The sequence below is a fragment of the Ipomoea nil genome, unplaced genomic scaffold, assembly GCF_001879475.1.
Source record: "Ipomoea nil cultivar Tokyo-kokei standard unplaced genomic scaffold, Asagao_1.1 scaffold2805, whole genome shotgun sequence".
In the NCBI taxonomy this organism is placed as follows: domain Eukaryota; kingdom Viridiplantae; phylum Streptophyta; class Magnoliopsida; order Solanales; family Convolvulaceae; genus Ipomoea; species Ipomoea nil.
The window spans coordinates 3365090-3489342 of NW_017619233.1; the positions used below are offsets into that span (position 1 = coordinate 3365090).

The following is a 124253-nucleotide window of genomic DNA, read 5'->3' on the forward strand; positions in this document are numbered from 1 at the left end:
TCACACTTTATGCTGCAAAGGCAGCTCAACTGAGGTCTAAGAATCCCCAATTCATCCCACAGCAGCTTCTGCCTAGTAAAGTACTCATTTAAGGAGTCATCATTCTGTTTGGTTTGATAGATTTCACATTTTATTTCAGCAATCTGAAATAAATCTTGCTGACTACATAGTTATCACGGCGCCCTGTTAAGTCGTGCCCACTTGGTCATCAAGAAGTCATCAATATTTGTTTCTCCCTCATTGCCATCATTATTATCTTCATTTCCCACTTGGTCATCATCATCTTGAACATCATCATCATCATCTTCAATGTCTTCATCATCATTAAGAAAATGTTCTTCTTCATTTTGTTCTTCCTCATCTATCCTAGAACTAGAAGGAGTACTAGTAGAAGCATTGCAGCGTCGTGAATAGCTCAACACTTGTGCACGTGAACCTTCCCCCGTGTGAGCTCTTGTAGAAAGATGAGAACCCTCAAGGTTGTTTGATGCACCAATTGCTTCATCAACATGCCTCTATGAAAGATCACCCCCGAGATGAACATCATCACTCGATTCACCACCATTAATCCATTCATTGTCCCATTGGAACTCTTCTAAGACCAATGGATTAAAGTTGGACCCTTCTTCACGCATCTTTTGAAACCTACTTGCAATTTTTCGATTGTATTGAACATAGACCAAGTCGTTCAATCTCTTATGCTCTAAGCGGTTTCTTTTCTTTGTATGGATCTAAAAAAGTAAAAGTAGAAACATAAACAAGTTTAAAATTCAGGTATTAAAATTTTAGATAAATTATAATTTCTATAATACTATTTACTATTTACTAATTAGGAAAACTATACTTACAAACTCAAATGTGCTCCAATTGCGCTCACAGCCGGAAGATGAACAACAAAGGCTTGTGATGCGCATTGCTAGTGTTTGAAGCTCAATGCTAAGTCCACCAAAAGCATTCCACCAATCAACTACAAAATAAGTTTAAGATTTATCATATTTAATATACTTTGTACTTAGTACTTATTTACTTAGTATAATAGTATTACTTACGAGGAGTCTTTGTTTTTTGTTGCTTGACTGCTAATGGCATTCAAAAGTCTTTTCTCATGTTATCATAGTTATCTGCTTGATTGCTGATCTTCACTTGCAAGTCATCATCGTTAATCATCTTATGAAGTATTGTATTGAACATGGCTCGTTGCTTACGAGCACATGTACTATCCATCGCCTTAAGTTCAAAGTATTTAGAAGGGTTCAAAAACAAGGCGGCTCCATATAAATCCACTCCCATCTGATCATCCCATCTCCGTTCAACAATAGCCATCAACTTTCCCAACAACCTTGGCTTGCTTGCAAATGATTCATTGAGCTTTTTCTTAGCAGCCAACATAGCCATCGTAAGCTCGGGCATAGCTGGAGTACTATCAACATCAACGATCCTCAGCACAATCAAAATGGGATGTGATGCCCCCAAGCAGTCCTCAACCGCAGTCCAAAATCTATACGACAACACGATCTCACACACCTTTTTACCCGCTTCGGTGTTGGATAATTTTAAGCGAACCCAATCATCACTAACAAATAGAGTTCTCAAAGCATTTCTGTGCTTGTACAAACTTTGTAAAGTGAGGAATGCTGTGGCGAATCGGGTAGCTCCAGCTCTCACAAGATCTTGCCCACCCGTATGCTCTCTCATGGCACTAAGGATTCGCCCATGTCTATAAATAAAAGTGGTAATATTTCTACCACTTGCAATCTTAGACTTGAACTCCGTCATCTTCCCAATGTCCTCTAGCATGAGGTCAAGACTGTGTGCTGCACAAGGAGTCCAAAATAATGTCCGAATCCTCTCCTCCAAAAGTTTACCCGCGGCTTTATAGTTTGCTCCATTGTCGGTCACTATTTGAACAATATTTTCTTTTCCAACTTCTTCAACTTTTTGCTCCAACAATCCAGCTAACATTCTTGCATCGTGTGACTCACTCGATGCATCAACCGACTCCAAGAAAAAAGTCCCCTCGGGACTACTGACAAGAAAGTTAATCAAATGTCTACCTCTCTTATCGGTCCACCCATCAGACATGAGTGTGCACCCGTATTGCTTCCAAGCAAGTTTATGTCTTTCTTTCAACTTATCAGTCGCTTGCTTTGAGTCCACAAAGAGGGGTACTCGTAACTCATGAAAGCTAGGAGGCTTCAATCCCGGTCCCCATTGTCCAATCGATTCAACCATTACTTCAAAACTTCTTGAATTAGTCGCATTAAATGGTATGTCATTCTCATAGAAAAAATCTGCTATTTGTAGCATTGTCCTCTTTGTTTCTTCCTTACTCTTCGTACAAGCCTCAATTGTTCTTTGAGTACGACCCTTGGAATGCCTCTCATCAACTACTTCTTCAGGAGACTTTCTAAGTAGTGATGCAACTGATTGAGTTTGTTTTCCTACTCTCGGTTGCGGTTCTGCAAATCTCAAAATGGATTGTTTTCTCTTACTAGCCGTCCCGAAACTTGGATAAGTAACGAAATCGTGAGATGATGGTTGTGTTTCTTCCCTTGCCAATTCTTGCACATCATCATCCACATTATCATCCAAGACCACCCTTGCTCTCTTCATTCTAGATGTGCCTTGAATATATTGTTGCATTTCCCTCATAATCTCCGTAGTTGTTTTGGGGCATTTAGCAACATCTCCATAACCGGCCGCCAAGTGTTGTTTTAGTCTTTTGATTCCCGAATGCATTTGTTTGTGGCAAACTGAGCATTCAACTAAATCTTTGTTTTCCAAGTCCGGCCAAAAACCATACTTCCATCCCGGATCATTTGACTTAGCTTTCCGGTAGATGGATCATAGCTCTCATTTTCTGAATTTGCAGCCATGATTCAGTGTAATCCTACTGTCCAACCATGAAACAATGTACGATTTTAAAAAAAAAAAAATTTAAAGAATAAAGAAATAACCAAGTGGCACTGTGGCAGGCAGTGAGCACTGCCTCTGCTCACTGCCCCCACGTGGCCAAAAGGCCATTAATGGCTTAAATACCAAACAAAGTCATTTGACTCATTTCTTTGGTATATAAAGGAGCCACTACAAATCAAAACAAAGAGAAAACAAACAAACAAAGAAAAAAAAAAAAAAGAAGTCGACGAACAAGTGAACAACGAAGAAGAAGGAAGAAATGAAGAAACAACTCACAGCTCGCGGTGGTCCGGCGGCGGCGGTGGTCCGTGGGCGACGGCAATAGAGGGAGGGAGGGTCGGCGTCTCGGAGTCGCAGAGTCGTAGCTTCTCCCGTTTCTGGTCGCAGCAGCTTCTTGCGTTTTTTACTAAGTCTCGCACTTTCTATTTCTTATCTTAGGGTTTTATCTTGTTAGTTGTTACTTTACTTACTTAACTTAAAAATTAAAAAAAAAAATAAAAAAATAAAAAATAAAAAACCCAAAAATGGGCCGGGTTTGCGGGTTGGACGACGAATTGGCGTCCATGTCTTCGCCTGGGACGCCATGGCGACGCCTTGTCGACGCCGGAGCTCGACTCGCTCATATCAGGCGAGTCGAGCCCTCTAGGCGTCCTGTCTCCACCGACAGGACGCCAAGGCGTCGCCTAGGCGACACCATGATAACTATGGCTGACTAAATCTTCTTTTCAAGTCATTCCAGATACCATATGCAATATCAATCAAAAGCACACTGCGTGCTATTGTTGGTGAAAGAGTGCGCACAATCCAAGTGGACACTATATTGTTGCATCTCTCCCAGGTGAGATATCTGTCCAGATTCTCTGTGGATGGTTTCAGAATGCTTCCATTGATGAATGGAACCTTGTTTTTGCATGACAAGGCCATGGTCATTGCCCTAGCCCAGGAATGGTAATTCAGACCATCAAGGGGAGTGGAGACCAATTCTAGGGCTGGATTCTCACTAATATGGAGAAAGTAAGGGTTGGCTTGCGATTGTGGATCGAATGTTACCTCATTGTTGTTCGATCCGGTAACAAGGGTGGAGGGAAGATGACTCGTGTTTGCTGCGTTTGTGTTGCCGATCACCGGAGCAGATGGTCCTGTCGTCGCATTATCAGCAGGAACCGAGCGATTGCCAAGAGCAGGCCAAGACGTCATTGTTCTACTGATTGAAGCTCCTAATTTCTTAGCTCTGATACCATTTCATGGACCTCAAAAGAGAGTTAACAGATGATAAAGAAGAAGAAAAGAGAATTGTTTTATTCATTGATCTCTGGGAGTTTAACACAAGCTTTATACATCAAGGCAAAAAGGGAGGGAAAGGTGGTTGACAACTAAACAGAAAGAAACTAACTTCTAACTGCTATGTATGCTAAGATGGTGACAAGTGTCACTGATCTATTCATTTTGCTTCTTCTCCTGAAAACCAATCCCCACGGTGGTTTCTAACCAGTCTCCCTACGCTAGCTAGACCCGTGGTCTTTTTACAAGCTCTGCCCGTGTTAAGCTTAATCCACCCCTCCCTATGAGTCCAATAGACCCAACGCATTCTACCATCATTACCATGTTTATGTTGGAAAAAACCCGCCACAGTGTCATAAGCGAGGGCAATCGAACGTCGAATGATGTCCTCTGAATTGCACTGTTTATGCTGAAAGATCCTTTTTTTTTTGTTTCCTTTTTTTAAGGAAACTTAACATTTTTATTAACACCAATCAAAACAAGTACAATCAAAGGAGACTGGACCACTCTTGACCCAAAAACTACCATCATACTTAGCAAACTCATACCACACCTCACTAAGCTTATAATCTGAGTCAGAACCCGCACCAAGAAGCTGTGAGGAAATCCTCAGACTCAATAATCCCTCCAAATCCCTCGATCCCAAAAGACTGGACGAGGTAGACTTCAACAATTGGATTTAACCCAGTGCCCTATCCTCCTTAGTGAAACAAAACTCCAACTTCTTGTTGGATGGAATAGAATCTGCCTCACCATTATGGCTACAAAAGTGAAAGGCCTTTGCATTTGGATTTATCCTCCTTAGAATTATTCCCCTTTTCTTGCCCCAATTCCTTCAAGCCCAAGTTCGAGCCTTCAGGAATTTCGGCCCTAAAATCCCTTAGATTCCCATAGGCTGAACCACCCATGAACTTCATCAGCTATTCTATTTAAATGGTCATCAACCGCCACAGAGATGTGTCATTTTCGTTTATAGTAAAGAGGCGTATGGCATAGATGAGAAAATATACCAAGTCTACCTATAGTCTGTTTCTGTTTTTAAAATAAAAATATGCACTATAGGCGTCTTTACCTATAAGTAAGAGGTAGCAGGTAAAGCAAGAGGTAGCAGCTGGGCATACATATTCTGCAATTATGAGGGTTTGCATCTAAGCTAAAAAGAATAGTGGTGAACAAAATAAATGTCTGCTGCTTAAGAACATCCTTTTCTTCATTCTCTTTAGTTTGCCTCATTTTAAACATCAATTTTATCTTTGATTAGTTCGTGAACTTTGCCAGTATACTCTCGTATGAACTCCAAGCAATAGAACCATGACAAAAGACTATACATATATAGCAGTGGAGTGTACCACAAGCCATAAATAAAATACAAGTCTAAAGGTTCACTTTTATTCTTCTGCCAAACATTTATTTACACTCTTTTGGCTAGAAGGTATCTACAAACTATGGATGTTAAAAATATATAGCAACTTAGGATTAATTAAATCCTAACATTTGATTAATGCCCTCATAAGCTAAGTTGGTCAGACTCGAACAATAAGCAAGGGTAGGTGAGAGCAAGAGAATGAGAGTCACCTGCAATAGATAAGGGAAGGCAAAGTCTATCATATTGTTGATCCAGGCCAACTTGAGAGCAACATCTGGGCGAATCAAGTCGTAACAAACAAAGAGGCATGAGGCAAAGCATTCCTTCTTTCCCTGCAAAAGCATAGCATACATATTACTTACATCCACCAACAATTCAAATTCTAGAGCCCTTTTCTCGAGAAAGTAAATTTTATTCACATGTTAAATGAAGAGAGAAAAAAAAAAACCATATTTTTACCTGTTCAATGAAATAAACCAGCAACTCCTCAGCAAGTTCACGGTCACCAGATCGCGAGGCAGGGAATATAGAACTCTGCATAAGAAATTCATAAATCTGTTCTTTTAAGTCTGAAGCATCAAAATATTTGCTCCAACCTATTAAAGGCTAAGACTATTTATTAGTTTTACTAAGAATAAACAACTTTGAGCTATAAGCTACTAAACCTCTCGCCAACTTTGAGGATACAGCTGCCTAAATGCCTACTATAGCATCATTACCTGCTACAATTGAGCTGTGAAAATCATGAAACAAAGCATCCAGACTGCTAAATGAATGATATATTTCTGGAGAAAAATATTACTTCAATTCTATATTACTATTATTATATTATAATAGAATATATCTAATCTCACTTCATGCAGCATATTTAAGTATTTCCATCATATAAAGTAACAATCAAAAGGACACAATAAATTCACAAACACACTTAACTATGCATATAAACAAGCTTATACTGACTTCCACCAAAAAACTTAAATGTTCTGAGAATGAAGTTAAAATAAATGTGTGTGCTAATTCCATTTTACGTGATCGGGTGCGATTCCAGATCTTCTCATTTTACTGAACAAGTTGATGGCTTTGAAGCACTTCCATGGGATCCATAACCTGCAATCATAAAATTCCACGTGATCAAGCTTCTACCAGACATGTTAGTGAAACTACATTCTGCATATTTCAAGCATCCAGTTTTGACGTACATATCAGTGAGGGCATTTTCCACTTGATTATCTTCTTGAATCTGATATCTTATAAGGTAAACCATGAATAGCCTTTCCTTTAAGTAGCGCTGCTACTGATGAAACTGCAGTAAGTGCAGTAGTGACTGAAACAGCATCCGGGATTAAGCCGTGCTGTACAAAATAATTGTTGAATGAGTAAAAGCTAACAAGGAAGGTGAACAAATGGGGAAGCCTTTTACCTCTCAGGATGTCCACCACCCATGGTGTGGTCCACTTTAGTGCAAGGACATTAAGAAGATCATTAATCAGATTAGGATATTCTTGCAAATAGAAGTGGGCAGCCATGTAATACAGCTCCACATTGGCAACTTCGACAACTTCAACTGCATGTGATCCCAAGCATCTGGGGAATGGTTCATGACAGTAGTTGCAGCATTATCAAATTCATCATATTGGATGTACAGATACGTAAGCTCCTTCCAGTGCTGCTGCTCATCACATGCTGGAATAAGCTTAGGAATGTTAAGACAGATGGAGGAGAATTTAATATGTTCCAAGAACTTCTCATGACGGTATCTGGCATACAATACCCAAGCTCTATAAAGATACCCATATGTGCACGCTCCAATCTTGACCCACATTCCATAAGAGAGATTAATTCATTGAAACAACCCCTGTTTTGATAGAATTCACTCACTTCTTCAAAATCATCCGCCTATTAAATCTGTTTCACAAGTGTGCTTGCCAATTTTCCCCAGTTAGAAATAAATGCAAATATTATCTTTGTGGCTTCATTAATTTCAAGTTATCCTCAAGTATGAGTCCTAGCAACGAAATAGAGAGGCTATGTTAAGAGGATTCTTAGATATATCATGGGTACCTCAGATATTGCATTGTGTTATGGAGGATCAGACTTCATTAAAGGCTATGTTGATTCAGATTATGTAGGTAATCTTGATTGTAGTAAATCCACCACGGGTTATGTGTTTACTCTTGCTGGCGGAACAGTAAGATGGGTCTCGAAGTTGCAATCTGTTGTGGCAACGTCAACGACAGAAGCAGAATATATAACTACTACTCAAGCTAGTAAACAGGCTATATGATTGCGGATGCTATTGGAGGAGCTCGGGCACAAAGTATATAAAATGACTCTATTTTGTGACAGTCAGAGCGCTTTGTACTTGACAAAGTATCAAGCATTTCACACCAAGACGAAACACATACGAGTTCAATATCACTTTGTTCGTAAAAAGGTGGAAGAAGGAAGTGTGGATATACAAAAAACCCATACGATAACATGACAGATATGTTGACAAAACCAATTACCAACAATAAGTGTGTATGATGTAGATCTTCAATTGGCCTAACAATTATGCAAGCAACAGGGAATTGGCAAAAAGGGAATGGTGTGAAGATATGATTGTTACAATCTAAGCTCCAAGTGAGAGATTATCGGCAATGTACATCCCCAAAGGCAACAATTGTGTGTGTGTCAGCAAAGCAGCAACATCAAGATTTGACAAATTAACCACAATTGTTGACAAAGATATTTGCAATTCAGCCCCTAGATTTTAGGCTATCTACAAAACATTCCCTAATCTTCTACTATAAATAGGGAGATGATTTGACATTTTGTTCATCCCATTCCAATCTCATCTTGTATCTCATCTTGATTTGCATAGGAAATTTCTTTTACAGAGAAAAAGAAAGTTATATTGTAACTCCTATTGTAATATTATTTTGTCAATAGAAAAAATCCTTCTTCAAAATTGCCTTATTGTGTGTATGATTTATTTAAATCTTACACTAGAAATATTCTCAATATTTCCCACCCAAGTTGTCATTGAGAATATTTTTAGTGTAACATTTAGAATAAATCATACACGCAATAAGGCAATTTTGGAGAATGATTTTTGTATTGGCAAAATCATATTACAATAGGAGTTACAATATAACTCTCTATCTCTTTTTAAAAGAACTTTGCTATGCTAAGCTATTCTATCAAAAGAAATACAATTCTATCAAAAGAGATACAAGATGAGATTGGGATGAGATGATACGAATGGCAAATGAACATCCTATTTATAGTTGAAGGGAGGGGTATAAATAAATCAAATAAAAAAATTCGATTCATGATTCGAATTTGAATATGTCGATTCGAATCCGAATTCGAATACTTTTTATTATTCAAATTTATTTTGAATACGAATACAAATTAGAGTGTATTCGATTCGAATAGTACTTAAATATATTCGAATATTTTATGCTATTTAAATATAAATTTTTATAACATTTTATCTTAATTTATTGGAGAATTTTGTAAAAAAATTAAGTTTGGCATTTCGAATTCGAATATTCAAGTCGAATCGAATATATTCGAATAAACTGGTCGAATACGAATACGAATCAAATTTGAGATTCGAATATTAAACGAATATGAATACGAATATTCGAATATATAGTCAAATTTGAATCAAATAGTGAGATATTTGACCCGATTCGATTCGTTTACACCTCTAGTTGAAGGTTAGGGGTATTTTGTAGATAGCCAAAAGTCTATGGACTAAACTATAAATTTCTTTGTCAACAATTGTGGCTAATTTTGTCAAACTTGCTGCTGCTGCTTGACACACATAATTGTTGACCTTGGGGATGCTAACTACATTGCCGACAATCTCCACATTGGCAACTTCGACAACAATATCTTTGAACTACATGTGATCCCAAGCAGCTTATAACAAGTGTGCTTGCAAATTTTCCCCAATTAGAAATAAATGCAAATATTATCTTTGCGGCTTCATAGAAGGCCAATAAGGACAGCACGAGGATCTTAGAAATAGGAATAATAATAATAATAATAATAATAATAATAATAATAATAATAATAATAATAATAATAATAATAATAATAATAAAAAAAGGAAAATTTGTTTTGTAGGAAACTGAGATTAAAATTTGAAAGCTAACAACCACAGAGGAGGTCAGGAAGAAGGCACTCACAGTTTTGTGACCATAATAAGCACGGTAGTATTGTGCTGTATTGTAGAATACCTGACATCACTTCAGTGTCCCACATCACTTAATTGTGAATTTTTGATATCCCCCACATTGCAGAAGTGAAAATGTCAAAAAGATTGCATGCTTATCACTGAATTTCAATATTGCAAAAACAAATTCATAAGTGATATAAAAGCAGAACAACAAACATCAGCATTACTTCATACAAAATTATCACAAGGAGTTGCAACTAACTTCCTCTGGGTGGGCAATTGCATAATCATACTGTTCTCTTGTGGCTTCATCTTTCAGTATCTGCAAGTAAAGAATCAACCTGTTTAATACCACCCACAATTCCCACAAAGGCAAAGTTTCTCACCCCTATCTTACCAGTCAAATATGGTGACACTTGCTTAATCAATAAACAATATATGCTAACAAAAATACAAGTGAATTGAGAATAATGTATCGCTCTATATGCTTATAAATGATCAGATTCATTTTCATCTTAGACAAGATAGTAGAAACTACAGATTTTAACATCCATACTCTTCCTTATAGAGGGAGATCCTTCAAGAAATTACAACATTTTTCCACCACAATGTATGTTAAGCGGCAAAGATAGCAATATAGCATCTATTACTTACTGGTAACTTCGTTGACGATTGTGACAGATTACTTTTAACTCTGCAATTTTTTTCTGACGGATTATTTTCAGTTTTATACTGGTAATTTCGTTGACGATTGTGCATTTGTGGTGGAAGTATAGGCATTCGCAATTTTGACAAAGCGCTTCCTTGATTCTAGATCAGGATTTTTATCTGGATGACTAAACAAAGAAATTGAAAAAGGAAGGCAAGAACTTTGAAACTACACATACCTAAAAGTCTAAAAGATTACGGAGTAATAGAGAAAGAAGAACTTACTATTTTTAATTTCGGAGGCATTAGCATTTTGAGAGACTCTGAAAACACCCAAAAAAAAAAAAAAAAAATTATAAGTTAATCAAATAAAATTGATTCACTGCAATGCAAAGTAGAAGAAAGGATCGTAATAGAAAATCACCCAAGGAGATCGTAACAGTCGTCTTCGTCGCAGTAAATGGAGATCGAAGGCTGGATCAGAAGGGAGAGATGCCGATTTGAAGTCTTCAATGCCGCCACCTCCGCCACTGGATGTAGAACACGCGATGTGTTGGTCGAATCTGAAGCCGCCATCGCCTCTCACGATAGATCTGAATCATAAGATGCCGTCGAATGATGTCGCCGCGGAGTACGGCCACCGCCGGCTCTTTGACGCACTCCGTCTTGGGGACGACTTATGCGCGGCGGCCCGGAAGGGAGCCGCCGAGGACGAGCGAGACGAAGACATAGAGAAGTTTAGTGTACTGCGCGGTGGAGGCGGGGAAGGTGGAAGAGACGGAGGTGCGGAAGGGAGAAGTGTAGTGCGGCAAAAGAGAGAAAGAAAGAGGAACCTTAGGGTTTGGTAAAGACACGTATTGTCTCTATACAAAATAAAAATACAAAAAGGCGTCTTTATTCTTAGTAAAGATGCGTAAAGTCTTTTGAACTGATGTTGTTGCGTGTTTTGATTCAAAATTTTGACCTTAACGGTCATTTTTGCATTTTGCCGTTGAGGTTACAATATTTTTTTTTATTTTTTTTTGAGAATAAAAGCTTTATGAATTTATATTTTGATTTTTTAATGAAATTATATTTTATAAGTTAAGAATTATTTATTTTTTATTTAAATTTATTTTATTAAAATTAAAATTTGAAATTAAAATTATAAATTTGAAATTTTTACTGGTAAAAAAGTGAATAAAAAATAATGATGTGTAGGAATATAGAGGAGTAGAGCCCACAAAAAGGGAGAGAAAAATAGAGAATAATTTGAGAGAAAAATAAGAGATGAGATTATATAGTGATGTGGAGGACATGAACTCACAAAATGAGGAGATAAGGGGAGAAGGGTTGAAAATGTCCCAAAAATCGCGCCTAGGCGCTCTAGGCACCCTAGGCGGTCTCCAGGCGCCTAGCGATTTTTTCAATATATATATATCAGAGTTTAGGTGCTATTGCACCAATAGTTATGTAAATATGCACCAACAATGTTAAGAAATGCACCATAAATTGACATAAATTGAATTGAATTATGTAGTAATGTTAGACTGTTGACTTTATTGCGTACATAAGCACACATAGAAATGATCCAGTAATTAATTAAATATCACCGTCATGATAAACATATATTGATTTGACTTTACAACTTTTATACATATTTGTTACTAGTAAACTGGTTAAACGTAATACAAATTATATATATAAAGTTATGTCAACTAGGTAATGCAGCAAATTTGTATATAAGCAGCACCGGCCATTATCCATCAGACTATTATCTTTTCGTCATCTCATATCTATTGTATGATTTCTTCCCCTACTAATTTAGCCACGATGGTAACCTTTGACCTCTTTGATAACATAGTTAGTTATCAACCAATTTTAATTTATTTGATGACTATTAACTATTTAATTTGGTTTAATATAAGTGTTTGATTAATTAGCTTTTTGTAACAATTTATTGCTCCAAAATGTTAAAATTCAAAATGCTGCTCAAAGTAGTTTTTTAAATAAGCTTTTTGAAAAAGTCATTTTGCATGTAACATCTATCAGCTAACAACTAATTTACCAAACATAGTTCTACAATCAGCTAATATTATCAACTAATCAAACTCACTAACTCAATTAGCTAACAACTAACGGTTATACCAAACACCCCCTATATATATAGAGCTAATGGCTATTTCTGGGTGGACATAGAAACAATAAGCTTCCACTCTGATCTATGGCTCATTGTCATACCCATGGTCAGCCGCTCCTTTATTATTGTGTGTGCATTATTATCTTTCTGATTTGCATCAGCGCAACTGCCAAACCAGAAGTAAGCATGTCTTTCCGTGTTTAGTTTTCTCTTTAAGGTTGTCTCTGATCTCTGTACTTGAGGTACGTAGTTTAATTTAACATGTATGTTCTTGTTTGTTTATGGTGGTCGGTTTGGATCAGTGGCATATAACAAGATTCAGCTGCCCAGCTTCAGGAAACTGGCTAAATCATGGCGGTGATATATACAACCGCAGATATGCCTGCGGCGAGAACAAGATTAGCCCTTCAACTGTGTCTAAGCTAAAGTTGAAATGGGAATTTTATGCAGGCAAAGACATATCAGCGACGCCTGCAATATTGAAAGGGGTGGTGTATTTCCCAAGCTGGAATGGGTATCTCTATGCAGTGAATGCAAGTGATGGGTCTCTGTTGTGGGAGAGGAACCTTCAAAAGCTAACTGGCCTTAATGCAACTGTACGTACTGGTAATGTGACTGCAATTGTTTCCAGATCAACCCCTTCCATTGTTGGTGAGACACTAATCATAGGGATTTATGGTCCGGCTGTTGTGATTGGTGTCAAACGAGCAACTGGAGATCTCTTATGGATGACCCTCCTTGACAGGCATCCTGCAGGTCTCATTACAATGTCTGGAACATATTACAATGGGTAAGTTTATGCTCTGATCCTCAGCTCTATATTATTCTTTGTTAGTTAGTTGTAAGGATTGGACTTTTACATGGATATCCTGTAGGAGTAGGATCAAGCACTTACTACTGCGTCAAAAGTTATAACTCGTAGTGAAACACAATTTTATTTTCTTATACCAATCACATTTTTGAGACCTCCATCCAACAATTCCTTTAGTCATTTGGTGTTAGACTTAGCCCTTCATCAACCTCTGCTCCGCCCAAAAATCCCTCTACCCACCTGCTGGTGGACTACTTGGCCCTTCATCGGCCTCCACCCAACAATTCCTCCTACACTTGTCAGCCTTAACTGCACAATTTGGTACTAGAATTGGCCCTTCACCGACCTCTATCTCAAGTTCTAGCTCATAGCAAAGACACAACTTTATTTTCTTATATATATCATCACATTTTTAGAGGTATGGTGCTGGACTTGACCCTTCGGGTTTTGCCCAACAATCTCCCTAGTCACTTGATACTAGACTTGGCCCTTCATGCCCAACAATCTCCCCCGCACGGTCAGATCAGCCTTAACTACACAGTTTGGTGCTGGACTTGACCCTTCATGGACCTCTGCCCAACAATTCCCCCAAGTTATAACTCGTAGCAAATGCTCAACTTTATTTCCTTTTATCCTCACATTTTCGAGAGATAGAGTGCTGGAGGCATTTTAAGCTTTCACCCTAGAGTCCCCGAGTCACCTAGTGCTGGACTTGGTCCTTCACCGATGCCACCAATAGTAACTAAGAAGGTTCAATTCTAATGATTATGTACAAGCATGTAAATCCAGGATTGAGATCGAGAGAATACACATGGGTTGTGTCACATGTATTTGTGTGCTATAGTTTGTAAATGAAATGAATTCTTGTTTGTGTTCCTCAACAGGGCTTTCTATGTTGGAACATCTTCACTGGAAGAAGGTTCAAGTAAAGCACATTGTTGCACCTTCCGTGGCAGGTTTGCCAAGTTAGATGTGTGGACAGGCAAAGTTTTGTGGCAAACCTTTATGCTGCCAGACAACAAAGGCAAAAGAGGAGAATATGCTGGAGCAGCTATATGGGGAAGTAGCCCTTCTATAGATGCTCATAGAGGCCACGTTTATATTGCCACTGGAAACCTATACTCAGCACCAAAACACGTCCTCAAATGTCAGGAAAAACAGAACAATAAAACTACTACTCCTACTACTTCAGACAAGTGTGTTGAGCCTGAAAACCATTCAGACTCAATACTGGCATTGGATTTGGATACTGGTAAAATCAAGTGGTTTAGACAACTTGGGGGCTATGATGTGTTCTTCATTGCGTGCATTAATTCATCTTCTACTCCAAATTGCCCTCCTGGGCCAAACCCAGATGCAGATTTTGGAGAAGCACCAATGATGCTAAGTGTAGTGGTGAATGGAAGTACACGCGACATTGTTGTGGCTGTCCAAAAAAGTGGATTTGCTTGGGCCTTGGATCGTGATAATGGAGAAATGGTGTGGTATACTGTAAGTTGCATTCTTTTATATTTCTTGCCACCTCTGATCCGTGTATATATATATATATATATATATATATATGCATGATTGCATGGTAGTAGAATTTGGAATTGAAAAATTACACTTTTTGTCCCTATTATATGGTAATTGTAGGGTTCGTCCTTATTTGTTTGCAATGTTAGAGAAGGCACTAGGCCCTAGTCGCTAGTAGGACGCCTGAGGAGCGCCTAGAGCACCTAGGCTGCCTAGTAATCCGAGTATATCGTCTTCACTTTTTCCACTTAGGGTTGGGAATTGTTAGATTGTTATAATCATCCAAACTAGTCAACTGCATATATTAGATGGTTAGTTGAGTATATGACTGGAGAAATATAGAAGAGTAGTAGTCGAGTAGGCAAAAAAACAAATAGCTCGGCCGAGTTAGGCATCGACTCAGTTGAGTTAGGCACTCAACTCGGCTGAGTTGGCGCCTAGGGTACTAGTCGGTTGGTTAGTCAGTCAGCTGACTAAAAGCCGCCTAGTGCTGAAATCGCCTCGGCCTAGGGGCGTCTAGTGCCTAGTTGGTGCCTAATTAAGTCGATTATTACAACACTGCTTGTTGGTCGTCGTGTTTACTTCTCGACGTTAAGCTATTCATTTTTCAAACAAAACATTAGGGAAAATGAAATTTTCAACGTGATGAATTATAGCTTAGGGACAAGAAGTGACCATGACCTATTAGAAAAATGACAAAATTTGCAACCTCAGTTATAACTTAGGGACGAGAACTAAGCACGACCTATTAGAAAAATAATGAAATTTGCAACGTCAGTTATAACTTAAGGGATGAGAAGTGAGTACAACCAACAAGTAAAGACGAATCCTACCATTACCCTATAACTTAAAAAAACGAAAAACTGGCCCAATTTTCCCATGCCAATTCTTTAGTGAGTGGTTGATTTAATTTGCATGACAGTTAAAATATATGTGATGTTAGGAAGCTGGTCCTGGAGGTTTTGTTGGTGGTGGAACTTGGGGAGCAGCCACAGACAATGAAAGGGTGTATACAAGCATTGCAAATAGCAACAGGTTAAACTTCACACTTTTACCCTCCAAGAACGTGACCATTGGTGGTGGGTGGGTGGCCATGGATGCACAAACAGGGAAAATACTGTGGTCAACAGCAGTTCCAGATACTGGCTTGTCAAACCCTGTGACTGTTGCCAATGGAGTCCTGTTTGCTGGCTCAGTACATCCAAGAGGGCCGGTTTTCGCCATTAATGCGAAGACGGGAGAAATACTATGGTCATATTACACTGGGGCGACTGTGTATGGAGGCATGTCAGTGAGCAATGGATGTGTGTATGTTGGTAATGGATATCGGGTTTCTATCGGAGCAGGAATTCCAATCTTCACAGGAGGAACCTCCCTCTTTGCATTCTGTCTGGAATAATAATAAGCTCTTTTGTTGTTCTGTGCTTGAATTGATACTTTATGGATGTAATAATTAATGTATGTAAAAGCTTACACAGTTTGGTTTGAAACTATCAGAGTCAACTGGTGACGTGTGTCAAGAATTGATGAATATCATATCAAACTCTAACTTATCAAGAAATTAGAATCCCTAAATAATATGTAATTTTTCTTTTAAGAAAATTGTCAAGGAAAAATTTTAAATCCAAAACCATTGATTTTCATTAAGGATAAAGTCTAACAAAAGAGTTGGCTTAATAGAAGAGTAGGCTATACAGATCAGAAGAGTTAAAACATCATAAGAAGAAAATGTTAGAATTAAAAGAGAAGGTTTGATAAACAATACATAAAACATTATTAGATCATAAAAGACAAATTAGAGCTGAGGTATCAACTATACTAAAACTCAAAAGACTTCAACCATATAATACAAGAAAGAAGTACAAGGAAGAAGAGAATATCTGATCTACAAATTTTTTTTTTTTTAAAATAAACCAAAATATTATCTCTTATCTTCTTGAATAGATTTGTTGGTTATAACAATCATAAAAGATAAAATATTAAAAAAAAAATTGATCAAATAAGCACCCTAACTGTCCCTAAGTGAAGAGTATTTATGGAAACTTTTTGCATTTTTCTTGAAAAATGAAAAAAAAAATCAGATAATAGAAAATGTGTTTTTAGTACTATTTCCCATTTTTTTTCATCTAGAAAATTGTTTCCTTTTTCTATTTTTTTCAATTTAACAAATGATTTGGAAAACAAATTTTTCTTGTTTTCCATATTTTTACAAATACAAAAGCAAATATTAACTTTATTTATAATCGTTGTTATTATTACCTACAAACTTTCACTTCAATTATCTATCTACTCATGACATCTACTCAACTATCTATTTATATACATTGTCTATTACTTACCTACCCTATCACCACTCATATATATCTACTTATTATCTCATCACCACCATTATTCATATTATCTACATAACCTTTTTTTTGGTTTTGTTTTTTTAGTTTTATTTTATTTAAAATTATAAAAATAATTTTAAAACATATTTTAATAAAATGACTGTCACGTTATGGATAACGGGAGGAATTGATCAATTTTTGTTGAATTGCATAATTTTGGGCAATTAAAAAACACTAATTGTACTCTGTATTTTTTTTAATTGAATGACCCATTTGTATTTTTTTTTATGTAGTTTGGTGGCTAATTTAAACTTTTTCTTATAATTAAAATTTGAGAAGAATATTCATTGAGAAGAGTATATATATATATATATATATCGACTATCATTGTGGGATAACTAATGTAGGGCAGGCCTCCACGTCTAGGTTGATAGCTGATGTTTCACCTTTAGATTTGAAGAATTGAAGGATGGAAAATATCAAAAGGGGTGTGCTATAATTAAGCATGTTTGCCAACTAGTCAAAAAAAAAAGTAAATAAAAAAAAAAATTCATACTGATCTCTAGTGGCGGATCCAGAATTTGTTGTGAGTGGGGGCAAAATTCTACTTGACTAATGAATCCTAGAAAGTAAAATTTCTTTTAAAGAAATTTTTCATAACCGAAAAAAAAAAAAAAAAAAAAAAAAACTCGTAACTTATAAGCAATGGACTATGCACAAAACATGTATATACAGACAATATAAAAATAACTTAAGACATATAACTCACATATAAACATACTGGATAGCAGTGGAGCAAAAGTTCACAAATAACTGCTTTAGGATTCGAACTGGTGACCATTCCATACAAAAACAAAGGGCTTGCCATCTAAACTAAGTAAACCTTTGCATACAACTTGGTATATGTTATATATATACAATATCTAAGGGATGGGGGAGTGGGGGCAGCTGCCCCCACTGCCCCCATTGTGGCTCCGTCTGATCTCGAAAATGTATTTGCCTTCAGGGATATACTCTTCATTTTTTTTTTTTGTCAGACCACGAAATATTCTAAGCAGACTCTAATTGTAAATATACAATTAAGTCCGTTTTATATTTAAACTAATCCCCGTTTGCAGGATATACTTATTTAAAATGTAATGGAATTATATTAATGTTATGGTGTGTTACTGGCCAGTGACGCCAGCTGTTATTATTGGCAAAAGAAACCTTGTATCTTCCTCGTCCTAATTAATTTGAATTCCCATGCATGTGTATCCCAGCAGATATACCCAGCACATGCAAGCAGATCTATCATATCGGTTTAGTTTAGATAAACTATATTCAATTTCTTTTGGTATGCACTTGCCACGTTCATGCCATTCTCCTACATACTCTACATCTCCAAAACTCAGATTTTCTTTTAAGTTGTCCGCATCTGTTTAGCTCAATGGTTCAATAAACAGTATTTGAGAGAAGAGCCCAAGGCTCGAACCTTAGCGGCGGCAATACAGTGTAGGGATTATATACGTCTAAAGTTGGTAGATCTCTTATGCGTACCAGCACTTGACCGAGTATTTACATCCTCTCAAATACTTTGTCGGACAGAGGTATAGAGACCCTTGGGTTTGAGAATTTAACCTTTTGGGAGAAGATTTTCTTTTAAGTTTAATTTGCTAACTTGTTTCAACACAAATAAATAAAGAAAAGGTGTGAAATAGGTCATTGAACTTTTTTTTTTTTTTTTTTTTGTAATTAGGTCATTAGAATACAAAATATATATAAGTAAACCATTAAACAAGTAAAATATGTGTAATTGAGATTTTTTTTTTCTGATTTCTCCTAGTAGAATGACTAGAATCCAACCACTAAACTTCCTCTACCATGCTAACCGAAACAAAAAAAAAAAAAAAAAAAAAAAAAAATATTTGCAACACAAATTACGCTAGAAGAAATTGAAAAAATGTATCAATTGCTTGTCTAATGGTTGATTGACACTTTTTTTTTTTTTTTGAAAATGGTTGATTGACACAATTGTATAAAAATGATATATTTGATACTTTTTTCAATAAATAACATTTAATTTCATTGTCGCTATTTTAATTAACTATTTCAATTTCACCAATCTCCAAAAGAAATTGTTAAGATCCCACGCTTACCACTACGCCAAAAGCTATAGCTAGCTGTGAAGGCCACCTCACATTTTCGAGAGCCTGGCAGGATGTTGGACTTAGGCCTCCGCCCAACAATTCCTGTTCTGATATCACTTGTTAGGATTATAAGCGCTTACCACTACGCCAAAAGCTTTATTTCCTTATAAACTTCTATCACATTTTCGAAGGATAGGATGCTGGACTTGGCCCTTCATCCACCCTGCCCAAAAGAAATATTAAATTAATTACTAACTTCACCTAATAGATAAATTATAATTAATCTAATTATCACTATTCCATCCATCTCAATATCACCCACATTCACATACCTCCCTAAAAAAAAAAGCCTAAGTTTACTAACATAGCCAATTTTAAGCTAAGCTAGGAAAATGAGAGGTCGAGGCATCGTCTTCTCCGGCCTACTTCTATAGGTTCTCTTGTAAGTGCCCCATCTTTAGCAGGCAATGAGGTCTATTCAATGCATGTAGATATTGCTTATCCTCTCCCCTGTCCATTTCATGTCTATTTTCTGCCACCCACAATCAAAGCACACTAACGTATAGTCTCCTATTAAATGTAGCGATGAATAATGAAAAGATGTGATTTTAATTTGTGTACGTGACTGAGCTATCTTACGTTTGTACATAACTTTTTTGCACTGTCCTTTAAGTTAGTGTTGCAGTACTGCATGGGGTGGATGGGTTCCTATCCTATACTTTTCAAGCCTAGTTCGCAGATGTTCTCCCTAATCATGAGTCTTGGTTTGAAATCTAAAATTTCTGGTGAAGTGAATTATATTACTCCCTAGCTGGTAGCTTTTTCATGGACAAGAATAATTCTTAAATTACTACTTGTTAGTAGAGCCAGAGCCACCTTTTTCAAGTGCATGAATGAATGTAGTGTTGTGAGGACTAAGTGGTTCTTTAAAGTAGAATTAGTTGATGGGGGATGAAAACATGGCTCTTTATTACAATCAAGTGCGGCGTAACTTTATTTCATTATACCGTTACATTTTCGAGAGGTAGGGTGGCTCTTCACCAGCCTCCGCTCAACAATTTCCCTAGTTATTAGGTGTTGGACTTGATCATTCACTAGTCTCATCCCAATTCGCGGCACCTGCTAGCCTTACTTGCGACTTGGCTTTGATAGCACTTGTTAGGATCAAACGCTTACTACCATTATGCCAACAGTTATAACTCGCAGCAAAGATGTAACTTTATTTCTTTATACAACCACATTTTCAAGAGGCATGGTGTTATACTTGACCTTTCATCAGCTTACGCCCAACAATCCCTCAGCCATTGAGTGCTGGACTTAACCCTTCACCAGCCTCCGCCCAACAATTCCTCTAATAACCACCGGGTGTTGGACTTGGCCCTTCACCGACCTCCGCCCAATTCCCCCTTTCAACGCTTTACAGTCTTACTCGTGATCTGACTTTGATACTACTTGTTAGGATCAATCACTTAATACCATTACGTTAAAAATTATATCTCGCATCAAAGGCACAACTTTATTCCTTATACTGTCACATTTTCAAAAGGCATGATGCTGGACTTGACTCTTCACATGTCTCCACCCAACAATCTCCCCTGCCCAACAGTCTTGGGATGGATAGCCACCCCAGCGGATTGATGTCTGTAAAATATGTGAAAGAGTTGCTGCACCCAAGACTCTTGTCTTATTGCCCTCCTCCTCCCTTTTTATACAACTGAGTTTTATAGATCCAAAATATCCACCACCCATTGCTATTGGGTGAAAGTTATTTAAATTTGTCTCCAAAGAGATCCATCCATGTGCAACTCATCAGTGGTCCTGCACCTGCTCTACTAGTACCCAAGCCATGATCTGTGAGGTCCAGCTGAGAGCTTTAGTTTTGTTCTCATGGGGATTATGGGCAATTGTTTTTTCTTTGGGAGAGGATAATTTACTGAGCTGTGAATCAACATCTCCTTCTGCTTCTGGCTATCACTGTGATCAAAACAGATCACAAACACACTGCACAACATTTGCTCTTCTCTTCACTAATTCCTATTACTCTTCTCTTTCCAATCTGAGCTTTTACCTGGGAATCAACAGATTCCAGGTTTCTGAAGCTAATGCCCTCTCTGCTGACACAGAATTCCTCCCCCTCAACTACCCTCTCTTCATCCCCATTCACTGCAAATGTGTTGGTGGATTCTATGGAGCAGAGCTGAGAAAGCCCAGCATCAAAGGGGAGACCTTTTATGGGATTGCCAAGTCTTTGGAGGGCCTAACAACTTGCAAAGCAATTCGAGAGAAAAACCCGAATTCGAAGGAACCACTTAAGGACAATCTTCCCTTGCTGGTTCCATTGAGATGTGCTTGCCCAACTGCAACTTTCCAGACCAAGATTCTTCTCTCTTACCCTCTGATCAGAGCTGATACACTTCAATCCTTGGCTCTCAAGTTCAACACCACTGTCAAAAGCATCATTACTGCAAATAACAGATCAGAAGTTGGTGAAGTGGGTGGTTTATCATCCTCATCAACTCTTCTTATCCCCATTGACACCAGCAAGCTAGTTCTTGGCTCTCTGGCTAAGCCCCATCAACCCAAACTTGGATACCCGGCAACAAGAATCGACAAAGGAAGCAATAAGAATCCACACAAGAGAAAGTCCAGATCAAGAATGGCTATGATTGGGGTTTATATTGGGGTAAGCGTGGTTGCATTTGCAGCAGCGATTGCCATTTTAGCAGCTTTTCTGTTCTTCCACTGGAAGAGGAAGAAGGTGAGCTCGTGCTGCAAGGATGGCAATGGCGATTTGGAGCTGCAACAGCTGAATTTGAGCGTGAGAACGGCTAGCGAGAAGAAGGTGTCATTTGAGAGAGACGATGATCATCATCATCTTCACCAGGCTCACACCCCACGTAAAGTGTCAATTTGTACATACACAATTGAGGAGTTGGATAGAGCCACTGAGAGCTTCAACCCCTCCAATCTCATCGAAGGTTCTGTGTTCCATGGCCGCCTCAACGGAAAGAACCTGGCAATTAAACAGACCCAGACCCAGAATATCTCAAGAATAGATTTTGAGCTCTTCATTGACAATATCCATCATCACCCTAACATAATCAGGCTCTTGGGGACCTGCTTGACCCAGAACCCAGATTCCTTCCTGGTATTCGAGTACGCAAAGAATGGTTCCCTCAAGGATTGGCTCCATGGTGGGTTAGCCATGAAAAACCAATTCATCGCTTCCTGCTATTGTTTCTTGAGCTGGGATCAGCGGCTGAGGATCTGTCTCGGCGTCGCTTCAGCCTTACAGTTCATGCATCAGATCATGAACCCTCCTTATGTCCACCGCAATATCAAGAGCCGCAACATCTTCATCGACGAAGAATTCAACGCAAAAGTTGGTAACTTTGGCATGGCTAAGTGGGCAGCAGGGAACGTTTCAGTTTCAGAGGACGAAATTGGCAATCCTCAATCCTGGAACAAAGGCTACTTGGCACCAGAGAAAGACATAGCCTCCCCAAGCGCTGACATATTTGCTTTTGGGGTGGTGTTATTGGAGGTTTTGTCCGGGCAAACGCCGATAACTAGAGAAAACGGGAAAGGGGAAGCGAAAGTGCGATTGTGCGATAAAATCAAGGCGATTTTGGGGTCGGAAAACGCAGATGAGTTGCGGGAGTGGATAGACAGCGGGCTGGGCGAGAATTACCCATTCGAGGCGGCGGTGACGGTGGCGAATCTTGCGCGGTCGTGCGTGGAGGATGAGCCGTCGTCGAGACCGCATGCCGGAGAAATTGTAGACAAGTTATCGAGATTGGTCGAAGAATTGGCCCAAGGCCAAGGGGAGGAACAATTCCCGATGTGCGAAGAAAGCACCTGCAAACCTCTCGTCAAGGCCGCCACCGCAAGTACAATGTAAAAAAGCAGCCGTGTGTGTGTGAAACAATTTTCTTTCTCGTACGTGTTTTTAAGCAAACAAGAATGTATATATTCAATTAAACAAATAAAGTTTGGGAAGAATTAAACAAATAAAGTACTGTTTTTTTTTCTTTCTTTCTTTCTTTTTAATGCCAGACAAGATAAAGTGAGGTCAACTTTTGAAGGTTTCCAGAAAAAATATGCAGTTTTGCGTGTAACAATGTTTTACGAAGGTGTTCCTTTTTGACGAATTCTAGGAAAAGTTGAACTTTTTTCCAGGAAATAACTCCATCGAGTCAATGGTCAGTCATAGTAAAATTTTCAATTGTAATTTACGTTCATCTATAATATGTTAATTATCGATGTCACTCATAAATTATTAATATTGTAAATGTTATCTATCAATTCTTAAAAGGTATATAAATTGCATCTCTCGTGGTGTAAATATTGCCTCTCAATTTTCCTTCCATATGGTACAAAAGGGTCAATATATGTACCGTAATAAAAATTGAGGCACAACATTTACCTCACTAATAATTCAAACATTGATAATTGACATATTATAAAATGACATAAATTACAATTTTCTCTAATATAATAGCCATGTTTGGTAAATGGTTATTAGCTGTCAGTTGATTCGGTTTCGGTTAATTAGAGGATATAACTAGTTGATAATATTAACTGAGTGTAGGATGGTATTTGATAAATTAGTTGTTAGCTGATAGCTGTTTAGTATAATTTTAAAAAAAAAAATTAATTGAAAAAACTGTTTTGAATAATTTTTTGAATTTTAGTATTTTAGAGTTGATTTTTTAACCAAATCAAACCATTAATAATAGTCAAAATTGGCTGATAAACTAATATTTTACCAAACAGAACCATATTAAAATTATGTTTTTAGTCTTCATACCTCATTTTTTTTTTTTCCAGATTTTTCATAGTTGGGGGACGATGAACAACCAGAACAACTCAAATATATTCACGTGTTTTGTTTTCAAAAAAATATTCACGTGTTTTGAGTTTCCGTTTGGAAAACTCTTCTCCATTTTATTGGTTTAAACATATTTTCTATTCTTCACTTTTCTTCTTGATTTTTTTAAAAAATTAGAATACTTTTTGAAAAAAATTAATTAATTCTTTGGAAAATAGAAAACAGCAGTTTTTGAAATTCAAAGTTAACTATTTTTTCAAATTAGGTGTTCAAAACTATCTCCAATTCAATCATCACTTATCTACATCCATGCATCAGTACATGTTTCATATCCCTACAACTTACTTACATTCCTCAGTATAGTTACCAATATATCAATACCTACTACTACTAAGGATGTCAATCTTAACCAAAAATTGATGGGTTGACTCAATAAGTCTGACAAGTTCGATAGTCCTAACAGACAACTCGAAATTTAGTGGGCTAGCTTGATAGCTCAAGTCATTTAAGGCTATTCTTTGTTTCACAGTGTTTGGAACAAAATGTATAGAGAATTTATATGTAAGCACATTTTTAATAATTTTTATTAAATTTGTAAACAAAATTTTAATAAATTTATTAAAAATAAAATATTTTGTATGAAAATAAATAATAAAAATAAAAAAGTATTTTAATTGTAATATCTAATTAAAAACATAATAAGCCTCAATGAAAGTTATATCCTTGATTTATGTCCCTTTCTTTGTATGCAAATAAATGTGTACATTTTACTTTAAATGTTGTACATTCCAATGTTTTTTTTTTTGAAAGAGAAAGTTTAATTCATTAAATCAGAAGCAAAAATGTCAACAAGAAAAGCAGGTGGCTCATCCAACCACTCACTGCAACCTGACACAGAAAAGGCCTCCCTAGCAACAGCGTGGGCAGCACAATTCGCAGATCGCTTAACATGACAGAACTGCACATCCTCAATCTCAGATGCCAAGCTCTTTACATCATCAACTAAATAGCCAAAAACAGAAATAAAAGAATTCGAAGTTAAAGCATCAAAAACAATCTTACAATCAGTTTCCACATCTACAGCACCCAAACCAGTGCCCTTCAGCCAACTCATCGCCTCTCGTATAGAAAGCACCTCTGCCTCCCTAACAGTATACAACCCGGGCACTCTGACATTCTTAGCAGCAAGAAAATTACCATCATCATCCCGCAAGACCCATCCAAACCCCATTGCATTATCCACCTCCCTCAACGCAGCATCAGTATTGAGTTTGAGCCTCCCAAGCACAGGTTTTGCCCAAGAGGACACGGCATGTGTGTGTTTGTGGCCAACACCAACCTGCAACTTTTCATTAGCATCTCTCCAACAATCCAGAAAAGCCAAAGACCTACGCAGCATAGTAGATAAGTCAAAAACAGCACCCCTCCATACACTGTCGTTTCTAGCGCACCACACACCCCAACATGCCATCACAAACCTAGGCTTAGCAATCAAATCTAAAGTGCCCAGAGCCCAAAAGAACCAGTCACCAAGATGATTACCATCATAGCTACACACCTGTTGCATCCCCAACAAGTTCCAAAGGCGAACCGCCTCCCCACAATGAACAAAAAGATGCATGGCCGACTCCTGTACCTGCCTGCACATATGACAATCCACCAGGCAAGCAACATTCTTAGATAACAAAATATCACGTGTGGGAAGATAGAGGGACGCTAACTGCCAACAAAAACTCTTCACCTTGGGGGGGACCTGTAAGTTCCAAATACTTGCCCATGGGTGGTGACTCGCGTCCACTCTCGTAAGTTGCTTGTAACATGACTTGACCGAGTACACACCCTTCTGCTCCCAATGCCAAAACCACCGATCATGAGGTCTCCGGTTACTAACTGGAATATTCAAAATTAAATTAGCATCGCGGGTATTGAAAATATCCTTCACACAATCCACATCCCAACCCTTACCATGCTGATCCAACAGAGAAGCCACCGGTGCCTCATAAACTGCGTGATGCAACTCCGTTTCCACAAACGGGTTCCCATCTTCAGGAAGCCAAGGATCCCTACCAATTATAGTCCCTTTGCCATCGCCAATAACCTTTCTACAGCCCTCCTTCAAGCATCCTTTAACCTCCAGCATACCCCGCCAAATATAGGATGGGTTACTACCCTCCCTGGCATCAAAAAAGTCACAATCAGGGTAATACCTTGCTTTAAACACACGGGCCACTAGACTTGTGGGATTGGAAACTAACCTCCACGCCTGCTTCCCTAGTAATGCTTTATTCATCTCATGTAGACGGCGGAAGCCCATTCCACCACATGATTTCGGCTTTGACAAACCCTCCCATGATCGCCATCTGATCCCACGTTCACTACCCACACTGCCAGTCCACCAGTATTGATTCAGAATTACCTCGACTTCCCGACACAGGCCTAAGGGGAGCAAAAACACCATCATAGCATAAGCTGGCATTGCCTGCAGAACATTCTTCAAAAGCACCTCTCTCCCAGCTCTAGACAAAAACTTGGCATTCCAAGAACGGACCCTGGTGAGTATTCGGTCCTTCAGGAAACCCAATATAGCCTTCTTCCTCCTCCCCACTAGGGATGGCAAACCCAAGTATTTCCCACTCGTATCACCCTCCTCCACTCCCAGTATATCAACCACCTCATTTCTTATATTCTGTGGGACATTAGCACTAAAACATGCAGCAGATTTATCATAATTTATATACTGTCCAGAAGCCCTGGCATAAGTATCAAGAATATACCTCATTTGAATGTTTTCATCCTCATTAGCCCGTAAAAAGAGGAAAGAGTCATCTGCAAAAAGGAGATGAGAGATGGAAGGTGCCCCTCTGGCAACTGATACCCCATGCAAACGGCCCACAGACATGCTTCTCTCAATCATAGCACTCAACCCCTCAGCCACAAAAAGGAACAAATACGGGGATAGCGGGTCCCCCTGACGGAGGCCTCTTCCTGGTATAACTGGCCCCAAATGCCGCTGATCGTGCAAAATATGATACCGTACTGAGGTTACAGATTCAAGCAAGATATCCACCCATCCACCACCAAACCCATCTTAAGCAAAACCGCCCGCAGAAACTCCCACTCCACCCGATCATAGGCCTTCGACATGTCAAGCTTCAACGCAGCGACCCCCTCATGCCCCTGGGACTTGCGTTTCAAAAAGTGGTGAACCTCATAGGCAAGCATAATATTGTCAGTTATTAAACGCCCCGGGACAAAGGCACTTTGAGCACATGAAATTAACTTATTCAGCATGGGCTTTAGTCGATTTGCACATACCTTTGCCGCCACCTTATAGATGACGTTACACAAAGCAATCGAGCGTAAATCCTTCATTGTTTCCGGACTGGCCTTCTTCGGGATCAGAACAACAAGGGTATCATTAGCCCCACGTGGGAGCTTGGCTGTTTCCAAGAAACTTCTACAAAAAGCTGTTACCGCCCCCTACAATATCCCAGAAATACTGGAAAAATCCCAGTCCAAAACCATCAGGGCCCGGGGACTTATCCGGGTGCATCTGAAACACCGCAACACGAACCTCCTCCATACTCAACGGGCGCAACAGCATAGCATTATCAACCTCAGTCACCTTTGCAGGAATTGCATCAATCACCTCCTGCATCTCTCCATAATCCGGGGTAAACAGTCCAGTATAATAATTCAACATGACATTATCCAACCCCTGTGAATCCTCCACCCAATTCCCATTCTCATCCTGGAGACGTCTAATAGTATTGCGCCGGCGTCTTGCTTTCACAGAATTATGAAAAAACTTGCTATTGACATCCCCACCTTGATACCAAAACTCCTTAGCACGCTGTTTCCAGTAATAGTGTTGTTGCTCCAACAAAAAAAGTAACTCTCTCTCCACCGCCTCATATTCTCTCAACCCCGGCTCATCACGCCGCCCCCTCAACCATTCCAAACGTTGCTTATTAAACTCAATCTTACGTTGGAAATCTCTATTATAATTCCGCCCCCACCTCTTCAAATCAAGAGCACATGCCTCCACCCTTGCTAACGTATCCAGGCCCACCGTTCTGTCCCAACTCTGCGCAACAATTTCTCTACATGAATCTTCTCGCAACCACAAATTATCAAAACAGAACCTGGCGCGCTTACGGACCCGTGGGAGAATAACCGGTGTAAGAAACATGGGTAAATGATCACTATAGGGGAGAACCAGAGATTGTGCCCGTGCGCCCTGAAACAAACTCAACCACTCCTCATTAGCTAAAATGCGGTCCAACTTCTCCTCGATCATACCGCTCGTGCCCCGTGACTTGACCCAAGTATACTGTGGCCCATCAAACGGTAAATCCTGCAAATTACAGTCCGCAATAGCCTCCCTAAAACCATTTATACACCAAGGAGCATGTGGGGCCCGTCCAAGCTTCTCAGACTGATCAAGGAGATCATTAAAATCCCCCATCACTAACCACGGTAGAGTTGACCGAGATGCCAAGGTCCGCAACAACTGCCATGTCTCCCGCCTACGGTTCCTCTCTGGATACCCATAAAAACCAGTAAAACGCCATAAGGGAGCACCAACATCCAAACGTAGCTCACAATCAACATGATTAGCGGAGAAACCCAAAACTGTCAAGTCCACACCATTCATCCATAACATCGCTAGACCCCCACTCCGCCCATCCGCCTCCACAGTAAAGACACTATCAAACCCCAATTGAACTCTAACATCTTCCATACGCTGTTTACCAACAAATGTTTCAATCAAAAACACCACACTCGGCCTCTTAGTGCGGACCAGGTCCGCTAACACACGAACTGCCGTCTGGTTGCCAAGCCCTCGGCAATTCCAAGAAATTAGACTCATAATTCTCGGCGGGCTTGCTCCGCAAGACCCGCCCCCAATCCGTTTTTTGACATTGCCACATCACAATCCATCTCCCCTCCATCCACACTCACCTCCACACCATCCTCCTCCACCCTCCTTCTTTTTTGTTCCCCCACAACAACTCTCGGCACAACAACATCCCTTTCCACCCCATCCACCCTCTCACATCCCAAACCCAACATTCCCCCACTGCCCACCCCCTCAACACCCTCACTGCCAATGTACATTCCAATGTTATTAGACAAAATTACTCTTACACCGTTATAACACTGTTAGTTTTTAATTCTAACCTATATCTATCATATCTTTTTTCTATTTTTAATTATCATTTTATTAAAATCATTATATATTAATTTAATACTTAATTATATTTTAATTAAATTTCTATGAATGATAAATTATATATGTGTGTGTACAAAATACATATATTATTTGTATATATATAATTCAAAGTATAATTTTTAATTATTTGTATTTATCAATGTTTTAATATTGGGCATGAATTTTCGCGCATCGCACGTACAACATGCTAGTTATATTATAAGTATAATAATTATTTGTAGTTAGAATTTAGTAATTGAGGTTTATATTGATTGATTGATCTTATGTATACGTTTATATTTATTATTACTGTAAATGCTCTAGTTTATACAAACTAAAAGTTCATGGTGTTAATTTAAAAAGAGTTATACTACATGTACTCCTAAATTCTACTCTCTCACTTTTACTCCATGACATGACATACAAAGATTAGATATTTTCATCAAGTGGGTCTCAGAAAATGTGTCTACATCAATAATTTGTGAGAGAGAGAGAGTAAAAGTTGAGAGTAAGAAATGAAAGTTTATGTAATATTTTCCAATTAAAAATGTAAGTTGAGCCCACCCAATAAACCCGAAATCTGATAGGGTTAGGCTCAAATCGAACGAACTGTCCCGATTAACATCCTTGCCTACTACTAATACTTGTCATAGTCCTCGTCCAGATCTAGAAGACGGCCATGGCCGTCTTCCTTCGTCGGCCATGGCCGTCTTCCTTAGACGGCCGTGATTTTTAAATTTTTTAATTATTATTATTATTATTTTAATTAGTTTATAATAAATAATATTTTTAATAAAAAAAAAAAAGTAAAATAATGACACGTGCCAACATCGTATGCATTTAACCTGATAAAGAAGTTAACTTGAAATTAATTGAACAATTTTACCGATTTAGAGGACTTGAATGGAGTTTTTTCACTTAGGGGACCCAATTGTACTATTCACTTGACTTAAGAGGCCAATTTAATTTTTTTCCTATAAAATACTATATATATTTAAAACAAACGTAAATACCTCCAATTACCCCTGAAAATTACCAAAATTGAAAAACAAAAATAAAAATCATAAAATCACAGCCACACACATCCTCTAAATTACTAAATAGAGAGTCCAAATTTATCCATCATTTTTATGTGGGAATTGAAGGTGCTCTTATATGAATACAAATAGGCACATATGTATAGGATAAAATAAGAACACGCGTCTTGCCATGCGTGTGATTCGTGTGAATTGGTTTTTCGCTTTTTGGCATGTAATTTGGACGTGGGAGACTGGGAGTTGGTTTTTGCCATGTAATTTGGTTTTGGATTTTCCTCCTTGGCAGCTGTTCACTGCCATGCAGCTTTTGGGTCATTATATTGCTCTTTGGATTTTTATTTTTTTTAAAACTAAATAGAGAAATTTTATTAAATCAAACGAAGAATACAATCTGGAATTACCAAAATCCAACTAAATGGATAGGGTTTACCCCGTGCATGCACACCTTCGGATAGTAGTTGTGAGTTTCTCGCGAGTCTCGTCACTCGATCAAAAAAATGAACAATCTAAATTGATTTACCTCTGATCCTTGTGGTCCTTTGCAAAAAAAATAAAATAAAAAATGTAGCCAACTAGCTATTATTGTGTATATGACCATCGTGTGTTTGACAATTAACATATAGCTGATACTAATATGAAAGAAGTAAAATTAACTCTAACAAAATATACCATTATAAATCAAATCTGTCAAATTTTTTATAAGATAAATGAGATGAATAAAGAAAAAGGAGAGAGCTGAGCTGAGGTAAATAGTGTTTGCTGTACAAAAAGAATGGAATCTAAATACATATAAACAGAAGAATTGAAAGACTGAATGAAGCAGTAGTGCAAATATAATAATACTAAGCTAGGAATCGGAAGGAGAGTGGCCAATTAATTACAATAATTAACAAGACATCATAACTTTAAACTCGTCAAAATTGAGGAGACCATCCCCATTGAGATCATAGTGAGCTATCATGTCTTTGCAGTCATCAATGGTTCTGGACTCCCCCAATCTGCTCAGCATTCTCTTCAAGCTCTTAGGCGTAATGCACCCACACCCATCATCCATCTCGTACAACGAAAACGCCTCCTTCAAATCCCTAGCCTTGTCTTCATCGTTCCCATCCTCCAACAATCTCACGAACTCCTCAAACCCCAGCAACCCATCGTCTTCCCCACAACCCATCCTCAACATGGCTTCTTCCGCCTCCTCTAAGGTCAAGTCGTCGCCGATGGAAGCCATGCACCGTTGCAGCTCCGCCGCCGACAGTTTCCCGTCCTTGTTCTCGTCGAAACAGTCGAACACGCGTTGATACTGCTGCTTCTTATTATTCTCCATTATTTTTGGTTTGAATTGCTTGGCGTTGAAATTATGAATCTGATCTGATCTGAGCTGACCGTGAATGGATTGGGTGTGTATAAATAGGTTGTTTAGCGTGTGGTGGGCGGAATCAAACAAATTGGATAGAGGCTTCTTGATCATTGCCGGGCAGTTTGGGGGTTTTCTTTTTCTAGAGATGGGGAAATAACCAGGAACTCAACACCATGTCACCATTGACCAACCTGGTCAAATAATCGGGAAGTTATATACCAATTTCTTTTTTAGTTATAAACTAATTTCTTTTTTAGTACTAATGACTTTATTACAATATAGTATTTGTTTATATATAAATTTTTAATATGTTATCAAGGACTTTGTGATTCAATGGTATTCGGTTGCTCTCCTAGGTGGGAGGTAATAGGTTTGAGCATCAGTGGGGGCGACTCCAACTTTTTACTCCTAACTTATACTCCCTCTCACAAATTCTTAATGTATGTAGACACTTTTTTGGGACCGACATGATAAAAATATCATATCATTGTTTGCCATGTCAAGGGTAAAAGTGATGGAGTATAATTTAGAAGTACATGTAGTAGAACTCATTACCCAGGCCGGACCTTGGGTTGTGCAAAATGTTCAAAGAGCACATGATCTCAGTTTTTAGAGGATCTAATATTTATTTTTGACTTAACTACTTAAGAAATTAAAAAAATCTGCAATTAATTATAAAACTCATCAGTTTTTTTTCCAAATCATTTTTCTCTTATAATAATTAGGACCTAGTTAATGAGGATGCCACATGCATGGCAAAATAGTTCTCTTTCCCTTATGACATATGTGATGTCAAGCTCTTAATCTACATAGATAACTTGAAACCAATATTATTCACCAATTCATTGCCAATACCGACTTTCCCCTAACAAATTGTTCTACTTTGCATTCTAAACGATAACAACAGTACCCAGCAGGTAATCACTAGTCAAATACTTTCCAAATATTATAACTGTTACTTAACTTTTTTATTTTTTGAATTTTGAAGATGGTAAGTTAATAAAATTCTTATGATTTAATTTTAAAGATTGCGCTTATATTTTTTTATAAAATCTTATTTATTTAAAAAATAGAACCACAAAAATTTAAAAAATCAGCCATGTGAACACTAGACACTATATATTTGACATATAAATTAATTAAATATGTCAAATCTATATATTCTACCCCCAAGCCACCAAGTAGAGACCACGCATAATCAAATCTATATATTCTACCCCGCAAGCCACCAACCAGAGACCACGCAATCCACGCATAACTAACCCGCGCCTACTATACGTAAATCACTATATCCCCGCCACTTCATTTCTTATGACATTAAATATTGCATTTTTTCTTTACTTTTCATAATAAAGCAAACCTTTTTTCTTTCCAATTATTTTATTTAATATTTTTTATAAATTTTAAATTTAAATTTAACATTTTGTATTTAATAGTATTTCTTAATATAAATTTCAATCTTTAAGAATTAATAACCAATTTAGTCCTCCGACTATTGCGAAACTACCAATTTGGTCATCGACTATAATCCTTACTCAGTTAAATCCCCAACTATTAAAATCTTACTCGATTTAGGGGGGTGTATTCAATCATGACTTTCATAGAGTTTTAAAGACTTTTATGAACTTTAAAAGTTTGTAGGTATTCAATTCAAACTTTTAGAGAGTCTTTAAAAGTCAGGCAGTATTCAATCAAGATTTTTAAAGAGTCTTTAAAAGTCGTGTGGTATTCAATTAAGACTTTTAAAGAGTCTTTAAAAGTCGTGTGGTATTCAATTAAGACTTTTAAAGAGTCTTTAAAAGTCATGTGGTATTCAAAAAGTTATGAACTTTTGTAGACTTTTTAATTTTAAGACTTTTGTAGACTTTTCCTTCTCAAATATAAATAGTTGAAATCCAACCATCAACCCCAAGATTTCAAATTTTCTTTCTAACAACTTTGAATGTTTTCTCTCTATTTAAACTCTATTTTTTCTCTCTATTTAAACTCTATAAACCTATCTAAATTCAATAAAATTATTTTTTTCTTCATTATCCTATATTTTTCTCATACCTAAACTCTACCAAATTACTAAATATATATATATATATATATATATATATATATATATATATATATATATATATATTCGTAATATATATTTTTCCTTTTTTTTTAACAACAGGTTACTACATATAGCGAATTACTATTCGCAACAACAATTTGGAGTTACAAACAGTAGCACCTTGTTGTTTGCCGTCTTAAATTGCTATTGCAAATAATAGTTCTTTGCGTGATGCCTAGCAATATATCAAGGAAAATTTTATATATATTATTAATATTAAAATTTTATTTTTTTATTTTATGCAACTTGTAATTATATTTTTAAATATTTATTTGATCAAGTATTTTATTATAAATTTTATTGTTCAATATTGTTATGAATTTCTAATGAAATAGTTTTTTTTTTTGTTGATGTTTATTAATAATATATATAGTAATTATCATATAATAGTCTCAGCATACTATGTATAAAAATAATAATGTTGAGAATGCTGATGTGGGTGAAGAACAATATAATAAGAAGAATTTTATGATATATTATAAATGTTTTGTAAGAAATTATAAATGATAAGAATCAAAATCATTGAAAGTTTGTAAGGATGTATTCAATTTAGAATTTCAATGACTTTTGTAGACTTTTTAAAATAAAAAGTTGATAAAAGTCTATGAATATTTTTTTATATAGACTTTTATAGAGTCTTATAAAGTTTTAAAAAGTTTTGACCGACTCTATAAAAGTCAATCAAAGTTTATTAAAATATATCATTTTAAAAGTCTTTAAAACTCTACAAAAGTCATGATTGAATACACCCCCCTTAGTCCTGTTAAATTAAAGGGCAAATATGTAATTTCACATTTCTCTCTCTTATTCAACGTCTCCTGGTGTTCCATCCCATTGCTGACAAGTGCGTGCTTCTCGGACGAGACATGAACGTTGCTTCTTCTTGACGGCGACTTCACCAAACAACAAATTTGATGGGCGTGACTGATTCTCCTCCATCCAGGGGTTGTTGTTTGGAGTTCTCAGTTGGTTTTTGTTCCGGTGGCCACCACAACTGGCCTCCAAAGCTTCCAGATCAAGGCAGGACGAGTTCCCCTGTTTCCCCTTCTTGGTTTCTCCATGTTTCAAGGTGACCGGAGAGGAGCTTCAATGGATAGTGGTTTGTTTTTTACTGAAGCCCTTACTCCTTGGGGTCCTCGGCGACTGGTGGTGGGTGTTCTTCCGGAGATTCCGGTAGTGCTTCTTGCTACTGTCTCGTTTGGGATTCTCCGGCAAAATTCTAGCTGGGCGCCTCTGCAAGGTTATGGTGCTTCTCTTTCCCAGGTTCATTTCTTTGGACTGCCTCGCCCCCATGTGGATTTTTTGCGACATGGTGACTCGCTCCTCTTTGCTTTGAATGTTGAATGAAGAATGTATGATTTTCTGGAATTGGATCGCTTTTCCGGCGTGATGTGTGTATTTAAATTACGGGGCATGTTTCTTACATACTCATAAACAAGGAAGCAGCAGTTGCCAAGCTCTGTGGAGTAGCCAAGCAGTGTGATGATTGTAAGCTGTCTTCGTGAGTTGTGGAAAATTTTGCAGACAAGAATGCTTAGTTAGATGCATACATATATAAATGACTCATCAGCTTGATACAATGCATGCAAAAGTAGCAATTTAATAATCTGATATTCATGTTGACATTACTCCATATATATCTAACCTCGAATGGTAGAACAGAGGCTTCATGGCTTCAAGCCTTCAATCCTGCGCTCACATTTTGCCGGAATATTGATCATTAAAGAGAAATGTGAAATTACATAATTGCCCTTCATTTTAACAGCTTGTGGATGAAATTTTAACGGAGGACTAAATCAAGTAAGATTTTAATAGTTGAGGACTTAATTGAGTAAGGATTATAGTCGAGGATCAAATTGGTAGTTTCACAATAGTCAGAGGACCAAATTGGTTATTAACTCAATCTTTAATGTTAGATGAAATATAACAAAAAATTAAATTATAAAAATTTAATTCAAACCTTATTAACTAATCTAAACATATAAATAGAATGAATAGATAATATTTTTAATATGATTTTAAATATATAAATTATATTATATTAAAATAAATATCACCCAAAACATTATAGGAAAAATAACACTTTTTTTCTTGAATTATAGATTTATAACACTTTCTCCCTGTGTTATTCATGTATTAATATTTACCCTCTCAGTTATTTTTAAAGTTGTAGTTTTTTTCCCTTTGATGTTTTTTTTTTTTGAAAGTTTTCTCCCTTTGATGTTAAATTGTCATTTTTACCATTAAAATTATTATTTCATTTAGTTTTCTTCTTCAACAAATTATTACTTATATGTAGGGATGACTACTGTTCGATTTGAACCGAATAGGATACTATAGCAACCAAATTGAAATAATAGGGACGATTCTTGTTACAATTTAGAACTGGAAAAAATAAAATAAAATAATTTTTGAATTTAGACTATTTTAAAAATAGAAAATAAAATTTACGAAAACAAATAAATAAATAAAATTTGAACCGGCGATTCAAACCGAAAGTCCAAAACTGAAATCATAATAAATGTGAATAAGAACTGAACAAATTTGTAAATACTGTTTGTAAATGATAAATCTGTTCAATTCCGATTCGCATTTATTTTGATTACATTTTCGATTTAATCCGATGTTTCAAAATTTATTTATTTTTGTAAATTCTATTTTATATTTTAAAATAGTTTAAATTCAACAATTATTTTAATTTTTTTTCAATTCTAAATCGTAACAAGAACTATCCCTATTGTTTTAGTTCGGTTGTTATATTGTCCAGTTCGATTCAAATCGAACTGTAGTCATCCATACATATAAGTAATAATTTATTAGATAAGAAAAATAAATGAAATAATTATTTTAAGTGTAAAAATGTCCATTTAATATAAAAAGAAAAAAATTGCCACTTTTAAAATAATTAAAGGGGACAAATGTGAATAAATAAATAACTCAAGGACAAAAAGTGGTATAAACTTATAATTCAGGAAGAAAAAAAGTGCCAATTTTCCAAAACTATATTTTAAATAACTTCACTACATTTTTTTTTTTAATAACTGGACACATCAAATTAAACGAGAAGAATATTTATTATGCATTTATTACATGGAAAAAATCGTATAGAACGTTTCATATATGGACGCATCTAGATTCTAGACTGGGCGCATACTGGGACGGCAAATGTTTCTCACGTAACAACTAACAATACCAACTACCACGTCATCTTAAAGTGCTATATTGCGAAAAAGAATGGCTTACCTTTAAGTTTCTAGATTAATCCTAAACCTAGAATCTTATAATAAGTCAAGGAATCCATCTCTACATAGATATAGGAGAGTTCTTACATATTCGTATATTATTAAATGAAATTGTAATTGAATTAAAAGAATAATTTAGTATTGGTATAATTAATCTAGTTTATGTAGAAAATGAAACTGAATAGTAGAGCTTATATATATATATATATATATATATATATATATATATATATATATATTAGGGCTCCAGTGAGAATATGTGCTTAGGTGAGAACGGTACGTGAGAACACATCATGTGCATCCATCTAATATTTTTTAATGGTCTAGATTAGATTAAGTGTGTGCGAACGCGCATTAAATGTGTGCAAACGCGATTTAGTGTGTTTGCACACATTTAATGCGCCTTCGCACACTTTTAATCTAATTTAGACCATTAAAAAATATTAGATGGATGCACATGATGTGTTCTCATGTTCTCATCTAAGCACATGTTCTCATATGATCCTAACTCTATAATATATATATATATATGTTCAAAATGGTTTATTGATTATTATTTACTCAATTTTGCATTTCGACTGTCAATTGCACTAAATGTGGCCCAAGACTTTCAAAAACTCACCAAATTCAGCCGTCCGTTACATATTCCGTCTAATCAGTGTTTAATGGAGGGTATTTTTATCTGTTTACCTACACTGAAAAATAGTCGAGGGATCGTTTTAGCAATAGTCAAAGGACCATTTTGAGAAAACTCTTTTATTTATTTCATTTTTGTTATTTTTATTTTTTAGACTCTATCAAATTAAATTAGAATTTCAATACAACTTTTTCATAAATAGTTAAAATTCCACAATCCAATCTCAATATTTTAAACTTTATATATAAATTTTTTCTCTCTGTCTAAACATACAAACTTTTCTCCTATCCCTATCAAGTTTTACAATAAGTTTCATAACTTTCATAAATACACGTATAGTTTTTACTTTTATCTTTTTATGCTCACAGACACATAAGGTGTGTTCTTAAGGTGCGTTGATTCCGGGCTAACCCTGTCGGGTTGTCGGACTTATCGATTATTGTATTTTATTTTTGTGTTTGGTTTGGCCCTAACCCTAAACTTTAAGTTGTCGGGCTAATCGGGCGGGCTGAACCATCTGAACTAAACTTGGAAACTGAAAGTGAGTACCCATATTTAGAGTTATGGAAACAAGCCTGATTTGTCGAGTTTAGCCTTTGTTTAGATAGGTTGGGTTGTATATTTATCCGATCTGATCCAAATAGGCCGTTTCCGTTTAGCCCCTAAGGGGTACCCATGTTATACAAATTGACATCATGACCTACGTAACCCACGGGTAAACTCGTCACCCTTAGTCATACCTCCATCATAAGTTTATTTAAATAGTTATTAGTTTATATTAATATTAATATTAATATAATTATATAAATAATTAATGTAAATTTTATTTATTACATAAATTAAGTAAAGTTATAAACCATACATTTTATGAACTTTATAACTTAATAATATTATAATTATAAAGTAAAAATAAAAATATTACATATAAATTATATTAATATTAAATAAATTATAATTATATTTCAAACTAGCACATTTACACTAATAAATATAAACTTATACATCATTCAATTAATCTAAACCAACATTTCTAAATTCTAACTAAAAATAGTTAATATTTTTTTTTGCTTTCTCAACCTATTGAAACACAAAGAGCTAATAATGCTCTTCACTGAGGCTCGAACTCACAACCTTCCAAATGAAAGTCCAACCCGAGTACCATTGCACCACATAGTCCTGGTAAAAAATATTAAAGATGAACTCACCTATAAATTTCATGTATGTTATGTTTCACATCCCTTATATAATAATAAAGAATAACTTTCTTCCATGGCTGAACCCCAACCCTAAGGGCCCCCCACACCCCGGCCTGACAGAGCATTTGGGAGGATGTAAATCATGGTGACTCAACTGAACATGAACCACAGAGGCTAGACCGGTGCTCACTGCGCACAAGGAGCCCCGCTCACTTTGAGAGGTTGCTCCCACAGAGTATTTGGGAGGATGTAAATAATTTATTTTGTAATATATTTATTAAAGAATAACTTTCAATAGTTTGAATTATCGGACTAGCCTATTAAATTTCGGGCTAGCCCTATTAGGCATCGGACTTATTGATTTTGGGCTCATCGGGCTAATGTTTTTTATCGGCTAGCCTATTCGGGCCATAACACTGTCAGTTTCGATTTTATCGGTCCAGCCCATCATATTCGGGTTAAGATTGACATCCCTAAATACAACAATTGGTCAAATTGACTCTTATACCCCCCCCCCCCCTCCCCCCAAAAAAAAATAAATAAATAAAATTTCCATGTGGTTTAGATTTATTGCAATCGTTATGCGTTGGACCCGTGTCCAGCATGTTTGCTGGACACCAGTAACAGTGCCGTTAGGCACTGTTATCTCTTTTTTTTTTTTTTTTTTTTTTTTTTTTTAAATTTCAGACCGCTTCATTATAGGAGTATATGTTCATAATTTTATTACTATATGTTAATAACTGTACATTCATAACTCCATAACTGTACGTTCATAACTCTATAACTGTACATTCATAACTCCATAACTGTACATTCATAACTCCATAATTGTACATTCATAATTTTCGAAGCTCTATGTTCACAATTTTAGAGCTCTATGTTCATAATTTTATCACTATATGTTCATAATTGTATGTTCATAATGTTAGAGCTCTTTGTTCATAATTCGATCAATAACTGTACATTCATAATTCCATAACTGTGGATTCATAATCTCATAACTGTAGATTCATAACTCCATAACTGTAGATTCATAACTCTATAACTGTACATTCATAACTCCATAATTGTACATTCATAATCTTCGAAGCTTATATTCACAATTTTAAAGCTCCATGGTCATAATTTTATCACTATATATGTTCATAATTGTAAGTTCATAATGTTAGAGCTCGGTGTTCATAATTTCATAATTGCATAACTGTACAATTATAACGGCATAACTGTATATTCATAACGGCATAACTGTACATTCATAATCCAAAAAAAAAAATAACGCTGTTAACGGCAAAATGCGCGCAATTTATTATTTTTTTTTAAAAAATAAATGACGCGTTTTTTTTTGAAAAACGACGTCGTTTTGGGCCCGTGTCCACAATTCATTGTGGACACGGGTCCAGGGCATAATTTGCCGATTTATTGGGGTACATGGATAGCCCACTAAATTAGGCCCATATTAGAAATCCAATATGCATACTCGTATAAAGCCTGCGATGTCTTCACGAGCATTAAAGCAGTGAAGTGTTTGATGAGCATCAAGGAAAACCTCAAGGAACGATTCTGAAGAAGATGGATTCAATTGAATCGGTGGTAGCTCAAATACAGGGCCTCTCTTCAAATTCCCAAGACATCGCTCAGCTTCACAGCTTCCTCAAACAGTCCGATGAGTTTCTTCGCGCTGAGTCGACTCGCTTGGCTCCTGTGCTCGTTCAACTCGATCTTGTTAAACACTCCTTGGGCTACCTTTACGTCCTGTAAGTTCGTTTCAAATTTTCGTTGAACCTAGTTTCTTTTTTCTTTCGTTCTCTCTCTTTTTTCGATTCAGAAATGTGTATTTTGCTTTTCATAAAATGCTAGGGTTTACACTTTACAAGCCTAATCACCGGTATATATCATTTTATCTAATCACGGAAATTGTACCCTTTGAGAATGTCGTCCGTAATCTTATAGTGTATATTGTTGATTTGTTTCTCTGTAGGCGTAATCTTATAGTGTATAATCACATTCCCTGTGCCAATTTAAAAGTTTTGAAATTATTTACCCAAATAAACGTGATTGGATCTGATCATATGCAGAGGCAGCGGAGCAAAATGAAAAGCTTAGGTGCTTTAGACAGAGTATAGCCGAGGACATATAATTAACATTAATTGCAAAAGTTACTCTATGAGACATGATTAACATTAATTGCAGACATTACTCTGTGGCTGATGTTTAAATCTACATGTTTGCTTATGTGTATTTAACCAGAACTAATATTTGATGCACTGGAGTGCAGTATGCTACCAATTTATTTATTTACTATATTATTTTTGAGTATTACGGACTCTATTACAATATAGTATCTTTCCATACTATCAATTAAAAAAATAAGAATATCAAGTAAAAATGTAAAATAAATACTTAAATTTTAACTTGACTTTTTACTGAGGTGGCAACATGTAATTTACTGTGACAGTGACAATTCATTATGTTTGATGACAAATTTGTCTGATGATCTGCTTCCTTTTCTGATGTAATGCTTTAGCTTTGATGCTTTTCCTATATATATTATTACAGTGATGCATGCATGTGTGCTCCAATTCCGAAAGAGCAATCTCATGAACTAGTTTCTACAGTGGCAACATTTATAAATGGATGTGCTGCAGATCAAATTCGCTTGGCACCTGAGAAGTGTACTTTTATCTTTCATCAATCTCAATTTGTTTTAGTTTTTCTATGTTTTGCTTTCCTTCTTAATTCTGAATTTTGGTGTTGAATCGTTTGACAGTCATTTCTATTTGTAAAAGATTCAAGGAGCAAGTTATACTGCTTGAAGCACCTATACGAGGTGTGGCTCCTATGCTGACTGCCATTCAGAAACTACAGCTGTCAACTGAACAACTAACAACCTTACATCCTGACTTTCTTCTTTTATGTTTGCTCACAAAGTGTTATAAGATTGGTTTTTCCATTTTGGGGGATGACATATTTGAGATTGATCAGCCTAAGGATTTCTTTCTGTATTGCTACTATGGGTAAGTTGCTTCAGATATGAAAATATATCCTTTGTGGTGTTCATTTGGTGGTTTATTTACAGTTTTAGTGTTCCATTTACCACTTTGCAGTTACATATAAGTAGGCTTTGAACTATCTGATCCTCTTACTGTTATATAGTGTCTTTTAGTGAGAAAATGAAATATTCTGTGTATGAAGATGCTTTTGTGCTATACATTATTTGCTATTTTGGAGTAAAATAATTATTTAACTGGGTATATCTGTTTGACCAAAATGTGAAAATGTTATATGTTACCTGTGTTTATTGCTTTTGTTTCGTCAATATGCCAACTTTTTAGCACAGTTGCATAAACCTTAACATCATATGAAATTAATGCTGCTTGATATCAAAATTTCTGGGTAGTGCTTCTGATTGCAAATGTTTGATGTTTTGGTTGTTTGGCTTATTTTCAGGGGGATGATTTGCATTGGACAGAAGCAATTTCGTAAAGCTTTGGAGCTTTTGCAAAATGTATACAAGTTTTTTATTGTTAATTATTTTAGTGATTCAACCTTCTATTGCCCAGCTCTTAGTTGATAAAATTTAATTCAGGAGTAAAGGACTGGGAGAAGGCCCTATATGTCTTTTCTTTATCCACTTTGTCCTTTTACTGCTTGTCTTAATTTGTGAAATCAGTTTAAGTTCATATTATGTTTGTCCTTTAGGTTGTTACAGCACCTATGTCCACTTTAAATGCTATTGCTGTTGAAGCATACAAGAAGTACATACTGGTTTCACTCATTCACCTTGGGCAGGTATGCTTCCTTCCTTGCATTCTCTGAATGTTTATGTTAATTAGCAAAATCAACACAGCCATGTTGCTTTGTGTTTGAACTGTTATTGGTCACTTTTCTGAAGATCTGTTTGATTTTGGGATATTGCGGTTTATGAGTGAGTGTTACAAAACATGGGAGCCAGCTCTAAGTGGGTTCAATTTTTTAATTTCCTGACTCCCTTTGTTTGGTTTTGATGACAGTTCTCTACCAGTTTTCCAAAGTACACATCTTCTGTGGCTCAAAGGAACCTAAAGAACTACTCTCAGGTATGTCCTACTATGCATTCTCTTCCAAGAAACGGCTTTTAATGTCATACATTGCTTGTGCTTATGTGGCAAACAATGAATTTAGTACTACTGTGCATATCTTTAGTGTTTACATGATCTAGAGTCTTGGGATGTCTGTGCTGCACAAGTAATGCTTGGAGCCTTGGACACTTTGTATTTGAAGATCTGAAGTCATCAATACTGCAGATTCTTAATGAAGTCTGACTTATAATGTGCTGTCAAAACTTATCTACTTCTGATTGTCCTATTGCATTTGCTAGTTCCTACATGATTATATATTTTTGCTTTCTTTCTTCCATAATCATGAAATATGAAAGTTGCAATTAGTTAAAACCAGTTACCTCTGAACTTGGTGAATTAAGAAATATGATTGACAAGATTTTATGATCCAACCTTTGGAAGGGCGTAAACCTTGCTATGTCCTTAGTCTTAGTTTGTATTGCCTTATCAATTTCAGATTTTAGTTTTTCCAGAGTCCGTACATGTATTGATTGGGAAACAAACTGTGTTGATAGTAACTTTGTTAACTGATGAAGTTACTTGTAATTTCATGCCTCTACTTTATGTGCCTCCTTTCCTTTTTACCTATCCACAAAATTTTCCACCATAAGTATTTCATTTGTCTTGTGCATTTTTCCAATCATTTGTGAAGGCATACTTGGAGTTGGCAAATAGTTATAGCACTGGGAAAATTTCTGAACTTGAGACATGTGTACAGACACACAAGGACAAGTATCAAAGTGTGAGTTTCTGGTGTTAACTTTTGTCCTATTTTGATCTTCGAGTAATTAAATATTTAACTGAAGCACCCATTAATTAAATATTTTCCCCTGATCCTTTTTTCTTATAAAAGTGTAAATTTATTTACTCTTCCTTTTTCAGGACAATAACCTTGGAATTGTCCAGCAAGTTGTGTCATCCATGTATAAACGCAATATTCAGAGATTGACTCAAACATACCTCACCCTTTCCCTCCAAGACATTGCTATCACGGTCCAACTAAGTAGTCCGAAGGAGGCTGAAATGCACGTGCTTCAAATGGTATGAATAAGGGTGCTTTTGATGATGCTTTAATTTGGGGTTTCATAGTATTCTATGCCAACGCCTAATGCATTTTGTTTTATATTATATTATAAGATCGAAGATGGTGAGATTTATGCAAATATCAACCAGAAGGATGGAATGGTTAGATTTCTGGAGGATCCTGAGCAATACAAGACTTGTGAAATGATTGAACATATAGATTCATCAATACAGAGGTAAAGGTGTAAAGCTTTTGAATATTTTGATGATGATCTGAATAGTTTAGGACTGCATAGAACAGCAACTGATAGTGTTCTCTTTTATTTCAGAATAATGATGTTGTCAAAGAAACTGAATGATATGGATGAACGCATGTCATATGACCCTTCTTACCTTGCAAAGGTAAAACAGTGGTATCCTCTGCAAAATTTACGAGTTCTTGTTGCTATCATCTGTTACCACTCTCATTTCCATCACCTGCTTCATGTTTACCCAATTTTGGGTTAGAGGAGATTATTAACTTAAGCTGGCATTATACTTCTTCTCAGGTTGGCAAAGAGAAACAGAGATTTGATTTTGATGATTTTGAAGGAGTTGCCCCAAAGTTTAATTTATGAGGTTCCACAATCTTGCATTTCTCTTGTAGAATATGTGAAATATGTTCATAAATCGCATAGGTAAAATTTTGTTTCATTAAACTCTGCTTTGGTTATATACTATTAACAGTTGCCACCGTTTTTGCCTGTCACATTGTGTCTGTCAACTTTTAAGCATTTTGATTTGGTCGGACCATCTAGACTCTGTGCGGCAGGGTTAATTTTAAAGTTAATAGCTGATTTTAGCTTTTAAATAAGAAACTGGCAGGCAACTTTGTTTGGTAAATAGGTAAAAGCTTTTAAAAAGAGAGTATTATTAATAAGCACACAAGCTTTGTTTGGTAGTTGAAAAACGCTTAAAATAATTCCATCAAATTTATTTATGCTTTTGTTCCGTGTTTGTTCTTAATTCAGATTGATTGCCGCTATGAATATTTCTCGTAGTGGCTGCCCAAGAGCTTTTGTTTTGCACTGGGCTTGTGAGCTTTAGACACATCCCGGAATGATGCTTATACAGTTATATGCTATTTTTATTCGGATATATATATATATATATATATATATATATATATATATATATATATATATATATACACACACACACACACACAAACACACACACTAGTGATCAAATGAGTCCGTTATGTTATATGAGTTCGTGTGGACAGTTTTGGGCCGTTGAATGCTTGAGATCAATGGTTTAGATTTTACCAATTGTGCAACGCGAACTGTGCAAGTGGAGTGCATAGTTGGTCAAATCTAAGCCATTGATCTTACATATTCAATGGTTTAGATCTGTTCACATGGACTCATAACATGGTGGACTCATGAGAACTACTTTCATTGTGAAAATTGTGCACAAATTTGAACTGTATTTTTATTTAACGGTTAGAAAAAATTATGCTTAAATAAGCATGCGAAGAACACCAATTACTAAACAATTGATTATGTAAATCTGGAAAAAATTCAACAGTTCCATTGGAAGTATTCTAAGGGCATCCTTAATAGTGAGGATTTTGATGTAGTTTTTGAGGAATTTTTAGATGTGATTAGGAAAAAGAAATGAGTAAAGGAAAAATAAAAAATTGATAAAACCCACCCAAAATGCCAATATCCCCCAAAACCTCTAAAATTCTTGACAAAACCCACAAAATCGCAGGAGCTTTTTTCTTAATTCTTGTGCAAAATTCCTTTATTGGGATGACCTAAGAGCAACATTATCGGTTAAGGAGAATTGAGTGAGAATGTAAGAGTGATTAGGAAACATAAAGTGAGAGGGAAGAAAAAAAAGAAAAAAAGTATAAAATTGAATTAAAAAAAAAAACAGTTGTGCGTCACAGCGCGCCTGACGCGCTGCACGCGTGCAGTGCACGAGCCCGTGTAGGCATTGACTGTGCGCAAACGCGCACAACTTTTGTTTGTTTGTTTGTTTGTTTGTTTGTTTTTTTTTTTTTTTTTTTTTTTTTTTTTTTTTTTTTTTTTTCTTTCTGACATGCTCCTTGGCTCTTGCAGGACAAATATTTTTGATTATTTCTTCTCCACATTGATTATTATTTTGAAAATGAAAGAATGAATTTGACATTATCCCCATATTAACCTCTAATGTTAATGTAGATGCTCTAAGGGCATCCTTAATAGTGTGAAGATTTTGAAGAGATTTTACAGGTGTGACTAGGAGAGAGAAAATGGGAGGGAAAAAAAATTAAAATCTAAAAAAAAAACAAAAAAAAAAAACTTTATTTTTGCAGGACAACCCCATCTTTCTCTCCTCTCTCTTCCACCTTGCTATTTTTTTCTAAAATCTATACAAAATCCGCTATTGGGGATGACCTGAGGAATTATTCAATAATATGGGTAATGTTTTTGCCTTTTTGGGTTTCAACAAAGGGATTGATGGGCATTTCGCGTTCAAATGACGACGACCACCCCACCCCCTCCTCCTTCGTCTCCGGTGAAAGGAGGGCTCCCTTCCTCCTTCATCTCAGGTGGAGACGAAGGAGGAGGATGGGGTGGTCAGCATTTTTTTTTTTTTTAATTTTTAACTTTATTTTTTATTTAAAATAATTTTTAAAATAAAAATTAAATAAATTAGCTGGTCACCGGTGACTTGGCCGGAAATTTGATCAAAAAATTTAACAACAGGACTAAATGTGATACAAATTAAATAATCATGTACCTAATTTGAAAATGTTAATAGCTAATGATCAATACAAATTGAATAGTCATGCACCTAATTTAAAAATTTTAATAGTCAATGACTAAAATTGATACATGTATTATAGTCGAGGGACTAAAAATGATATTTACTCTTAAGTTTAGTATATACTAGTATTTGTCAATCGTGCGATGCACTAAATGAATTTGTTATAATATATTAAGAAATAAACATCAAATATTATATAGTGCAATTGAACATATGGTTTGGATCGATTATGTTTTCTAATGTTATTCATGCTTGAATTCGAGAAAATAATTGCTGAATTAATAGCTAATGTGTAGATGTACGCATGCAGTGTTGAAACTTTGGAGATTTTATTTATCATTGTTTAGGATTTTTATAAATTGGGCAAATGTGCTTGTTCTCTAATAATTCAGTTATAAGAATCAATTGCTATCCTAATTCATTTGTATGAAAGATATATATTTTTGTGTAGATATATAGCAATTTTGCCATCTTGAATATATATATATATATATATATATATATATATATATATATATATATATATATATATATATAATATCACCGGTTGTATTTACACATTATTGAAAAATCTCTTTGTAGACGACATTGGTAGTAGTAACACAATCTTGTCCATTATCATCTATAGCTAACACTTTCAGGCCATCAGGATGGGTGACTCGGAAGAAAACCATGTACAATTGACCGTGATTATTATTATTATTTTTTTTTATAGCAATAACCTAATGTGAGTTAGTGTTTGGCCCTAGCTTTTGTTGATGATAGTCATGGTATATGCAAGCATCAATAGGAATTGTTTACACTGGAACTTGAAGGGCAATCTCGTAAATCGTATCAGAAGAAGTAAGAGACATTCAGGGGATGAGAACTTTGGTTCCTTCATGTGTCCCATTAACTATTTTTGTTTCGACAATGTAAACTTTTGCATTAATCAGTGAATTAGGGATTCTTTTTATCTTTCTTTTTACTGCTAACTTTTTTACTGATTATTATTAGTATTAATCAGTGAATTCCATTTTCTTTTCCATTTACCGTGAATTATGGATCATTTTTTCTTTTTTCTTTTTTATTGCTAACCTTTTTTCTTTTCCATTTTTCATTTTATATTGTTTGAGCATGATTGAAGAAATGATGATTTTATTTTTAATAATAGTATAGGTATATTGAAAAATAAATTTATAGATTTATAGATATATCATTAATTCCTATATCACCTAAAGATTTGGTTCCCTTCTTAATGGTTCTTGCTATTTTTCTATCTTATTTCCATACATGCTAATTAATTATCAAAAATTTTTGTCATCTTAATTAATTAAATTTAGTATATATTGGTAAATACATTTTATTTATAGATATATCATTAATTCCTATATCACCTTTTTTTTTCTAACCATATACTCCGTATATGATAGATATATGCTTGTGTATTTAAAAGTTTGGTTCCCTTCTTAATTAGGTTAAAATGTTTGATTATGAATATATAGTAACAAACTAACAAATACCATTTATTTATGGATATGTTATTAACTTCTCTAGATCAATTTTTTTTTTCACCATTTTTTCTTTTTCCAAATATAGAGATTTATATTCAATACACATACACACACATTTCCGGGTCATGAATTAAGTAACAAAACAGCTGTAAATTTATTATGTTGGGAATGAAATAATTTAATTTATTTAAGGATTTTATTAATTTATGCCTTGGACAAATCAATTGCTTCCAGATTGCAAAAATTTGGTTTTGTTTTTACCGTATTTTCATATATTATAAATAGGATTATAGATCTGATAAAAGTTGAATTAGAGAAAACACACAACACAAAGATGAAGCGTTTTGCGACTATAACAGCAATCCTTGTCCTTGTGATAGGATTAATAATGTTGGGAACAAGTGTAGAAGGTGGGGGCAGTGGAGAAATTCCACCGACGCAAGATTGCATCAGAAAATGTGCTATTAAGTGCCAAGGTCAAGAAGGAACTACTTGTTTGCCAGATTGCTATGCACAATGTCTCCCTCCATTATCTCGATTTCATATGGTATACTTTCTTGCTTTTGTTTTTCTCATTCTCCAAACCCTTCTTTTTTTTTTTTTCTTTTTTTTTTTTGTTACAAGGAAAACCCACCACCACTACTTAGTAATAAAAAATCACAAGGAGGTAAATCAGCCTAAATGGTCCATAAATAATTGACTCATATCAAGAAAATTGAGATTCAAACTTGTGACCTTGTGGTTACAAGTTTGCATCCTTAGCAAGTTTGACTTGGGCTGCCCTTTTTCAATTATGAAATGTGTATATATGTGTAGGGATAACAATTTGTCTCGTCTCCAATGGGATCCCCAATCCCCGCCCTTACGGGAACGGGGATGGGGAAAATTTTTAAGGAATGGGAATGGAGACGGGGAATCTCCATCCCCACCAAATTTTATGCGCTACGGGAACAGATATGAAGAACATTTCTAATTCCATGTCGAAGATGGGAACGGGAAGTATACTCTCTGTTTCTGCCCTGTTGAACTATGAGAGATAGATTTTGTTTTTATATGAACATCTTTGGGCTAAGCTTGAAATCGAGACATGATATTGTGATGGATTATATTGCTAAAAGCATGTGTGTGATTACTATGAAGAATGTCTCCCTTATTTCTCTCAATTTTTAATAGTATTTTTACTTCTTCTTTTTTTTTTTATTTTTTTATTTTTTTTCATTCTCCTCTTATTCTCTATTTATATATCATGAAATTTTATATACATGTGTGTGAGATAGGTTATGAATGTATTTTTATATGATCATCCTTCTCCCAAAGTTGTAGTTGTCACACTCATCATTAGATTTGCCTACAATTTAGTGAGAGGATTAGTTATTGAATTGACAATGTAAATTCTGAGTTACACCAAAAAACACATCTGCCTGACTTAAGTTTGAGACCCGGGCATAGTATGGGATGAGTTTCTATTAAGAGCAACACTATGTGTATAAATTGAGGTATGCATGTGATTGTGTATTTTGATATGAGTATTTAAGATTTAAGATTTTGGTCGGAATATAATGTAAATGATGGTTCTTGATCATTAAAAACAATATTGTGCCTTTTATGACAGATGAAGAGCGGATGATAATCAGATTGGAGAAAACTATATTATAAGGTTATCACATTTCAATATGGAGAAACAAACAATGCAATTGCTTTACTTATTTGCAATAATGTAATTTATGTGCCCAATTAATGGATGTTATCGTTCTTGGTCGTTTTTCATCTTTTTTTCTCTCAAATGTTTTTTTTTTTTTCATTTTTATTTGTTACTTGTCAAAAAAAAAAGAAGTAACAAATACAAATGAAGAAAAAAAAAACATTTTGAATTGGTCTTGATTGTAAAATTCACTTTTATATAATGAACTAGGATTAATTAGCTCTCTGTCAAGTATATAAACTTTTTTATTAGATAATAAATTAATCACGTCATGTCATGCAAAAGTTTTTCTAATTATTTTTTTAAATAATTGACTAGTATTAAAAAGCAATGAAATTGGAGCAATTAGTATAGCATCTTTATTAAGACTACTATGTTCGACACAATTTCTTTTAAAACTTATAAATAAATAAATAAATTACTTACAAATAAATTATAAGTTTTGTTTCATAAATTAATGTAAAGTTAAAATGAAATCTTATTTAAAATTATTTCAAATGATAGAATAGATATTATATTAGAAATAGCAATTGTTATATATTTATATGCAAAATGACCAGCGTTGTATGTCAAAAATGACCGATGTTAAAAAAGAGTTTTTAATTTATAGTAGTGTTAGACATATGACGAGATAAATCATGTCTTAGCAACTTCAAAGCTATAAAAGCGCCGAAGGTCATATTTGCAAGAGATGAAAAGAATGGACAAACAAAAGGAATGAGAACTTTGTACAAGTATGGCTTAAGGATTTAAGATGTATCATACTCGAAAGGACTCAAGTTTAATTTACTAAAACATTACACTAGCTCAAGTAATGACTTTATGTATTTATTATAGATTTATTTTTATTTTTTTTAAAAAAAATATATCAATATGAGTGTCATTTAAAAGATCTCAATTAGAAATTTTTAATGATATATATTTTATACATTAATTTTATTTGTACAAAAAGAAAAAGATAAAAATAAATTTGCGTTGAAAAAAAATATACAAAGAGAAATAATACAGATGTGTTTGGGTGAATGTAGCAATATGCGACAAATTTTACTATGGATCATGGTCCATGCAATAGTGTGGATCATGAAGTAAAATGACTAGTTTGATTTTGATTTTAGAAAAAAAAAGAAAAGATTGTTACTGTTTTCCTAGTTTGTTAATTACCTTACCTTATATATGAATTTTATTTTTTTGTTTCATTTTTCACCCACATTACTTTCATTATAATAATATTGAAGTATTATTTAAATTACACTTCATGTCTCTACTATCTAGTTTCATTTTATACACACGATATGTTCATTATAGCAACAGAATAAATGGTTGATATCATATATGTAATATGATACACCATTGATTCACGATAACCACAACGGTTTGATATAACTATGCTCTATACCTATTTCATGCTTCGCATTTGAGATTTGTCTTGCGGACCTTTATAAGTTGTTGTCATTAAAAATACTAGTATTTTAACTCTTAGTTAAATCACAATCAAATCCAAGAAAAACAAATGACTTTGCATCAGCCAAAAAAGTAGTCCAAAACTCCCAACGTTTTGTGTAGACTCAGTCGAAAAACTGTTGCTGCCCAGGATCGAACTGGAGACCTTCAGTGTGTAAGACTGACGTGATAACCACTACACCACAGCAACCCAACGTTAAAAGGGCTGTATTAATGATACACATATTTTGTCTCTTTCTCTATTCTTGTATTTGAGCGAATATTACTTTTATTTAACACTGGCGTTCTTTCGGTACAACTTTGAATAGAATTCCATATTAAGTTTGGAAATTAAAAAAAATCATCTTACCAATAAAGTAAAAAAAATAAATAATATTTTTCAACTTTTTTTTTTTTTTTGTCAAACTGAAAAATATAGAAAATGAAAACCAAATGTAAATAGTGTCAAATACACATTGTACAATTGAACCATTAAAAACTCAAAAATTATGCAAATATCAACCGGGTACTTGGGGCTTCCTTCGCTGGTAGGCCGTAACAAAATGGCTATTCTAGGGTTTCTTAAGGAAAGAATTCTTAACCGGGTAAGAAGCTGGAACTCCAGATTTTTGTCACGAGCTGGTCGGGAGGTGTTGTTGAAAAACGTGTTGCAGGCATTGCCATGTTTTGCAATGATGGTTTTTGCATTGCCTATCACCCGGTGTAAAGAGATTAAAGTGTTGCTAAATCAGTACTGGTGGAGTGGCTCTATGGCGAATGCAAGGGGTATAAGGTGGAAGGCATGGCAGGCAGTGAGTGTACCGAAAGCTAAGGGTGGACTCGGGTTTAGGCGATTAAGGGAAATGAACCTTGCCCTGTTGGGCAAGCAAGCGTGGCCCCTATTAACAAGACCAGATTCTCGGGTGGCAAGAGTGTATAAAAGCAGGTATTATCCTCACACTAATCTTCTTGATGCAGTGCCTGGGTCAAATCCGTCTTATGTTTGGCGTGGGATTATGGAGGCAAAGCATGTAGTTGGTAGATGGGCACGACGGAGCATAGGGAACGGACGAGATACTATCATTGGGTCTGATCCGTGGCTAACAACAGATGAGGATCCTTATGTGTGAACACCGTTTGATCAGACAATTATGAGTGTGCTGGTAAGTGCTTTGACGGATGTGGGGTGCCCACGCTGGGATGTGAGCTGTGTAAGGGACATTTTTTGATGAAAGGGATGCCACCTGCATATTAAACATACCGGTAAGTCTCCGTCTACCTAGTGACCAATGGGTATGGAGTGGGGAAGCAAAATGGCATTATTCTGTAAAATCATGTTACCGGAAGCTAGTTGGGGAATTGATTGTTTCGTAAGTTGAGAGAAGAAGCGGGAAGAAGACTTGGAAGGGAAAAACTGAGAATTACTTTCATGAAGGTGACAACTGTCTGGCTATATAGGCCGTTACAAACCAAGAAAAGAGAAGTTAACAAACTACCCCTTTTAGCATCTACTTTATTCCTCTAATACCCCCCCCCCCCGGTAAGTTGGATTGTGCAAGTCTTGCACTCCCAACTTAGATACAAAGCCATGGAACAGAGGAGCAGACAAAGGCTTGGTTAGACCATCTGCGATTTGATTGAGGGAGGAAACTGACAACAATTTTATCAGACCTTGAGCAACCCGTTCTCTCACCACGTGGCAGTCTATTTCGATGTGCTTGGTCCTCTCGTGGAATACAAAGTTCTCCGAAATCGCAATAGCAGATTTATTGTTACAGAAAACAATAGCAGGCCCTGACATGAGAACATGCAGATCATGAAGCAGAGTATGTAACCATTGTAGCTCACACGCCGTGGTAGCCAGCGCTCTATATTCCGCCTCAGAAGAAGACCGAGACACTATAGGCTGCTTCTTCGAACGCCAAGAGATAAGAGATGCTCCCAAAAATATGCAGAATCCGGTTATAGATCGTCGTGTTTCAGGGCATGAAGCCCAATCTGAGTCGGAGAAAACCTTAAGGCTAAGGGTCGTTGCTGCTGGGTAGAACAATCCTTGCCCAGGAGATCCTTTTATATAGCGAAGCACACGGTGAGCTGCAACCATGTGAACGTCCGTATGAGAACTCACAAACTGGCTAAGGTGATGGACAACATAAGCAATATCGGGCCTGGTTGCCGTAAGGTATAGGAGCCTGCCCACAAGCCTTCGATAACAGCCTGGATCTTCAAGAGGTGTTCCAACTCCTCGTGTCAATACAGACCCTGGAACCATGGGCGTCCGTGCTAGTTTGCATTCTAGAAATCCAGCGTCACTTAGAATTTCGAGGGCATATTTCCGCTGACAGAGGTTTAAGCCATCACTGCTTAATTTTGCCTCTATTCCCAGAAAGTAGCTGACAACTCCAAGATCCTTGATCTTGAAAGCCGTGTTTAGCATGTCTTTAAGGCCTTGAATCAGAGTCATATTGCCGCTTGCTACCAAGATGTCATTGACATAGACCAATAAGGCAATGAACTTATCATTACTGTCTCTAGTGAATAAAGAGGGGTCTGCATTGGACTGCCTGAAACCAACACTTAGAAGGGCAGAAGTCAGCTTAGCGTTCCATTGGCGGCTCGCCTGCTTCAAACCATAGAGGGACCTTGTGAGCTTACACACTTGATTTGGTCTGTCACTTTGGAATCCTGGAGGCAGAACCATGAAAACTTCTTCATCAAGATCTCTGTGAAGGAATGCATTGCTGATGTCCATATGGTGAATGTGCCATTTATTTGAGACTGCTACTGCTAGGAAGGTTCGGATAGTGGTTAGCCTAGCTACCGGGGAGAATGTTTCCAAGTAATCCACTCCGAGTTGTTGTGTATAGCCCTTTGCCACCAAATCGAGCTTTGTAGCGTTCCACCGAACCATCGGCCTTAAGTTTAACTTTGTACACCCATTTGCATCTAATGGGGGTTTTGTTAGCTGGAAGCTCAGTAATCTGCCAGGTATTATTGGCTTGAAGTGCTGCAATCTCTTCTTTCATGGCCTCCTTCCAACATTCGTGTTGAATAGCCTGATTGTAAGTCCGAGGTTCTGTTATGGAGCTTACTGCCATGGTGAAAGCTCTGTGGGAGGGCGATAAGTTGTTGTAAGAGATCACCTTTGACAACTTGTGAGGAGAGGACCTCTGACTTACTACCAAATCACAATAGTAGTCATGAAGTTTGGGTGGTACATGTTTGTGTCTGCTCGACCTTCGCAGGGGGTTAATATTAATCTCATTTTTAGCAGTATTGAGTTCCTCCCTATCTTGTGGCTGAATTTCTAATTGCACATCACTTGATGGAAAAGCATGAGATGGCTGACTAGCAGAATCCTTACTATGAACATCATCAATGTGGTTACTGCTTGTGTCATCAACACGGTTGCCACTTGCTTCATGATCATGTACAAAGTTCCTGAGTGGGGATATGTCCCCTCTGGTGTGATCATCATAATCCATAGCCATAGAGACAGGAATGTTTGGCAAGGGAGGGCCAATCTGCTCAGTAGACTGTGTAACTTGCTCATATAGTGGAAACTGCAGCTCATAGAAAACCACATCACGAGACACAAAAATCAATTTATCAAGCAAATCATAAAGGATGTACCCTTTGACATTAGCAGGTACTCCTATAAAGATGCATTTACGACCCCTTGGCTCCATCTTGTTTCTTTGATTGGACAGTGTGGAAGCATAACAGACACCCAAAAACTTTGAGGGCTATGAGATCTGGTTCTTTGCCATAAAGTTTGGAGTATGGACTGGGACCCTCGATTACTTGAGAGGGGAGACGATTGATCAAAAAAACTGCATACAAAACGCAATGACTCCAGAACTCCATAGGCAGCTTGGCTTGGAATCTAAGAGTTCGTGCCACGTTGAGAATGTGTTGATGTTTTCTCTCAACTACTGCGTTTTGCTGAGGGGTGTTTACACATGATGTTTGATTAATGATTCCTTTATCTAAGAAGAACTCTTTCATGTCAAATTCGGGTCCGTTGTCACTTCGAATCACCTTGATTAAGCAACCAAACTGTGTGGAAACAAGGCTATGAAACTGCCTTATCAGCTCTCTTGTTTCTGACTTTCTTCTCATCATGCGTAGCCAAGTATACCTTGAATGATCATCAACTAAGGTCAGGAAATATCGTTCTTCCTTCAGAGAAGGAACCGGGAAAGGACCCCATATGTCAGCGTGTATTAAATCAAAACAAGCAGCAGAAGAAGAAGTACTCAAAGGAAAAGGTGATCGTTTATGCTTAGCAAGGTGACAAACATCACACGCTTTATTAATGGAAGACAATTTTGGAACATCTTTGAGTAAGTGTAGCTTATTCATAGGGAAGTGCCTTAGGCGTTGATGCCACACTTCAATTCTATTACACTGCAAAGCTAGTCTCTCAGGACTAGGATCAAACTGCTTCATCATCACATATAGCCCTCTTTCCTGCCTAGCCAAACCAACCATCGTCCCACACGACTTCTGAATCGTGCACTGCTCAGATGAAAAAGACAGGTTATAATCCGTATCTTGTAATAGCTTGCTTACTGAGATTAAATTGAACTGGAAATCCGGGATGTGCATGACATCTTTGAGCCAAATGTCATTGTTAAGTCTGATACTTCCTCTTTGTTTCACAGCAATGCGCCTACCAGTGGGCAAACTGACTTCTTCTCCCTCAACAACATAATGATTTTCAAAGAAATTAATAGAACAAGCAATATGGTCAGTGGCTCCAGAGTCAAGTATCCAAGTGGAGCTACATAATATGAGAGATAGATTGCTTGCCTTCATGGTTTTCATCAAACTTTGGGATCAAGGACACGGCAGCTGCAGTATTTGAGTTAGAAGCCTGTGTCATCTGGCCTTGCAGAGCTGTCATAAGCCGTTGGAACTGATCAGTTGTGACTCCCAGACTAGAGACACAATCCACAACAGAGGCAGCACTTTGCTGTTTTGCTCTCGATTTGTAGCCTGGCACCCATCCCGGAGGGTAGCCATGCTTTTTATAACACTTATCAATGGTGTGACCGGTCATATTGCAGAAGGTACATTTGGCTTTGTTACTCCCATTGCCTGCAAACTTCCTAGCAGAATATGTATTGACAGCAGCAACTAGATCATCTGTAGGAGCTTGATTCTGGAGATTCTGAACGGCATTCGCATGGTTGATCTCCACATTGTTCATGCTTAAGCTTGCCATATTGATTTGTCTCTCCAATTTCTCGGTCATAACGTAGATCTTGTATACTTCCGGCAGGGGATCGAGGACTAGAATATTGGATTTCAGACTTCCATATTCATTATTCAGGCCTTCCAAGAAGCGAATAACTTGGTCGACTTCACGTTCCTTTCTGATTTGGCTTATGAGATCGCAAACACATCGGGGATCACATTTACAGATTGGAAGTGGTCTTAGGGCGTTCATTTCCTCCCACATTTTTCTACATCTTGTGTAATATTCGCTCACTGACAAAGAGTTTTGCTTGTAGTTGTTGATCTCGTTTTGGAGTGCAGAGATCCTTTGAGCGTCGCACTGTGCGAATCTTCTTCTCAAGTCATCCCATACATCTCGCGCCTTGTCCAGATGCATAACACTTTGCGCTATGGACGAGTGTACGGACCTAAAAATCCATGAGCACACCATCAAATTACATCGTCTCCACGCCGGATATTGGTTGCTATCTCTGTTTGGTGCCGGAACGCTGCCATCAACAATACACCATTTGTTCTTCACTTCTAGGGCAATCCTCATGGATATGCACCAAGAACTATAGTTAGAACTGCATGCGAGAAGAGGACTCACGAGGATTAGGTTAGGATTGTCGTTGGAGTTGAAGTGGAAAGGATTTTCCAGATCCTCCATGATCTGGTTTCTCTGTATGTGCGGAAGTGTGATCAGAGTTGTGTGAGTCGCCGATTCAGCTAGACTGATTCCCAATTATGTTATTATGCTATTATCTCTAATTCTAGTTTTTCTGCTTTCGGTCTTTTAGTAGATGATGTGAAACATGCAGCCTCTATGATAAATGGGATTAGCTTTGGTTATGTAAAGCGATCTGCGAATCGTGCAGCCCATGCATTAGCTCGAGAAGCCGTTTCCACGTCAGGTTGCGGTGAGTGGTTTGATGTGCCACCGCCATATCTGGTTCCGATTCTTGCTAGTGATTTAATGAATTAAGTTGTTTTCTTCAAAAACATGTTACCTCTAAGTTTTCCTTAAATATGATGTCCTTATGTCAAATTATATATAAAAAAAATTATTTTAATTATTATTTTTAAAAATTAAAAGAAAAAAATAATTTTTTTTTTTTTTAATTTCAAAGAAAGTGGAGGCAGCTCTACTGTGGATGGGGACAACCATGGCTGCCAACACCTTCGTCCTAGACGAGGATGGAGGCAGCCATGGTTGTCCTCTCCTTCGTCCGATCTGGTGAGATTCCATTTGTAAGTTAAACCAAAATGTGTTTCATTGATCGATACTTTATGCACAAAACAAATATGTCGAATTTGGAATTCTTTAAAGATGAAATTCTACTTGTTTAATTTCCAACTTCTGTTCTCTAACTTTTTGTATAATTTTGCACACTGCATACTGCGAAAAGGATGCCAAATAATTAAAACAGCAAAAGACTTTTGTGTTGAATTTTGATACTTTAATGTTCGTTGTGAAGCATTGTATCCTCTGCAATCTGCATGATTAAATTTTAGAAGAAGGGGGAGGCAACCAGCCTCCACCTTCTTCTGAAATTTTAAATAAAAATTTTCTTTTTCCTTTTAATTGTTAAAAAATAATAATTAAAATAATTTTTTATATATAATTTGACATTATAGACATCACATTTAAGAGAAACATGGGAGTATGTAACATGTAAAAAATGCTATTTGTACAATTTTTGAGTTTTTAATGGTCTAATTGCACACTTTTTTGTTCGATGGTTTAATTGCACAATGTATAAAAGTTCAGTGGTCTATTTGACACTTTTTCCTTGAAATGCATCGAGTGTGTTAATTGTCACCATGTCCTTATTTTTATCAAGTTTATAATGTAAATGTTAGGGAAAATGACGCTTTAGCCCTTAATTGTTTTATTTTTGGAAATTTAGTCCCTTCCAATTGATTTAAACAAACTTAGTCCTTTAATTGTTTATAACGTGTTACATTTATTCTTTGATGTTATATAATTGGAACTCACATAAAAAAAGTAGCTTATTAGTGTCCACCATATCAGAAAGTAAAAGTTATGAAGTAAGATTTGATAGTACATGTAATAGAATTCTATAAAATTAAAGTTGACATTTGGTTTGGAGTAGGTTGTCCACTATAGATTAAAAGGAAAGAGAAAAGGTTGGTAGAGATTAATTGACAAATATAACCTCCACGAAAAAAAATTTATTAACATAATTTCTAATTATATAACATCAGGGGCCAAATGTGGCACATTATAAACAATTAAAGGACTAAGTTTGTTCAAATCAATTGATGTGAGCTAAATTTCTAAAAGTAAAACAATTGAGGGGTCAAAAGTGCAGTTTTTCTTAAATGTTACATATTTTGCAAATATTTTTGGTAGAAAGATATTTGAAGGAATAGACATGGAGATGATTTGGGATGACTTTAAGCAGGTATACAATATTTGAAAATTATAATGATTTGCTTAAAAAAATATTTTAATTTAAATATATAAATTAATTTTGTATCATTTCGAGCAATTTGTAAATAAATATAAGTGATATGATCAAATCATATCTAAGTATTATGTTTAAATGATTACTTTTTATTACTTTAAAATAATATCTAGATAATTAGTAAAAGTTAAAAATATAAATATGTTTGGATGATATTTTTCTTATGACAATTTTTGAACACTTTTACAAAATTACAGAACTCAATATTCACAATTGCGGAACTCTATATTCACAATTTTTGAACTCTTTATTCACAATTATATCAACACTATAACATAATTTTTGAATCTATATTCACAACTTTTGAACTCTATATTCAGAATTTTTGAACTTCATAAAAATAAAAATAAAATCATTGGCTGAGGAAACGGTGCCGCTAACGGCATTGTTATTCCAGACGCGCGTTTTGGACCTAGGTCCACCTTGCAAGGTGGACCTAGGTCCATGGCATAACAATTGCACTACCTAAGGGTGTTCACGTGATAAATCTCGTCTTGTGACTTTAGCCGGAAAATAACCACAAGGAGGTAAATCCATCTAGGTTTTTCATAGCTACTGGCTGAAATCAAGAAGTTTAATAGGTCACTTCTTTTGAGAGTCGAACTTGTAATCTTGTGGTTACCAAGTAAAATATTAAATTAATAGAAACAAAATAGAAATTAATTTTAATCAATTGGGCTGAATAAACTATGACTAGCTAGTATTTAAAAAAAAAAAAAAAAAACCAATAAAATTGGAGCAATTAGTATATCATCTTTATTAAGGCTATGTTTAACACAATTTCTTTCAAAACTTATAAATTACTTACAAAAAAGTTATAAGTTTTGTTTCATAAATTAATGTAAAGTTAAAATAAGATCTTATTTAAAATTATTTCAAATGATATAATAGATAAGTATATGAGAAATAGCAATGTGTTTTGCTACGTTTATTTCTTCTATTTTTAGCCATATTAATTGATTAATTTAACAAAATAGCATACACTACTATTATTTGGTGGTCCTTTTTTAAGAGCATATATTCACAAGTACAATTTTATTTTGTTCAAAAACAAGCTTATAAGTACTGTTCCATGCCTAACTCGACAAGGCAACTTATAAATACAGATCAGCATTACTAAAAATAAATAAATAAATAAAGGGAAAATGGCACTTTTTCCCCCTGTATTATATACCTATAGCATTTTTCTCCCCTAAATTATTGAAGTGGCTGTTTTTCTCCCTGAAATGTTAAATAGACATATTTACCCTTAAACTAAATATTTAATTTATTTTTTTTCTCCAACAAATTATGACCATAATTTGGATCAAACCAAACAAACACTATAGCAACCAAACCGAAATATTCCAATTACAATTTAGAATCAAAATTCGATATTTAGAGTTTATTAAAATCGTGAACCGGAACGGACGGTTCATGTTCCGAACTGAAAAAATAAAATACATTTATTGTTGAATTTATACTATTTTAAAATAAAAAAAATAAGATTTTAAAATAAAGACGGTTCAAAATCGCGAATCGAATCCGGAACCGCCGGTTCACGGTTCAAGATTCAATTTTTTGATACATAATTTTAATAAATTGACATTTAAATATTGGGTTCTGGATTTGAATTATAACCGAAAACTATTAATTCGATTGCTTTAGTATCCAGTTCAATTCAAACCGATCCATGGTCATCCCTACGTATACGCAATAATTTGTTGGAGTAGTAAAATAAATAAAATGTTTACTTTAAGGGTATAAATGTCAATTTAATATATCATGGGGAAAAAGCACCACTTTTAGAATAATTGAGGGGGCTAATGTGCTTACCTAAATAATTGAGAGGAAAAAAGTGCTATAAGTATATAACTCAGGAGCAAAAAGTGCCATTTTCCCATAAATAAATAAATAAATATGCAAATAATGTGAAAGCACATTACACATTGAAGAATGATAATAAAATGAACTGATTTTTCTGCATCAATTGATCTTATTACACAAACGAAGTTTACTAAAATTTGTTAACTTTGGAAATTGGTAGATTCAAAAAGCAATTGTTATATTCTTATATAACATGGATCATGGTTCATATTACATTGTAAACTGTGATTCAAAAACAGACGTCGTATCATTTATTAACTACTTCGGTAAGAACTATTATGTAAAATATTCGATGTTGTATGTCAAAATAACCGATGTTAAAATAGTTTTTAAAATTTGTAATAGTGTTGGGACATATGACTAGATAAATCATGTCTTAGCAACTTCAAAGCTATCAAAGCACCGAAGGTGATATTTGCAAGAGATGAAAAGAATGGACAAACAAAAGGAATGAGAACTTTGTACAAGAATGGCTTAAGGAATTAAGATGTATCATACTTGAAAGGCACAAGTGTCAAATAGACCCATCTACTACTGCGAAGTGCTCAATTCCCACCACGAACTAAATTAAGTGTCAAATAGGTCCATCTACCAGCTAAATTTGTTCGATTGGCATTTTTTACAGGTTACTGGCAGGTTGCCTATCTAATTATTAAAAATAAAAAGAATAAAAAATTAAAAAATAAAAATAAAAAATTTCAGCCATCGGCTGTTCTCGCCGGACAGCCGGTGGCTGATATGTTTTTTTTTTTTTAATTTTTTTTTTTAATTTTTTAAGATTTTTTATTCTATTTATTTATTTATTTTTAATAATTAAATAGGCAACATGCTAGCAACCTGTAAAAAATGTCAATTGAACAAATTTAGCTGGTAGATAGGCCTATTTGGCACTTAATTTAGTTCGTGGTGGGAATTGAGCACTTGGCAGTAGTAGATAGGTCTATTTGACACTTGTGCCTACTTGAAATGACTCAAGTTTAACTTACTAAAATATTAGACTAAAGTAATGACTTTAGGTACTTAAAGATTTATTTTTAATTTTTTTTAAAAAATATATCAAATTCTATATTTTCTATTATATAATTCTGTAAATTCGAAATATGGAGATTTGCATTTATAAAATTTTGTATTTTCAGGTATACAATTCAGTGTTTTCTATTATATAATTCTGTACATTCGAAACATAGGAATTTTCAATTATAAAAATTATGTGTTTTCAGGTATAAAATTCTGTGTTTTCTATTATATAATTTTGTACATTTGAAACATGAATTTTTTTAAGGGTTAACAATAGACACGCAAAAAATACAAAATGACGTCGTTTTGAGTCAAGGCGCAAAATGCATTGTGCACCCGGTATAATTTGCCCTTTTAACCCAGTCAACAACATTCCAAACTGTAGTGCATTCCGACTCTAGTGGGCTGGTTGCCCAATTCTTACAACCAAAACCTCCAAGCCAGACAATTTATATCCTGCACCACGGCGCGTGTTGCACTGTGCGCCCAGATGCAAAACAATGTCGTTTTAGATTTATTTATTTTTTTTGAAATTTCGCTACCCAGTGTTTGACGGTTAATTTTCCTTAAAAAAAATCACATGTTTAAAAATGTACATAATGTTATACATGAATGTACATAATTATATACATGAATGTACATAATTATATAACAAAATATACATACTGTTTTTTTAAAAAATAATACACATAATCTAACATAATACATAATAAACATAAATTTTTAACATAATATACATCCACTCTTAACATAATACACATAAATTTCTTTATTCGGATGTACATTTTTTTTTTTTTTTTGAATAAACAGTGGTAATATATTAAACTAAATCCAAAGACAGTACATCGGAAATAAAAGGTAAAGGAACATGAAAACAGTCGGAACAGTCAGACTTGGACAGGGCTTCCCTAGCAAGCAAATGGGCAACCCTGTTCGCGGACCGTTTAGCAAACAAAAAGCTAATATTAGTAAAAGACTTAGCTATTTCCCTAACATCATGAAGGATAAGATCAAAAGAAGACATCAGATCATAATTGTGAACACCCTTAACAACTTGGATGCAGTCTGCTTCCACCTGTATGTTATCATAATGAAGCTGCTTCAGCCATTTTAGCGCTTCACGCACTCCTATCGCTTCTCCTTCGCATGGTTTGTATAGATCTTGCACGGGGAGCATCCTAGCAGCGATGAAGGATCCTGTGGAGTCTCTTATGACGAAACCCAACCCCATACGTCTGTTAGTCTGATCGGTAGCTGCGTCCACATTCACCTTAAGATATCCCGGGGGAGGCATGGACCAATGAACCGTAGCAGCAATGTTTGTAGGTGTTCCGGAACTGTCATGAATAGCCGATGACCATTCCTGTAAGAAGATGTGAGCAGTCTGGCAGACATAAGAGGCAGATAAGATCTTATGATTCCAAATTTTTTCATTTCGAGCATCCCAAATTTTCCAACCTATAGCAATCATGGTGCAGAGTTCAGAATCAGTTTTTGTCTCATAAATGGGTTCCAACCAGTTAAGGAAAGAGTTACCAGCGTGATAATTGTAACCACCAACAATATCCCAGCAGCTCCTTGCAAAAGGGCACCTCACGAAAGTGTGTAGGGAGGACTCATCATCACCATTGCATAACTGACAAATGGATGGGACATTGACATGCTTTGCTCTAAGAAGATCATAAGTGGGCAAGAGGTTTGAACAAAGCTGCCAGAAGAAACATTTCAATTTAGGTGGAAGGAGCAATTTCCAGATTCCTGACCAAAACAAAGGTTGAGTATTGTGGAAATTATTTGTCAGCCTTTTATAGCAACTTCGGACTGAGTAGATTCCTTTCTCTTCTTCCATCCAAATGATCTTGTCGGCAGGCTTGTTGTCAGCAACAGGAATACTCGTAATTAAGGCAACATCATTCTGCACAAAAATAGACTCCAATAGAGGAACATTCCAAGTTGAGGATGATGTGTTTATGAGACTGGCCACTGAAGAGTCACTGTGATGATCTGCCATGGTAGATTGCACATAAGGAGAGTCAGTGTTAGGTAACCAAGGATCAGTCCATATATTAATAGATGTACCGTCTCCTACTCTCCATCTACAACCCCTTTTGAGGATTATTTGGGATTCAAGAATGCTACGCCAAATAAAGGAGGGATTACTGCCCATTTTTGCTTCAAAAAAAGTGGTTTTAGGGAAGTATTTTGCTTTGTAGACTTTTGATAGCAAGGAATCAGGGTAATGAATGAGTCTCCAAGCTTGCTTTCCTAGCATGGCTATATTAAATTCCCTTAGCTTTTTGAAGCCCATACCGCCCCATTGTTTAGGAACACACAAAGCTTCCCAACTTCTCCAACGAATGCCCCTACTTCTATCACCCTCACAGCCCCACCAATAAGCATTCATTGCTCTTTCAATCTCTTTATCCAGCTCAATAGGTAACAAGAAAACGGACATTGCAAAAGTGGGAATAGCTTGCACAACATTTTTTAATAGAACTTCCCTTCCGGCACGGGACAGAAATTTATTTGTCCAACTTTTGATTCTACCCACCACTTTGTCCTTAATAAAACCCATCCCGCTTGTTCCTACCAATAAGAGAGGGAAGGCCCAAGTAATTCCCATTCAGATTGCCCTCATTCATATTCAGAATAGTACAGACACTGGCCTTGGTTTCTCCATCAACATTGTGGCTAAAAGTTAGGGTAGACTTTGAGTAATTCACTGTTTGACCGGAGGCTAAAGCAAAGGTATCAATGGTATTCTTTATGATGGTACTTTCAGAGGTGGTAGCTTTACAAAAGATGTAACAATCATCAGCAAAGAAGAGATTGGTAATAGTTGGGGCTCCTCTAGCAATAGACATGATAAACATTATTTGTATTGATAATTTATATTAATTCTTTTTATTATTCATTAGTAATTTTAATTAATTATGCATTTATTTTTCATTTATTTTAATACTTAATAATGTTTGAGTTTTTAATATTTTTTGTTTAGTTTTTGTTAAATTTATCAGCTCACTAATTTCTCAACCTCAATTTATTATTATTATTATTATTATTATTATTATTATTATTATTATTATTATTATTATTATTATTATTATTATTATTATTATTATTATATTATGTTAGTAGTTTTGTTCCCATCCCAAATAAAACGCAGATCAACGCCAACGCAGCAGGCGTGAACAGAATCCGACGACGCGGAAAAAGTGAGCGACGCGAGCGGAAGAGGCTCCGGTCCTTGGACGTCCGACTGTTTCTGGCAAGAAGCTCTGTGGCATCCCTTAGATCAAGGATTGTTGTGGCTATTCTTCATTGGAATCGCAGCATTACGGTTGGGCTGAAGATTATAAATATTGGGCAGGAAACATCAAGATCTTCATAAAAAAAAACTCCCCGGAGCAACTTCGGTCGAGACGGCGGCGATCTCCTGCAGCAACGTTGGCATTCTACGGCAGCGACCAGCCCTTGGGTGGTGGTGATTTCCGACCGGCGGTGGCATCAGCTTGGTTCAACGTGTGGCTGCAGATCTCATCTTTCCTGGTTTTTGCCTTTATTTATACTTTCATTCTCTAATTAGTGTTGCAATTTATTTAATCGTTAGTGGCAAAATTACTGCGTTTTTGTTTTTATCATACTGCCAACTCTTCCTTTCACTTCACTTTCCCTTGTTATTAATTTATTTTGATATTAGTTGTTTGGTGAAGGAATGAAACTGTATGGTAATTTTTAATTTGGTTTGCTAAATCTAAACATTCTAGGATCATTTTAGTAGCAGCATTCCCTTTCTAATTTCCTTTAAATATTGCTTTTCCTATTCTTGGATCAAAATATGTTCATTTAATGTGTTTATCATTTGATTATCAAAACATTAAGATTTAGCAGTAGCAGTTCTCTGGTTTTCTTCTTCTTAATCTTCACTTGTCATTTAGAAATTCTTTACTTTCAACTTTGAGAGTGGTGTACGTGGTGAGCTTGTCGTAACGATATTTAATTGGTTTGCAATTAATTTTGAAATGCTTTTGATATTTTTAGGAACAAGATGATTTTAATTGTATTCACACTATTTGTTAGAAAATTTAATTTAATTGTTGATCTTGAATGAGCCCGTGCTTTGTTTTCGTTATTATTATTTTGATTTTGCTTTTCAAATATTCCATTTGTTAATTAGTTTAGTTTGCATCAATTCGTAGAATTGAACTATTGAAGCTATTATTAGAATGAGTAGCTAATTGATTCATGTTTTTAGCCTCTTTTGTTGTTTCGTTTCGTGGTTGATTATTTATCCTTCTTGCTTTGTTTTCTATGTGTTTTATTACCTTAGTTGCCTTGTTTTCTACATGCATTTCCACTTAGTTTATTCCATTGCTTTTGGAACATTTCATTCAATTATTTCTTTTAAGTACAGTTATTAAATTGCATTATTACAATTCCCTGTGGGATCGACACTTGCATTTGCACGTTATTACTACCGTGACTCGTGCACTTGCGAGGACATAAAAATTGTCCATCAATTTTGGCGCCGTTGCCGGGGAATTGTTTATTTTGCAATTTAATTTCTGTTTTTTTTTTCCTTTAATTGCATTATTTTTTTCCCTATCCCTTCATTATTGTCTTCTCTTGCATTTTTTTTTAAATTCATTTGTCCATTTAAAAATTGCTTTATACTTGTTTTAATTCTATCACTTTATTATTATTGTCGTTTGATTATTCTTTTTAATATTGCTATTTATTCAAGTCATTAGTCTATTTAAAAATTGCTTACTATTTGTTTTTGCTTTCCCTATTCCCGTTGCTTATTTTTCCCTATCTTAATTTCTTTTTCCATACTATTTTTTTTTTGTTATTTTATTTATTTATTTAATGCAGGGTCGTCGTTCTTTAAATCCTATATTGTTACCTTTAGACGACCGTATTAATAGGAAACAAAAAAGAATATTACTTTTTGAAAACCCAACTTTTGAACCACAAGAAACAACCACAACCATGGCTGCACTTCCTCCACCCAATCCCAACCCCAATCCTAACCCCAATCCTAATCCTAACCCCAACCCCAGGCTCAACCCTAGGCTGATGAAAGACTTTGGTAGGCCCCAAGTAGGAAATTCACCTTCTTGTATAGTGCTTACCAATGCAGGCAGGAATTATGAGCTAAAGACGATCCACTATAATCAATTACCGTCTTTTTATGGCTCGGCAACCGAGGATGCCCTTACTTTCATTCGGGATTTCTACGGGGTAGTCCAAAACTTTCCATTGAATGACCTAACGGAGGATGAATTGAGAATGAGGTGTTTCCCTTATACCTTGAAAGATGCAGCAAGGACATGGTTCATGTCTCTCACGCCTGGATCCCTTCGGACATGGCCGGAGGTGTATAATAAATTCATAGGTAAATTCTATTCCCATGCTAAAACTTCTGAATTGCGAAGGAAAATTGCGACTTTCTCGCAAGCTGACGGCGAACCGTTCCATGAGGCATGGGAAAGGTTCAAAATGTTGCTCATTCAATGCCCCCACCATGGTTACCCATTGGAGCTGCAAAACCAAACCTTCTATGATGGTTTGACCCAAACTTGCCAATCGATAGTTGATAATGCGGCTGGAGGTGCCATGGGTGAAAAAACTGCAGGGGAAACCTTAGCATTGTATGAAATGCTAGGAGCGAACTCCCAACAAAAAAGCATAAGGGGACGGACACCAGGTTTGTATGAAGTTAGCTCAAATCCTGATTTGACAGCTTATATGTCTGAGTTAACAAAACAAATGACAAGTATGTGCTCCATGATGAGTATGAACCAAAGGAATGCAGTTGTGATTGAAGGAAATGACAATGTTGAGCAAGCTAATGCAATGAACAGTTTTAATCAGAGGCCGAGAAATGACCCATACTCTAACTCTTATAATCCGGGTTGGAAAAATCATCCCAATTTATCTTGGGGCAATAACCAAAATAATTTTCAACCAACTGTTCCACCTCAACCAAGGAAACCATCTTTGGAGGATTCCTTGAATACTTTGGTACAGGCTTGCAATAAACAGCGAGAAACAACTGAGCAGCAATTCAAGATGCAACATGAAGCATTCCAGATGCACCAAGAAGCAAATGATCGACGCTTCCAACAGCAACAAGAAGCAAATGATCAACGGTTCCAACGAACAGAGGCATCACTTGCTAGAAATGAGACTTCTTTAAGAAAACTGGAGGTTCAAATGGGGCAAATGGCTGAATCTATGCAAGGTCATGTGCCAGGTAAATTACCCAGTCAAACTGAAGAAGCTAAGGTTATGACTGTTTTAAGAAGCGGTAAAATTATTGAAAATAATGCGAAAGAAAATACCACTTCTCAACCAACTGAAATAGTTGAAAACTTGCATGTTGATGAAGATGTTAATAAGGATGAACCCAAGTTGCATAAATCTGTTAATCCTTATGTGCCCCCTAAGCCCTATGTTCCCCCAGTTCCATTTCCTGGTAGATTGAAAAATTCAAAATTTGATAAATCATTTTCTGAAATTTATGATTTGTTGTCAAAAGTGCATGTGAATTTGCCTTTGTTAGACATGATTAAAAATATGCCTGCCTATGCTAAGTTTTTGAAGGAACTGAATACTAGGAAGCGTAGGTATGAACATAATGAAAAAGTTTTTATGTCTAGAACTGTATGTGCTGTTTTGCAGACTGACTTGCCCCCAAAATTAGAAGACCCCGGTAGTTTCATAATAACTATTACAGTGGGAAATTCTAAGCAAGAAACAGCAATGCTTGATTTAGGGGCAAGCATTAACTTGATGCCATATTCTGTTTACTTGCAATTGGGTCTGGATAAATTGAAATCTACTTCAATGTCTCTCGAACTTGCTGATCGCTCTATTAGATATCCTAGGGGCATTATAGAAGATGTTTTGGTCCAGGTTGATAAATTGATAATTCCAACTGATTTTGTTGTGTTAGACATAAATAAAAAGTGTAATCATGAACAGGATATGCCTATTTTGCTTGGCCGACCCTTCATGGCCACAGCAAAAACAATGATTGATGTCCAAAGTGGTAAATTAACCATGACAGTCCTTGATGAAACTGTTGAATTTTCGGTTCTGAAATCAATGAAATTCCCTGAAATCAATAATAATCATTGTTTTTCTATAGATGTTTTAGATTCAATAATTTCTGCTGAGTTTTTAGATGAATATCGGTTGAAGGTCGAAGAGACTGAGGCTGATGAAGTCGAACCTCACCAAATCTCAATAACAGATGGAAGTGGTAAAGGAGGTTCGGTTACAGGCTGTTTTGAGCAAACTGAGAAAGTACACACTCATTCCATTGAAGCTGAAGTTCCACCCGAGCTTGAACTGAAACCTCTTCCTGATTCTTTGAAATATGCTTTCTTAGGTTCGAATAATACTTATCCTGTAATAATTTCTTCTAACCTTTCACTTGAGCAAGAAACAAGTCTACTAGAAGTTTTAAAAAAATATAAAAGTGCTATTGGTTGGACAATAGGAGATTTTAGAGGAATAAGTCCAACGGTGTGTATGCACCGGATCCTTCTTGAAGAAGGCGCAACTCCTGTCCGTCAACCTCAGCGCAGGTTAAATCCAAATATGAAGGAGGTTGTACGCGCAGAAGTCCTAAAGTTGCTGGACTCGGGTATTATTTACCCAATTTCAGACAGTAAATGGGTAAGTCCAATTCATGTAGTGCCGAAAAAATCTGGAATTACTGTGGTCACTAATGAAAAAAATGAATTAATCCCAACTAGAACAGTGACTGGGTGGCGCATGTGCATAGATTACAGAAAATTAAATGCCGCCACTAAAAAGGATCATTTCCCTTTGCCCTTTATTGACCAAATGTTAGAAAGATTAGCTGGGCATGCTTATTACTGTTTTCTTGATGGCTTTCAAGGTTATTTTCAGATTCCCATTATGCCTGAAGATCAAGAAAAAACGACATTTACATGTCCTTTTGGCACTTTTGCCTATCGCAGAATGTCATTTGGGTTATGCAATGCACCCGCGACTTTTCAAAGGTGTATGATGTCAATATTTTCTGATATGGTTGAAAGATATGTTGAAGTGTTTATGGATGATTTTTCTCTGTTTGGTGACTCTTTTGATGATTGCCTTGTTCATTTATCTTCTGTGCTTGAAAGATGTGTCAAAATGAACTTAACCCTGAGTTGGGAAAAAAGTAATTTCATGGTTAAAGAGGGCATTGTTCTGGGGCATATAATTTCTGACAGGGGAATAGAAGTTGATAAGGCTAAAATTGATGTTATTTCTAAATTACCTCCCCCTACGTCTGTGAAAGAAGTTCGAAGTTTTCTTGGTCATGCAGGTTTTTACAGACGTTTCATAAAAGACTTTTCAAAAATTTGTAGGCCTTTATGTAACCTGCTTGCAAAAGATGTTGTTTTCAAATTTGATGATGATTGCTTATCTGCTTTTAAGTTTTTGAAAGAAAAATTAACTTCTGCTCCCGTTCTTGCTGCACCTAATTGGGAGTGTCCTTTTGAAATAATGTGTGATGCATCTGATTATGACATAGGCGCTGTTTTAGGACAAAGAATTAATAAAATGCCTTATGTGATTCATTATGCGAGTAGAACTTTGGATAGTGCTCAGGCTAACTATACAACGACTGAAAAGGAGTTGTTGGCAATAGTCTTTGCATTAGAAAAATTTCGTTCTTACTTGATTGGTTCTAAGGTGATTGTTTATTCTGATCATTCTGCTCTAAAATTTTTGTTGGCTAAAAAAGATGCTAAACCTAGACTAATAAGATGGATTCTATTGCTGCAAGAGTTTGATTTGACTATTAGGGACAAGAAAGGTTGCGAGAATGTGGTAGCCGACCATTTGTCCCGTCTACCCGAAGCAGCTAATAACTGTCCTAATTTTGATATTCCTATTGATGACAGGTTTCCAGGTGAACAATTGCTTTCTTTACAGAACACAGAACCTTGGTATGCTGACATTGTGAATTATTTGGTCACAGGTCAATTTCACCCGAGCTTAAATTCACAAGGGAAAAAACATTTTCTTTCCAAAGCAAAACATTTTTTTTGGGATGAGCCTTATTTGTTTAAAATTTGTCCTGATCAAATAATTAGAAGGTGTATTCCTGAATTTGAACAGCAAAATATTTTGAATCACAGTCACACTTTAAATTGCGGAGGACATTTTAGTGGGAAGAAAACTGCATCGAAAGTTTTGCAGTCTGGCTTTTATTGGCCCACTTTGTTCAAGGATGCATATGAATTTTGTGTTAAGTGTGATAGGTGCCAGAGGACTGGTAATATAAGTAAGCGTCATGAAATGCCCCTCTCAAATATTCTAGTTGTTGACTTGTTTGATGTTTGGGGAATTGATTTCATGGGACCGTTTCCTACTTCCTTTGGTTATAATTATATTCTTGTGGCTGTTGATTATGTATCAAAATGGGTTGAAGCTGTGGCCACTAGGACGAATGACAGTAAAGTTGTTTTGAAATTCCTGAAAAATATTTTTGCCAGGTTTGGGACACCCAAAGCTATTATTAGCGATGAAGGTACCCACTTTTGTAATAGACTTTTTGCAGGTCTTCTGAAAAAATATGGCATTACTCATAAAGTAGCTACCCCTTACCATCCACAGACTTCTGGTCAAGTAGAGGTGAGTAACAGACAAATCAAAGGAATTTTGGAAAAAACGGTAAATCCTTCCCGGAAGGATTGGGCCATCAAGCTGAATGATGCACTGTGGGCTTATAGGACAGCCTACAAGACCCCAATTGGTATGAGCCCATATAGGTTGGTATTTGGGAAGGCTTGTCATTTGCCAGTAGAGTTAGAACATAAAGCCTATTGGGCTATTAAATTCCTAAATTTTGATGTGCAGAGGGCTGGTGGAATTAGAAAACTTAATTTGAATGAATTAGAAGAGATAAGGAACGAGGCCTATGAGAACTCAAAAATCTATAAAGAGAGGACTAAAGCTTACCATGATAAATTTATTTTGAGGAAAAATTTTGAACCTGGGATGAAAGTTTTGTTATTTAACTCTCGGTTGAGATTGTTTCCAGGTAAGTTAAAATCAAGGTGGACAGGGCCTTTTGTGGTACGTGAAGTATTTCCTCATGGTGCCTGTGAGATTGAAAATCCAGAAACAGGTGAAAATTTTAAGGTAAATGGGCAAAGACTAAAACAGTACCTCGAGGGTGAATCCTCAACCCATAGTATTGAACGGATAGAGTTGCAGGACTCTGAATGTCAATGTTGTCTAGCTACAGACAATAATTGAAGCATTATTGGGAGGAAACCGAATTCTCTTTCCCTTTCCCCTTTATTTGCATTTATTTTCTTCTTTCTTTCTTTGTGTTTCTCTTATGATTTCGGTTCTCAACATTGAGGACAATGTTTGGAATAAGTGTGGGGAAGGGTTCTCTATTATTTTAGATTATTTGTCAGCTTTCTCGAAAAATGTTTTTACTTTTAGAAGCAATTAAGTATGAACTTGAGCTTTACCTAGATAGTCTTTTTGAATAGCCTATGATGATAATAATGCAGGTTTTTGTCAACTCGTAGTGTGTATATTATTTTTGACTAGTTGTTAATTTCTTTAATTTTATATCTTTGTCAAAAAACCAAAAAAAAAATCAAAAAAAAGACAAAAACAAAAAGATAGCATAATTAGAATTTGCAAAATCACAAATACCCATATATGTTTTATGCATTTTCTTTAATAGTTTATATGTTGATTTCACCTTATATTACCTTTATCAAATTCTTAAACAGTTTTTGAGTGCTATAAATTGTGGTGTAGTATGTTGGTTTCAAGGATCATCTTTGTGGCATAAGTGAGGTGAAAAATCTTTAAACAAAAGATTTAAAAATATATTCAAAAATAAATAAGAGTGTTTTATTTATTTTATTTCCAGCAATTTCAGAGATTCTACTCCGCTGAATCAGCCACCTATACACATGTACCATAAATAAATAAATAAGTGTCGTGGTCTGGTTTATGAGTACACACAAAATTGAAAACCCAAACAAGTCTGGCGTAAAATGGCGAGGTTTTTGGGGAAGTTCTCTTTGGAAAAGTCAAAATAGAAAAATAATGAGTGAACTTTGGAAGAGACGAGCAATTGCATTTTAATTTTTAATAAATGCCTTGATCCTGATTTCCTTCATGTTTTGCACCTGCACTGTGATAGAATATTTCTGAATCTGGTTTGGGTTGAATTTGGTGAAATTTTCCTATTCTTCTATTGAGTTTTTGTATAGTTCATATAAGGGGTGTCAGCACACGAGCACAAGTTTTATATTTATTCTAGTTGTTAAAGGTTTTAATTTCTAGTCAATTGTTTTATACATTCTTTGAGTTGGCATTAACTTTGCATTGATGAGGCAAATAAATTTGAAAGGCTATTTGGGTACAACTCGATCTTATGCTTGATTTTATTTTAATTTATTTTCTTTTTAATAATGTCTTTGCTTGAGGACAAGCAAATAAATAAGTGTGGGGAAATTTGATAAACATTATTTGTATTGATAATTTATATTAATTCTTTTTATTATTCATTAGTAATTTTAATTAATTATGCATTTATTTTTCATTTATTTTAATACTTAATAATGTTTGAGTTTTTAATATTTTTTGTTTAGTTTTTGTTAAATTTATCAGCTCACTAATTTCTCAACCTCAATTTATTATTATTATTATTATTATTATTATTATTATTATTATTATTATTATTATTATTATTATTATTATTATTATTATTATTATTATTATTATATTATGTTAGTAGTTTTGTTCCCATCCCAAATAAAACGCAGATCAACGCCAACGCAGCAGGCGTGAACAGAATCCGACGACGCGGAAAAAGTGAGCGACGCGAGCGGAAGAGGCTCCGGTCCTTGGACGTCCGACTGTTTCTGGCAAGAAGCTCTGTGGCATCCCTTAGATCAAGGATTGTTGTGGCTATTCTTCATTGGAATCGCAGCATTACGGTTGGGCTGAAGATTATAAATATTGGGCAGGAAACATCAAGATCTTCATAAAAAAAAACTCCCCGGAGCAACTTCGGTCGAGACGGCGGCGATCTCCTGCAGCAACGTTGGCATTCTACGGCAGCGACCAGCCCTTGGGTGGTGGTGATTTCCGACCGGCGGTGGCATCAGCTTGGTTCAACGTGTGGCTGCAGATCTCATCTTTCCTGGTTTTTGCCTTTATTTATACTTTCATTCTCTAATTAGTGTTGCAATTTATTTAATCGTTAGTGGCAAAATTACTGCGTTTTTGTTTTTATCATACTGCCAACTCTTCCTTTCACTTCACTTTCCCTTGTTATTAATTTATTTTGATATTAGTTGTTTGGTGAAGGAATGAAACTGTATGGTGATTTTTAATTTGGTTTGCTAAATCTAAACATTCTAGGATCATTTTAGTAGCAGCATTCCCTTTCTAATTTCCTTTAAATATTGCTTTTCCTATTCTTGGATCAAAATATGTTCATTTAATGTGTTTATCATTTGATTATCAAAACATTAAGATTTAGCAGTAGCAGTTCTCTGGTTTTCTTCTTCTTAATCTTCACTTGTCATTTAGAAATTCTTTACTTTCAACTTTGAGAGTGGTGTACGTGGTGAGCTTGTCGTAACGATATTTAATTGGTTTGCAATTAATTTTGAAATGCTTTTGATATTTTTAGGAACAAGATGATTTTAATTTTATTCACACTATTTGTTAGAAAATTTAATTTAATTGTTGATCTTGAATGAGCCCGTGCTTTGTTTTCGTTATTATTATTTTGATTTTGCTTTTCAAATATTCCATTTGTTAATTAGTTTAGTTTGCATCAATTCGTAGAATTGAACTATTGAAGCTATTATTAGAATGAGTAGCTAATTGATTCATGTTTTTAGCCTCTTTTGTTGTTTCGTTTCGTGGTTGATTATTTATCCTTCTTGCTTTGTTTTCTATGTGTTTTATTACCTTAGTTGCCTTGTTTTCTACCTGCGTTTCCACTTAGTTTATTCCATTGCTTTTGGAACATTTCATTCAATTATTTCTTTTAAGTACAGTTATTAAATTGCATTATTACAATTCCCTGTGGGATCGACACTTGCATTTGCACGCTATTACTACCGTGACTCGTGCACTTGCGAGGACATAAAAATTGTCCATCAAGACACACCATGGATAAGACTAGTGGACTGATTCTTTTGAAGCATGAGATGAAGGGATTCAAGAACAAGTATGAAGAGATAGGGAGACATGGGATCACCTTGCCTAAGGCCCCTATGAGGAACAACATGACCAATATCTCTTCCTTCAAGCAAAATAGAGTAAGTAACAGAAGATACCATTTCCCTGAGAAGGTTTAGAAACTGGCCAGTGAAGCCCATCTTATGAATTACAGCAAACAAGAAATCCCAATTCACTCTATCAAATGCCTTGCTCATGTCCAGTTTTACCCCCACAAAGCCAACCTTCCCCTGCCTTTTCCTTTTGAGATAGTGATTTATTTCATAAGCAAGCATGACATTGTCCGTTATTAGACGACCCGGAACGAAGGCTGATTGGGTTTCAGATATGATATGGGTGAGGAGAGGTTTAATACGGTTGGCCATGATTTTTGAAACAAGCTTACACAGGGTATTGCATAGTGATATAGGCCTAAGATCTCCCATACATTCAGGTTTGTTTTTCTTGGGGATAAGTATTATGTGAGTGTGGTTGATGTTACTAGGCAGATTTCCGGACAGAATACAATCTGAGCAGAAAGATAGGAGTTCTGGTCCAAGAATGTCCCAAAAATGTTGAAAAAATCCCGGGTTAAGTCCGTCAGGACCTGGGGATTTCTCCGGTTTCATATCAAATAAGGCTTCTTTAACTTCTTGTGATGTAACTCTACGGTTAAGGGAACTGTTATGAGCAGTAGTGAGCTTAGGCTGGATGCAATCAATAACTGGTTCCAGAATCCCAACAGTGGGGTTGAACAGATTAGAAAAATAAGAGGTAATAAGAGTGTCAAGATCTGTACCTCCTTCAACCCAATTGCCATCCTCCCCTTTGAGTCTGGAGATCTGATTAGCTTGCTTCCTCCGACGGACGGAATTATGGAAGTAACTAGAGTTAGTATCTCCATCCCTTAACCAAAATTGCTTGGCCCTTTGCCGCCAGTAGTCACTCTGTTGACGGAGAACCCTCAGGTACTGATGTTGTGCTTCCATGAACATAGATATGCCATTTTGGTCACGCCTATGTTTAGTGTGCTCCATTCGATTTTTCCAATAAGCAATACGGCGATGAAAATCTCTGGTAAAGTGTTTTCCCCAATCCCATAATTGTATAAAAATAATGTACATAATTGTATAAAAAATGTACATAATTGTATGAACAAATATACATAATCACAGCAACTTCCTACCGCACCTCCAGGCGCGCGACGCACAGTGCTGCGCGCTGTGGTGTAGGGTATAACGATTGTCCGAGCCATTGTGCATTTTCGTTTCTGATATGATGCAACCTCCCCCACCCGATGTTTCCTTGTATGGGCCTGCCAGCCATCCGATTTTGCATCAACCAAAAAAGTTATCCGAACTCAAAAAGGTTTGCTGTGGAGAAAGTCACTAAAACCACCCGAATTCGACATTGTTGCTGCCCAGGATCGAACTGGGGACCTTCAGTGTGTAAGACTGACGTGATAACCACTACACCACAGCAACCCAATGTTAGAAAGGCTGTATTTTAAGTATATAAATAGTACGCATTTTTTTTACAGTTAGTCGGACAATTAGAATTACAAAATGTTGCTGCCCAGGATTGAGCTGGAGACCTTCAGTGTGTAAGACTGACGTGATAACCACTACACCACAGCAACCCAATGTTAAAAAGGGCTGTATTATCAGTTCACGTTTTTTCGTCTCTTTATTTAACCGAACATTAACAGTGGCCTTATTTCGGTACAACTTTGAATATAAATTCCATATTAAGTTTGGAAATAATAAAAAATCATGTTATAAATATGATTATTATGGACATTATTATATACATGGTAACAGTTGTAACTAATTAGATTACTACCTTTTATATGTATTCATTATTACCTTGTATATAGAGATACTTTTGTATAAGAATTGTAGATGAAAAATGAGAAGATCTTGGCTTTCCTCTCCACTTTTTGTCTATTCTGAATATATATCTAAAAACATGTCAATACAAGTTATGTCCTTGATTTTTGTCCATTTTTTTTATATGCTAATAAATATATACATTTGGCTTTAATTGTTGTACATTCATTTGCATTGGACAAAATCACCCTTACACCGTTATAACACCGTTAGTTTTTAATATATCTACCAATCTTACCATACGCCTACATCTATCATATCTTTTTCCTATTTTTAATTATCATTTTATTAAAATTATCATATAACAATTAATTTAATTATAAATTATATTTTAATTAAATATTTATATGAATGTTAAATTATATATATATATATATATATATATATATATATATATATATATATAAAATAAGGATTTAACACTTAAAGCATAATCTCAAAACTTGAACCGATAGAAGAGAAGATCGAAGATGAAGAAAATGTAGTTAGTACGAGTCGAGCGAAACTTGTTAGTGTAATTTTTAACGAGACATAAGTATGATATAGTAATATGCAATGACAAGTGTTATAAATAATTAGATGTGGACATTACTAAAAGTATTATTATATTATAATAATACATCTTCATCCTTTATATATAGGGATCATACTAAAATTTTGTATATTTGTCAACCACTTTGTGCTCAAATGATATGTAATGACCTCTCTATGTTTTATTGTCTATCTCTTTACTTTATGCAAGGATACATTTGATTTCACAACATATTTAATTATCCGAGGTCAACGTCAGTCAGTAGTAAAACGACGACGTGGATTTGCAGCACCGATGTTATCAGCAATTCAAAACGTTAGGAGGTCCACTCTCATCCTAAACCGCTACTGACAAACAACTTATTATAAGCTCTGAAGAAAAAATATCATATCAGAAATCACCAGCCTGAGAAAATCCACCCACCCAACCCAGCTTTAACCCTAAAAATCATCATTTCTATTCTTTATGCAAGTGAAGGATTGAAATTCTTTCGCCATGGACGTGGCTTATCTTCAAGCCAAATGTATTTCTTCTCCGTTTCGTTCTCCCACTCATCATTGCCCTCTCTTAGCTCTTTCTAGGGTTTCCCATTCCTTGCTCTTCAATCCCAAACACATCAACTTGCGTCGATGGAAGAACATGTGCTCTGCTTCCAACTCCGAAACCCTCATCGCTGGCTCTCCCAATGGACACCACAAATCCCACGAGGTCGTCACTGTAAAGTCAGAAGACCACGAGTTGGGTGACTTGAAATCTTGGATGCACAACAACGGACTCCCTCCTTGCAAGGTCGTGCTTGATGAGAGGCCCTCCCACAATGCTAAACATCGCCCCATTCACTACGTTGCCGCCAGCGAAGATCTTCAGGTTCGGAGTGAAAGAAAGACTAGTTTCTTAATTTTTCTAGTTACTCATTTTGTTTTCTTGATTTTCCTTTTTCATTTGCTTATTATAGACAGGTGATATTGCATTTTCTGTGCCAAACTCGTTGGTGGTAACATTGGAGAGGGTTCTGGGAAACGAGACTGTCGGTAAGGTGTTGAATTCATGAATCTAATAAAGGTTTATTTCTTAGAGGCACTAAGAATTCCACTGCATATGATTAGAATAAGTTGACTCCTTTTAAATTATACAATGCAGCTGAACTCTTGACAACCAACAAATTATCAGAACTAGCCTGCTTGGCACTCTATCTCATGTATGAAAAGAAGCAAGGAAAGAAATCCTTTTGGTATCCATACATTAAAGAGCTTGATCGGCAGCGGGGTAGGGGCCAGCTAGCTGTTGAGTCACCTCTTCTATGGTCAGAAGCTGAACTCAATTACCTGACAGGGAGTCCGACAAAGGTATTTGAAGCTCCCATCTGTTGAGACTGGGCTCAATATGCGGTTTCTTTCTGTATTTAGTTTTAAATTGCATTTTGTTATAATTAAGGGTGAAGTCATTGAGAGAGCTGAAGGGATTAAGAGAGAATACAGTGAGCTTGACACAGTATGGTTCATGGCTGGATCACTTTTTCAGGTTTCATCCTCTTTCTCTTTGCAATTAGTGAACTTCCTCATCCTGAATCTTAAGCCTGACCTTTTTGGGGGATCATATGCAGCAATACCCTTATGATATACCAACAGAAGCATTTCCTTTTGAGATTTTCAAACAAGCTTTTGTTGCAGTTCAATCCTGTGTTGTGCATTTGCAGGTTGGTGGAATATTAAGAAACTTGATTGGCAGTTTGTTAACTGGGCAATTACCTGTATCTTTTCTACTTTTACCTTATTGAAACCTATGGTGTACTTGTGTACTTTTTAATCAGAAAGTTAGTCTGGCCCGAAGATTTGCTTTAGTTCCTCTAGGACCGCCATTATTATCCTATTGCAGCAACTGCAAAGCAATGCTAGCAGCTGTTGACGGTGCTGTGCAACTTGTTGTTGATCGTCCATATAAGACTGGGGAACCAATTGTTGTTTGGTACGGGCTTAGCTACCTTCACATATTTTCACACTTTATTCTTTTGCCCCTCTAGTGTTCTTTCTTTAAGGGATGATGTTTAATATAGCAAAAGCAGCAGGCTTGTGGTTTATTGGTCACTTCCATATAATGCGATGTACTCTTTAAACATTACATGATACATATTTGTAGGTGTGGGCCACAGCCTAATTCAAAATTGCTCATAAACTATGGTTTTGTTGATGAAGATAATCCTTATGACCGAGTCACTTTAGAGGTAATTTTCCATTTTCCTATTATTCCTGACAATATCATCAGCTTCAAGTAAAAATCTTTCACTTTCTGTCAGGCAGCATTGAATACAGAGGATCCTCAGTATCAGGACAAGAGACTGGCTGCTCAAAGGAATGGGAAATCATCTGTACAAGCTTTCCATGTACTAATTTGTTCTCTTTTTCATTTAATATTTCTTTAATCTTTTAGACGATTTTATTACAGTACTTGTTGACACAGGTATATGTGGGAAGAGAAAAGGAGACTATATCTGAGATGCTCCCTTATTTAAGATTGGGATATGTTTCAGACCCTTCGGAAATGCAATTTGTATTGTCTTCTCAAGGTCCTGTTTGTCCGGTGAGCTCATCTGTTTGGTGAATGGTTTGATTTTTTATTCTACTTTATCAGGCTTGGTAATTTTGAAGGATGAAAAGTTTGGTACCAGCACGAATCCTGACTTTACTCAAGCTTATTAAATAGGTGAGCCCCTGTACAGAACGGGCAGTTTTGGACCAGCTAGCTGAGTATTTCAAGACAAGGCTGCTTCGTTATCCCACCACTCTAAGTGAAGATGAGGCTTTGGTAATCTTCCTTGAACTATGTTCTGAACCCAGTCCAATGGTCTTAAATTTAGGCTTTGAACCAACTTAATATGCTTTTGTTTCTCTTAGTTGGCAGATAATGACCTGGATCCAAAAAAGAGAGTTGCTACACAGCTTGTTAGGTTGGAAAAGAGAATCCTGAACACATGCTTACAGACAACATTGCATCTCATAGACCAGTTACCTGATCTCTCTGTATCTCCTTGCCCTGCTCCTTATGCCCCTATATTAAAATGATAGGTCTCTCTCTCTCTCTTTCTCCTTCCTCCTCCCCTCCAAGGCTCCAACTCCACCCTAAAAAATAAACTTTAAAACTCCCCTGATGTACACATTAAATCAATCATCTTGAATTCAACCATCAAATCACAAAGATTTTAGCTCAATATTCATTTCATGCTGTGTAAGTTTTTGAATACTGTAAAGTATTATGATCACCAAATTTTAACTTACATTTACTTACACAAAAACAAAAAAAAAACCTTGAATCAAATCTGCTTTTTTGTTTTTTTGGTAAAATTTAAAATCCTTTCTTCCCTATAACTCGTCGTTGTTTTAGAGAAAATTTTTGAAGGGCCCTCGTCTTTGTTTTAGAGACAATTTTGAAGGGCAGTGGTGTTGAAAGAATGAAAAGTTTGAAGGGATTGATAGCATCATAAGTTTGGCAGATTCCTTTTTACTTTCCACAGTTGAGGATCACAAATATTTCTCTTTATAATCTGAGTAGAGTTAATACCTGTTTTAGTTCCTCAACTATACTGGCATTTCCACATTTAGTCATTTACTGTCAACTTTAACAAATGTAGTCCCTTAGCTTTTTTAAAATCAACTATAAATTCAATCCAAAATGCCCTCTCATGCAGAAGGTTGGAGTTTGGTGAACAAGTATTTGAACATTTTAGATTGAATTTGATTGATTTTAAAAAGTTTAATGACCAGTTGAGGCATAAATGTAAATCTGTTACTATAGACAATCGATGAGAAATTGGTACTACTCTTTGCCAGTATGTTTGCAATGCATTTTTTGAGGCCTGTCAAATCATCTCCATTAAATTTTGCTGGATTGCTGAAATATGTGAGATGCTATTCAAGATTCTGGAATAGTCTATAAGTAGTATAAGTATAACATGGCCATCCATGTGCAGTCTTGTGTAGGCTAAGCCATCTGTCTTTCTTAATGTGATTCTACCCTATGAGGGATATTCATATCTTTGGTTGTGCATTTACTGATCCAGTCGTCTTGATCTTACTTGCAGGGCATTGTTCAGCAAAGAAACAAAAAAAAGTTATTTTTTCAAAGCGAAAATGGGAGGTTGCTGGATGCTGCAAATACTTGGTGTTGGAACTGTTGGGTCCTTGTAATTGAACTACAGTCTCTACTCTCTACCTACCTTATATTTTCTTTCCTTGGCTTAGTTGTACATTTTCGCTTGCAATTTCTCACTTCATATCTTTTAGGTTAGAATGATATCAGATGCGAATAGCTTTTATCTCACAGTACTTCCCAGCATATCGGCCTTCTGGTCTTTTATTGTAAATACTTTTGATGTATCATACTATGAAACACTTGTTTCCTGATGCAATATAAATGCTGTTCGGATCAGAGTATGCAATCTGGGTGCAGAAAGAAGTAATTAAGACTATGATTAGAAGAATAATTTTGATGTGTCAACCATTTAACCATTTGATTTTGTCATAAAAAAATGTCAAAGTCTAGTTTGAGGTATCACTTCTCTTTATCCCCATTTTGTATATATAAGAAAAGGATAGTGAAAATAGTTGCTCTTGTGAGAAATGAGGATAAATGTAGGCGGTCCATCTCAAAATGGTAGACATGAAATTTATACTTGAAAATAAATATTTTATTTTATTGAAATAAGTGTGAAACTTTTTATAAGAGATTTTAGAATCAATTTTCCTTATATGTAGAAAAAAATTAAACTATTATTTTATATGTCTTATTTTACTTGTCATGTTTACTATTCTTAGCGGTTGAGATGTTGATTTCCTTTCGTAGAATTAGTTAGCAGATAGTGGTTAACCATTTTGACCATAGGATTGTTATAGTCATTTGTATATAGATGTTTGATAAAACTAGTTATTTATTATTAGTAGTTAACAAAAGATATACATGGACATGCATATATTTTATAAAATAATTCATTAATTATATACTAATTTTTAATTATAAAAATATTAATTAAAGTTAATAAATAATGCAATTATTTAAACAAATAAATATAAATAATTATTAATTATTAGTTATTATTTTATCTATTATATTTAAAATAATAATTTATTATTAATATTTATAAATTTATGAATGTAATATAATTATAAAAATAAATAAAAAAGAAAAAGAAAGAGTAAAAAAAATTAAAATATAAAACTGGACGATGTGCCCAGTTGTAAAGAAATGATAGGGGAGCCTCATGCTTATTTTTAAAGCTGTTTGTTATCTTCTCCCATGCTTGGGAATTCTAACTCCCCTTTAATTGGAAGCGATGGTTATTGTAGTAAGCATTTAACCAAGGCATTTGGAGAATAAACATGCTATTTTTTGTTTTGTTTTTGTTTTTGTTTTTTTTTTTTCAAATGCAAATAGAAAACCACTGCTATTTTCAAAATCAACCCACTCATAAACATTCCTAAAAATATGTTGGGATCCAATAGGAAAGCAGCTCAAACATATGAGAAAACCAACTATGGTCCACTAACCCATACTCCTCAATTAGACACCTCCACTTCACCTCAAAGTCATTAGCAAACAACAATTCATTCCAAACAATAACATTCAACTTCCTACGAAATACCTCGTCCTTGGCCAATACGGCCCCAACCTTCTCGCCGACCTTAGTCATAATATACCACATGAAAAAAACAATGCCATGTAGAAGTAAATACCCATGCAACTGCAATTTTCATAGCTGGATCCTGGTCCGTAACAATGTAAATAGGTGCATGGCCCATTGCCTTCTTAAAATTCTCCAACAACCACACGTACGAATCTGCATCTTCCTTCGTTATCAACCTCGCAGCAGACGTAACACATTGCTTGTGGTTGTCCACACTAGTGAAAGGGATAAACACTAAATTATACCTGCAAATAAACACACAAGAAACCGAATAAAGAAAGAGCATATGAATGCACAGAAATTACACAATTGCACAACATGAATGAAAAAATGCATGGTATAATCAATAGTAATGCACATTACCGTTTTGTATAATATGTAGCATCAAAAGGAGACAACATCACCAAAGACCGCATAATTCCGTCGTGCCACAAGATCAACCTAGAATATATGGTATAACTACTGATACACATCACCAACACAATCAAAATAAAAATCTAAGCATACCTCAATCTTAAACAATTTTTCAATAAAAAACTGTGCGTCAATCCCCTCAACATATGCTTGCAAGTCACGCTTGAAATTACGAAAATCTACATTAGTCGCACCAACATTAGAATACCCGACCATCTCCTTGTACAACCTAAATGACCTAGCGGGATTAAAATAAATAGTTAAGTTAAGACAATGTCTAAGCAAAATACAAGAGCTGACCTTAATGTCAGTGAACGTAGCTTCAGGCAAATTTTGAACTCAGATGTACACATCAACTCTAATATTTGCAGGTTCTGCAAAGTCAAACCCTTTGACTATTCATGAATCATTGTTAAGTCTAACTCTATATAGACTTTAACTCTGTAAAGTCTATCTCATTATAGACCACCCATAAGAGGAGTAAGTAATGACCATTTATTTACATAATTTTAGTGTAAGTCTTTCCATGATTTCGTTTGACCACAGAAGTGGTATCCATCACGAATTCCTTACCTCATCGGTTTTAAACCCATCTCTCTTGATTTTTCAAGGATGACCTTTCGGCTCAACATTAACTGCCGTACAAACTCATGTCTGACTCTTATGTGTCTTTTTTTTTTTTTTTTCATTGTAGACACTATTTTTTGTAGGGATGGCAACGGGGCGGGGCGGGGGCGGGGAGTATACTCCCCGTCCCCGTCCCCGCAACCCCGTCCCCATCCCCGTTCCCGTCCCCATCCCCGGCGGGGAATTGAAAATATTCCCCATCCTCGTCCCCGCGGGGAATTAGGCGGGGACGGGGATTCCCCATTCCCCGTCAACTCTTAGTCAAAATGTTATAATTGTAATTTTTAATAATAAAAAAATCAAATCTAAATCCTAGTTTCGAAAATAAAAATACCAAGTCTATATATATATATATGTGTGTGTGTGTGTGTGTGTGTGTGTGTGTGTGTGTAATACGTTGTATACTGCATATATATATATATATATATATATATATATATATATATATATATATATATATTTATATATATTTATTTATTTATTCGGGGTCAGGGACGGGGCGGGGCGGGGAGGGGTATCCCCGTCCCCGTTCCCGTCCCCGGCGGGGAGTCACACATACTCCCCGTCCCCGTCCCCGTTCCCCGAAAATTTTCCCCATCCCCGTCTCTGTCGGGGCGGGGATCGGGTATCCCCGTCGGGGACGGGGCACATTGCCATCCCTAATTTTTTGCAACACAAATGGCAGTTTGAGAATCACAATGCATATGCACAAAAGGTGTTGGACCCCCCACAATCGCATGTCAGCCAATAGATTTATTAGCCACTCAGCTTCTAGGCTTGCCAGATCAAGGGCTATGAACTCTGCTTCCATTGTCGATCTAGCAATACATGATTGTTTAGTCGATTTTCACGATATTGTAGCTCTGCACATAGTGAACACATATCCACTTGTTGAGTTGGCATCATCACTGCCATTTACCTATTTTGCATCACAAAACCCTTCCATCACTGCGGAGAATCTTGCATAATCAAGACCCCAGTCCATAGTGCTTCTCAGGTACCGAAGCACTCACTGCACTTCAGTGCATTCCAATGTGTACCACTTGGGTTGAGTATATCAACTGAGTTTATTCAATTCACTGCAAACGCAATATCATGTCTAGTATAGTTCATTAGGAACATTAGACTCCCAATTATTTTTGCATATTCTTCTTGAGACACACTATCTTCCAGGGTTTTTGATTGTTTAACTTGGATCATTAGGGGTTTTATGCGGGGTTACATCATAACTATCAAACTTCTTTAATAGTTTCTTTGTATAGTGGCTTTCTAACAAATGGTAACCTATATTGGTTTTTGAAACTCGTTACTCCAAGTATAACATCGGCTTCACCCATATCCTTCATATCAAACTTAGCACATAGAGTTCTTTTAGTCTCATTAATAGCTTCAATGTTTGAACTGAAAATCAGCATGTTATCTACCTAGAGGCATATCATCACAATTTTAGACTCAATCTCTTTGGTATACAAACAGGCATCTGACCGGTTGGTAGTGTAACCTAGGTCTATTAAGGTTTTATGAAATTTTTTATACCACTGCTTATGAGCTTGTTTTAAACCATATAGAGATTTTTTTGAGTCTACATACCTTTCCTTTCTTGCCAGGAGCAACACATCCAGGAGGTTGTTCCATGTAGATTTCTTCTTTTAGGTCACCATTGAGGAATGTGTTTTTACGTCCATTTGGTGAATTATCAGCCTGTGTAAGGATGCTAAAGCAAACAGAACATGAATGATTGCAATTTTTGTTACTAGTGAGTATGTATAAAAGTAATCTTCACCAAATCTCTATGTGTAGCCTTTGGCTAAAAACCTGTCTTTGAATCTTTCAATAGACCCATATGGTTTTAACTTTCTTTTGAAGATCCATTTACAGCCGATTGGTTTACACCCTTTAGGTAGGTTTACCAACTTCCAAGTGTGATTGGATTGTATGGAGTCCAGTTCACTTTTAATTGCTTCCTTCCATAATGTGGAATCGACTGAGGGCATAGCATCTTCAAAGGTTTTTGGTTCTTCTCCTAACACATATGAACTAATCACATAATTCATTTATGTCTTTCAATTCAGTCACAAACGTTATGAAATCAGAACCAAAGCTTTTATCTATTCTAGGCCTTTTGCTCATTCTAGGCTCATCGGAATTATTTGCAATACTAGACATAGGAAGTAATGCATGTTCATTTCTTTGAAAACTACTAGTAGATAAATTGTGAGTACTCTTTAAAGGAAATATGTGCTCAAAGAAAACACCATCTCTAGATTCACATATTGAACGACTTCCTAAGCATATAAATCTATAAGCAACACTTTTTTCAGCATACCCAACAAATGTCATCTAAGGTTTTAGGTCCTAGGTTGGGTCTTTTGAAGGACGAGAGTCCACCATTGCCAAGCACCCCCACACTTTAAAGTATTTGAGGTTAGGGGCATGTCCTTTCCACAATTCATATAGGGGTTTTTTCAAACCCTTTATGGGGTACTCTACTCAGTATGTCGTTTGCTGTTAAGACAACTTCCCCCCACAAGGAGTTTGGAGCACCTGAACTGATCAACATAACATTAATCATTTCTTAGAGTGTTCAACTTTTTCTTTCAGCTATGTCATTTTGTTGGGGTTGGGGTTGGGGTTTGGTGGGGGGAGGGGGGGGACAAGGAACAGTCACCTTATGAACAATACTAGAAAATTCACACAAACTTTTGAGAAAATTTGTTTCATATTGTCCTCCTCTATCAGAATGAAACCTTTTTTTTTTTTTTTTTTTTTGTCTTTTTATCTAATTGATTTTCTACTTCTGATTTAAAAACTAAAAAATTTTTTTCGACTTCGTCTTTTTTTCTCAAAAGATAAATCTTTGTAAATCGAAAAAAATCATCAATAAATGAAATAGTAGCGTTTTCCACCTCTAATTTCAGTGCTATTGAAATATTCTAAATTAGTATGAATAAGCTCAAGCACAGTTGAGGTATGATGATTTACAATAGAGAATGATTTTCTAGCAAATTTAACTTCAGCACATGTTTCACATTGAGAATACGAGTCACTTGACATGTTTGACAACAAATTCATATTTTTCAGTCTGTTTAAACAATTTAAGCCAACATGTTCTAGTCTACTTTGCCAAACATTAACAAAGACAATGATATAAGCAGAAGAAGAAGCATCATTATTATTGTTTGAGCCATGCTAGTTTGAGATACAATCATAAATGATCAGAGGAGGATCATTAGTGGCGTGGGAGATTTCTAATAACAACAACATCTAACACAAAGAGTCTTCCACACAGTTATCATTTTTTAAGATATTCCGCAGATATCCTTTTTTAAGACATCCCCCCCCCCCCCACCCCACCCCCAACGAGTCATGACCAGACGATCAGACTCAAACACTAACTTAATTCCAGTCTTGTTCAGCAAGGCTCTGGAGATTAAGTTTCTACGGAGAGAATGGACATATAACACATTTTGCAACAGTAATTTTTTCCCAGAATATAACATTTGTTCTACTTTCCCTCTACCTCTTACCTCAGAGACGCTGGAATTCCCCATGAATACTTGTTTTCCTTCAGTGATAGGCTCGAACCATTTGCACATATCTTTGTTGTTGCAGAAGTGGCGAGATGCTCCTGTGTCCACTACCCATTCTTCTAGATCTCAAACCATGTTGGCCTAAGTTATTACGGCTGTAATCACCTTAGCGTTCTCCGTGTTTTCTAGTAGATTGGGTTGATTCTTAGGCCCTTCATTACTTGTGTTTTGGTTGATAACCCCTCGCAGTGATAGCACCGGACACAGTGACCTTGTTTCCCGCTGACAAAACATCCACCACCTTTCCCTTTTTATAGATTTTGCCGTTCTTGAAGCGATTCTTGTTGTTTTCGGAATTTCTTTTCTTGTTTTTATTTTGACCAGCAGTTTTTGCCATGTCAAAATTGACACTTGTTTCTACGACGTTAGACTTTACATTATCAAGAAGAATAGAAGACCTGTGCATCAAGTGATTCTCCTCTTCTATGTTCAGGTGGTTCACCAACTGCTGCAGTGTGTAATATCGCCTTTCATGCTTCATCTTATTCTAAAAGTCTGACCAGACTCGGGCAATTTCTCAATTAATGCATTTGACAGAAAAACATCGGTTACTTAGGTTCCTTCAGCCACCATGTCAACAACCAAATGTTTATACTCGTGCACCTGTTCGACTATGGATTTGGAATCGGTCATTCTAAAATTCAGCCAGCGTCCAACTGTTATTTTCTCCTTCCAGCATTATCAATGTCATATTTTGTTGTAGTAAGTCCTAAATAGTTTTGGCAGACTTATGCGCAGAAAATGTGTCAAATATGGAGTTGATCATTTGCAACAGTATTGCTGCTCATGCATTCTTATTATCTCTTTCATATTTGGTGTGAGCTTCCTAGGTTATAGCAGTGGCTTTTATCGTAGGTGTTTTTTTATCAGGCGTGGCGTCCGGAATTGTAACTTGTGATTCTGGTTGTGCAGGCAACTTAGGAGTGTGTTAAGAAGATACCTTGTATTTTGCAAGATCGTCAATGATCACGTAGTACAGGTCCTGTGCCTCAAGAAGTATTAACATTTTTTCAGACCACCTTCGGAAGTTGAGACCACTAGTCAAAGGTTCTACTGTCTTGAGGTCGACAACGTTCTTTCCAGAGTTTGACATTGTTATCTTCCAAGTAAAATGCTTTAAATTGTTGGAATACGTAAGCTATAGAAGCTGGCAGGAAGATGAATAATGTCGTACACAAGCGTACTGTTACTGTATGCTGGGTTTGTATGAACGAAAGAAGGGAAAGGAAGGTTCTGTGATGTGTTAGGTACAACGTTACATTAAAAGCATTTTACGACCAGGGTATTGTATGCTTTCGACGGGCAAACACAGAACAACAAACCTGACAGATTAATGCTCAGACTAGAAACATAAAAGAGGAAGAAGAAGTGCGAATTGCTTCTACCACAGTGGGAAAGGGAAATTTATATACTAAGCAATATAACAACACTCTCTATACCGGCCACAAAAAAGGAACGCAAGAAGCGATTAGGGGAAGCAGAATGTGGACACGTAGTTGGCTTGTTATAAAAGAGTTTGCGTACAAGGTAGTAGAGGATCTACAAAAATAGGGATTTAAATAATTGCTATAAAGACCAAAAAGTTGACCACACTTATAAAAGAGTTTGCGGAAAAATTAGTAAAGGATTCGCAAAAATATGAGTTTAAATAATTTCTATAAAGACCACCAAAAAGGTTGACCACGCACGCATGGGAACCAGTTAGGTGGCGACAATGGCGTGCGTCGTTCCTCTTTATTTCCTCTCTATAACTCTTCAAGTCGTCTTGAACGTGTTGAGCCTTATAAATGAAGAAAATGTGAGTTAGGCAACCAATGTGAGACAACAAGTAAAGACAAAGATGTTTTTCATCTTTAATTAAATGTTTTTCCAACAAGGAGCCCTTAGAATTGAGGATTTAACCTTTGGAGAAGTATAAAGCATACTCTCATACATAAAATTTTGATGTGGACACTTGTATTGAAATTACATAAAAAAATAACTAATCAGATCTCGTTACATCATGAGTAAAATTAAAGAGTAAGATTTGCAATTAGATGTAGTAGAACTCCCATTAAAATGGTAAAGGGCAATGCAGATATGACCACGCGTCCAGTTACTAGAAGCAGCCACAGAAAGCAAATTTCCCACTTTGCATCTATGAAGGTACATACGTGTCATGCTTTTGGGGTGAGTGCTCTGTACGTGTCTCACCTTCCGTTGGTCCTCTCATGGCGTCCAATCGCGGCGCCCCATTTCCATTTCCATGGATGCGCTGCTTTTCTTCTGTGGCCCCATTCCTCCCTGTTTTTGGTTTGCCCTAGACACGTGGTCCTTCCTAGATCACCCAGCGACTTTGCTCTCTCTCCCCAGCATGTTACCTAGCTATTATCCACGCCTTAGCCATCATACCAAACTATTCTCCATCTCCGCAGCTCATCTTACCGGAGAAGAGATCAGAGGGCGATGCGTATGGACGTCGGAAATGGGTGGCGCCCCACCCCCGCCGCTTCTCGCGACAAGACGATAATCAACCGTATGATGCTAAGATTCCGGCCAATAGCTCCCAAGCCGGCCGCCGATACTCCTTCAACTACCACTCCTGCTTCATCATCTGCATCCAAATCCAAAGATCTTGTTACTGAACGGCCCAGATCTAAGAGAAAGTATGTTAGGGTTAAGAAGATGAGAAAGCGTAAGGGTATTAGAACGCAAAATATTGGTAATAATAATGATAGGACCGGTGAAGATGAGGGAAAAAGTGAGACAACGGCGGTGCTCACGCTTCAGTTACTGCCGGAAAGTAGTAGCTGTAACACTAGTTTCCATAGAGGCTCACCTAACAAGGGATCTATGGAGAAACCCTTTTTGATGAACTTTGATAATCTTCATGATATCCAGTTGGGCCCGGGATGGACAGATCGGAGCCGTAGGATGGTGGAGTCGTGGGTGATGGTGGAGGGGATGAGCGACACGTGGGTAGACGGGGGAGAGTTGGGGTATTCCGACACGGAGAAGATGAAGAATCTGGAGAGGGACTCATCATGCCCCGCCCTCATCTCCGACGCTCTCAACCGGGTACAGTGGGTCAACCCGGCTTACCGGAAGATGGTGGATCCGTGGCACCACGACGGAGACGCGGCGGCGCCGGAGCTCGTTGTGCGCCTCTCGATGACGGAAAATGTAGGCGGCGGCGTGCTTTTCCGGGCGGCGGCGTTTGCATGCAACGTGAGGGTGGTTTACTGGTGGCAGACGACGGCGAATTCGAAGATGCAGACCCAAACGATGCCGTGCGATGTGTGGAAGATGGAGTTTGGAGGTCTTGCATGGAGGCTGGACGCCAAGGCCGCGCTTTGCTTGGGCCGTTAGTTCATCATAAACTAATTTCTTTAAAATCATATCATTTCTATGCTCATCACTTACTACTTCAATTCTACCAGCCTACCTCAAGCTAAACCTCAAGGTAATGCTAATGCATCACATATATTATATATATAAGTGTGTCGGTGTGTGATAGAGAACAACTATATATATATGGAACCTCCAATCCATCATAGTCATTCCTAATTGTATAATATATGCACTTTCCTGTATAAACATTATCTAAAGTAAACAAGTGTAAAATGTTTTATGATTTGAAAAGCCTGTTTATTTTAAAATGAAATGTAACAAATATATATACACTATATAGTGTGTGTGTATGTGTATGTGTATGTGTATGTGTATGTGTGTGTCTATATATATATATATATATATATATATATATATATATATATATATATATATATATATAGAGAGAGAGAGAGAGAGAGAGAGAGAGAGTGAGTGTGAGTGTGAGACAGTGTGTGTGTGAGTGAGAGAGAGAGAGAGAGTTTTCAGTCTTTTTTTTTTCTTTTTTTCTTTTTTAATATTCTATAAAATTATAATTAATTACAATTTAATTAATAGAATTCTATAAAATTCAATTACAATTTCTGCAAACCCTTTACATAAACTTAAGAAGTTGAGATAAAAATAATTAAACATAAATTATATTTCTTTCAGAACAATAAATTTTGAACTAAAACTTTATGATATATAATCCCCATTGGCCATTTCATAAGATAAGATGTAATAAAAGGGGAAAAAGTACAACAGATGTGGGATTGAAATATATTCACTTTTCGACATTTCATTAAATTTTAACAAGTACTCCTTATCTTATTGCTTAATTTAGTTATATATATGATAATTTTTCTTTTCATACAAGTTATATATGATAATTTTATTTAATAATAACAACAATAATAATAATAATTATTATTATAATAATACCAAATAGAGTTGTCACACTAACAGAAAAAAGGTTTTCCACATACATCTTTTACCCCTTTTAACGTTGATTTTTTCATGTAGTACATTATAAAATATAAGACATCAAATTAGATTTTTTTTCTTTAAAAAAAAACTGATGTGTTAAATAATTTATTAATATACTTTCAACTCCTATTTTAAAGAAAAAAAATGATGTTGAAAATTTAAATTTATATTTCAAATAATATATATTTTTTCAACTCTTATTATTTTTTTTTTCAGGATTTGGTATTGAAAGAAAATAAAGTCAAAGGAAAATATTTATTACAGTCAATGAAAAAAGATTAAATTTGGCAAAAAATATCTTCTTAAATTTTTAATGGAAAGACATTTTTCAAATTATTTATTTTTCCTTCTTTCTCATAATCCTCCTACAAACAAATTTTCAGATTATTATTATTACCACCACAAATCCACAACTTCACACATGATCACCACTCCACCACCGCCACCACAAACCACACCACTTCCGCCGCCACCACGTACCACACCACACCACCTCCACCACCCCATCATCACCACTCCACCAACGCCACTACCACCACATCACCACCACAATAACAACCTCCACTATCGCCACCGCCACCAGGCCATCACCATCACCACTATCACCACAGTCACCTCTACCAATGCCACCACCACCATAACAACACCACCATTGCCACTACCACCACTGTATCACCTCAACCATCACTAAGCTACCACCACTACCAACACACCACCACTATTACCCCACACCCCCCCCCCCCCTCCCCCATCACCACCACACCACTTATAATAATAATAATAATAATAATAATAATAATAATAATAATAATAATAATAATAATAATAATAATAATAGTTATTATTATTATTATTATTATTATTATTATTATTATATAATTTATAATATGTTCATTTGTAGGAAAATGATGAACTAAACAGGAAAAATGTAATTAGTTAACTTTCAGTCAAACAGAAAAAGATAGTTTATGACCTTCCGCCAAACACTATAAAATTAAAAATTTTTTGGAAAATGAAGTATTTTCTAGAAGTTATTTTATAGAAAATATTTTTCAGATTTATAAATGGACCCTAAAAGTATTATATTATATTTTTCTCAAAAGTATTACTTTTTTTTTGAAAGCTTCTCAAAAGTATTACAATTTCACTAATAAGTAACAAACAATTTACTTTTGATTAGTATTACATTTCCAACATAAATATATACGGTCATGCTCATATGAGCACACTCTCCCACATGAGAACATATCTAACTCGTATAAAATAAATTAAAAGATCAATAACCATCATTAATCTCATGTAATTAGCATTCAAAAAAATGAAAAGATTAACATTTAGGAGTAAATTAGTCTTTTGTGTGTATGGTAAGTTCATCTAGGGGAAAAATATGAGATTTCCCCATTCCATTTATTATGCTGGTATAGGTCAATCTTTTTTATATGCACTTTTGGTATGTTTTGACAAATAATGCACACTATTATTCTGGTGTACACTTGCGTTGTGCACTCACGTGATCGTTTTTGTGCATTCTACGTGGGATGACGAGCATTTATTCATACACTATATCACATTTTTAACATGTGTTTCGTTATTTTTCGGTTGTTTCATTTATGTGCATTTACATGTTGCGTTGTCGTAGTCACTTAAAAAATGCCTAGAATATTGAAATATGTTAATGTTCATTTTTTCACAATAGGATATTTTTGTCACATTTACCTTTTTTTTTTTCCTAAAAATAATAAGAGTAAAAGACATTTTTGGTCCTAGACTTATAATGGCACGGCCAATTTTAGTCCTCTTTAAAAAAATTAGACAATTTGTGGACACTCTTATTGTAACAAGGACAATTTTGGTCCTCCGTCATTCTTTTCGTTAGTTGCACCATTTGAGTAGGGGTATTTGGGTCTTTTCATCATACCTCCTCCTTGCAGCCATGGCACCAGAGGCACCCCCACAGCTTAGGATCGCAAGCATGAGGAACCAAGAAATAAAGCCCCGGAGTTGCCAGGAACCATACCGGAACTGTTATGTAGTAGGCAATCCACCCGTCGTGGCTCACACCCCAGTAAGCAGCCATGGTCACCGAAGACGCGAGAATGAGGAAGATGAAAAGGATGAGCTTGTAGCGATCATGGGGCGTAGTGACCCCAGCGACGTAGTAGTGGCGCACGAAGAGAGCAAGCGCAACGAGCATGAAGATGAAGAGCGTGGCGATGGAGAGCAGGTTGGCCAAAATGTCCAGTTTCGTGAACAAGGCAATCACCGCAGTGGATGCCATCATTGTAGCGGTGGCGTTGTCCCAGTCTTGGCATTCATTGCGGCATTCACGTGGGAGAACCAGGGCGGAATCATGTGGGTTCGCGCAATGTGGGTTAGATATCGCGCTCACCAGTAACACGGAGGTCATCCCTTTCAAAGATCCAAAAGTAACCAAGTACTGGGCCCACGACCACCCAACACTCCTGAAAGCCATCGAGAACGGAGCGTTTTCATCAATGTTGTCATATTTCTGCATCAAACACGTATAGGGTGATCGCCATCAAGCAGTAAATAGTGGTTGTAATCACCATCGACTCCACCAACCCGATCGAAATATCTTTAGCTGGGTTCTTCGTTTCCTCCGCCATCGTTGAAACCGCATCGAAACCCACATAAGCAAAAAACAGCACAACCGCCGCCTTGAAAACCCCCCGGGACCAAACGGCGCAATGGGTGTATAGTTGCTGGCATCGTCTTTGATGATGCCACATACTATGATGAACAAAGTCACGATTATGTGGACGATACTGGCAACGTAGTTGAGGCGGGAAGAGCTCTTTGTGCTGAGAATTGCAATGAAATAGATGATTACGCAAACTCCAACGGCAATGGGGTCGAGCTTGTTATAGCCTTCTGCTAAACTGTAAGCTTTGATTAGAAAAGAATCGGGATGCTGGTTGCAGAGAGTGGCTAAGTAAGATATCCAGGACCGAGCCACTACTGCTCCGCCAATCACATATTCGAGAAGGATGTTTCACGCGGCTAGGCCACAAAGTCACCTAATTAAAGTTCACTAAGAAGGAGGTATGATGAAAAGACACAAATACCCTTCTCAAATGGAGCAACTAACGGAAAGAGTGACGGAGGACCAAAATTGTCCTCGTCACAATAAGAGTGTCCACAAATTGTCTGATTTTTTAAAAGAGGACTAACATTGTCCGTGTCTCTATAAGTTTAGGACCAAAAATGTCTTTTACTCAAATAATAATATAAATAAAATAACGCAAACGTATGCACCCAACAAATGACATACCAATAAAACATGTTCCTAAAATGCACATAACAGTACAAATAAATACACACTATCTATCTTCCCGCAACCCCAAACCCCGTCTGCCTTCCCTTAGCCATCGCAATTGAACAAACCACCATGCAAACATGCCAATATAATAGACAACAACCTAAAATGCACACAACATTACAAACAATTACACATTATCCATCTTCTTCCAGATCAAACCATGTTCGCATCTTCCTACCAACACAACATGTACCTAAAATGCATACAACAATACACACATGTGCACACAATCCATCTTCCCCCAAGCCTCAAACCCCATCCACCTTTCTCCCGACATCGCGGACCCTCTCCCCCCCCCCCCCCCCCCCTCCACCATACCCACCCCTTTAAAATGCACACAACGGGGGCCAAACACATGCACACTATACACCAACCACTCCACAATAATTCCACTGAAGACCTAACCACTGTAAAGTGCACCATAACTCTACCGAAACTCCGCAACAATAGAATACACACAAAACATAATAGCCCATACAAATGCACACTAACCATCAAGCCGGTTCAAGCTTCTCAAATTCAAATTAAATTTGACCAAACTCAAATTAAGTTTTAATTAAACAGCTTGCGAGCGGTTCAACTCGTTTGCACCCCTATATGTTGCACTCGCAAACTTTGAGTTTTACTTTCTCAAATCAAAGGAGGGTCTGACCAAAAGTTTTGTATTAACAATCCACTTACCTATTATTTTTATTTGATAAGTTTTTTTTTTTAAAAAAAAAAAATTATAACTAAATAAACTCACACAAATATTTTTTTTACTCCGTATAAAATAATATATAGTTGTTTTATGTAATTTGATATGACAAAAATATTTTTAAAAAATTATAAATCTAACATTTCTAGTTGCCAAAGGCCTTGTGATCGAGCGACATAGCTGCGACCCCTCAAGTGAGAGGTTTCAGGTTCAAACCCCAGTGTGGGGGCTTTGTCTCTTTGTGTTTCAGTAATCGCTTGTTGGCCATTAGGGACAAGGAGACTCGGGGGTAAGAGTCAAAACTTCGGGGAGAATGGTTGTCATCAAGAACGTGTATTCCTCATCGTCACAAGAATTATTGTGTGTATGTTGAAGTTTTATATTAAGGGGATGCATAAACAAAAAAGGAAGGAAAATATTTGGAAAATAAAAATATATATTCTAGATTTCCGGAACGATTAAATTCCTAAGTTACTTAGGAATCTTTGATACAGTTTTACTCCCAAGCCAGTTCAAACACATTCGCTAACTCGGGAGTAGGGGGCTGGTGACAGAGTAATGGGACCCGACCCGGGACCACTAGTGAGGCCAACAAGCACCTAACTCGGAACCACCTCAAGAAGCCCAACGGTCATAATCATTTACTACGGAGTTATAATGCCAACGGTCACGGACTCAAGACAAGGGATAATGAACACTCGACCTTCATTAATATGGTGAATAAATGTGGACTTGACTTGACTTGGCTTGGCTCCTCATTACTGAGGGACCGTTACTGAGATAGAAGAACGTTGGAGTATTAGCATAAATAGGATACTCTCTACATTCAGGGGACACACTCTGATTTTTGTACAGAAAACACTTTGGCAATATACACACAACTTGTTACTTATCAATTAGATTCTCCGATAACATATTTACCATCACATATAAAAATTAAGTATACTAATTTCATCAAAAGTTTTTACATTTTCCCTTATAAGTAATGTTGGCAAGTGTATGTTTGTTACTTATATAGAGCGTGTTTGGTGCATGGAATAGGTCGGGAATGGAATACCATTCCCGGGAATAGACCTATTCCATTATTTGGTTTATCTTTTCATGGCTGGGAATAGCATTTCCGGGAATGATATATATATATAACCATTGCCGTCGCCACCACCACCACCATTGCCATCGCCATCGCCGCCATCGCCATCGCCACCACCACCGCCACCATCGCCGCCGCCACCACCACCACCGCCACCATCGCCGCCGCCGCCACCACCACCGCCACCACATATTTTTGTAAGGGTATTTATGTCTTTTAAAACATATATCATTTCTATTCCTTAAACCAACCAAATACTGTAATATAATTCTTAAAGTCTATTCTTCCGCGAACCAAACAATAGAATACAATTCATATTCTATTCCTTGCCTATTCCATTCCTTATGGAGTAACATTTCTATTATCTCAAAATTCATTTCGTGAACCAAATGTGCTGATAAGAAAAAATGTAATACTTTTAATTCAAAATGTAAAAGTATTATATTTTTCTTCAAAAGTATTACATTTTCCAAATAATCAATAAACATTTTATTCTTTATTAGTATTACATTTGTTCTTGACCCGACCCGTCTCACAGATAAGAATATGTTAGACAATTTTACACAAATTTTTGCCAAATTCATAATATAAAAGAGTAAAAAATTTCATAACTTTTTGAATAACAATGGAATTTTAAAAGTCTTAATTGGATACCACTTAAAGGTTAAAGACTCTTTAAAAATTGTAATCGAATACTGTCTGACTTTTTAAGATTCTTTACAAGTTTGAATTGAATATCTCTAAATTTTAAAGTTCATAAAAATCTTTAAAAATTTATGAAAATCACGATCGAATACCCCCTCTAAATATGTATTCCCTAATTAATGATACAAAATTAAAATACTAATTTTTTTATTTTTAAATGTAATTATCTTAATTATAAATTTAGTTATATAAATTATAATTAGAGAAATTATATTATAAAACTTTTATAAATACATATTAATAAAAATTACGTGCTCATACAATCCATTATACAATCATATAAAAACTACGGGGAACCAATGTGCAGATTGGCTTGCAAATTTTGGGCAAAATATAGACTGGGGAACTCGTGTTTGGAACTCATCCCCCTCGAATCTCAACGCTCTTATGGACGCCGACGCTCGCAGCAGGTCGGTTCCAAGGATCAGATAACGCCTTCAGCTGAAGGTGGCAAATGCACCAAAAAAAAACAATCATATACATCCAATTAGGACCTACATTTACTCCTACAAACTTTAAAATTTACATTATTTGGTTTCTAAATATAACTTCCTTAAGTATTCTTCCAAAGACTGAACCCCAACCCTAAGGGAATAACTTCCTTAAGTATTATTCACATTGTTGGAAGTGTAATATATATGAAATATAATTAAAAAAATTAATTTAATTATGTAAATTTTGTCTGTAAATTTATCTAAGTATGTATATCATTAAATACTATATTAATTATACAAAATTTTAATTTTAATTTTGTATATTATGAAATTACAAACCTGACTAAATATATTGATAGTACTATATTATTATATTGTATACTGTAACATTTTTTAATTGTGCAGATAAAACACTAATTACCAATTAATGATATTTTGTTCGTTTCACTAAAAAGGAAAAAATTGTATTTTTATAAAAATTGGAGGGGTATATTTGACATTTACGGGGAAGTGGTCAGCAGTTGCGTAGATCCTTCTACGGACTATGTTCTATAAATAGACGCGCTCTGAACAGCTGAACGCTATTAGCTTTCTTTACGACATTACCCCTTATTCAGCCGCCTTTACTTGCGATTGCTCTTACTAGGTTTGTCTCATCTCTCTCTCTTTCTCTCTCTCTCTCTCTCTCTCTCTCTGTTCACAAATACTATTTGAGGCTTGGGGTTTTGATGGTGTTCAACCAATTAGGGTTATCTCTGGATAGGATAAGGGGATAACCCTCGGTCGTAAGTCTTGTCTGGGTTTTCTTTTTTCGCGTTCTTTGCACTCAATTTTGGTTCTTGAAGTGAGTAAGAAGTTGATGATTTTATAGTGTGTTAGACTTAGAGTGGATAAAGAATGAGGAACCATACACTTGTGTTTGATTGGCTGCGCCTTTATATTGATTTCAGGTCTAATTTGTACACTGGCAGTTCTTAAAGATTTCGTCTTTTTAATTTAGGGAAAGATATAAAGAACAGATTCAAGTTCATGCGAAGGAGATGGTGTTGAAGAAGCATAGAATTCCAGGGGACTATTCAAGTGTTTGTAGATCGAAAGTTTCTGGAAGAATTGACACTGGTGTTACTGTTTCTGAGGGTTCTATGGCTTCTAGGAAAAAATGGAAAACTTTGAATTCTTCCACCCAGCATGGTTTTTCTGTGCCCACAAATGTTATACGATTATCGAAACTATCTTTGTCTGAGAGAAAGAACTTAGTACTGCAGTTGAAATCCGAACTTGGAGATATCCAAATTCTCCTGAAGAAACTCGAGTCGCTAGAGGCAAAACCTGTTGCAGTCCCGTCTAATGAAATTCTTAGCACACAGAAAGGGCCACCTGTGCAGAACTTTTCGCAATTCCTGGAAAACTCGAGCTCTCTTGGCCAGAAGCCACGGGGGTGGAATCGGGGTACATCGGGAAGGTTTGAGTCTCTGAAAAGGGATCCCGAGCAGTCAAATACGAACTCGATGATATTCAAGAAATGTGAGGGCTTGTTGAGAAAGTTGATGACACAAAAGGGTTGTGAGTGGTTTAATCAACCTGTTGATATAGTGAAGCTAAATATCCCAGATTATTTTACCATTATTAAACAACCTATGGATCTTGGGACAGTAAAGAAGAACCTTACTTCGGGTCAGTACTCGAGTCCACTGGATTTTGCTGCTGATGTGAGACTGACTTTCTCGAATGCCATGACCTACAATCCGCCTGGGAATATAGTCCATACTTTGGCTGATACCCTGAGTAAATTCTTTGAAGTTCGATGGAAACCTATTCAGAAAATGGTTCATGTAAATTCAGCTAAACCCGCAGAAGAAAATCCAGCCCTGCATGAAGAATTTGAAATGACCAAGACTGTATCTTCTTCGAAAAAGAGGAAACTTTCTCCTGTACATCATACTGCATCGCCAGAGCCTCTGAAGCAGAGCATGACGGCTGAGGAGAAACAGAAATTAAACACCGACTTGGAAGCATTACAGGGAGATCTTCCTGATCACATAATTGAGTTTCTCAAGGGACAGTCTTCAAATGGAGCAGAGGTTGGGGAAGATGAGATCGAGATTGATTTTGATGTTCTCAGTGATGATACAATGTTCAAATTGCGAAAGCTTCTAGATGACTTTTTGCAGAACAAACAAAGCGAATATGCAAAAGCGGAGCCTTGTGAGATAGAGGTATTCCAGTGTACAATGCAAAGATCTTCCCCTATTAAATTGAATTTTCCACCATGGTTTGAGGTTATATGCTTTTAAGAATGACCTTGGCTTTTTCGTTTTCTTGGCATCTTTATTTCAGCTGCAAAATGATTCTGGATTTAGCAATTCGTCAATGCAAGTAGACAAAGGTTATTAGTATTTAAATTTTTCTTCTTGAATTCCCCATGCTTTCTTAAAGACAATATTAGCGTGTTACCTCCTTATATATCACTAATTTAAATTACAGGTAATGAACTCGAAGATGAGGAGATTGATATTGGTGGAAATGAGCCTCCAGTCTCGAGTTATCCTCCGGTTAAGATTGAACGGAATGTTGGTGAGGAAACTAATGATTGTGTTAATGCTGACGACCCATCTAGCAATTCAGGTTGATCATTTGAGCAATTCAGACAGTTATTTTTGCATGCATTGTGGATGAGGAATTCGCCTCATCCACTTATGAAAATCTTCTTTTTATACCCCATAGAAGTCATTATATATTTACAAGTTTTATGTTTTTGCACAATTGCCCCCCTTCAAGTTAAAAAAAAATGGGTAACTATCTTGTGACTTGAAATAAAGTTTACTAATTATGTTGTAAAATCAATAAGAAATTTTGGGATTCTTGGTACTAGAATTTGGAAATGAAAAATGAAATCTTTAAAAAATAAAATAAAAAAGAAAAAGAGAACATTTCTGAGATATGATTGTTGGATTTGCACTTACAGTGAGGATTGCTACTAGTGTGGAAAGACCAAAAGAGCACCTTTTTGTAATGAGAATTGTGAAAATGCATTTACATAGACAAATGTGACGTTGATATATCATGAATGCATAAATATTTTTTGGACGGTTAATTATACTTCTGGCTCTTATAATAGGTATATATGAATGGTCAAATTACTCCCTAAATTATGCATCGAGGTGGCTATTTTGGTCCCCTTTATTACGGCAATTGTTAGGTCTAAAATGTAGCAAATGGGTTCTGGTTACCTATTTCCTATTACGAATTTTTCTGAGTTTCTTGATTAATTTTCATAGTTGCGCTTTCCTACAGAATCTGATAGTGGGTCGGACCACGTCCATGAACAAGGTTCACAGCAGAAGGCAAACTCTAGTGATTCAGAGGGCCAAGATGATGGTAAGGAATACAAATGAGGGATTGGTTTATAGGCCGTTATAAGTCAAGTCTTATCATCATCATTTAACGTTTTAGGGGAGAGCACCCAGGATGGGAGGCCGGTCTCCCCCGAAAGGCTCTATAGGGCTGCTGTACTGAAGAATCGATTTGCTGATACAATTCTGAAAGCTCGTGAGAAGACGCTTGTGCAGGTAGGTATTTCACCGCACTTTTTTTGGTAGCTTGGCTGACCTGACTGATCATAGGAGATCTCGACTCTATTGTCTGGCAGGGTGAAAAGGGAGATCCAGAAAAACTGAAGCGTGAAAGGGAGGAACTCGAGATGCAAAAGAAAAAAGGTGAGACCTTTGTCCTAATTAACCGCCGTAATTTACTTTAAAGTATATATAACTGACCTATATTGGCCTGTGAGCAGAGAAAGCTCGGTTGCAAGCAGAAGCCAAAGCTGCAGAAGAAGTTCGAAAACGAGCAGAAGAAGAGGCTGCAGCCGAGGCCAAGAGAAAGAGAGAACTCGAGAGAGAAGCTGCAAGGCAAGCACTGCTCAAGGTCAGTTTTTTACACTCGAGTAAATATATCTTGCATCATCGGATCTTCAAACGAACTCTGAATCTGCAGATGGAAAAGACCGTGGAGATAAACGAGAATTCCCGGTTCCTCGAAGACCTGGAGATGTTGAGTGGAGTCGGCCATCCTGAGCATTTGCTTAGCTCTGCAGATGAGACCAGCCCAGAACACTTGCAAGATGGCGGTTTAGGCAGTTTTAAGTTTGGAGGTGGTAATAATCCCCTGGAACAGCTAGGGTTATACATGAAAGTGGACGACGAGGACGAATGTGAGGCCCTGCCACCACCTAAGCTCCCAAACGACCAAGATTCTCTAGAGGAAGGTGAAACTGAATAGGATTTTTTCCATTGTATTATACAAAATATAAACTTGGAAACCATCAAAGTATTGTAAATTGTGAAGGAATCATAGTAATTCTCGGATAAAATTTAGGGACTTATTTGATTTTTTTCGAGATAAAACAAACAATTTAATTTGGTATTGGAGTAGACAGATGATCTTGAATGATAAACAAATATTATTGTATCTTCACTAAAACTTTACTTTTTAGTTAACTTCACAAGTACTATAAGTGTAAAACAAGCCCAGCTAGCACTAAATTCCCAATTCCATCATCTTCTCCAAGAACTGCCTGCATTGTATCACAATTTTCTTGATTATGGAAGTTTGAATCCATGCATGCCATGAACTTAAGAGTAGAACTTGTAGGTCTTGGCTTGTATTATGATTTGTCTCAGCCCTCCAATGGGTGCTATAACCATCAAAAGAACTCCAAGTATGATGCAGAACTGAAATGATATGATATGATATGAAGAGATGAGATGAATGGAAGGATTTAAAACACAAATTAAAGGGAATGTAATTAAGGTGTGTATAGTAGCATTCATTTCATACCCAGTTAGCTATCCAAGAAAGACTGTATTTCTTGGGTTTGTAGATGGCAAGCCACATAATGCATGGCAGCTGCGGGCAAGATTGAAACCATAGTAAGTAAGCTATATATATATAATTTGTTCTATGGTAGAGAATTGAAGTGTTTGTTGCTTACGAAGTATGTGGTTGGGGCAAAAGCGAAACCTCCAAAGAATCCAAGAAGCCCTCCAAAGAAAGGGAAGGTAATGGCAACAAACATTGTGAATGCTGCATATATACATCAATCATATATATAATCAAATTCAGTATATGCATGGTTTAGGCACGTTGGATAATATATATATTGTTCGGCCGAGACCCGTGAAAGGCCAAGTCCAACACCAACTGGCTAGGCGAATTCTTGGGCTGCCATGCCTATTGAAAATGTGGTGTGACTGTATAAGGGAACTTTTGACACAGTGGTAAGCGTTTGAGCTGAGTACAAGTTGCTTTACTTACCCACATAGATGTTCCTAGAGGCAAAACGCAGGTACCAGGTAGGCTTGAACATCAATTTCTTCACAAGTACCGTCTCGATCATGTCAAACACCGGCATTGCATAAATCTAGAAATGAAAGGGTGTTAGGAAAGTGTATAATTTGATGCTTTAACTTAACTTATGACACTTATTACTCACCTGATAACTTCCAATGACATGAACAACTACAAACATGTTGGCCATGGCAATGAGCCAGGTAGGTTTTTCCAAGGTGATGAGGATGTTATCATCCACGGAATTCCCAAACATCCAATACCCAATAAAGGCAACCGGAAAGTAACACAAAGCAACCACAATATAAGCAACAACAACCCCTCTCCACATGGGTCCTTTGGAAGGCTTCTCAGGGGTGGAAGGAATAGTAGCCTGAATCTCCAACACCACATTATGGCCTGCATAGGCAAACGCCACATCCCCTAAAGAAGCAAAGAAGTTGAACACCGTCCCCGGCGTGGAGTGCGCCTTGTACCCATACTCCACCCCGTCTTTGACCCCTTTCTTCACCGACGCCCCCCACGCGATGGTGGAGTAGCTGAGTGACATCACCGCCGCGGCCAAAGACACCCCGGAGATGGAGTTGAAGTTGGGGAGGTGGGAAAGCACGAAATGGGCAGAGGCAAAGATCATAATGAAGTAGGTGAGTTTTATGTCCTTTTTGCAGTGAGGATGACCCTCATTGTCGTAATACTTTTTGCAGACTAATTCGTGGAATTTGTGGAGAGATTTCCCCCCAGTGACCATATAAACTATGTCCACCCCAACTTCCACGACTAATTGTTGGGGCACCACGATCCAGAGGCCCAGTTTTTCTCCGAATGCGTACTGGCCGAGCTCATGGTACCTGTCGAAGCGTTTCCCAGGCACCATTTCGTGCATTTCCACCATTTGCCAGAGAGTGTAGAGAGTGATGATCCAAGAGATGACCATGACCGCCACGCCGGGTCCCCATCCGAGATTTGACATGGCGTAAGGGAGGCTGAGAACTCCCGCCCCAACCATGGCGGTCACGTTGTGGAAAGCTGAGTACCACCATTTTGCATTCCTTGAAGATGTGATTGGAAGCCAGTCATCAATGGCCTTTTCTTTTGCAGATCGTTCATCAACCTGCAAGTCATCTCATCTCATTATTAACTCTATAAATAATTAACCCAAAAATGATGTCCATATTGCGTGGACCGTGGTCCACATAGCTGCGTGGACAAAAAACGATGTCGTTTTGTCTAATTTTATTTTTTCATAGGCTCAGCTGCAACATACATTTTGATAACTTATAATGTACATTACTCTAAAATATAATATACATTATTTCAAAACATAATGTACATTATTTTATAACATAATGTACATTATGTTACCCCAGATTTTTCATTATTCTAATTATGTAATGTACATTATTTTAACACATAATGTACATTATTCTAACACATAATATTTACGGTGATATTTTAGACCGTGGTCCACATAGCTGTGTGGACCGATAATTTGCCACTATTCAGATTATATTTTCATGTTTACAAAATTAAATAAATATTTTCAATTACATCTGATTCTAATGTATAAGCCCAGCCCAGCAACACTGTTAGGATCAAACGTGGTGGGCGGAAGGGGCAAGTCCATCACCTTGCCTCTCAAACGGTTTATAAAGAAGTAAAGTGGAACATTTGGCCAGTTTCTATCACTTAGTGTAGTGACAATAGAGACATAGGATTTCTTCTAGCTATCGGCTGGAGGGATACCTTTGAACAATAAAAAAAAAATAGAACATTCGCTACTAACTATAGAGTTCCTATCACTTAGTGTAGTGACAGTAGAGACATAGGATTTCTTCTAGCTATCGGCTGGAGGGATACCTTTGAACAATAAAAAAAAAAATGGAACATTCGCTACTAACTATAGCTTTTGCTTGATCGTAACAAAACTTTATAATTACACCAAAAGCTATAGCTAAGGGATAATTTTATTTCCTTATATACTAAGCTACTAATTAACATACTGCCACTACAATTTAGAGAGACAGGGTGCTACACTTAACCCTTCAAGGGCCTCCGCCTAATAATCTTTCAGCCACCAATTGTTGGACTTGACCCTTTACGGCTTCCGCTGAACAAAGACTATGATTCAACTCATTTAACCAAATTAACGCTACGCAAAAAGCGCACGGGATCCATGTATGTGCCTCATTAATTTAATAATTTGAAGGGTTACAACGCCACTTCAGTTTTCTCAAAGATCTGATCTGATCTGATCTATATGGAGATTGGACTTTAATTTGGAGGCTATGAAATATGAATATAATTGAAGCGATAGACTTGCTTTTCTGAGTTAAAGTCAACAACATAAGTTCAAAACATACATTTAAGTGTGAAATAAATTAGAATGCCTTAACGTCAACGTAATGTGGTCTAGTTGTTATTATTATTATTATTATTATTATTATTATTATAGACATTTAATAGTCAAAATTACTATTTTTGTCATTGGAGGACTAATTCATTCACTATACTAACAACTCAAGGACCAAATGCAGTAGCAACTATGATTGAAAGATTGAATTAATTACGGAATATTTCTATAAAATTGAGGGACCAAAAGTGTTATATATATATATATATATATATATATATATATATATATATATATATTTTTAAGTAGAAGTTACATTTAGGTCTCGTAATTATTTTATATGTTAATTGTTTCAATTTTTAACATTTTTTTTGTATTGTAATATATCCTATAACCTTTCAAAAATGCTGCAATTTTACTCTCAGCAACGTAGGTAACCATTAAATTATATTAATGTTTCACTTAGTAAATGTGTATTTTTATTAATTTATTATTTTTATAACCATTTCAATTTTCATATTTAATCCGCAAAGTAAAGAAATGAAAACCTAATTTTCTCCCTAAATTTTCCCTCTTCATATTTAGAACATTTTCCTTTTAAATTTTTTTTTTTAATCAAATTCTCTTATTATTATTTTTTTTCTTTAGATGAAATACCAAGACTGAAGAAGGATTTAATTAATGAAGAAACATATAAAATTATTAAAATATCTATGTATTAAGTAAATTAAACTAATTACCCTAATAAAGTTTAATAGTTATGATTTGTTAGGACTTAGGACTAAAATTATTATAACTTTTTTGAAAAGTTAGGGGCTAAATGACTAATAAGAAACAATTGAGGAATTAAAATGTATTTTCTATAAATAAAAATAAAAATAAAAATAAAAATAAAAAAAGAAGAAAACTGGGATGAGGTAGCAGGAGAAGAGCGTATTAGCATACTTCCATGCTGTCCCCTTCCAGTAGATGGAGGTTGTTTATCTCTGTGTATATATCGCTACCTCACAATAATTCTCTCTCTCTCAAAAAAAAATAAAAATAAAAAACAAAATATATAATACAAATAAGAAAGTGAATTGAAGACACTGGAAAACACACAACCCAGCAGATATATATGACAAAAGTTTAAATTATTAGAGGAATTAATTTAACAAAACCAATATATATGTATATATAGATGTGTGTTGAGTATGAAGATGGAGAAGAGTAGTGCTTACAGTCTTGGAGTTGTAGTTTTGGAGATCAGACGACGGAGCTTGAGTACCCATCTTATTATGATCCAGGAGTTAGTTGATGCTAATATATTAGCACCTTCAATTCTATCTATATATAAATATATATATATGTATATACTCCAGCAACTGTATTATATTATGAATTGAAGAATCCAAGCTAAGAGATCAGAGAAGAAGCTCCGAGGTGTAGTGTGATGCCACAATTCAACTATACTCTCTGTCCTCAATTAGCTTTTAAATAAGGACTTGGTTTCCGCCGGCCGGCCTGTTTAATTTAATTTCCTGATTTTAATTTTACTTTGACTTTTGGAAATACTACTGCCATTCGTATTTACGAATCAAGCTCTTAATTATTATTATTATCATTACACTTCAAAGTTCCTTGTGTTTAAATTATAAATATTGTGTGCTAAACTTGTATTTTTCATTTTATTGATAATTGATACTTGTAGGGGGTGTTTGATAAATAATTGTTAGCTGATTGGATTAGTGGCCTGTGTTTGACTAGTTGATAACATTAACGGATTGTAGAAAAATGTTTGATAAATTAGCTGATAGCTGATTACATACAAAATGACCTTTTCAAAAGCTGATCGAAAAAACTAGTTTGACCAATTCTTTGAATTTTAACATTTTAGATACAAAAAGTTAATTAATCAAAAACTCATATTGATTGTTTAACCAAGTCAAACAACTAATAGTGGTCAAATAAACCAAATTGACCAATAAGCTAACTATATTATCAAATAGGACTAGTCTTTTAATTCACCAAAAACAAAAAAACAAAAAAAGGACTAGTCTTTTAAGTATCGTATATATGATTTGATTCAATTCTTCAATTGTTGGTAGGTACAGGTAAACTATGAATCCCTAAGTTAATATTAAAAAAATGTTTTTGGTTTTCAAATGAGTGAAAAGACGATCTCAAATTAATTGTTAGCTAGTAAAATGATTCACCATACATTTTAGATATTTGAAGAATAAAAATCCTAAGAATTGAACCAAAAGTGAAAATTTTAACTATTAAATTAAAATATTGATCAAGTTCACTATACTTTTATGTTCTGAAGTTAAAAATATCATTTTTGGTTCGCTGTAGTACAGTGCGTGTTCCAATCCTATCTGTCTCTTTCCCAAGAAAATTCCACCATTCCTTGTTGCATGGTCTTGGTGGCCACATCCTATATACTATGTAATCAATGAAATATACAATAATAGAGCATTTGGTTGGAATGAATTTAAATTCTATTCCCAGTTAATTTCCACCTCATTTCAAAGGTCACTAAATTCCTTAGTTTGATTGGAAAGAATTGTAATTCCCTCATTTTTATAGAATTAAAATCCCATGTCTTCCTTGTGATTTTAATTCCATGAATTTTAGGAAGAAAAAAAGATAATGATGAGACAAAATTATACTATTTTTTTTAACCTAAAATTGATGCCTGACAACAATCATGGGCATTTTGGACTTTATACTACTTATTTCCTTTCAATTCTCATGTATACTAAACATTAAAATTGAAATTTCTAGTAATTTTATTCCGGTAAACCAAACACTGAAATTTAAATTCCCACTTTATTCTCAGTAATTCATCTCCCATAAAATTTCAATTCCTTTCCCACGTAATTTCCTCCCTCCAACCAAACGCTCCGTAAGAGGTTGATAGTGTATGTATTTAATATGTTTTATATCTAATTTTGTCCAAAGAATTATGTGCACAAGATTTAACTTCTTAAACACAAACGGTAATATAGGCATTATTATAACGTGCATAAAAATATGAAACTTTTTAATTTTATTATTACACTCCCATCTTATTTTTAGATATACCAACATATAAGAATGGTCGTAAATTTGTTATATCCATTTTCATTTCACTACATCGAAAAGGATAGATTATACCTAATCTAACAATACTACATATTATCAAATACGGAGTAATAAAACTAAGCTAAGGTTTTAACTCTTGATCATGATTTTATTGTATAATATAAAATGAAGATATATATATATATATATATATATATATATATATATATATATATATATATATATATATATATATATATATATATATATATATATATATATATATAAGTTTAAGTTCCAATGCCGGTTTCCCGTGCGGTTGTGCGGGTGATTAATGTGCATGAGTTTTGTACTTAATGTGCGTGAATCTTGTGCTTAAGGTGCGTGAGTTTTGTACTTATGGTGCATGAGTCTTGTGCCTAAGGTGCGTGGGTTGTGTGCTTAATGTGGGTGAGTGTGTACTTAATGTGAGTTGTTGAAAATTTAAAGTGCATGAGTTTTGTGCTCAAGGTGCGTGAGTTTTGTACTTAATGTGCGTGAGTGTGTACTTAATGTAAGTTGTTAAAACTTAAGGTGCATGTTTTTTGTGCTTAATGTGTGTGAGTTCTGTGCTTAAGGTGCGTCCGCCCGCACCTGATCCCTTCCATATATATATATATATATATATATATATATATATATATATATATATATATATATATATATAGGTCCCTGTGCGGTTGAAGGTGCCAAGTGCGGTTGTGCGGTGAAAGGAGAACCATTGATTTTGCTTAAATCAACGTTTAGATTACCAAAATTTTTTAAAAAAAATGCGGTGGTATTTTGGTAATTTTTTGCATTTAGGTCAAATGTAAGGTGCATGATTTTTGTGAGTTTTGTATATAAGGTGCGTGAGTTTGTGCTTAAGGTGCGTGAAATTTGTGCTTAAGGTGCGTGGGTTGTGTACTTAATGGTAATAGTTGTTGAAACTTAAGGTGCATGAGTTTTGTGCTTAAGGTGTGTAGGTTTTGTGCTTAAGGTGCGTGGGTTTTGTGTTTAAGGTGTGTGAGTTTTGTGCTTAAGGTGCGTAGGTTTTGTGCTTAAGGTGCGTGAGTTTTGTGTTTAAGGTGCGTGAGTTTTGTGCTTAAGGTGCGTGAGTTTGTGGTTAATGTGATTAGTTTCTGAAACGTAGGTGCGTGGGTTTCCTTTTTAATGTGCGTTGTTTTCATCCTTAAGGTGCATGATTTATATGCTTAAGGTGCGTCAGTTATGTGAAACTTAAAGTGAACAATTTTTAAAACCTTAGGTGCGTGATTTGTGTTCATAAGGTGCTTTGATATGTGCTGAAGGTGCGTGGTTTGTGTTCTTAAGGTGTTTTGTTCGTGTGCTTAATGTGCATGTGTTGTGTACTTAAAGTGCGTCAGTTTAATGCTTAACGTGCGTCCAACCGCACGGGACGCCATTCCCGCACCTGATCTCATCCATATATATATATATATATATATATATAAAGGGGTTCCTGTGCGGTTGAGGGTGCCAGGTGTGGTTGTGCGGTGAAAGGAGAACCATTGATTTTACTTAAATCAACATTTAGATTACCAAAATTAAATTAAAAAAACGCGGTGACATTTTGGTATTTTTTGCATCTACGTAAATTTAAAGTGTTTGGGTTTGGACTTAATGTGCATGAGTTTTGTGGTTAATATGCGTGTGGTTTGTGCTTAAGGTGCGTGGGGTTTGTGCTTAATGTGCGTGAGGTTTGTGCTTAAGGTGCGCGGGATTAGTGAGTAATGTCAGTAGTTGTTAAAACTTAAGGTGTGTGAGTTAATACTTAAAGTGCGTCAGTTTAATGTTTAATGTGCTTGAGGTTTGTGCTTAATGTGCGTGAGTTTATGCTTAATGTGCGGGAGTTTGTGCTTAATGTGAGCCATTTTAAAATCTTAAGTGCATGAGTTTTGTGCTTAATGTGCTTTGTTCTGTGCTTAAGGTGCGTGGTTTATGTACTTAATGTGAGTGATTTGTGTTCTTAAGGTGTTTTGTTTGTGTGCTTAAGGTGCGCGGTGATTTGTATACTTAAGGTGCGGCACGTTAATGTTTAAGGTGCGTTCAACCACACTGGAAGCATCACCCGCACCTGAACCCTTCCATATATATATATATATATATATATATATATATATATATATTGTTTAGGTAAGCTACAGCCGCACGCATTGATTGCAACGTAAAAGTTGGTTAATTACACAGCTACAGCTAATCAGTTCCCGTGATAGTATATATCGTACGCGTTTGACTACATATATATATTTTAAGTCTAATGATACTTAATTATAGATTACTAATTGACTCCTATGATACATAAAAAATAATTAAATAAATTTAAATCTAAGCTCATTTTATTCTTTTATTAAAAAATTATCTATATTACACTTTGTAAATTAAAATATATATAGAGTAATTTTCCTATTCAAAGCATTTTGAAATATATAGTTATAAGTAGTATTTTATATGAGCCATGCAGAAATATATATGTCCAATATTAATACTTAAGGTTAATAGTATATAGTTTTACTTTTAAATTCATAGTTGTAGAATACATATTATTTTAAAAGTATAGTTTATAATTTGAGTAATAATTATGGTATGATTAATATTATTAAACTTTTCTCCAAAAGAATATTATTAAAGTAAGAATTTTAGATATAATAAATTACTAAATATAATTATGGTAATGTTTAATTAAAATCTAAATGGATTCAAACTTATTACTTAAATTACTCTAATATATAATGTCTAAATACATTATTACCATTGAATAATATAAGAAAAGATATCGTACGCGTATGCTTGTGATGGTAATAATAATGAGAAAAGATAACAGAAATTATAATTATAAGGATATTTTTGTGTAAAAAAATTGTATAATACAACTCTTATATCATAATGTAAAAAAAAAAAAATGACATAAATCAAAAATATAATCTAGATTGAGACTTATTACATTTTAGATTTAGATAGTGCATTTTCCATATGTGTGTGTGTGTTGGAGATGTGCGAAGGAACTCCCAAGTGAAAAATGTGTGAGATCTTAGCCATGGATCTAATCTAAATTAACTGCCTAGAATGAAGGAAACATTTCAAAAAAAAAAAAAAAAAAAAAAAAAAACAAATGTGTAACTTCCTGGAGCAATTCGTTGATATTATATTACTAATAATAATAGTCTGAAGATCAAATTCAACCATTACTAATACATAAATTCAACCATTCGCACATTGAATTCATAACCAAAAACATTAATCAGGATTTAGTTAACTAATTGAAATTAGCAATTTAATAGATGAACCAAAGTTATGCACCTCATCAAGGTTTAAAATTATGCACCTGAAGGTTAAAAGTTATGCACATGTAGTTCCAAAGTTATGTACTGAGGCAACAAAGTTATGCACCTGATGATTAAAATTTATGTACTTGTAGGCTAAACTCTATGCACTTCAAGGTGCAAAGTAATAAATTTTAAAGTTATACGCCTTAAGTTCTAAGTTATACACTTGAATAAGGAAAATGATGCACTCGAATAAAAAGAAATAATTCACCATCTTTTGATAAGCTAATAAAGTAAACATTCATTCAAAGAGAAACTATGCACACAAAGAAAGAACAATATGCACTTGAAGAAGGAAATTAATGCACACATCTTCTGAGAAGCTAAAAAAGTAAATATGCACTAGAAGAGAAACCATGCACTCGAAGAGAGAAAATATTGTTGGTCCTAAAGGAGGTATGGTAAAAGTCTAGAGGGGGGTGGGGGGGGGGGGGGTGAATAGACTTTTAAACTGATTTCGCAAATATAACAATTGTTAAGGCAACAGAGAAACCAAAACTCTTAACTGGATTGTTAGAGTCTTGTGCACAGCAGAATAAGTAAAGTAAGTGTTGTGTGATTGTGTCAAGTATATCCACGTGAAGGCAAGCAAGCAAAAAGTAGTAAGTAAATAAAGCAGTAAATGACACAAGGCAATTATAGTGGTTCGAAGGTGATGTAATCCTCCTGCTCCACTTGCTCCTATCTTCAGGAGCAATTCACTATATCCACCACTTTTTGGTTCCAAGATACAATGAATTCCGTGATCTAGTGCTTTGATCACTAAGCCCACACTAATCACGCCAGTGCCTCCAACACTGGTGCTTCGGATTTCACAACTCCGTGCTACTTTCCAGGATTTCACAGCTCCGTGTTACTTTCCCCCCTTCTTCTACGCTCCGGTAGAACTGCACTTCAAATTTCACAACTCCGTGCTACTTTTCAGGATTTCACAATTCCGTGTTACTTTCCTCCTTCTTCCAAGACTTCACAGCTCCGTGTGACCATACTTCTTCTTACACTCCCGTAGGGATGTTACTTGTTTGTAAGTTTCTCTGATCTTGCTTCCAACTTTTGAGACTTCTGACTGTCAAACGGTGTGCAATCTTATTAATGAGTCCTCCTCGATTGACTTATCTTATGCCGGATGCGTGACCAATGAGTGTAGAGTTTATCAAAGACACTTAGAAGTAGTGTCCATTAGTTTCATTCCTAGATCAGTGAATAAGTCTGCTCATGCGTTAGCAAGAGCTGCTCGTTCCCAAACTGGTCATTTTGTTTGGTTTTCTTTTATTCCTACTTGTATTGAACGTTTGGTTTAATAAAGTTTTGATTTTTCCTTTCAAAAGAAAAAAAAAAAAAAAAAAGAGTTTGAATTCTTCTGAGAATTTAAAATATAGAAAATATATCTTATATTCTTATCCCTGCTAAACTTTTTCATCTCATATTTTCCCTTTCTAAATCATTGGGTGACCATCAATATGCTAACCAATCACTAATTAAAAAAGAAATTTAAACCAATCAAATGTTGCTAAGTTTGGAGATAAAAAAAATATAAGGAAAATAAATTAAGGGCATTACTCTTAAAATATAGGGAAGTTATTATGATGTGTATTAGATTATTACAAATGTGATTTCTAGAAAGCAAGAGATGTAAATCTAAATTAATAGTGATCCAATTTTTGTTTCTCCTAGTACACTTTTTCTACTATACACATTCCTTAAATTATTTTTACATAAACTTAAAAACAAATCACCACGTCAAAGGCCTTGTGAATTGTAATCGAGAGGCATAGCTGTAGCTTCTCAAATGAAAGGTCTCAAATGAAAGGTCTCAAATTCGAACCCTAGTGTGTGTCATTGACTATTTGTACTTCAGTAAGTTGAGAAAGTATCTATTTCTCATATGAGAAGTCTCAGGTTCGAACCCTAGTGTGTGACATTGACTCTTTGTACTTCAGTAAGTTGAGAAAGTATATATAAACAAATATTACATTGTAACAGAGTCAATAGTACTCAAAAAAAAAAAAAAAAGACACAAATCACCACAATTGTTATTGTCACACCAAGAGGCGGGAATAATGGCATTAGCCCATATGTACGCCAAAAACTAAGCGCGTAGTTGTAATTTTCTGGCCAGCAATTTTGTTTGGTTGTTACCTTTTGCTGTAAGTTTGTTTGCTGTCCATTAGCATCACCTTCTACAATTTAAATCTTGTGTTTACCTCTTAGTACATTTTCCGGACTTCGGATCTGAAATTTATTTATATTTAAATATAAAATTAATAAAATACACATAAAATTTTATATAAGCTAACGTGCATGTACTCTTGACATTTATTGATTACTTATAAATTGACGAACTTTAAAAAGTGTTAATTAAATTAATTCACTTTAATATATTTAAAATAATATAAAATTTCCTTTATACATCTATCTAATATTTTTGGGACAAAAATAGAGTTATTAAATCAGACTCATCCACAGTTTATGATGTGTCCTAAAATTTTCCATATTTATCGTTGCAGTCTGAAATAGTGCTTACGATGGCTACTGAATATGACTTCAAACAAAACAAAAAATAAATAAATAAAATAAAATTAATTTATTTCAATTCTTTCTTAAATAATACGTTAAGAAAATAATTATCAAATTTAAGTTTGTTTCTATTTTGTTCTCAATTATTAAAAATATATATATGTCACTTATAGTTGTTTGTTATGACTAAAGTGACACAAATTTTAACACTGAATATGACATATTTTTAATAGTCCATTAAGAATCAGGTGCAACAAATTTTAAACTCAATGACATTAAGGTGAGAAAAAATCAAGAAATTAGATTTTGTATGATCAAATGTTTATCACTACGTCAAAAGTTATAGCTAGTAATGAATGCACAACTTTATTTTCTTATACTTGTGTACCAATCAATGTCAGAGTCCAAGAACAAGATGATGAACTCGACTCTCCAACCCATAACCCAACAATCCCCCTTCCAACACCTGCCAGCCTCCCGTGACCTTGACTTTGATATCAATTGTAGGATCAAGTGATTATCACTGTGCCAAATGCTATAACAAGTAGCGAAGATGTAACTTTATTTCCTTATATTTGCGTAGCAGTCTACGCCACGGTATGATGGCAAGATACTGAACTCAGCTCTCCGAATCCCAGCCCAACAAATGTGAATTTTTTTTTAACTGAAAGGAAATTTCATTAAGTCAAACAATCATAGCCAGTGTTATAAAAATCGTGTTTAGACACCAATTAATCAACGCCTAGGTGCTAGTCGCCACCCGACATTGGCGTTTTTCCATTTAGGTGTCACCTAGTCGGTCGACTCGCTGCCGAATCGGCCAAGTCAGCTGAGTTAACTCGGTTGACTTGGCCGAGTTATTTTTTAATTTAATTTTTTACAATTCCTAAAGTCATGTGTAATTTTTTTTTATGTGTGTGTCAATGTGTGTACACACATGCACAATCCTTTGTTTTTTTTTTTAGTATTTCGCCTAGGTAGTAGCTCGTATTTTGCAACCTTGATCATAACATTTCAAAAAATTCAAATTGAGAATAAAAGTAAGGCATGACTAAGATGCATGCTACACGAGTACACGCTTTGATCCCTATTCCCTATCATCTAACCAATATAATTAAAGAAATAGGCTTCCTACCAAGTGTATTGATCGCACGCAGTATACATAATACATTATTCAATAATATTAAACACCAATATAATCAACCATTCAGGTTGTGACAGTGAAGTAGGTGCACTGCCAAGAAATTGATCTGAGGAGGATTAATTACAATAATAGCTACTTGGTCAAATAATGAATTTATGTTAAGAGGTTGAGTTGACTTGACTTGGCGTCGTCGTCTCAGATCATCAATTGAGCTGGAAGATTCATGGAATCTACAAAGCGCCAAGATTCAATACCTAATTATCACCTATCATAAGTTTCAACCTTAATTTCTAAATTTAAAGGTCCCTCACACTTTTATTTTGAAAGACTACAAGAAGTAAATTGCGGGATACGCCTCAATATAATAACACAGTAATCTGAGTGCTTGTTAATTAGGATGATATTAATTTATCTTAACAAGCTAACTCGATCACTTTGAAATCTTATAAAGTTTATATATACAAAAAAGGAAACTTTTGCATCCAACTAGTATAAAAGGATATATACAATCCTTTGGAAGAAGAAAATATATACAACCTAACAAATTTTAAAATTAGTTTATTATTGATTATCAAAACATTTTAAAGTACGTTATCTAGGTATATTTTATTTTAATAATGTCTACAAATAACAACTTCTATCAATATTTGGTTAAATATAAAAATTCGAATATATACATATATATGTACACACACACAGAGTCACACACTATACGATCTTTTGAATTAAAATTTTAGTATTTAATAAAGTTCCTTAACTTATTTTTGCCAACTCCAAGTTGACTTTTGACACATTTAAAATTTAATTTATTCAAATATAATATCAAGTTATCAAATAAAATATATATATATATAATATAATAAATGTTCACTCCACCAACTACGATAAAAAAATCAAAAGTCACGCCCGCATGAACAACTCAACTAGTCACAGATCAGAGGTAAAATTTGTCACAATAGGCTAAGGAGTGAGTCTCACCAACAGCAATGTAGGAGCAACCTCTCAATTAGTGAGGGGGCTCCTTGTGAGTGAGCAAAAGTTTAGTCTTTGTTGGTCAGTTAAGTCACCATAATTTACTCCTTCACAAACTATCGGGCTAGGGTGTAGGCACGCTTAGGGTGAACGATTCCACCTATGTCACAGGAAAAAAAAAAAACAAAACAAAAAACAAAAGTCAAAGTTATAGTGATTTACATCCTTACAAATATTCTGTCGAATTAAAGTGCGGGAGCCTTAGGGTTGGAGATTCAATTTTTGGAGAAATATTTAATATGGAATATTGGAATTTCAGGCCGGCTGAGAACCCCAATGAAATTGTCATCTGATATTTATCAGTGTGAATTCAACGATATATTTTCTTTAATTACATATTTAAATTATAATATAAAATCAAAATATGTTTTACACCAGTTAAAGTACTATTAAATTATTATTGAAAGTTATACATTTACTCGGTGCATAAAAATATTATTTTTCCCTCTTTATTATTATAATTATAAAAGAGTGAATAATGTAATAATTAAATACAAAAAATCACTAAATTAATAAAATATTATATCAGATATAAAAATTAAGAGATAGGGAGCAGAATAGAATTGCGGATCACTTGGCGTCGGAGGCTGTGGCTCATCCATCCGGATTGCGCATCTTTGAAGACCCTCCGGCAGAAGTCGCAGAGATGGTATACCACGACCGGGTTGGCGCAAGCTCGACAAGGAGGCTTTAGAGCTGTTTTTGGGTATCCCCTCCTTCTGATAAAAAAAAAAATATATATATATAAAAATTAAGAGATAATTTTAAAGGATAGGCATAAATAACTTTGCACCTCACTCTCATGTGAACATATTGTTTGTTGCATGTTAAACTAAAGTAGCTTAATAGTTTTGTCAACGTCATCTTGGTCGAGCCTATCACATTAACATAGGCTCTCCCTAGTTTGATTTATCTTTCATGTGTAATTTGCGGACTATTACACAGAAATAAAATTTTTACCATGTACAATCTCGAACAATGATTGTGATTTTTTTTTTTTTTGAGTACTACCGATTCTGTTACAATGTAATATCTGTTCATAACTGCTTTATCAGAAGAACTACTTAAAGATTGAACTCATGACCTCTCATTTAGAAAAGTCATGCACTTCGTGTTATTAGACTACAAGTCATTAATATAACTTAATAGGATATATTCAGACGCAAATGTATTAAACAATCAAGTCCATACACAATCTTTGAACCTTCATGGTTTTTAATTAATTATTTTTTTCTCTTTCTTTTTTTTCTTTTTCTTTTTTAGTAGTTCTCCTTGCCGGTCAACTTGTGTAGATAGGATCACTTGACAAGTCAGCAGTCTACGCCCCAAAAGCGAAAAGAATATATTTGCATTCACATTTCGCACTCACTAATTTGAATTTATTTATAAGTTCTCACTTCATTATCACATAATAGTAAGTTTTTTAAAGTTTAATTTTACCCTTTATATTTTAAAATATCTAAAATATTATCAAATATAGTGAAACAATTTTGTGAGGTTTTCACAATGCGAGTTATTTTGAACCAAATATAAAGTATTGTTTGAAGTTAATGAAAAGATGAGAAAAAAAATGTCGCAGAACTTATGATCAAATAACATAACTGTGACTCCCAAATGGAAGATTATAAGTTCAAGCTCAAATTAACTGATAACTGATTACATGTAAAATAATCTTTAAATGTACACATTATTTTCTCAAAAAGTTGAACATCTTTTTTGAATTTTAGCAATTTAGAGCAATTTGTTACAAAAAGTTGATTAACCAAAAAAAAAAAAAAAAAAAAAAAAAAACTGATTAACCAAACACTCATATTGGCTATTTTAGAGTTTTTTTTTTTTTTTTTTTTTTTTTTTTTTTTTTTTTTTTTAAAGCTGATTAACCAAACACTCATATTGGCCGTTTTAGAACAATGTGTTACAAAAAAACTTATTAACCAAACACTTATATTGGTTGCTTTAGAGTAATTTGTTTCAAAAAACTGATTAACCAAACACTCATATTGATTGTTTAATCAAGTCAAACAGCTAATATTGATCAAACAAGTCAAAATTGACTTATAAGTTAATTATGTTATCAAACAGACCACCATTATAATTGGATGTCAAAAATGAATAAATTATATTAATTTCTTTAGTTAGTTTCTAAAAGAAAAAATTAAACGAAAAAGAACACATCTTACACACCGACTGATGAGCCGTGAGCGTGAGTGCAATCCTAATAAAATGTCATGAGAAATATTGTAGACATTCCGAGTGTTTAGTAAATTGGAATTGAATTAAAATTTCTTTTTTTACACAATTTCTAAACATGAAAATTCTTGTGTTTGAAAGATAGGAATTAAAATTCCACGAAATCTCAATTTCTTTATTTCATGAAATTACAAATCCTATCCCCCATGAGATTTTTAATGCTGTTGTTTGACGTTTGTGGAAGAAAAAGTTGAAGTGATTGGATAAAAATATCCTTCCCTTTTTAAGTTGGAGTGATTTTACCAAGGTGTTTTTTATTTTATTTAATGTTTTATTTTTATTTTATTTAAAATTATTAAAATAAAGTAAAAATACTATTTTTTAATAAAATGACAGGCATGTCTGTAGTAACCCGAGGAACAAGTCAATTTTGGTTTATTTACATAATTTTAAAAAGTTGAGAGGCTCAATTGCAATTTTGTTGGGTTAGATGACCTCACTGTATTTTCTCGGGTACAGTTCGATTTTCTATTTAAGCATTATTCTATAAATGAAATATCAATAATACTAAACTAGTACCCACATATATACCCAAATAATATATTTTTTTTGAAGAGTAAACAATATATATATATATATATATATATATATATATATATATATATATATATATATATATATATATATATATTATACACATTATTTACCATTCATAGAAATTTAATTAAAATATAATCTACACATAAATTAATTGTTATATATAATATAATGATTTAATAAAATGATAATTAAAAGAATAGGAAAAATAAATAGGCCGGGTGTATTGTCTTTTTAATTTTTTGTAACATATGAGTTGTTGGAAAGAGTAAATGATGTCACGGTAACAACTTCTCAATGTCATGTTGTGAAAATTTCTAACAAGAGTTAGAAATTTTAATGTGATTGAAAATGACATTTTTAGTAAATAAGAAAAAAAAAAGGGTTTTAAAATGCAATTTTAGAAAGGTTTTAAAATGCAAAATATAATTAGAATGAAAATGACATTTTTAGTAAACCTTCAAGCAAATGGATCTAAGATATGGAATGTAATTTCCTAGTAAGGCCATAGAAACTACTAAAATTTGCAGCGGAATCGCTTGTATACGAAGAGTCAAAAATGATGTATTATTGATTTATTGACTTTGAAATGAGACCTGCCCTATTTTCTGCGGATTAGATGCGTACACTACAATGGAGTGAGATGTGCACAAAACGCTCGTTCGCTCATGTGGTTCAAAAGTCAACATCTGAAATTTCTTGTAACTTGTTAACAAGTAATACATAATACATAAACCACAGAGGCTAGATCTCTGCTTACTGTGCACAAAGAATCCCCGGGATTTGCTCCCACACTGTTGTTGGTGAGACTCAATCTCTGGTCATTCTTTCCAAACTTCACCTCTATGACCAGTTGAGCTGCACATGCGGGCTAATACATAATTATTAATTAACCCAAAGGGTCAGCTCAAATGGCAAATTAAATGAGTTTTTTCATAAGGACGATTTCCAAAATAACTTGGATTCGATCAATACTTTCATAAGTTACAATTTCTCTTGAGCCTGCTCCTGTACCTCTAGAAGCGAACAAGAATTAGTTGGTTAGAGATAGACTCGGACCACCTCATAATTTACACCTAAAAAAATACATAATTATTAATTATTCCATATCAGTTAAGCAAAGCAACGCGAAAACGTGTGAAGTATAAAACCTCTATACTTTTTCTTTGATCTTGACTAGTACACTTTTATTAATGCAAAGTGATTAAATAAGTGACACTGATAATTTTTAATTAGAGAATAGCATGTAACATTTTTATTTTATACGAAAAAATTTGTCGAAAATAAGCTTTGTACTAATCAGAAAAGTTTAATTATATCATTATATTGAATAATTCAAGAACTTATCTTATTGGCAGACTTTTTTATTAGACATGAAGGGGGATACCATATACTATTTATGCCTACACCGAGGCTCAAACCTAAGACATGTTAGGTAAGGGGCCAATCGGATACCAGTAGACCACAAGCCACTTGGTATTGCAAGGTAGACTTTAATCCAAAATTACATTATTTCGTGACTTACATAAATGGTCCCTTAACTGGTGTCGATTTTTTTGTTGTGCAATTAGAAACAACTAGTAATTCACCCGCGCGATGCACGAAAAAAAAATTATGTTATTATAAATATAAATAAAAAATAGAAAAACTAAAATATTTTAAATTATTTAATATAATAATATTTTTGAGCTTCCATTGGTCAAGTATTTATTATTTTTATAGAATACAAAATTACAATTAAAATTAAAATTATAATTCTAATTATAATTTTGTATGATTAATATAATCTCTAATTATGTGCACATTCAAATAAACTTATAGAGAGAATTTACATAATTACATTGATTTATTCTTAATTGTATTTCATCTATATTATAATTTTCACAATACGAATAATAACTAAGATAATTACATTTGGAAAGCAAATTTCAAATTTTGTATGTCTAAATTTAAACTCTAATTGAACACATTTTTTATATGATTATATAATATATAGCTATTTTATTTTTCAAAAGTATATTTTTTATATGATTATATAATATATAGCTATTTTATTTTTTAAATGTTGTGCTTTTTTTTTTTTTAATTTTATAATAAAAGATGTTGTGGCATTAATTGTAACATTAATTATTTCCCAAACCATATAGCTTTATTATATAAAGGATGTTGATGATAGAAAATACTACTATGAAAATAATAATTAAAATAAAATTTAAAAAAAAAAAAAGCACTAAAGGACAAAAGGTTTGTGGTTTAGTTTGAGTCGAGCGAAATATTATTTTCTTAAAACTCTAGCTACTTTCCTTTAGTGCAGGAGCGTTGTAACTTAGGTTTTCCAAGATAAAACGAACTACGACTTATGGTTTGAGCACTCAAACAATAAGCCCGGGGAACTAGAACACTATAGAACACAGAAATATTTTAAATTAAAATATAAAACTATTACATTTTTTGTCAAAAATATTACATTTTCTTATACAAGTAGTAAACATTTTATTAATAGTATGCTTAGCTTAGTTGGTTGGGCTTGTGGGTAATTAAAGTAAACATTTTATTCTTGATTTTAGTATTAGATTTTTCAATATAAGTATTACATTTTCTTATATAAGTAGTAAATATTTTATTCTTGATTTTAGTATTAGATTTTTCACTATAAGTATTACATGTCATCTTGCCCTGACCCGTCTCAAATATAAGAATCCATGAGACAGTTTCACACAAGTTTTTGCATATATATATATATATATATATATATATATATATATATATATATATATATATATATATAAATCTTGCACACCCTGCATGAGAGCATTCTTGTTTTCATTGGGTGCTAATTGTGGTTCTAGTAATCATTGGACCATGTTTTTCTCTTCTCACCACAATGTGTTCTTCTGACCCTGCAGCCTTGTTGGTGCGAGACGCAATTGTTATGCTGTGGAACCGTGTCCACCGGTGGACAAGGTTCTATGTTTGTAATTACAGAATTATATGTTTATAATTATAAAGTTATATATTCATACTTTATAAATTTTATATTCATAATTATTGAACTCTATATTCATAATTACAGAACTATTTGTTTATAATTACTAAACTATATGTTCATAATTATAAAGTTATATATTCATAATTTTTTTTAATTTCATATTCACAATTATTGAATCTTTATATTCATAATTACAGAATTATATGTTCATAATTATGTTCACAACTCTATGTTCATAATTATAAAATTATATGTTCATATTTTTAAACTATATATTCATAATTATGAACAGTTTTGAAATCGTGTCCACCTTTTACCGTGGGAGAAGCCTCCCTTTCATGTGTCCTCAGCTTTGGATTTTTGAAACTTGATGGTTTCGGGCTGGACATGTGATCACCTTGTGGACTCCCCTAAATATTTTTCTCATTTACTTAATTGCACTACTGACCGCTTCCCCTTACTTTTCCCTCTTAAGCCCAACCCAGTTTTCTCCGCAAATTATACTAGAACCATGATCCACATTGCAATATGAATTATTGATAAATGTTCATTTTGAATAGAGAAAATATCATTTTAAAAAAGATGAAAAAATGCCCCCCACCCTCCTCCTTCGTCTTCGGCTGAGACGAAGGAAGAGGGGGTGGTCGGCGTTCTCTTTCCCCCTTTCTTCGTCTACGGCGGAGACAAAGGAAAAATGGAGAGAAAGAGAACGCCTGCCACCCCACCCCTTTCTTCCTCCCCCTCCGGCAGAGACAAATGAGGAGGGGTGAGGTGGTTGTCATTTTTTTAAATTTTTTTATTTTTAAAATTTTTAATTTAAAAATTATTAAAATAATTTTAAAATAAAAATTAAATAAATTAGCCCGTCACTGGTGACTTGGTCGAAATTTTTACCGAAAAATTTAACGGTAGGACCAAATGTGATACAAGTTGAATAGTCATGCACCTAATTTGAAAATGTTAATAGTCAAGGACCAAATGTGATACAAATTGAATAGTCATGCACCAAAATTGAAAATTTTAATAGTCAAGGACTAAAACTGATACATGTA

At 35.3% G+C, this 124253-nt stretch overlaps 11 protein-coding genes, 1 long non-coding RNA gene, 3 other non-coding genes and 1 pseudogene across 17 annotated transcripts; 7 read left to right on the forward strand and 9 right to left on the reverse strand.

Moving 5' to 3' along the window:
- Window positions 1–9743: 9743 nt before the first annotated feature.
- LOC109158182 lies at window positions 9744–11216 on the reverse strand. Its single transcript, XR_002050323.1, has 4 exons — window positions 10807–11216; window positions 10668–10705; window positions 9997–10056; window positions 9744–9795 (listed from the first exon to the last, which is right to left on the reverse strand). It is a non-coding gene; the product is annotated as an uncharacterized LOC109158182 (long non-coding RNA).
- Window positions 11217–12574: 1358 nt separating this feature from the next.
- Window positions 12575–16298, forward strand: LOC109158176 (polyvinylalcohol dehydrogenase-like). Its single transcript, XM_019306042.1, has 4 exons — window positions 12575–12681; window positions 12804–13291; window positions 14197–14803; window positions 15771–16298. The coding sequence occupies exons 1-4, from the start codon at window positions 12586–12588 to the stop codon at window positions 16224–16226; spliced, it is 1647 nt and encodes a 548-aa protein (XP_019161587.1). The 5' UTR covers window positions 12575–12585; the 3' UTR covers window positions 16227–16298.
- A 4401-nt stretch (window positions 16299–20699) lies between these two features.
- On the forward strand, window positions 20700–23272 carry LOC109158231 (protein LYK2). Its single transcript, XM_019306117.1, has one exon. It carries the CDS (start codon window positions 21133–21135, stop codon window positions 23185–23187), a length of 2055 nt encoding a protein of 684 aa, XP_019161662.1. The 5' UTR covers window positions 20700–21132; the 3' UTR covers window positions 23188–23272.
- A 1662-nt stretch (window positions 23273–24934) lies between these two features.
- LOC109158082 lies at window positions 24935–29238 on the reverse strand. The gene is made up of 4 exons (XM_019305902.1): window positions 29083–29238; window positions 27692–28864; window positions 27433–27597; window positions 24935–27127 (listed from the first exon to the last, which is right to left on the reverse strand). The coding sequence occupies exons 1-4, from the start codon at window positions 29236–29238 to the stop codon at window positions 24935–24937; spliced, it is 3687 nt and encodes a 1228-aa protein (XP_019161447.1).
- A 1814-nt stretch (window positions 29239–31052) lies between these two features.
- Window positions 31053–31866, reverse strand: LOC109158233 (putative calcium-binding protein CML19). Its single transcript, XM_019306120.1, has one exon. It carries the CDS (start codon window positions 31835–31837, stop codon window positions 31256–31258), a length of 582 nt encoding a protein of 193 aa, XP_019161665.1. The 5' UTR covers window positions 31838–31866; the 3' UTR covers window positions 31053–31255.
- Window positions 31867–40421: 8555 nt separating this feature from the next.
- On the forward strand, window positions 40422–44878 carry LOC109158232 (COP9 signalosome complex subunit 3-like). The gene is made up of 11 exons (XM_019306118.1): window positions 40422–40659; window positions 41462–41577; window positions 41673–41919; window positions 42353–42410; window positions 42605–42694; window positions 42916–42981; window positions 43655–43744; window positions 43885–44043; window positions 44140–44261; window positions 44355–44427; window positions 44574–44878. The coding sequence occupies exons 1-11, from the start codon at window positions 40475–40477 to the stop codon at window positions 44640–44642; spliced, it is 1275 nt and encodes a 424-aa protein (XP_019161663.1). The 5' UTR covers window positions 40422–40474; the 3' UTR covers window positions 44643–44878.
- A 6719-nt stretch (window positions 44879–51597) lies between these two features.
- On the reverse strand, window positions 51598–51670 carry TRNAV-UAC. Its single transcript has one exon. It is a non-coding gene; the product is annotated as a tRNA-Val (tRNA).
- A 352-nt stretch (window positions 51671–52022) lies between these two features.
- Window positions 52023–52589, forward strand: LOC109158083 (uncharacterized mitochondrial protein AtMg00310-like). The gene has a single exon (XM_019305903.1). It carries the CDS (start codon window positions 52023–52025, stop codon window positions 52587–52589), a length of 567 nt encoding a protein of 188 aa, XP_019161448.1.
- Window positions 52590–52972: 383 nt separating this feature from the next.
- On the reverse strand, window positions 52973–54211 carry LOC109158084 (uncharacterized mitochondrial protein AtMg00810-like). The gene has a single exon (XM_019305904.1). It carries the CDS (start codon window positions 54209–54211, stop codon window positions 52973–52975), a length of 1239 nt encoding a protein of 412 aa, XP_019161449.1.
- Window positions 54212–76707: 22496 nt separating this feature from the next.
- On the reverse strand, window positions 76708–76780 carry TRNAV-UAC. The gene has a single exon. It is a non-coding gene; the product is annotated as a tRNA-Val (tRNA).
- An 82-nt stretch (window positions 76781–76862) lies between these two features.
- TRNAV-UAC lies at window positions 76863–76935 on the reverse strand. The gene has a single exon. It is a non-coding gene; the product is annotated as a tRNA-Val (tRNA).
- Window positions 76936–78049: 1114 nt separating this feature from the next.
- LOC109158306 lies at window positions 78050–82139 on the forward strand. Of its 2 annotated transcripts, none has more exons than XM_019306232.1 (12): window positions 78050–78584; window positions 78673–78748; window positions 78858–79063; window positions 79152–79238; window positions 79321–79413; window positions 79528–79682; window positions 79854–79938; window positions 80011–80097; window positions 80175–80294; window positions 80418–80519; window positions 80609–80780; window positions 81789–82139. In XM_019306232.1, exons 1-11 carry the CDS (start codon window positions 78213–78215, stop codon window positions 80774–80776), a joined length of 1551 nt encoding a protein of 516 aa, XP_019161777.1. In that variant the 5' UTR covers window positions 78050–78212; the 3' UTR covers window positions 80777–80780; window positions 81789–82139. The 2 variants fall into 2 exon arrangements, with proteins under 2 accessions (XP_019161777.1, XP_019161778.1); XM_019306233.1 differs by having other exon boundaries at window positions 80609–80779; window positions 81793–82139.
- An 8328-nt stretch (window positions 82140–90467) lies between these two features.
- LOC109158085 lies at window positions 90468–91370 on the forward strand. The gene has a single exon (XM_019305906.1). It carries the CDS (start codon window positions 90468–90470, stop codon window positions 91368–91370), a length of 903 nt encoding a protein of 300 aa, XP_019161451.1.
- Window positions 91371–94003: 2633 nt separating this feature from the next.
- Window positions 94004–95373, reverse strand: LOC109158086 (annotated as a pseudogene).
- A 3913-nt stretch (window positions 95374–99286) lies between these two features.
- Window positions 99287–103093, forward strand: LOC109158209 (transcription factor GTE8-like). Of its 2 annotated transcripts, none has more exons than XM_019306093.1 (8): window positions 99287–100842; window positions 100949–101012; window positions 101111–101251; window positions 101921–102004; window positions 102080–102195; window positions 102276–102342; window positions 102420–102550; window positions 102620–103093. In XM_019306093.1, the coding sequence occupies exons 1-8, from the start codon at window positions 99667–99669 to the stop codon at window positions 102902–102904; spliced, it is 2064 nt and encodes a 687-aa protein (XP_019161638.1). In that variant the 5' UTR covers window positions 99287–99666; the 3' UTR covers window positions 102905–103093. The 2 variants fall into 2 exon arrangements, with proteins under 2 accessions (XP_019161638.1, XP_019161639.1); XM_019306094.1 differs by having other exon boundaries at window positions 100964–101012.
- LOC109158210 (lysine histidine transporter 1-like) lies at window positions 103066–107682 on the reverse strand. The gene is made up of 6 exons (XM_019306095.1): window positions 107543–107682; window positions 104118–105083; window positions 103940–104045; window positions 103617–103708; window positions 103463–103531; window positions 103066–103356 (listed from the first exon to the last, which is right to left on the reverse strand). The coding sequence occupies exons 1-6, from the start codon at window positions 107591–107593 to the stop codon at window positions 103258–103260; spliced, it is 1383 nt and encodes a 460-aa protein (XP_019161640.1). The 5' UTR covers window positions 107594–107682; the 3' UTR covers window positions 103066–103257.
- Between the last annotated feature and the right edge of the window lie 16571 nt (window positions 107683–124253).

Bases quoted from the DNA above. Each gene is read 5' to 3' on its own strand.
- LOC109158084 (XM_019305904.1), bottom strand. From the start codon at position 54,211: ATGGACATCAGCAATGCATTCCTTCACAGAGATCTTGATGAAGAAGTT.
- LOC109158176 (XM_019306042.1), top strand. From the start codon at position 12,586: ATGGCTCATTGTCATACCCATGGTCAGCCGCTCCTTTATTATTGTGTG. The intron at 13,292-14,196 runs GTAAGTTTATGC...GTTCCTCAACAG, and splicing joins TCTGGAACATATTACAATGG to GGCTTTCTATGTTGGAACAT. The intron at 14,804-15,770 runs GTAAGTTGCATT...ATGTGATGTTAG, and splicing joins GAGAAATGGTGTGGTATACT to GAAGCTGGTCCTGGAGGTTT.
- LOC109158083 (XM_019305903.1), top strand. From the start codon at position 52,023: ATGGCTATTCTAGGGTTTCTTAAGGAAAGAATTCTTAACCGGGTAAGA.
- LOC109158233 (XM_019306120.1), bottom strand. From the start codon at position 31,837: ATGATCAAGAAGCCTCTATCCAATTTGTTTGATTCCGCCCACCACACG.
- LOC109158085 (XM_019305906.1), top strand. From the start codon at position 90,468: ATGCGTATGGACGTCGGAAATGGGTGGCGCCCCACCCCCGCCGCTTCT.
- LOC109158232 (XM_019306118.1), top strand. From the start codon at position 40,475: ATGGATTCAATTGAATCGGTGGTAGCTCAAATACAGGGCCTCTCTTCA. The intron at 41,578-41,672 runs GTACTTTTATCT...ATCGTTTGACAG, and splicing joins TCGCTTGGCACCTGAGAAGT to TCATTTCTATTTGTAAAAGA. The intron at 42,411-42,604 runs GTATACAAGTTT...TTTGTCCTTTAG, and splicing joins CTTTGGAGCTTTTGCAAAAT to GTTGTTACAGCACCTATGTC.
- LOC109158231 (XM_019306117.1), top strand. From the start codon at position 21,133: ATGATCTGTGAGGTCCAGCTGAGAGCTTTAGTTTTGTTCTCATGGGGA.
- LOC109158210 (XM_019306095.1), bottom strand. From the start codon at position 107,593: ATGGGTACTCAAGCTCCGTCGTCTGATCTCCAAAACTACAACTCCAAG. The intron at 103,709-103,939 runs GTAAGTAAAGCA...GTATATATGCAG, and splicing joins CTCTAGGAACATCTATGTGG to CATTCACAATGTTTGTTGCC. The intron at 103,357-103,462 runs GTATGAAATGAA...ATATCATTTCAG, and splicing joins TTTCTTGGATAGCTAACTGG to TTCTGCATCATACTTGGAGT.
- LOC109158306 (XM_019306232.1), top strand. From the start codon at position 78,213: ATGGACGTGGCTTATCTTCAAGCCAAATGTATTTCTTCTCCGTTTCGT. The intron at 79,414-79,527 runs GTTGGTGGAATA...CTTTTTAATCAG, and splicing joins CCTGTGTTGTGCATTTGCAG to AAAGTTAGTCTGGCCCGAAG. The intron at 80,098-80,174 runs GTACTAATTTGT...TTGTTGACACAG, and splicing joins CATCTGTACAAGCTTTCCAT to GTATATGTGGGAAGAGAAAA.
- LOC109158082 (XM_019305902.1), bottom strand. From the start codon at position 29,238: ATGTACATTGGCAGTGAGGGTGTTGAGGGGGTGGGCAGTGGGGGAATG. The intron at 27,598-27,691 runs GTTCGTGTTGCG...GGGATATTGTAG, and splicing joins GCCCGTTGAGTATGGAGGAG to GGGGCGGTAACAGCTTTTTG. The intron at 27,128-27,432 runs GTATGTGCAAAT...TTGCACGATCAG, and splicing joins TCTATAAGGTGGCGGCAAAG to CGGCATTTGGGGCCAGTTAT.
- LOC109158209 (XM_019306093.1), top strand. From the start codon at position 99,667: ATGGTGTTGAAGAAGCATAGAATTCCAGGGGACTATTCAAGTGTTTGT. The intron at 100,843-100,948 runs GTATTCCAGTGT...TTCGTTTTCTTG, and splicing joins CGGAGCCTTGTGAGATAGAG to GCATCTTTATTTCAGCTGCA. The intron at 101,252-101,920 runs GTTGATCATTTG...GCTTTCCTACAG, and splicing joins CGACCCATCTAGCAATTCAG to AATCTGATAGTGGGTCGGAC.